General features: G+C 32.3%; 10 protein-coding genes and 2 long non-coding RNA genes across 34 annotated transcripts; 6 read left to right on the top strand and 6 right to left on the bottom strand.

The window, feature by feature from the left end:
- Positions 1 to 1,976: 1,976 nt before the first annotated feature.
- Positions 1,977 to 3,181, top strand: LOC146941387 (uncharacterized). The gene is made up of 2 exons (XR_015032352.1): positions 1,977 to 2,746; positions 2,876 to 3,181. It is a non-coding gene; the product is annotated as an uncharacterized LOC146941387 (long non-coding RNA).
- Positions 3,182 to 11,244: 8,063 nt separating this feature from the next.
- On the top strand, positions 11,245 to 14,732 carry LOC146941386 (pseudouridine synthase and archaeosine transglycosylase (PUA) domain-containing protein). The gene is made up of 8 exons (XM_085755146.1): positions 11,245 to 11,358; positions 11,694 to 11,775; positions 12,033 to 12,100; positions 12,204 to 12,301; positions 13,377 to 13,513; positions 13,619 to 13,686; positions 14,113 to 14,176; positions 14,407 to 14,732. The coding sequence occupies exons 1-8, from the start codon at positions 11,348 to 11,350 to the stop codon at positions 14,422 to 14,424; spliced, it is 546 nt and encodes a 181-aa protein (XP_085611272.1). The 5' UTR covers positions 11,245 to 11,347; the 3' UTR covers positions 14,425 to 14,732.
- Positions 14,733 to 28,777: 14,045 nt separating this feature from the next.
- Positions 28,778 to 34,647, bottom strand: LOC146941384 (uncharacterized). 15 transcript variants are annotated; one of them, XR_015032355.1, is made up of 19 exons: positions 34,445 to 34,643; positions 34,262 to 34,316; positions 34,002 to 34,057; positions 33,867 to 33,897; positions 33,697 to 33,784; positions 33,469 to 33,614; positions 33,252 to 33,290; positions 32,988 to 33,110; positions 32,478 to 32,558; positions 32,111 to 32,259; positions 31,731 to 31,792; positions 31,600 to 31,675; positions 31,255 to 31,322; positions 31,089 to 31,156; positions 30,718 to 30,877; positions 30,174 to 30,235; positions 29,778 to 29,847; positions 29,605 to 29,686; positions 28,778 to 29,063 (listed from the first exon to the last, which is right to left on the bottom strand). It is a non-coding gene; the product is annotated as an uncharacterized LOC146941384 (long non-coding RNA). The 15 variants fall into 15 exon arrangements; XR_015032356.1 differs by having other exon boundaries at positions 31,600 to 31,660; XR_015032357.1 differs by having other exon boundaries at positions 32,188 to 32,259.
- LOC146941385 (floral homeotic protein APETALA 2-like) lies at positions 32,154 to 34,265 on the bottom strand. The gene is made up of 6 exons (XM_085749949.1): positions 34,262 to 34,265; positions 33,867 to 33,897; positions 33,697 to 33,784; positions 33,469 to 33,614; positions 32,478 to 32,558; positions 32,154 to 32,259 (listed from the first exon to the last, which is right to left on the bottom strand). Exons 1-6 carry the CDS (start codon positions 34,263 to 34,265, stop codon positions 32,154 to 32,156), a joined length of 456 nt encoding a protein of 151 aa, XP_085606075.1.
- A 253-nt stretch (positions 34,648 to 34,900) lies between the features above and the next one.
- LOC146941382 (oligopeptide transporter 9-like) lies at positions 34,901 to 54,751 on the bottom strand. 3 transcript variants are annotated; one of them, XM_085755150.1, is made up of 7 exons: positions 54,615 to 54,751; positions 52,832 to 53,340; positions 52,646 to 52,743; positions 51,991 to 52,560; positions 51,540 to 51,798; positions 51,262 to 51,444; positions 34,901 to 35,821 (listed from the first exon to the last, which is right to left on the bottom strand). In XM_085755150.1, exons 2-7 carry the CDS (start codon positions 53,318 to 53,320, stop codon positions 35,213 to 35,215), a joined length of 2,208 nt encoding a protein of 735 aa, XP_085611276.1. In that variant the 5' UTR covers positions 53,321 to 53,340; positions 54,615 to 54,751; the 3' UTR covers positions 34,901 to 35,212. The 3 variants fall into 3 exon arrangements, with proteins under 3 accessions (XP_085611276.1, XP_085611278.1, XP_085611275.1); XM_085755152.1 differs by lacking the exon at positions 54,615 to 54,751 and having other exon boundaries at positions 52,832 to 53,080; positions 53,181 to 53,696; XM_085755149.1 differs by lacking the exon at positions 54,615 to 54,751 and having other exon boundaries at positions 52,832 to 53,691.
- LOC146941383 (uncharacterized) lies at positions 36,973 to 41,709 on the top strand. Its single transcript, XM_085757387.1, has 5 exons — positions 36,973 to 37,110; positions 39,047 to 39,502; positions 39,581 to 40,306; positions 41,219 to 41,397; positions 41,646 to 41,709. The coding sequence occupies exons 1-5, from the start codon at positions 36,973 to 36,975 to the stop codon at positions 41,707 to 41,709; spliced, it is 1,563 nt and encodes a 520-aa protein (XP_085613513.1).
- Positions 54,752 to 63,830: 9,079 nt separating the features above from the next.
- LOC146941381 (RNA-binding protein 2-like) lies at positions 63,831 to 70,455 on the bottom strand. Of its 2 annotated transcripts, none has more exons than XM_085755153.1 (7): positions 70,233 to 70,455; positions 66,537 to 66,658; positions 65,788 to 66,025; positions 65,645 to 65,706; positions 65,491 to 65,572; positions 64,351 to 64,467; positions 63,831 to 64,232 (listed from the first exon to the last, which is right to left on the bottom strand). In XM_085755153.1, the coding sequence occupies exons 1-6, from the start codon at positions 70,315 to 70,317 to the stop codon at positions 64,367 to 64,369; spliced, it is 690 nt and encodes a 229-aa protein (XP_085611279.1). In that variant the 5' UTR covers positions 70,318 to 70,455; the 3' UTR covers positions 63,831 to 64,232; positions 64,351 to 64,366. The 2 variants fall into 2 exon arrangements, with proteins under 2 accessions (XP_085611279.1, XP_085611280.1); XM_085755154.1 differs by having other exon boundaries at positions 65,788 to 66,022.
- A 3,626-nt stretch (positions 70,456 to 74,081) lies between these two features.
- LOC146941380 (uncharacterized) lies at positions 74,082 to 75,591 on the top strand. Its single transcript, XM_085749948.1, has 3 exons — positions 74,082 to 74,968; positions 75,060 to 75,428; positions 75,511 to 75,591. The coding sequence occupies exons 1-3, from the start codon at positions 74,135 to 74,137 to the stop codon at positions 75,589 to 75,591; spliced, it is 1,284 nt and encodes a 427-aa protein (XP_085606074.1). The 5' UTR covers positions 74,082 to 74,134.
- An 825-nt stretch (positions 75,592 to 76,416) lies between these two features.
- LOC146941379 (uncharacterized) lies at positions 76,417 to 77,023 on the bottom strand. Its single transcript, XM_085749947.1, has 2 exons — positions 76,781 to 77,023; positions 76,417 to 76,695 (listed from the first exon to the last, which is right to left on the bottom strand). The coding sequence occupies exons 1-2, from the start codon at positions 77,021 to 77,023 to the stop codon at positions 76,417 to 76,419; spliced, it is 522 nt and encodes a 173-aa protein (XP_085606073.1).
- Positions 77,024 to 77,974: 951 nt separating this feature from the next.
- On the top strand, positions 77,975 to 81,343 carry LOC146941378 (uncharacterized). 5 transcript variants are annotated; one of them, XM_085755145.1, is made up of 6 exons: positions 77,975 to 78,136; positions 79,201 to 79,300; positions 79,906 to 79,970; positions 80,707 to 80,779; positions 80,862 to 80,917; positions 81,103 to 81,343. In XM_085755145.1, the coding sequence occupies exons 3-6, from the start codon at positions 79,927 to 79,929 to the stop codon at positions 81,215 to 81,217; spliced, it is 288 nt and encodes a 95-aa protein (XP_085611271.1). In that variant the 5' UTR covers positions 77,975 to 78,136; positions 79,201 to 79,300; positions 79,906 to 79,926; the 3' UTR covers positions 81,218 to 81,343. The 5 variants fall into 5 exon arrangements, with proteins under 5 accessions (XP_085611271.1, XP_085611267.1, XP_085611269.1 ...); XM_085755141.1 differs by lacking the exon at positions 79,201 to 79,300 and having other exon boundaries at positions 77,977 to 78,136; XM_085755143.1 differs by lacking the exon at positions 79,201 to 79,300 and having other exon boundaries at positions 77,977 to 78,136; positions 79,897 to 79,970.
- Positions 81,344 to 83,831: 2,488 nt separating this feature from the next.
- On the top strand, positions 83,832 to 86,810 carry LOC146941377 (protein yippee-like At4g27745). 2 transcript variants are annotated; one of them, XM_085755148.1, is made up of 3 exons: positions 83,832 to 83,985; positions 84,346 to 84,520; positions 86,351 to 86,810. In XM_085755148.1, the coding sequence occupies exons 2-3, from the start codon at positions 84,428 to 84,430 to the stop codon at positions 86,576 to 86,578; spliced, it is 321 nt and encodes a 106-aa protein (XP_085611274.1). In that variant the 5' UTR covers positions 83,832 to 83,985; positions 84,346 to 84,427; the 3' UTR covers positions 86,579 to 86,810. The 2 variants fall into 2 exon arrangements, with proteins under 2 accessions (XP_085611274.1, XP_085611273.1); XM_085755147.1 differs by lacking the exon at positions 83,832 to 83,985 and having other exon boundaries at positions 84,174 to 84,520.
- A 7,802-nt stretch (positions 86,811 to 94,612) lies between these two features.
- LOC146941376 (dof zinc finger protein DOF2.5-like) lies at positions 94,613 to 96,388 on the bottom strand. The gene is made up of 2 exons (XM_085755140.1): positions 96,213 to 96,388; positions 94,613 to 95,795 (listed from the first exon to the last, which is right to left on the bottom strand). Exons 1-2 carry the CDS (start codon positions 96,234 to 96,236, stop codon positions 94,896 to 94,898), a joined length of 924 nt encoding a protein of 307 aa, XP_085611266.1. The 5' UTR covers positions 96,237 to 96,388; the 3' UTR covers positions 94,613 to 94,895.
- Positions 96,389 to 101,858: the final 5,470 nt, after the last annotated feature.

The raw sequence follows: 101,858 nt of genomic DNA, 5'->3' as shown, positions 1-101,858 counted from the left end.
GCATATTACCTACTACAACAGGTTACCCTAAAAAAAAAATTAGAAAAGGTTAGAGCAAGGAATGAGAGGGACAATTTGGTAGTTTCACAAAAGGCATTGGAAGGTGGAAGGAACTGGAAGAGAGTTGGAAAGGAAGATTTCGTTGAATCTTACAAGAAAATAACCATTGAAAGTTTTCTACATAGATCTATGATGTTGGATTTTGAATTTCCATCATCATCATTATTGCATTTTGCACATAAATTTTCTCTGGATGTCGTGAACTTTGAACTTATTCCTTCTTCTTTTTCGGTAGCTAAATTTTTTCGTAAGAGAAATGATATTTGTACAACCTTTTTTGACAACTTTTAGACAATTTTCTCTCTCATACTCACATTATATTCTTACTCTCTCTCTCTCTCTTCCTTTTTTTTCTCTCTCTATTGTTTTTGACCAATGAAAAGAGAGAAAAATGAGGTTGTCATAAAAGTTGTTAACAAATTCAAATATCATTGCTCTTTTCTTAAACATTAACTTTAATTCTCATATGTCAATCCTTTTATTTTCCTGCCTTGTGTAATCTCTTCCTGTATAACAGAAACAAAAACCCAACTAATTTTTGTTATTTTAATTTTAATTCCATTTAAATGTAAAAAAAGGATTCCCAGGGAGAATTAACAAAATAAAATAGCAACCCAATGTCACTTAGTTGTCGTTAAGTTGTATCCATAAGCTTGCTTATCAAATCTCAAATGACTTTACTGCAAATCAATGTCATGCTGGCTAGTGCTTGGAGAAGAGTGAAGTGGCGTTGGGTGATTTTGTGATGAAGATAATAAATTCAATTTTTTTACTAAACTTAGGGTAACCTGCTGTAGGAGGTAATATGCACGGGTCCATTGGTGGACCTTTATTTTTGAGGTCCATATTAGGGGCTCCCTTCATCTTAACATGTAATTTTTTGTTATAAATCTATTGTTCAAATTATATTTATATAAATGAAAAATGCTATATATCGCGACACTATGCATAACGAATGTATCACGATCCTGTTGTATAACCCCACTAATTAAGGTTATTTCCACCAAATCCAAAATAAAAGCGGCCCTGCTATTTTTGTTTGAACTCAAAATAGTCATCGTGGAATTTTACGAATGAAAAAATCGTGATATATAGCACTCCTTTATATAAATTTATTCAAACATAAATTACTTCGTATTTAGTTCACTTTAACGAAAATCCATTTTACAAAATTCATTTATTCAAAAATTAATTTTTATAAAATTGTACGTACTAAACATGACATATACAATATTACACATCTTTGGAGTTTTGCTGAACTAGTGTTTCTTTCAAGTTGCAACATTTATGCTCTAATTGATCCCACTTGTGAGCATGGTAAGGTTGGGAACCGTTGAACCTTATGCTATAAAGTCAATTTCCAATCCAAGATTTGCTTCCTTTTTTTTTCATAGACTAAATTGTGTTCTCTTTCGACCCATATTCTAATGAAAAATGATTTATGTTGAATTGATAAAAATAAATCATATTATTCAAGAGTAACTCGAATCGTTCCAATAATACTCAAATTCGATTTTTAGGAGAATTTTTTACTGTTTTACTTATTTTTCTCTGATGAACACTAAACTATTTATTTCCCAAACTAACACATTAATCAAGTCATAGTATTAAACATTATACTAAGAAAAAATCATGAACTTCTACTTTCAAAGGATGACATCAATCATTCTTAATGTTTTAAATGATTTTCAAATACGGATTCAAAGTATACCACCATCTATCAAAGTGGTTCCCCTTAAAATTTGTATGTATATCACATTTCACGCCCCTAATTAACCCCCACTAATTCCACATGTTATGAAAAAGTTTTTGTAGTTAAATTGGACAGCAGAGTTCTAATTTATTTTGTGAGTAAGTACTATCATATCCTATATCCTATCTTATACAAACTAGGACAAAATGAACTATATATTTTTATTTGTAGATGACATGGCATCCATAAATATAGTAGTTTCACGTGCTAGATGTAACTAAAATAAGAATTAGTACTCCTCCTCCTCCATTATGCAGAATCAATGATAAAAATGCATGTTGATTGATAGTGGACTAATTAGTTTGTGAATCTTATTTATCATGATAAATGTTCTAGATGCTTATAGACATTATGTTATCTCACATCCTTAATTGGGTTGGGTATCTAGCTAAACTAGAAATGTCATAGATACCTTGATAAGTATTTGAGATATAATAATATAGATAGATATGATATGATATATTCCACAGTGCTTTGGTCAGTCCTATTTATAGGAGGGAGAAATTGTCATTCCTTCCACAAATAAAACTAACTATAGCTAGAAGCTTTATAAATATGGCTTCAGCTGCAAAAGTATACATGGCGTGATATTGATCCGGCTCATCTATATTTCAACCATCCATATTCATATCAATTTCAGACGAGCCGAATCAATATCACTCTTGTTTGCTTCATTGCATATTATATACTTTATTTGTAAGTTAGTTTGCCCTATATATATCTAATATCTGATCAGCAATATTAGATTGATTCTGCAGAAGTAGACAGGAGTGGTGTTGTTTCTGCTCATCTTATTAAATAATGAATGAATGACATTTGCTTAATTATAAGACGAGCCGAATCAATATCACTCCAGTACACCTCACTGCATGCATATACTGTTACTGTATACCTGTTATGTTCCTCTATATGCAAGTCCAACCATATCCCCTGGTATTTTTCTCCTTCTGATTATAGTATATATATATATTTCTGATTTTATTCATCTTTTTTAATTGATTTTGTTTGGCTGCACTTATTAACCATTAACTGTAGCTTGTATTCTGTCCTCACATATTCAAGGAGAAAGCATCATCAAAAATCAATTTGGAGGATACATAGACAAGCAGTGACAAGTATGTTCAAGGGGATGTTGATCATCATGTAATTAATTAACTTGGCCGAATATCGTTGTCTGATCGGTATATAATAATATACTAGTCATTCTTTCTTTCTTTGTTCATTTGATCATTTCAATGGATGCACTATTTATGTATACCAGCGAAATTGAATCAACTTAGATGGCATGACAATAACTTATATGTGTGTGTATTTTCAAAGCTCTTGAGTGCAGTAATATACTTTGGGATATCATCTGGTTCAACTCAATGTTTGGTCTCTCTTTGAGATTGTTATATATGTTGGTCTTACCCAAGCCCAATAAAAAAAAAATCAAGTAAATATGAGATCATATAGTATGTTCCAATTAGATGTGTACCTAACATAAAATAAATCCACTGATACTTGATGGCTATGAGTTTAAAAAGTATAGAACAAAAAGATGAGAGAAATCACACTCTTTGCTAATATTTTTCATGTGCTAATTACTTAATAGGACCTGACCCATTATTGTTTATTCACAACCAAAGCTTAATAAATATCAATCATAATTTGGCATATATAAGAAAATTTGTTTTTATTTTATAAAAAAAAATGTTTTTGTCCATGTAATAAACCATGTTTTAGTCCCTTTAAAATGAATTGGTATGAAGTCTCTCTTTTATTAAAAAAAAAAAAGTGTATTTATTAAAAAATGGAAATGTTTCCTTCTCTTGTTCATTATAGTCTTCCTTATTTTGATTTAGTATTTGTAATAAATATATATTTTTTATAAGTCCACTTCATAAGAAACAAAATTAAAATGACCAAAACAAAAAAACCAAATACACTCTTAGATCTACAGTATACTTTTGACAGTAGATCAAAAATATACTTAAACCAAGAAAATAATTTTTAAAGAGTAACTAGGCAAATTGGTTGTCAAAATTTTAAGCAATTGTTCAAATAGTCCCTAATTTTTTTCTCCAAAATTAGGACATGTAAACTAAAACAGGTAATATTTATGTTAGTTTCTAAAGCCCATGTTGTGGCACACTAAATGGTACTCCCTCCGTTTTTATTTAACTGACGTTTTAGAATACTACCATGAAATTAAAGAAGTGAATTTTTGGAGCTCTTTTTTTTTACTATACCCTCATTCTAATCTACCAATAAATTTTTATTTCTTTGAAAAATATTTTCTCTTTTCAATAAATTTGAATTCATATCTTTCATATGTAACAAACAATGTTTAAAAAATCAAACATGAATTTTCCAAATAGATAGGATGGATCCGTTATTATAGGTATCAAAAGTTTGTTTAAAAAAAATTGTTAAAAAAATAATAAACTTGAGGTTTCCAAATACATATGATTAATTAGTTTTATCTTCGGATGATTAATTAGTTTTATTCAAAATGAGTTTGAGTAAGTGAGAAATTGTATAATTGACAAATCATACCTTAAAATATCAAAACGACAATTAAATAAAAATACAGGATCAAACATCAAACGACGGTTGAATAAAAACAGAGGGAGTAATACGTATTCCACGTGAGCCCACGTCAATGTCATATTATCAAAAACTTTTATTTTACATTGAATTCATGTATTTCAAGTGATTTTTATGGCTACCACCGCAATATCTAGTACATTAAATAATTTGTATCTTATAAATGTTATACTACTACAATTTAGTCTCTAATGATGTGGCATCGATGTGGGATCTACTTTTTTTTGTTGAGTAAATCGATGTGGGATCTACTTAGAAGATCATTTGTTTATCCAATGTGTCACCTCATATCTTTTTTAATGAAAATATAACTAATTAAAAGGAACTATTTTGGTGGCCATTTTACAATTTAGTAAATGTAGTGTGGCCAAAAAAAATTATAAAATTCATAGTTATTTTGCTCAAAATTTAATTTGCATATTTCCTCTCCGCTTTTAATTTGATTTTTGTCAGTTTAATTGTTTTGTGATTGTAACCTGAACATCCCCATATATCATAACATGCACATTCATCATAGGCTCGGAAAATCAAGCTGTTGATTTAAAATGTGTAGTCTAATAGTACTAAGTTAATTGGAATGTTAAATAAGTATTAATAAGAAGATATAGTGTCGACTGTCAAAAAAAAAAAAAGATATAGTGTTCAATCTCTTTACCGGCAAGTTCTAATTAACCTTAACATTTGCCTATTAAAAGAACTTGTTGATTTGACTTGCCTTAGTAATGACTACTTAGTGTTGGGGTTCATGAATGAGTTGTTAGTCTCACATCGATTATGAATGAATTAAAATGTTAGATATATAAGAAAGGTGACATATATACCTAACTAGTGGATATGTGGTGCCTCGGTCTCTTGTTTGTCCTCGATCATTAACCATTTGTTTCTCTCAACACTCCTCTTAACTCTCCCAGTAAATGGTAGTTGAGCTCTGGTTTGACTTGATGGGGACCAAGTGGGGTGAAATTATGGTTTTGGATCCTTTTATCGAAAGTCGTTCTAACAATGCACTCGAGAGGCGTGTTTCATTGGTAACAATGGTGTGCAAGTATAATAAGATGTGTGCGACTCGCACTTGAGGGAGAAATTGTTATGTTCAAGTGTGAGTCATATATCGAAAGTTTTAAGATTTTGGTTTGAGATGTGGTGTATGACTTTTGTTTGTCATAAAAGATAAGCTCTTTGTTGCTTTCGGAGATCCCTCGATCTCCCAACACTTGTGATTTCCAATTTCATTTAGACTTTTTGGATGAGTTTGTGTTGGCTTATTTTCTCTTATATTTATCACCACGATCAAGCGTAAGTAGTTGATGTCTAATATGTGAGTGTTAGTTGTAAATTTTGGGATATTGAGTTTGATTTTTAATGATAAAGTAAAACTACTCTTATAATATATATGGTGCCAATTAGCACTCCAAATGGACCAAATTAAAAAGTTGTTAGCAACTCTAAGAAGTTTAGAATGGTTGCAATGTTCAATTGATAATTAATATCGAGTGTACGAAGTTTGCCAGAATAATATGACCCCTGTTGTAATCTTTTTCCACATACAATACAAAACTTGTAGTTTTCACTCTTGCCCACTCAATCCATATAGCTATCCCGTGATTCAAGCAAATCCCACTTCTTTAAAAATAAAAAAAAACTTCACAAACTATACTTTTAAATAATGCCTTAAAATTTTAAACTATGTTGATGTTGATGTATGACAAAATAGTGTTAAGTTCCATGAATCGAAGCAGTCTTAATAAAACTATGGAGATGACTAGATTTTGGTCTACAATTAAAAGTGACTGGAACAGATTAGTTAGCCGTATTACAACATTTGATGTTGACTTAAAAACATTATTATCATTTTTTGCAACACTGTATACACTCGTGTTAGAGATTTATTAGCTGGGACACATAGGTGGTAAAGGTTTTTCTATGTCCCTAAGAAAAATCGGTAGATTCAAATCTACTACTTTTTCTATTTAATTTATTTAAACCAAATTAAATCATGAATTGTACTTGTCGTCCCCATCAATGAAATCATCTCAATTCAGCTATAGTAACACCGTTATGATTGTCATTAAAAAAATCAAAAAGTCATATCTTCGTGATTTACATGCATGTTTTAATTGGATAAAATAACTAAGGATGATTTCATAGTATTCTGTGATGTTTCCAGTCAATCACCAAATTGTTGATTCTTTATGTCATCAAATTTATGGATGATTTTTCCAGCTGAACAATCACTGTTTCAGCAACTGCTCAAACAAATTAAATTTATTAGCGTACATAATAACCGTCTTGGGATATTCTTCATTATTACTCAAAAGAAATAAACGACTTTATTTACGAGAGATAGATATAAAATGAAGTTTGGTAGGATCCAATTTTAAAATTATTTTTAAATATGTGTCTCATCATACATTTATATGTATGTTTATCTCTTGGATGATTCTATTTTTTTAGAAATAGAGAATATCTCAACTCCCACGCACTTTTTAAAAAAAAAAAAAACTCAATTTGAAGGGAGATAAGCATAAAGAAGTTTTAAAAATTAAAATATTTATTGATGAAAAAAATAGTCGTAATGAGATCCATTATCCACCTTTTGTATTTGTTTCTCTTCAAATGAAATTCGTAAGGGTTCTCAAGAATAAGAATGTGATAAGAAGAATAGTTGGAAATGGATTGTTAAATCAAAGGTAAAATTGATAAATGAGAACTCAATTAAAGCTAGTGTTCTTAGTACATAAAAGAGAAGACTTAATAGCAGTTTTGGCCCCCTATGTTTCAAGAAGTTGCAATTTTGGCCCCCTAACTAAAATAATTCGATTTTGGCCCCCTATGTTTTGCCCCCTTTGCACTTTTGGCCCCCTAGGCCAATTTTGACCAAGTCAATGCTGATGTGGCGCCACATGTGTAATTTTTTTTATTTTTTATTTTTTTATAATTATTAAAAAATAAAAAAATACTTTTTAAAATTTTTTTAATGAAAAAATATTTTTTTTATTTTTTAATTAAAAAATAAAAAAAAATACATATGTGGCGCCACGTCAGTATTGACTTTGTAACGCCCCGTTTTTCAAGCACCAAAATTATGTTTGTTTTTTTTTTTTTAACGAAATCGAAAGAATAAAGTTTAAACCTTTTTAATCACAAGTTATATAATTTTATTAACAAAATAAAATAAAGGTTCCTTTTCAAAATGAACGTCAGAGTTATATAGAGCTTTACATGACAGTTCAACAATTTACATGACATGATTACATCCCTACGCAGAGGGAGGATTTCCTTTCAAAAGTTTTAAAAAGGAACATTTAATATATTTTCTTTCGTTATATATAAAAAAAAAAACAGACACAATTTTTGGTGCTAAAAACGGGGCGTTACAGACTTGGTCAAAATTGGCCTAGAGGGCCAAAAGTGCAAAGGGAGCAAAACATAGGGGGCCAAAATCGAATTATTTTAGTTAGGGAGCCAAAATCGCAACTTCTGTAAACATGGGGGGCCAAAACTGCTATTAAGCCAAAAGAGAAAGGAAAAGATAGAAGAAGATTAAGTGTAAGACTTAATCATTACTCTACAAGAGAGTATCAAAGGGAGAGAGGAGAGTCTTCATCAATATTTTTCATACCCATCATCGATCCTCATTTCATTATTTATGCACAACCTAAAGTTCCTTGATTTAAGAATCACTAACCATGTGTTCATTTACCTCAACCAATTATGTTATGCTAAGTGTATTTCTTCGTATCTTATTTTGAATCATAACAAAGTCCTACTTTTCTTTTGATAATGGATAGGATCCTTAGTCAATGGAGATGATCCCAATCATTCCCAAAAGCCTAAATGGAGCAAGGGTGATATTTTGAAATTCTAACCATGAAGGATCATTCAAGTTAAAAAAATAAATAAATAATCCGAGTTTGGTGTGCTTGGAAGCAAGAAAATGCTCATGCATGAGTTTGAATTAGAATTAATCTTTTTTTTTTAGAATTAATCTCAAATGAATAATTGGTCAATTTGGATTCGACACCATCTACACTTGGTATCTATCACTTTGTAAATGAAGTCTTCCATTTTTTTCGAGAAATAGAAAGAATCCCAAATCATAGTGGACACTCCAAATCACATTTCTACCAAAAAAAATCCAACAAAAAAAGCATCACCAAATCAAGTACTTTTAAAATGTTTGTGTCCACAATTCAATACCAAGCTGTAATACTAAATTTAATATCAGATATAGATAAATTCATTTATAAATATCGATGAAATTATGTATGGAATATACAAATCAATTTAGGTAAAAATAGTAGAGATACAAGTTACATAAGATGAGGCTTGGGGACTCCATAGCAAACACTCAAATGGATTGGCTCTTTAGGAACTCCAAAAGTTATCCTTAAAATGGATAATAACCAAGTTGTAGATGACATGCTTATTGACAAAATTAATTGCACCAAGTATGAATGTCTTATTGATGATTGTATATTCTTGTCAACAACTATCTAGTTGTTTAATTTTGCTAGGCATCATCAAATTGTGTGCTCACTCTTTTGATTGAGCATATATCTCATACACTCCTTGTAATACTTTTGATTTTACCCCTGATTTTTGGCACTTCAATTATTATTAATGAAATTACATGAGTTCTGCTTGAGACAAAAAATTGTAGAGAGATATCGATTGAGGCGAGGCGTTCATTAATTATTTATATTTAAATTAAAATACCTTTATTTTATTTTTTTTGGTACAAAAATACCTTTATTTTATTTATGGACAATTGTGAATCACAGTCAATAATTCTTCTAATTGTTTAATTTTAAACTAAAGGTTGACTCAACTATAACGCAGATGCGAATCTTTATCAACAGTATATGATCACTAATGGTGGTTGTATTAAGGAAGGAATAACGACAGTTCGTTTGTGTTGTGCTTGTGGATGTGGACCAAACCCATGGTCTTACTTCTTTAGGGAGAAGTTGGTAGTTTAGTTAGAAGCCATGCATTGGCTCCAAGCTTGGGAGTTCATCGTGTTATATTTGAGATGAGTTAAATAAGGGAGGAGCTTCTGAGTTTGGTTCTATTGTTTCTTACATACTATATGGTTAAATTCACAACTTTACTAAGATGTCATTTCTTGAACTACTCTCATACTTTTTGATTTTTTTACCGTCTTGTATTCAACAACTTTTGATTGATGAAATAAATTGAGTTTGCTTTTGTAAAAAAAAATATTCAACAACTTTTGATTGATGAAATAAATTGAGTTTGCTTTTGTAAAAAAAAAAAAAAAAGTATAATTGAAGATGTGTGTTATTTAGACACACAAATGAGACACCAAATAATTTTTATTTAGTTTTTAAAACATCAACCTATTCAAATTTAATATGGCAAAAATCAAAGAATAGGAATGAAGATGGAACAATTTAATCATCATAAGAAAAAAGATAGTACTCCTTTTGTTTTTAAATACATATTCCAATCAATCACTGCATATACGTCAATATATAATTTTGACCATTGATATTTTTAATCATCTATAATAAGAAATTATAAAAAAAAAATGATATTTTGAAAATATTCATTGAAACAAATCAAACAACATTTTACACATTAACAGTTGTATTTAAATATTAGTTAAAAAAATATATCAGAGTAAGTTATGTAAATAATGTACATTGTAAAATTGCGTCATATATTTAGGAACGGATGGAGTAATATCTAGATAGACCTAAAATAAGTATATGACAAATAAACATGTCGGTATAAACCTTGAAATTCAAAGTTAAGTTTGAGTCTAGGGTTTACAATTATTTCTTATTTAAATATTTTAATATGAAATCAGTTTATAAGTAAGTTAACAAGGCATAACGAACTTTCAAAAAGGCCAAACTAATTGATCCTTAAAAATAAGTCTATGACAAATAAACATGTCAGGTATAGACCTTGAATTTCAAAGTGAAGTTTGATATCACCGATTTATTAATTCGTTAGTCTATTTAAAAATATGTAAGATTATTACTTATTTAAATACGTTTGTATGACATAAGTCTTTAAGTAAGTTAACAAATCATTTAAGACATTCAATTCAAAAAGGTCGTACAAATCAATGACAAAAATAAGTCTATGATAAATAAACATGTCAGGTATAAATCTTGAATTTTTTTTTATCAAATCAAACTTAGGTTTTACAAAGTCTAGCTCAATTTAGCCTGTTCATACCAAAAAAAAAATCTAACAACAATTTGAACTTAGATTTTTTTTTTTAACGCTTCTTCTCTAAAACTATTAACTACTTAAGGTCAATAACATTAATGAGATATATTACTTATAATAAGGTCAATAACATTAATGAGATATATTACTTATAATAATGAGATATATTACTTACCGCAACGAAAATTGAATCAACAAATCAACTCCTTATTAGAAAATGCTAACAAGTGCCCTAAAGATATTGTTTAAGGAGTCAAAAGAAGATATTTTTGCATAGAAAATTGTGTATTTATGAGTGTATTTCTAAGACACATTTCCTTTTATGGATTCCTTAAATAATCTTTTTGTCTATCGCTAAAGCTCCACCGTCGACCAACGCGAGGTCACCAAAGTACAGCTTTTGACCAATATGATACAACCGGATCTCCACCGTATTGATCTCCGGTCGGTAGCCATCAATCACCACTATGAGAGAGAGGGATGTTAGATGGTAGGGTGTCAAATGGGGTGCAATATTTGAAAAACAGGTGTAAGTAGAAAACGAAGGCGTAAATGCATAATGTATTGACAATGATATTAAAGTTAGCAAAGGCCCATAATGGTTCAAATACAGAAACACCCTCGAGAGTTACACTGTTGCGTTTTGCATCTCTTTCTCTCTCTACAATACAATTTCAGACACAGACACAGATTCACTTTCATCTCAAAATCATCACCTTCAACTCAACGCACCATAAGATGTTCAAAAAGTACACTCTCTCACTCTACTCTCTGAATTCTAATTCATTCATTCACCATTTTCTTCTATATTAGTTTTTTCATTTTATTTAATTTATTTTTCGGAGTTATTCTGTCAGCAATTGCACCATTGCTCGTGGTGGTACCCTAAACCCTAAAAAAATGATTTAATTTCGTATTGAAATTTCCAATGCCCACTTTTTTTTTAGTACCTCTTTACACAATTGTTCATTAATTTATTTTATGATGTTGTTGCTTCAATCTACAATTGTTTATTGAAATTATGATTTTTCAATGCGTATCTTTAGATTCAAATGTCAAAAAATTTTTTTTTTTTGCTTTTCAGATTTTCATCTGAAGAGGTGTCTGCACAGAATCAAGTGAAAGCATCTGTTCAAAGAAGAATACGTCAAAGTATTGCAGATGAGGTGATGTCGCCTTTTTTTTTTTTTGTGTTGGTTTTTGTTGTCCTTAGATATCACTAATTGTATGTGGGTTTGGTGCCGTGATTCTGTTTAAGCTTCAAAATGTTGTTTTTGCCTAACCACGGTGGCTCATCGTGATTCTGATAATTTTATGGTCAATCCAAACATGCATTAATTCACCAAACTATGCATCTTTTTTATTGCACGTGAGTTTGTGTTAACCATGTGACTATTAATTAACCTAAATTACTAAACTGCAGTATCCAGGACTTGAACCAGTGTTGGATGATATACTTCCCAAGAAGTCACCTCTTATAGTTGCTAAATGGTTCGTTTGTGAATTGTAGTTCTATTTGCTTTGAGGTTTTCGACGCATCATAAGTTTTATAGCTTCTAACTAGTAGTATTTGTTTTTTCCGTTGTTCTTGTAGTCAGAACCATCTCAATCTGGTTGTGGTGAACAATGTGCCTTTGTTTTTTAGTGTTCGTGATGGTCCGTACATGCCTACCTTGCGACTTCTCCATCAATGTAAAGTTCATATTTCTTGCAATTTTTAACTTGTTTGTAATATTCTTTCATTTGGGAGGGGAACAAGTCATCAGTAATGAATATTTCACTGTTTTTTTGAGTAATGCATATATGGATATAAACTACTTATAGGACGCAGCTGATCCGTGTTCAACACATATGGTGAATACTGAATAGGATGTTGAAAATTGAAATGTATTATAGAGAAAAACAATAGCTGTTTGGCTACCGAGAAACTTTCTAGTATAGAGAATACATGATAATGTTGATTGGTTGGATTCTCTTTCTTTAACTGTACTGTTCATACCAAAGGGCTATAAGGTTGAGCAACATCAATGTTCTGATTGGTATAATTTTCATGACACAGTGAATTAAGCTAGCCTCTTTTACTTTATATATGCATCTTTCTCTCAAGCATAGTGATGGAATCCAGATAATATCTTCAACACATAGTGAAATATTAAACTCATTCTGCCGTCTTATTATTGAATGGTAGTATCTATAGAATGTTTGCAATTTAATCCAAGAGTTTTGCTAGTTTTAATGAACAAGAGAGAACATAAAGATCATACGGTTCTTCATCTATTTGTGATCTTATATTTATTTGTTAGATTCTCCTGAACCTTTGAGAACTGAGAAAACTTTCTTGACTTGCCCCTATTTATACTCCTCAAACCTTTTAATCAAGATAATATATGTGTTCTTCTCCTCAAACCTTTTAATCAAGATAATATATGTGTTCTTCTGACAGTATTTTTACCCCACATTTAGATAACCTTGAGACGGAGGGAGGGGGAAAACAAACCATTCTAGGAAATGGAGGGGGAAAACAAGCCATTGTTATTGCCTTGGTGGTTCCATTTTCTCACTTTGGTCATTACAATCCGCATTCGTCCTCTTTTTTAAAATGTAGGAAGTCGTCCGTAATTTATCAATTATCATTTCCTCCCTATACTTTGACCAAAAGCACCTATAAAACATGGAAGAGTTTCTAGGCTCACACACAGACATTATGCTCTGCAGTTGGTCTTTCTTATATTGCTTGTGAACTGTACTACTGTTTTTTATTTTTCAGATCCAGATATAATGAAGAAATTACAAGTTGACCGTGGTGCAATAAGATTTGTTTTGGCGGGTGCAAACATAATGTGTCCTGGTCTTACATCTCCTGGGGGTGTTCTGGATGAGGAAGTGGGGGCAGAATGTCCTGTGGTACTGCCATTGTGTTTTGTAGATTGTTTGTAATACACAAAAAGTGAGCATTTTCTAGTGAATTTATATTAACATTCCTCATATCATGTATTTTTCTCATTTCAGGCCATCATGGCTGAAGGAAAACAGCATGCCCTTGCCATTGGATTTACAAAAATGTCAGCAAAAGACATGTAAGAAAATTGTTTCATCGCATGTTTTGTCTACATGTCTGTTGAATGAAATAAATATGAATGTTTTCCCAAATAAATGAAGAGCCTCTTTCAGAAACTCTGCCTCTTACCATTATACTCTCTGGTTGACATTCGTGAACATAGTAAAATTAGCATAAATAGCTTTTTATGTCATATTTCATTATCAGCCACAACCTCGTGCAATTAGAGGTGGAGCTACATGTTTAGGTGGGGGTGCAACCACTTCCTTCCACAAACAAGTTTTCCACTTTATTGCCATGTAGTATAAATTTTAATGGAAGCTCCCTCAAATAAAACATAGGGCTAATGTGGAAATAGAGATTAGAGATAAGATATGGCTAGCCTAGTTTCAGTTTCGATGATTGATTGTGCACTCAAGAAGTTCAACTACTTTCGTGGTTTCAGAAAAGCAATCAACAAGGGAATTGGGGTCGACAACTTGCATTATCTCAATGATGGTCTTTGGAAGGTATAAATTGATATATGATCTCCTTTGTATTCATGTACTTATTAAATAAGTATACATACATAGTGGACATATTTATGTTATTCACTTATTTGATGTGCTACCATCGTGGCTTTTCTTATCTCTTTTGTTTATTTGGAATTTTGGATAGTATAACTTAATTGGGCTTACCAGTTACCGCTGATTTTTAATATATTATAGCCTAACAATCTTTATTTTATTCTATATTGTAGATGGAGCGATTTGATTGAAGATGTTGCAACTTGCGAGAGCTGCGATGCCAACTTAGGGATGCAGTCCTGTTTTCTGGAACTTGATCCAGATTTTAGGGATCATAAGCGAACCTGCTAGTTTGTTTTATTATACTCATGTAAACAGTAAAGAAAGGAATTTTGATACAGAAATTGCTCTTCTTAGATATTTATGTAGATTTTATGTAACTTGTGGAATACACTGGGTGTTTGACAAATACAAAGTTTTCTTCAGTTCTGTACTCCTATTGAGTGGCTGAACCACGCACACAAGTTTATTCAAAGATGGTCCTGCCATTTGATCTTTATTTTGTTTGGTAGGAGGAAAAATTAGTTGTTGAGAAAAATAAACTTGCTGCATTTATGCAGATTTTTCTCTTTTCCATTTACTTAAAATTTCTAGTATTGTGTTAGGTATATCACATCCATGTCATGTGTCTCAACTGCTTGTAAGTTACAATTTAGCATTTATTGTGACCATCGATATTAGTGTTGAGTCTTAAGTAACACTACCAAAAGGCTGCTACTACTAGCTTGATTGAATTTTATTTGACAACTTGAGAATCACCAAGACGTGAAGTAGAAATTTAATACTACGAGAACATGTCTTAATATAAACAAAATTTCCTTTATGTTGTTGATGTATGCCTTCTCATGGTTAACTCAAGTTTAGTTCTTGAAGATATGTAGACTCTGCAACTAATTCAGTAGCTGCCTAAATTTGAAATAAAAAACATAAGCACTATAAAAAAAATATTGATATAAGAAATCTAAAATCGTATTGAGATAGTTAAAATACTAACATAAACTTTGTCCATTAAAGAGATTAAGAGAGCATAGTCTTGCTGACCATATACACAACATCAATGAAATTGCAGAAACCAAAAAGCAAAATCTTATAAAGAACCTCTCCTTCCTAGATAATACCTCTCCGTTCCAAATTGTAAGAAAAAAAATAAAATCACTCTTATTAAGAAAACTATAACTTAAGAATTTGGAGTATAGTTTTTTGTATTTTCTTTATAATAAGTTTTATAGGAAGATGTAAAAACAATTTTCATAGGCTATTGGTCAAGGAGAAAATGGAAGAAAGAGAAAATTGAATGTACTTTGCATTTAATTTTATTAAAATAATCAAAAAAAATCTTGGAAAATATGATTTTTTTTTTAAACAAGATTAAATAGAATAAAATTTTGTCTTTTTTGCTACACTTTGGGACAAAATAAGTGAGTTTTTTTCCTTACATTTTGGGACGGAGAGAGTATTAGCATTGCCAAATAGGATGACAATAGCCAATTATCGGAAGGCATTGGTTTTCAATAAATTCTAAAGCTACTATTCTAAACTAACTATATATTTACACGAGCATAACCAAAGTATATAGTAATTAATTTGAATGTCTTGTAATTATTCACAGAAAAAGTAGCCAAAACAAAATCTTGAAAGGATCCATCATCAAATAGTTATAACTACCTAATTTTTGACCACACTTCACGCATTTTTTCAATAACTTTTATAATTATCTTATCTTTTATCCTCTTACGGGACAAAGTGTGTGTCTTACCAATATAGCTTTCTATTCTCGTGCTTTTTGTGTTGGAAAAACTCTTTCCACCCTATTATCCATTAATGTCTTTCACTATAAATAATTAGTACACATTGTTCTAAATTTTCGTTTTACTTTTCTCTGTTGTCTTGAAAATAGTTTCCATATTTAATCTTGGTATGCAAACTGAGATTAAATGAAAACTATTTTCAAGGCAAATCATAAAGATTGTGTTTTTAGTTATTATTATTAGATATGTTAACTTTATACTCATCCGTTCTAAATTATAAGCAAAAAAAACTCTTTTTTTTTGTCTCAAATTATAAGCAAAAAACACAAACTTTTACTCCCTCCGTTTCAAAATGAGTGTCGCTTTAACCAAAAAAATTTGTTTCAAAATGAGTGTCGCTTTACATTTCCAATACAACTTTAATTTTTTTCTTCCAACTTTACCCTCTCCAACTTTTCTCTCACACAATTTTCAATGCAACTTTAATTTTGTCTTTTTCTTATAAAGTAAGGGCAGTTTAGTAAAAACGTTATATCCAATGATTATTTCATTCTATTTCTTAACCTGTGTGCCAAAGCCTAAAGCGACACTCATTTTGAAATGGAGGGAGTATTCTATTTAATCATGTTTTTAAAAATCATCTTTTGTAATATTATTTTTTTACTTATTCTCATGAAATTAAATGTAAATTGCATTCAATTTTCTATCTCTCATTTTCACAATAACCAATATTGTTTTTACATCTTCGCATGAAACTTATTCCAAATAAAACACCAAAAGTTATACTCTAAATTCTTTTGTTTTACTTTTCTTAATAAGTGTGATCTTAAACAATTTTTATTAGTTATTAGTTATAGAGAAAATGAAAGGGAGAGCAAAATGAATACAATGTGCATTTAATTTCTTTTTGGAAAATATGATTTTTTGAAATAACATAATTAAATATGATAAAAGTTGGTCTTTTTTCTTATAATTAGGAACAAAAAAAAATGGGTTTTTTTTATTACTACCCCGTCCCTAAATATAGGACCCTAATGCTAAAATCACGGGAATTAAGACAATTGAAATTAGTATTAAATTTGTTTATAATTACTATTGTTTTTACAATTTTATCCTTAAGATAGAGTATTAGTTTATGTTTTCAACATAATATTTATTGTTGATTGAAGAAAAAGATGCAAAATAAATAGGGGTATGATGGTAAAAAAATAATTAATGTAATTGAAAATACCAAAGAGGTCTTATAAAAAATGACAATTTGTTTTATTTGAAAGGGTCTTATAACTAGGGACGGTGGTAATATAATTTAGAATAGGATGGAGTATATGGTTAACACAAATAAGCTAGCTTATAGCTTGTTGGATTAGCTTATAAGCTCGTTGGATGAAAACGTGACGTGTTTGGTAACAAGCTTTTTTCATGAGCTTATAGCTTTTTGTGAGAAGCTATTTCAAGTAGCTTTTGAGCTTATAGCTTGTAGCTTTTTATATTTTCTTCCATTTTTAACCAATGTAACTACCCACATTCAAAGTAACTACCCATGTTCTCTTTTCTACTAATACCATCCGCGTTATCCATTTGCTTGCTCTTATTTTTCCATTGTATCAGCATGCATTATCATTATGCACTTTTTATGACCTTGGGATTCATAAAATATATGTTTTTTCTTTTTTTGGTAGTGGAATATATGTTTTTTTCTAAATGGAAACAAAATTTATAATTGTAAATAAAAATATGCAATAGTAGAAGTTAAAAACGGTTAGTTAGATAAAAAATCTCACGCTTATATAACGTATTTATGATTCTAAAGATGAAAAATAATTTAAAATAAAATAGAGCATGTATTATGTAAAAAAAAAAAAAAATACAATTTCTAAAAAAATTAAACAATGTGTACTTTTATGTCATTTTATATTTGCAACAGCTAAATTTACCAAACACAATAATTTGAATCAACCAGCTTTTCAGCTATAAGTTATCAGCTATCTGCTATCAGCTAACAGCTAGCTTTTCAGCTATCAGCTAACAGCTAGCTTTTCAGCTATCAGCTAGCTTTTCAGCTATCAGCTAGCTTATAGCTTAATTTTACCAAACAAAGCCTTAATCTTGGTATGCAGACTGAAAAAATATGTTGAGATAAATTTTGTTTCCCCTCTTTTACTTAGGCTGTGTTTGGTAACGACGAAAAGCTAGCTTATAGCTTCTTGAATTAGCTTATAAGCTTGTTGGATCAAAACATGACGTGTTTGGTAACAAGCTTTTCTCTCGAGCTTATAGCTTCTTTTGAGAAGCTATTTCAAGTAGCTTTTTAGCTTATAGCTTGTAGCTTTTTATATTTTCTTCCAATTTTAACCTTCTTAATTTTATTTAATTATTTTTTAATAAAAAAACCACCCATGTTCATATGCAATGTAACTACCCACTTTTTATATCCTTAAAAAAAAAAACTACCCACTTTTTATATTTTGGGCAACCAGCCCCTTCCATGGATACCACTCATGTTGTAGTTTTTTTTTTTTTTTTTATATTTTCTTTGTTCACATTTTTTTTACGTTGCTTTTAATTTATATAATATAATATATAATTTTAAATCAGACCTACAATAAATAGTGAAGCCATTTTAGTTAAATAAAAAATATTAATAGAATTCATAAAACACATTTATCATTTTGGAGATGAAATTAATTTGATTTGAATTTAAATATTTAAAAAGAAATGAAAAAGTAAAAAAATTATATATAATTTATTAAAAAAAATAAACAAACATGTCCTTTTATGTCATTTTATATTAATCAGTCACTTCAACAGTTAATTCTACCAAACACATTATTTTTAATAAGCGAGCTTTTCAGCTATAAGCTATCATCTACCAGTCATCAGCTATCAGCTAGCTATTCAGCTATCAGCTATCAGCTAGTTTATAGCTTATTTTTACCAAACAGAGCCTTAGCCTAATTGTGATTGATTTGTTTTAGTCGTAGACTAATTCTTTCACTGCATTTCATGTTGTTATTGCAGGTGCCTTAATTGGCAATGGACATAGTTTTATCTTCTGTTGTGATGAAGTATTTCCCTTGAAATTTATTTATATTGTTAATTATTTACTTGCTTTTTTCTTTTATAATTTTTTCTGTAGTGCTATCAAGAATAATTTTTCTAAGAGTAATTGATAGTATCTCAAAAAGAAACTTCGATAACACGATTAAATACATTTAATGTAATTTATTCGGCAATTGAAGAGTAGTGTCAAATAAATTACATTAAGGGTCCGTTTGTTACGGATTAAAATAAAAGTGATTTTGACATATAATAATTTAGAGATTTTATGAAAAATCAGAATCTATTTTGCCTTTGTTTACTGTAATAAAAATCACTCGTTTTTTTTTTAAAACAAATAATTTAGTTTGTTGGGATACAACTATATAAAAAGGTGCTCGTGAGCTTAGCTCAGTTGGTTGGGATAATGCATAAGATATAATATGCAAGGTCCGGGGTTTGATTTCCGGCCACCACAAAAAAAAAAAAACAACTATATAAAAGTAAAAGGGATTTTTTGTTAAAAAGTTAGTTCAATCTTTTAAATCATATTTTCTCTCTCCTCTAAAAAAAATCTATTTTTTGATAAACTGCTCTTTACAACTTCTCATTTGAAGTTGTTTTTAGATTTTTTTTAGATTCTGATTACTTTTTTTAAAACTGTAACAAACGGATGCAACATTTTTAAAAGTGATTATTTTGTTAAAAAAATGACTTTTTTTCTTAAAAAAAAACTATAACGAATGGGGTCTAAACACTATAAAAAATCATAACCATTGATTTACATATTTTTAGTTGAATTGATTTTGCCTCCATAATTCATTCTACCTAAGCTATAATTTTTAGCATTTGATTCTTAAACACAAATTTATGATTCAATTCATCTTATATGAATATATTCAAACACAAAAGTAATGTTAACAACACTCTCTTTTGAACACCCTCTTTAATACTCACTCTCTTGTTGATTTAAATCATTATGAGTGTACACTTTGAAAATTGAACCGACACAAAGTGGTAAGACATATAATGATTTCATCCAATAAAAGAGTGAGTGATAAAGAGAGTGTTGAAAAATGAGTGTTATTAGCATTTCTCTCAAACACAAATCACTTTACCTATTGTTCACTTTTAGTCTGAATTAATTTTACAAAACCAATTCACTCAAAACTAATTTTAGTCTTTTAGTATTTCTATTTAATCCATTTTTTTTTTTGACCAACTCTATTTAATCCATTTTTATTTTTCATTCCATGTTCTTTTTTTCCTGCCACATTGTATTTAACTTAATATGATTTGTAACCATTCCGATTACTAATTAACAATTTAAACATGTGGTTTTTTTTATCACTTTACTTGATCAGATTTTAAGAGGTGATTTATTAATACGAAAAATAAAATTAAGAAGTGAAACGTTGTTTGTTGTCCATTTTGTTGTTTCTTAAGAGGTGTCTGCACAGAAAGTGAAAGCATCTGTTCAACGAAGAATACGTCAAAGTATTGCAGATGAGGTGATGTCACTTTTTTTTTTTGTGTTGGTTTTTTGTTGTCCTTAGATATCACTGATTGTATGTGGGTTTTGTGCGGTGATTTTGTTGAAGCTTCAAAATCTTGCTTTTGCCGAAACCACGGTGGCTCATAGTGATTATGACAATTTTATCGTCAATCCAAACATGCATTAATTCACCAAAATATGCATCTGTTTTATTGCGTATACTTCCCAAGAAGTCCCCTCTTATAGTTGCTAAATGGTTCGTTTGTGAACTGTAGTTCTATTTGCTTTGAGGTTTTCGACGCATCATAAGTTTATAGCTTCTAACTATATGCTTTTTCCATTGTTCTTGTAGTCAGAAGAACCATTTCAATCTGGTTGTGGTGAACAATGTGCCTTTGTTTTTTAGTGTTCGTGATGGCCCTTACATGCCTACCTTGCGACTTCTCCATCAATGTAAAGTTCATATTTCTTGCAATTTTCTTTAACTTGTTTGTAATATTCTTTCATCTGGGAGGGGAACAAGTCAACAGTAATGAATATTTCACTGTTTTTTTGAGTAATGCATATATGCATATAAACTACTTATAGGATGCAGCTGACCCGTGTTCAACACATATGGTGAATACTGGATAAGATGTTGAAAATTGAAATGTATTATAGGGAAAAACAATAGTTGTTTGGCTACCGAGAAACTTCCTAGTGTAGAGCATACATGATGATGTTGATTGGTTGGATTCTATTTTTTTAACTCTACTGTTCATACAAAAGGGCTACAAGGTTGAGCAGCATCAATGTTCTGATTGGTATAATTTTCACGACACAGAGTGAATTAAGCTAGCCTCTTTTACTTCATATGCATCTTTCACTCAAGTATAATGATGGAATTCAAATACTGTCAACATATAGTGAAATATTAAACTCATTCTGCTATCTTATTGAGTGGTAGTATCTAGAATGTTTGCAGTTTCATTCAAGAGTACTTTTGCTAGTTATTATGAACAAGAAAGAACATAGTGATCATACGGTTCTTCATCTATTTGTGATCTTATATTTATTTGTTAGATTCTCCTGAACCTTTGAGAACTGAGAAAACTTTCTTGACTTGCCCTTATTTGTACTTCTCAAACCTTTTAATCAAGATAATATGTGTTCTTCTGACAGTATTTTTATCCCACATTATAGAGAACCTTGAGACAGGGAGGGAGGGGGGAAACAAACCATTGTTATTGCCTTGGTAATTCCATTTTCTCACTTTGGTCATTACAATCCACATTTATATTAACATTCCTCATATCATGTATTTATCTCATTTCAGGCCATCGTGGCTGAAGTAAAACAGCATGCCCTTGCCCATCGGATTTACAAAAATGTCAGCAAAAGACATGTAAGAAAATTGTTTCATCGCATGTTTTATATACATGTATATATATACCTAAGATTAAATACATATGTAATTTATTTGACACTACTCTTCACGTGCCAAATAAATTAGATTAAATGTATTTAATCCTCCATATTAGAAATAAAATAAAAACATTTAATCATTCATATCAAAGGCATTATCGAGGTTTCTTTTGAGATACTATCAATTACTTTTAGAAAAAATGCTTCTTGATAACACTATGGAAAAATTTATAAAATAAAAAAGCAACTAAATAACTAATAATATAAATAAATTCCTAGGGAAATACTCCATCCGTTCTAAATTATAAGGAAAAAAACTCATTTTCTTTGTCCCAAAATCTAAGAAAAAAGACCGACTTTATCATATATAATTATGTTATTTCAAAAAATCATATTTTTAAAGAGAAATTAAATGCACATTGCATTCATTTTGCTCTCCCTTTCATTTTCTCTATAACTAATAACCAATGAAAATTGTTTAAGATCGCACTTATCAAGAAAACGAAAACAAAAGAATTTAGATTATAATTTTTTGCGTTTTTATTTGGAATAAGTTTCATGAGAAGATGTAAAAACAATTTTCATTGGTTATTGAGAAAATGAGAGAGAGAAAATTGAATGCAATTTGCATTTAATTTAATGAGAATAAGTAAAAGTTTATTCTGGGAAAGATATTTTTTATCAAAAACAACATGATTAAATAGAATAAAAATTTGTGTTTTTTGCTTATAATTTGAGGGAAAAAAAACAAGTTTTTGTTGCTTATAGTTTAGAACTGATGGAGTATATAGTTATCGTGCCTATAATTGACCTAGAAAAGTAAAGCGGAAATTTAAAACAATGTGTACTACTTAGTATTTACAGTGAAAGAGATTAAAAGGATAATAAGGTGGAAAGAGTTTTTCCAACACAAAAAGCACGAGAATAGAAATCTATGTTGGTAAGACACACACTTTGTCCCGTAATAGGATAAAAGATAAGATAATTTAAGAGTTACTGAAAAAATGTGTGAAGTGTGGACAAAAATTAGGTAGTTATTATTATTTGATGGTTGATCCTTTCAAGATTTTGTTTTGGCTACTTTTTCTGTAAATAAATACAAGACATTTAAATTCACTATTATTTCCTTTGGTTATGCTCGTGTAAATAAATAGTTAGTCTTAGAATAGTAGCTTTAGAATTTATGGAAAACCAATGCCTTCCGATAATTGGCTATTGTCATCCAGTTTGGCAATGCTAATATTATCTAGGAAGGAGAGGTTCTTTATCAGTTTTTGCTTTTTGGTTTCTGCAATTATATTGATGTTGTGTATATGGTCAACAAGACCATGCTCTCTTAATCTCTTTAATGGACAAAGTTTATATTAGTTAGTATTTTAACTATCACAATATGATTTTAGATTTCTTATATCAATATTTTTTTAGTGTGTCTTATGTTTTGGGTTTCAAATTTAGGCAGTTATTGAATTAGTTGCAGAGTCTACATATATTCAAGAGTTAAACTTGAGTTAACTATGAGGAGGCATACATCAACATCATAAAGGAAATTTTCTTTATATTAAGACATGTTCTCATAGTATTAAATTTCTACTTCACGTCTCGGTGATTCTCAAGTTGTCAAACAAAATTCAATTAAGCTAGTAGCAGCCTTTTTAGTGTGTTAGACACAAACCCTAATATGGTCACTGAGAATGTAAATTGTAACTTAAAAAGCAGATGAGACACAAGACATGGATGATTTTTGGGTGATTTAATAAACTTGTGTGCGTGGTTCCATCTTTGAAATTTAATACTATGAGAACATGCCTTAATATAAAGAAAATTTCCTTTATGTTGTTGATGTATGCCTTCTCATGGTTAACTCAAGTTTAATTCTTCAATATATGTAGACTCTGCAACTAATTCAATAGCTACCTAAATTTGAAATCCAAAACATAAAACACACTAAAAAATATTGATATAAGAAATCTAAAATCATATTGTGATAGTTAAAATACTAACTTCTATAAACTTTGTCCATTAAAGAGATTAAGAGAGCATAGTCATGTTGACCATATACACAACATCAATGAAATTGCAGAAACCAAAAAGCAAAAGCTGATGAAAACCTCTCCTTCCTAGATAATATTAGCATTGCCAAACTAGATGACAATAGCCAATTATCGGAAGGCATTGGTTTTCCATAAAGGACAAAACTTAGGTACAATTATGTAGGTGCTTTTTGTATGGTTTTTAACTAAAAATACAAATTTTTTGGATATAACAAACTTTGAGAAAAGTATGGATTTAAAGAAATCATGGTGAATTTAGTTAAGAACCATACGAAAAACACATAAGGAATTGTACCTTAGTTTTTTTCCTTACATAAATTTTAAAGCTACTATTATAAGACTAACTATTTATTTACACGAGCATAACCAAAGTAAATAGTAGTGAATTTGAATGTCTTGTAATTATTTATAGAAAAAGTAGCCAAAACAAAATCTTGAAAGGATCAACCATCAAATAGTAAGAACTACCTAAGTTTGTCCACACGTCACATATTTATTCAATAACTCTTAAATTATCTTATCTTTTATCCTCTTACAGGACAAAGCGTGTGTCTTACCAACATAACTTTCTATTCTCGTGTTTTTTGTGTTGGAAAAATTATTTCCACCTTATTATCCATTTAATCTCTTTCACTATAAATAAGTAGTACACATTGTTCTAAATTTCCGCTTTACTTTTTTAGTTCAATTATAGGTACGTTAACTATATACTCCATCCGTTATAAATTATAAGCAACAAAAACTCGTTTTTTCCCCTCAAAATATAAGCAAAAAACACAAATTTTTATTCTATTTAATCATGTTGTTTTTTAAAAAAAAATCTCATAAATGCAAATTACATTCAATTTTCTCTCTCCCATTTTCTCAATAACCAATGAAAATTGTTTTTACATCTTACCATGAAACTTATTCCAAATAAAACACGAAAAGTTATAATCTAAATTCTTTTGTTTTAATTTTCTTAATAAGTGTGATCTTAAACAATTTTCATTGGTTATTAGTTATAGAGAAAATATTTACAATAAAAATTTAGGTAGCTATTGAATTAGTTGCAGAGTCTACATATATTCAAGAGTTAAACTTGAGTTAACTATGAGAAGGCATACATCAACATCATAAAGGAAATTTTCTTTATATTAAGACATGTTCTCATAGTATTAAATTTCTACTTCACGTCTCGGTGATTCTCAAGTTGTCAAACAAAATTCAATTAAGCTAGTAGCAGCCTTTTGATAAAATTAAACTATAAAAATATTTACAATAATTTTTAATAAAATATTAAATTGTACATATAAATATATTTCAATGTAATATGAAAAAAGAAATAGATTATGTGTTACATTTGTTGTGCCTCAAAACTTAGGGAATAAAATATGTGTGCAGATTTTATGGCTAAGGAATGATCACATGCTAGGTGGTCTGCTCACTGGAACTGTCTTCCGTCTGGCATGAGATCTCTTATCCTAAGAAATAAGTTTGGAACTTAATTTTTTCTCTCCCTCTTTTTTTTCTTTTTTTTTTTTTGCCTCGTTTCATTGTAACCTTATAACAAAACTTATAAAAACGTTAATTCAAGAATATACTGGAGTGCATATATAAAAAATTATTTAAAAAAAAGCACTGTTGCAATGTAAAAAAAAAATAATAATGCCACATCATTTAATGAATTAAAAACACACAATTTATCATACTTCTCACTAATTAATGTAGTAACGATGCATGTATAAAACTTAATATGTTGCAAAATATCAATGTGTGTCATATGAATAAATATAACAATAACAATAGGATTACCAGAATTACATTGATGATAGGGGTGGGAATAGGTCAGGCCGTCCGTCAGGGGTATATGGCTCGGCCTACTAAAAGCCCGGCTCGGCCTAACCCGTTTAATAAATGAGTCAAGCTTGAGATTTTTAAAAAGCCTATTAATTTAATTAGGTCGGGTTTAGGCTTATAAAAAAACCTATCAAACCTATTATTTATATTTATATATATCAAAAAAGAATAACTATCCTTCAAATTATCATACCACAATTATTATTATTTAAGTTTTTTATTTATTTTGTATTTGGGATACAACACAACTCTTTGTTTTCAGTTTCGTATTGTTTGGAATCTTGTTAAGTTATCATTTAAGACTCATATGGTTATTTCATTTCTGTTGTTAAGGCTTGCTACTGATATGCCTAAGGTCAAGTATGGTTCTTAAATTAAGTTTGAAATTCTTGTTGTTATCAGACATGATTATTCTTGAATTTCTATCCATCTATAAATTTTACAATTGTGTTTTATTAGTTTAATTTGTATCTAATTAATGTTTATCTCTATATTAAGTACGTTGCACAAATTAAAAGGAAAAAAAATGATGAACAAACTTTGTTTGAAATTTGTAACACAAACTAGGCTTTTAGACAAGCTAATAGGTCAGGCCATGCTTTTAAAAAGGTCAAGTCAAGCTTAAAATAAAGTCTTTGACAGGTAAAAGGTCAAGGCTTAGACTTTAATTTTTTCAACTAGGCCTAACCTATTTAACCAAAGTCCAGCTTGACCCGACTCATTCCCACTCTAATTGATGATGATGGAAAGAAACTTATCAATAATAGCACAAGTTTACATATAAAATTTGCTTTAAATTTCTGATATCTTCGAACAATTGCTATATTCTCTCCCCAACAAACTCCAATTTTTTCACATTCAATGTCTCTCCCATAATTTTTTTTTTTTAAATTTGTAAAGCAAAATAAAAAAATTCAACTTCACATTAACATAATCATGTTCTTCAACTTCCCTCCAACTCCTTCAATCAAAATTTAGGTTTTAATTATGACTTCGACCGATAATAAATCCACATTTTGTGACATAAATTTAAATGTTGATATTATTCTTTTGCTATATTTAAATATTGGTGTTGAAACATTAGTAATGAACCAACAAATATTTGATTTAAATGAGTCAGATGAAGATGGCGTAGAAGAGGAGGTAGAAGAGAGAAACAATCATACTACTCTACAATATTTATCTATTATAGATAACAAAATTTTGTTAAAAAATAAATAAATTTGAGTTTTCCAAATACATAATATTAGTTACTTTAATTGAAAACTAGTTACAAACCCGTGCTTCGCACGGGGGTTAGCTACTTTTTTGACAAAATATTATATCGGACGGATAGATTGCGAAATGACAGATAATTGTAAACCATAACACAATATTTAGAGTACTCCTGCATCACGGGTTAGAAAATGAAATGTTAAAAACGGCTTATCACGAGTAACAAATGAAAACGTCAAGGACTTTATTGTAGAGAGAGATAGAAAGCAAGTTGCAGCGAAGAAAACAATTGAGAAGGCTAAACATGCATTGGAAAAGTAGTGGTTTTCAACAACTCAATAACCGTAAAGTTAATTTAGTAGAATAATTGTGAACTGTGTACTTGATTTGATCCACCACCCCTGCACTATGCAGAGTCAATCTAACCTCATGGGTACCCATTATACGGGTACTCGTGGGTATTCAGGTATCCATGGGTACCCATGGAGTTTTGAATTTATTTATTTTTTGGTACAAATAAAAACTTTTTTAATTACCAAAAACCTCAACTTTTAAACATCCATACATAATCCGTTCAAAATTTCATAATCCTTTTTTATGGAAAAAAAATCAAAAACTCCAAAAAAAAATTCATCAAACTCATAGACAATTGCAAATCCTCATCATCCAAGCCTAGAAAATAAAATTTCTTTGAAAAAAATCTCATAAAAAATGATAAGATATTGTAATTTTATAACATAAAGGACTAAATCGTGATAAAAAAAATAAAGGACGAAAGTGTTACCTAAAATAAAGTTAAGGGACTAAATGTGTAATTTTGTCTATAAAATTCGATCGGGGCAGTGAGGAGATAATTGAATGTATTTGAAATCCACGCATCAATTATTCTTAAGAAAAGTAAAATAAAATTATTCATACAAAGGTTATACATGTGAAATTCACATCAATGCTAATAACAAAAACAGAATTGCTATAATGTGTACTCACATTGAACCTATAGTGACATGCCATTTAAAACAAAAGTCATTGGTGAGAATTGTAGAAGAACAAACTGCTAACCAAAAATTACATCAGTAAAAGTCTTGTCTATGAACTATAGCTGATAACCTTTTGAATTGTAAAAGAATGGATAATAATTATTGTAACAAAATCTCTAAATTCAATTCAAACTTTAAAATAAATGTTTGCTATGAATTCAAAAATATTAGAATCAACAAAACGATAAGATTTTAACGGTTAAAATCATTGATATTGTTTGTATTGCTTCCAAATTTTTAGAATGTAGGCAAAAAAGTAGAAGGAAAATGGGCTCAAAGGAACACAAGGGTGAGAAGTAACAATATAAAATGTAGTGCACAATCTATCTTGCACCAAGAAAACTTATGCAGTCAAGAGCTGGTGCTCATTCTTAGTTTAGCAACAGTTTAAACTTCCTGGTTGGCAAATACTAAAACTCCACCCTGTCACAAATTGGATGTAGGAAGAGGATCATTGAATATTTTTTAAAACCATTTATCAATTATTAATTTTTTAACAGAAAAACCCATTTATCAATTAATCTTAAAGACAAATAAAATATAAATTATCCAGACAAGAATCAGACATGTGGAATTCACATCACAGAAAAATAAAAAGAGAATTGCAATAATCTGTACTCACATTGATCCCACAAAAATATGACATTCAAAACAAAGTATAGTCAATGGAAAGGAGTCATTGGTGAGTATTGTGAAATAAGGTTAGTTAAACAATAGAGGACATCAATGGCAAAAGCCTTTTCTAAATACCTTTGAACATAACATTAGTTCAATATATTTCAGTTACAACTTACAATACAATGATTGTGCCAATCCTGTTGGCATTATTGCTGAAACAGTAAACAAACATTTATGCAAAAACTATATCAGAAACTCTGATACCAACATTAAAAACACAGGTGCATATTCTGATTGTTTTGACGTTGCTCAAAGATCATCCACCAATACACATGCGTGGTTTTTTCAAACACAACCAACTGTTGCAGATATTAGGCCTACCATCATCTACAAAACAAGATGAAAAAATTAACGCGGATAAAATGATACATGATCGAACTATGGACCAAAATAATAATATGCATTTCAGATGCTACATATCACCACTACTGATCTATATGCTCATGCTATATAAGGATTTTCAATTCTGATTATAAGAGTATCATGTGTGTGAAATATTTTGTCTGCTGTATGCAGTGCTGCTGCATAATTCTACTTATAAGGCCTTAGGCAAAGAGCTGTATTACTTTGCAATTAGATTTATGCATCCATTATAAGGATTCGCGCCACAGTTTCTGTTATGCATTTCCATGTCTTGAAATATATCAAAGTTCATAAGAAACTCCAGTTAGATTTTGTTAAACTAAGAATGGGATGTTCTTGATACCATATGAAGGCAATATATAAAAACTCATATTTGATATTATTTACATGAATAAGGTCTAGAACAGTACTACAGAAATTTGTGCACTATCACAAAGTGCTTGTTTCATGCCTTGAAACTAAGCAAAGGTGAAAAATTGAAAATAAGTCTTCCAAGATTACATACCATGCTCTCGAACGCCATGTGCAAAACCATCAGCTTTTTTTTCCAAACATGTTCATCTTAGTCAGAACTGAATTTAATTTACCTGAAAATATAAAAAAGACCATGATCAATAATATTAAATATGAAAGAAGTATTTGATGAAATATAGATTTAGTAATGTAGATGTGTCTAACCCTTCTTTGATTTTGTGATAGACTTGCAGTATTTGCCGGTAGAATCAGGCAAGTATCTCTTTGCAGCCTTCTGACAGTTTAATATGTTCAACATAAGAGCATGTTTAGTAAATAAATCAAATTTGAACCAATTGTATTTACTAACACGTGCAGCGCGTGAGTTTGCATCTAGTCAAAATATAAGAATAATTGAGACAGACGCTAGACATTATACTCACACATAGACAGTTGTAATAGTTTAAGAAAATAAGTATATGAATAAACCACGTGTGAGAATCATATCGACGTCAGACACTAAACACGCATTCAATCTGAAGTATCAATGCTACATATATAGGTCAAATTTGAAAAATTAGGAAAAAGTGATACTTTTGAGTTAGTTCCGAAGATGCTTACCTCAAGAGTAGTAGCGACAGACGAAACTCTAGCAGGCTCTTTCCAGGCTCATTCTCTAGCATCTGATGTATAATAGCCAAAGAACCAACATCATCAACTGAATACCATTGTTGTTATAACTGCATCCAACAGTCAACCTGATTCTTCTTCTGAATTCTACTATTAAGAATTTGAACCAAGCACTTACCTTTAATCCTCCCATGTAAAGTTATGTAGTTAGCCTCCATGGTTAACAAAGCTCTAATATCTCTTATAGCACTATCATAATCATCTAATGCAATATACAACCAAGCCTTCAACTCTAAACAATCAGGTGAAAGCTTAAATCCTAGAAACTTATCTAACTACATAATTCATTCCTTTATTTGCTTCTCCTCAAATTTTTCCAATGCTCTATATTTATACGAAAATGAAAGGGAAAGATCAAGTTGAGTTGCAAAATCCAAATCAAAACCTTTTTCTCTTCCCATATTGCACAATGCTCTCTCTTGATACATCCAACCAACTGGTTTATACTCGAATATGAGTGAACTAATTAACTTACTTTTTTTTCTCTTTATTAATAGTCGCTATTGAGATTGCTTCTACAGACAAAAATGGGGTCCTCTGATAATTCTTATCCCCTGAATAATCCTCGTAGTTAGCTGCACAACCTAGCCATTCCATAAACAATAGTAACTCGTAATCTTCGCTCCCTCTCATAGCTGAAAGCAGGAACGAAAAGAGGAAAATAGATGAACTATGAGTTAGCAAAGTGATTTATAACCAAATTAACCAATTTGGAAATTAATATATGATAGCTTATGAAAGTTACTGGTCCAAATTATGAAACAATGATCCATCAGTAAGTAGGCTTCTGCAAAATTAATCAAGTCATTGAGATATTTAAGAAGACTGAGTTGTTTCAGAACTTACCTCTTAAGGGAAGAATCAATGCCAATAATAGAGCCTGATTTTGCACTTTGCTGCCATGCCAATATGAACTGCAAGTGCAATAAAGAATTACAAAGATTATGATAATAAGATATTCCATTTTCGATCATTGGACAAATGACAAGTTCGAAAACGAACGATTATATACCTTTGTAGGGCATTTTGCAACAACAAATGTTTCTGCAAGCTGTGCGGCATCTGTGTTTGATGTCACACCTGATAAAATACAAAAGTCAACATTTAGAAACGACTTTTAAAGATCTGATTGTTGCCATAAATGAAGATCCAGGAAGAATTATAATAAAATGGAAAATTAATTTGAGACAGATTAGAAATTATATAAAATTCAACTATTTAACATATAAATGGAGATTAACATTGTCTATGCTTGTCACCTATTACAATAAAAAAGATTATTCTAACTGTATAGATTGTGAGAAAATTATATGCCTCTAATTTAGATAAACTACAATGAATTTGAAATAGAACTCACCATGTGAATCAATTGAACCACTTTCTATTGTCCTTCCATTTCTCTCTCTCATAGTAAACACCTTCCAGATAAAGGACTGAAATCACATTCAAAGAATAATCAAACCCAGAATAAGCAACTGTTAAATTAACCTTTGTTGACTGCTTGCCATCATATCAGAAGTTGCTTGTCCATCCTCAAATTCATTGTCCATCTAAAAAAACAAAATAATCAAACCCAGAATCAGAATCAGAAAATCACAAAATAATCAAACCCAAAATAATCCAACAACATTAATTAGCATCAACATTTCATATCAGAGAAGCTAACTCATTCGTGGAGCAAATTACAGGACTGATAACATTTTTTAAAAGCGCACAAACAAAATTTCTATAACAATCAAGAAATAAGCTTCTATACACAACCAATATAAACATTGATCTTTTCATCATTGGCTTAATAGGGTAAGAGTGAAAAGAAATGAGGAATTTAGCACTGATAGAAATAGTGAAGGAGACTTGAATAATCATACAAAATCCTCATCACTTCATAGTTTGCTAGCTGACATATTGCTTCTAAAGAAGGCTACCACAAAATGCCAGATCAAACCTCTCCTCAGGAGGATCACCAATGAAGTCAAATACAACGTCTGCATTTAAGAAATCTCCATCTGCCGTATACCTGCATAATGCATTTGAGATTAAGAAGAAGTCAAATGAAAAGTCACTACATGTTTAGAAGTCCCACACTACGAAGGCAGCTCGGTTGGTGAGCTAAGGGACATTGAAGGAGTTTAAAGTCAGAGATCTCGGATTTGATCCGGGAAACTAACATAACTTACTATTGTCTGCCTATAAAAAAACATAAAGTTGCTTTCCATTCAGTAAATAGAAATATACCAGCTCTTTGTTACTATACACTTCATCCCAGCTACTTTAGCGGCTGCTAGACCTATAGCGCTGTCCTCGACCACGACACATCTGTAAATAAGAAATAACAACATTTCATATTCAAAAGTTGCACACTCCATGCAGTTCAAAAACAAAATTAAGAAATCATATGATTCTAACTTGCTCTCATCCAAATAAAGTATCAGATAGGTTTATTTGTTTTTGAACTTGCACTCCATACACTTCAAATAGGGTTGATAATAAGTTGCTCTAAAATTTTGGTTCAAATAAATGCCATAAAATTCTACTGTTGGTGAATAGGTTTCAGAATGTATATAACTTTCATATCCTAGAATACTCAGCACAACTAATTAACTAATCTTGCAAACAAAATAGAATGAATTCTATTCTATAATGTCTAAATGACGATAACTTCACAAGCAGACAAGCACCACCTTACAAACTAACAGAGATTTGCCATAATCTATATCCTTCAATTCATTAAAACTATCAAGGTACCATATCTAGAATGACGTCCCTTCCTCTTGGCCTCCTTCATGCGCCTAGCACAGGATAGGGAGTGAATCTTAGTTGGCTTCCTGATAATGAAGCCATCCTTAAACAACTTCCTGATGTTTTGGCCTACAAAGAGAGAGCCACCAAACCATTTAAATAAATTGAACAAAGTTATTGTATCAGGAAAAAGTTAATGTATCAGAGCTGGAACAGGGTAACCATCATCCTCCAGGAAAGAAAATGAATAGAAAGGAGGCAAAAACAAACCATCATCTTGTAGATTGCGTCATGTAATGCAGCAATTCTCTGTTATATCACGGACCATGGCGCGGCCACAATTTAAAATGTTACACTACATTAGCCAGATACATGATGTTTCAATATCAAGCAAAATTATACAAAGCCAATATAAACTAAACCGTGCACAATTTTGTTGGTAAGTTACTCCTAAATAACTTCAGTTAAATTAAAAATAGGTTCTCACTTTTTACCAAGGAATTGACCCATTCGAGCTTCCCAACTGCCACATTTGTGCAGTGTTACTCCTCTGTACTTCGAACTCCCTCTTGAGAAAACATTGATTTGTAGACGAAGTGTTTGCAAAGACTCATCTTTCGATAAATTCTTCGTCTAAGTAACAAAATATCGAAAAATTACATGATATAATCCATCTAGTTTCACATTCATCAAGTATACTTGAAAATTCTCTAACCTGTTTAAGATCATCATCATAATCATTCAAATTGAAATTTATGTAAGCACCAACTCCCCTGAATTTAATCGCAGCTCGATCATAGGCTCTGATATTCAAAATTTGGAATCAACTCAACCATAAAAAAATTAATTACACAAAAAAATTGAAAAATATGTTCAAAGATATACCTAGCAGCAACATGAGCTGTGTTAAATCCACCTACAAAAATCAAATACAAAACTAAAACAATGCCTAAAATAGTAAATCATATAATATACTAATTAGTTCCAAAATCAAAGAAAAAAATAGTCAAGTATTTATACCGTCCACCCCTGAGATGATCCTAATGATCTGTAGGACTTTTGTGTGTCATCTGATGCTGAGAAATCAAACAAAGCACAAACAAATCAGCAATAGAGAAAATCAAAAGGAAGAGAAGCAATCACACAGACTGATCAAATATAACTACAAACTCATAAAAATCTATGCAAATACAATCATAATTTCCTAAAATGAACTGAAAAATAAAAACTTGGAAAGATAGGAACAAAAAAAACCAGTAACATCCCAAATTGAAACTTACCCATATCTGATCCATGCCAAATGGTATTTTCAAATTCAAGGTCATCATCTCAGAACTGCAATCAACCAAAGACATACCAAAAAATCTAAATCGATTAAAAAGAAAAAATGCCTCAATCAATTAGATGAACAAAATCGCACCAAAAAATGGGACATGCAAGCAGATCAAAGTTAAAAATCCAACCTTTGATTGATGATAGAGACAAATGGAAGAAGGAGCAAAACGAAGAAGACGCCGCACACTGAGAAAGAAGAAAACGGTGGAGATTGGTGTGTTCAACGGCGAGGTCGACGGAGGAGACGGCAAGGTGGCGGTGTGAGGAAGAAGAGAACCGTTTTTTTGTTTACCGTGTGAGGAGAAGAGAACCGGACTGAAGAAGAAGGAAGAAAGAAATTGTACCACAACATATATATATGAGGGAGATGGCCATTTACCAATTTACCAAAATACCCCTCCAAGGGCAAAATTGTCAAACGTACGGACAAGCATTTTCCTATCTAGTTTAGTAGACGAGTATGTATGAATAATTGACAAGGGTATCCTTAAAAGATCAAAAGGATGGTTGAAGAGAAACACAGGCATCAAACAACACTAAAAAAGACGGATGGAACATCAATTAAGCGAACCCTTTCCAAAAAATAAATAAAAATATTAAGCAACTTTTTTATGAGAGTGCTCCATTTTATTAGTTAAATCCAGTTTTGTTCTTGAAACTGGGAAAGACTCCGTAACTAATTCAAGAGCTTATAAAAACTGTGTCCATTAAAGAAACTAAAAAACCAAACAGATGACAGTAGCCAATTATCGGAAGGCATTGGTTTTCCATAAATTCTAACGCTACTATTCTAAACCTAACTACTCATCTACATGAGCATAACCAAAGTAAACGGTAAATTTGAATGTCTTGAAATTATTTACAGAAAAAGTAGCCAAACCAAAATCTTGAGAGGATCAAAGAACTGGACAACCTTCAACAAAAATTCCCTTTGCAGTAGGACAAGTAGCCAATGGGCAGCCTTCACCGTCATTTCCCCACCACTTCAGCTGAATTGATCCCAAAGTAAGAAACAGTAAGATTGTCATGAAGGCAGTTCCAGCATCAAGACCACCGGACAGAACATAATTGTAGCGCTTCCACCAATCTTGTTTATATTTAAATATAATGTACCCAGAGATAAAGGCAACAATAATCCAACTAGTGAAGTTGACTGCAGTTGCAGGAGGCATCATTGCTGTAGCACCCAACAAGACAGGCATGTGAATTTGACGTATCCATGTTTGTCCCGGGAATGCCTTGTGAGCAAGCCAAACTAGAAAAGGTGCAATGGCTCCACCAAGGAAAAACCAATTCACAGTTGAATATTCACCAAGGTTTCCAAAGATTCTGCGTGGTCCAACAAGTCCCCATATAACTGATGCATTATAGAAGACATGATCCTGTGGGCATGTCCAAGGGCTATCAGATGGTAGTTTGGAAGCATCACAAAGATCAGGGACCGTCGCCATCAACCACCAAGCAGTTACTGTGTAGACAAGTACTGATATGAACGTACCTGCCATCTACACACAATGCCGACGGATTTAGTTTCATTAACAAAAAACTCATACTCTAGGAAAAAAAAAACCAACACAAACACGGATATATCGACATTGTGTTTACGTTGGATTTTCGTAAACAACCGCTGGTTTACAAATGGTAACTTGCAAGATCAACCAGTAAATCTTAGGACATATTGTGTTTGTTCTTGTTGTTAGAAATTCTGTGTTTTTGGTGTCAAAAATGTAAGAAATATGACAAAAAACAATCGAATTCAATCCACTTGAACTCAATCGAACTTGATAAAGTAAAGTGCAAGAACACTTAAAGAACAAAGGGTAAATTGCATTGATTAAACAAAAGTTGGTACACAGATTCATACATTGCAACTTGTGACTCGTTTCTCGCTTCCATACGGATACTTTGAGTGTAAGTTTGTATGACGGAATTGTGACCCGTTTTTCCTATGAAAAACTACTATTTATACTAAGTCTAGAAATAACTACATTTCTTTGAAACTAAAACTACAACTGCCACAAATCGACAGTTTTCCTTATTTGAAAACAAACTTAAAATAAAAACTGACTTAAAGAATAACTGCTGATAACCACCTTCGAAAACTGCTTTATCGAAGTCTTCTGCCATCTTCGAACCCATATTTGCTTTCAACACAACACTCTGTTCGAATCTTCTTTGAATCTAGGTCAACTATACTTTGACCACATTTATTACAGCTAGTAAAATATATTGGCCAACAAATTGCCCCCCAGAAACGCCATTTTCGATTTCTCTGAAGAAGAAAAAGACGTTTTTGAAAGAAAAAACTAACATTCTCCATCGAAATGAATGATGTCAGTATTTAATTCAAAACTAATTCAAATTCCCTTTAAATACTGACCCCACAATCTTAGTTAGTGGGCCACGTTCTCTAACATTGGAAAAGACAACACTTTAATGGTAAAACTGTCAAAATAAGATCTTGACATGTGTCATGATCAAAGGTCCATATAAAAGCAAACTCACCTTTACTCTTTTCACTTTTCACCATTTCATTTTCACTTTCACTGTTCCTCTTCTCCGCCAAAAGTTCTCCCGAAGAAAAACTTTGAATTTTCTGCAACTCCTATCTTTACACACGAACTATTCATCAAATTCTCACCAAAACACTTAAACAATGACGAACGCAGCAGGAATTTCTCATGTGAATCGCGAAGAACCCATTGATTTTACCAAAGAAATCGCCAGTGCTGCTCCTGCTTTTATGAACGAACCAGAAATCAATGAAGCTGAAAAAGCTATCTGGAAAACCCAGGTAATCATCCCTTGTACTGATACTCCACATGCATTTTTAGGCCCCATTTCTCTAGAACCTGAAACTCCAGAAATTAATTCTCTTTTCCCATGCATTGAAACTCAACCTCCTTTAATTTTCACAAAAGGTCCTTTTGACCTAAGTTTTGTAAAATCCAAAATTAGGACTGAACCAAAAACTTATCCCGAATATATTGCTTGGTTAGACAAAGTTCAAAAACAAAAGGGCCAATTTTGGAAGGAGAAAGGGCTTTTTGATCTCATCCAAATATCTCGATATGGTCCAAAATACCATAATGAATTGATATTTGCTGCTTTACATTTTTGGAACCCATCGAACAACAGCCTTCACTTGAAATGTGGAATGCTCACTCCTACCCTTTTAGATGTGGCTGGCCTTACTAGCTTAAAACCAACTGGATACACCTTTAATCCAGATGTTACCACCTCTCAATACTCAGTCAATTTCGATAGCCCTGCTTATGGTATGTTTATAGCTAACAACCATGATACCGAATGTGCTGAAGTATCTGCAGATGAACATGTAGCTTTTTTGACCTACTGGTTATCTATGCATGTTTTTTGCTCAAGGTCAGTCCAAGTCCCTAAGAAATTCATGTGTCTAGCTAGTCAGTTACATGAAGGAACAGATATCTGTTTAAGCAAACTGATTCTAGGTTCTTTATATGAAACCCTTAACCAAACAACTAATAATCTTAGAGATTATCCCCAAACTGGTGGAAATTTAGTTGTATCAGGACCCATATGGTTGTTCCAACTATGGCTTTTAGCCATTTTTGGATCAAAACTTGCTTCGATCCTACCTTCCTTTTACACATCAGCATACTCAGACAAGACCACTGAAGGTATAGGCTTAGCTATGTTTCACCCCGATGGGAACAAGTCTTCACAACAACTTTTTGCAAATGCTTATGAAACCCTGCTTGATTGTCCCATTTTCACCCCTATGATGGCACCATTTACCACTAGGAAATATGGACCTAACTGGTTCAAAGAAGACTTTCCCACCACTTCGAAAAAAAACCAATAAAACAGAAATCAATGCTATATGGGAAGCTTATTTGACCCCTACCTATCTATCTAGCAGACTTACACCTGGTAGCCCTTATGGAGTATATGGTTATCAACCTAACCATGTAGCTAGACAGTTTGGTATGGTTCAATCAAAACCCAGCTCTTTGTTCAAAAGTATAAGTGAATGGAAAATTCCTCTGATCGAACCTGTATGGAAATCCATAATTCAAGCCAAGAGAACAACTGTGTTCGAGCCTACATATTTCTCAACATCATTTGCATGCTCTGAAGCATTTTTTCGATGGTGGCGAAATTATTACATACGCCAATCCAATCGAGGGAATCCTGATGAATTGCTGCCTCAACTGATCAGTACTTTTCACACTTTGCAGAACAAAGACAAGAAGACTAGAGGTACGCACATTAAAGAAATTCAGCAATTTCAAAGATATTATCAAACAACATATGACCCTTTACATCCAAAGAGGACAGTATACTATGCTGCTCAAACTCTGAGAGATAAAGTTCGAGAGAAAATTTCAGAAACAATTTTTCCCCCTGGAACACCCAATAAATATCTTTATGTTTTAGAAAAGAAAATGAGACTAGCAAGACTTCCATCTTGTAATCTTGCTTTGGCCTTCAGGCCACCATACCCAAAATGGTTACTTTATAATTTCAAATTCCCACAAAATAATTTAGTAACCTATGCTAAATGCAATTTATACCAATATAATGGTGAACTTGGCTATGAATTGTCCCAAGTTCGAATCGAAACTCCCAGTATCATGGGTATGATTTTTTCTTTCGCTAAAACACATTAATACTATTGTTAAAAGAAATAGTACTTATCTGTATGATCACATATTTCAGCTTTGCCTTTAACTCCAGGAGAAGCAAAGCTTGATGATGCCAGCACCCAGAACACTTCGAAAAGCAAGTCTGACAAGAAGAAAAAGAAAGCTTCTCAAACTAAAGAAGTTGAATCGAAGAAATCTGAGGCTGCATCGAAGGAACCTCCTAAATCAAAGGAACCCAAAGTGAAAACAACTTCATCAAAAGGACATTCTAGATCGAAGAGCAAGAAAGAACAAGCAACTGTTGATCTCTCTGATGATGATAGTGAGGTGGAGATAACTAAAGAACAGATCGAAGCTTCCAAAGTAACACTTCCCAAAGTCCATACTGAAGGAAGAAGGAAAAGAAAACAAGAACAAATATCACTTGTCCAAGAAAAAGAAGTCGAAGTGGAAGCTTCTGAAAGTTCTCCCCCCATCTCGCCATCTAAACCACTCAAACGTCGTCGAAAGACTTCTCATTCTAGTGCTCATTCACATGTTGGTGATAATGGTTCGAAGGTATTTTATCAAAACCATATTTTATACAAAATATCTCTAAATGTCCTGTTTTTTAAGCATCTATCTTATTCTTTTTAGGGTATCGAACAAGAACAAACTACTCCATCACAACATGGGCAAGTTCTTCCTTCTTCGAAGACCACTTCACCAATTGCTGAAGATAAAGAGGATGAGCATGATGATGCTAGCAGTCCAGAAGGTCTTAAAGTGGATCCTCCTCAACATCAACAGGCAGAAACACCCACTGATGACTTGGTAAATGATGAATCACTCAACAATGACCAATCTCATTCTGCACCCACCCTTGGAGATAATGTATCGAACTTTGTTACTGAAGATACAAACATAACTACTCGACAAGATGCTCCTGGTGATGCAGAGATGATTGCTCAACAAGATGCCCCTATGATCGATCTGGAAGAAATCGATCGATTGGCCAAAGATGATCCTTTCAATGCCTTTGCTTTGATAGCTAAGAGTAATACTCTTTTCTCAACTAGCACTGGCCAAACTTCTGATTCATCCAAGGGAAATCCCTCTGAGACTTCAAAAAACAACCTGCTAGCAGAATTTCAAAAGAAGATCATCGAAGCCAACTTGCTAGAGTTGATTGAAAAGGATGCTGGAGCTCTCGCTGAAATCAAGAGTTTATTTGAAAAACTTGATGCTCTCCCAACTGGTTGGAAATTTCAAAACCTGTTTAATTATCTTGAACCAATGTTGGAGAGTGCTAATCAAAATTTCCAGAAGAGGAAAACTGGTCAAGCTCAAATGGCAGAGAAGAAAGCGCATCATGATCAAATTGTGATCGAACTGTCATCCTTCCAAGAGAAATTTAAAACTCTTCAGCAAGAAAGAAACAATGCGAAACAGCAAGTGGTTGACATCGATGCCAAAATTAAAGAACTGGAAGCTCAGAAAGCTGAAATTTTGGCTAAAGATGAAGCCAGAAATCGAGAAGCCAATGAAGCTGTTAACAAATTCAAGCTCTCCAAGGAACTAGAGTCTACCATTGCTCAACTTGCAAATGACAACCATACTCTCGATACCCAACTGGCTGAATACAAAAGCCAAATTGAGAAACTCATCTCATCATTTGAGATTTAGTTCTGTTTCTATTTTATTCTCTAAGACTTTTATTTTGTTTCAGCCTTATCGAATATCTTGGTCTGTAATGTCTTTATAACAATCTGTGGACCATTTTCTATTTCGAACGACAATTTCTTTTCAATCATCGAAATTCCTTTCTTATTTTCTTGTATCGAATTTAAATTTTATTTAAATCCAAATAAGATTGGAACAATTTCCAAGACATTTTAATGATGAGGAAACAAAAAAGTAACTTTTTGTTTAACCCAACAAGTTAAACTTGCCTAGGAAGTTGAAAAGAAATAAAACAAATAAATGACCTTTTAATCATGAATTAATCCTTTTTAAAATAAAACCTTTAAAACTTCCCTCAGATTACAAAGTTAAGTAACCATTGGCCATCAGAATAACTGCTCCCACGTGTCATCATCTTCAAAGCAAGAAGAACCGTTTGATTGAGCCACTTCTTTCAACTTCCCTCCATTATAAATATGATTTTCCTTTTTATAAAAATCATTCTTTTCTTTGTTTCGTCTTCGTCCGAAAAAATCCTTCTTACTCAAAGCTTTTCTTTCTTAAATCATCATGACCACCATTGATAATCTGAGTGATGATCTTTTAGTCAAGATTGCTACAAAGATTGCTGCTCAAAGCAGGAAAGATCTTTTCGCCTTTCGCCATACCAATAGCAGGCATTGGCGCGTCAGTGAGGATTCTGAAGTTTCTAAGGCTTTTGGAGATGATGTCCTCTACTTCCTCTACGACCCCAATGAATGGTACAACAATGCTATGGTGGCTCATTCTAAGTTTGCTTTTAAACTTAGACTCTGGAATCATGGCAACGCCATGTTCTGTATTCTTCGAAGCACTCAACACATGTTGGATGCTAATCCAAACGTTGAAGAAATGAAACGCCTCCTTACTACTGCTATCAATGCCACTGGCTCTCTGAGTGCAAGGTACTACCTTCTTCTCATCAATGCGCTCTCCATGCCTATGCCAGAAAACATCCTCGAAGACTTCAAAGATCTTGCATGGACACATCGATTGGCAGAATTTCGAAGCGATATTTTGGGAGGAACTTCGAGTTATCGATTTCGCTGTCCTTGGTGGAATAGGCCCATGCCTATTTGGCTTACTAGGCGTCGTTTTTGCAACAACTACCACAACTGTGCAGGAGATGGGAGAATTGGAGGCTGGTATTCACTTCTACCTGGGCCAGATCATGACTACTACCTGGTCAATGCTTGCTTCAGGTGTCGTCTCGATACAGAAATTCGCTGGTTTCTCGATCGCTTTGGGATTGTAACTGAATGGTGAAAACCATTTCTAAATGCTTTTTGTCTTTAAGTACTTTGTGTTTTCTTTTGTAATGGTTTTTCCGTTTTAAGCATTTCGATGTAACCTGCCCATCAGTTGGCATTTTTAAATTAATGCCAAGTTTTATTTCGAATCAAATTACTCTTGTGTAATTTTAATTTCTTGTAACATCGGTTTATATTTTTTCAAATATTTACCGTTTATGCGTAGAATTCTCTGATCTTCTTGTAGTTCCTCGATCTCATACGCATTATTCGAAAAAACTCTTAGAATTTTCCATGGTCCTTCCCAACTAGGAGACCATTTTCCTAAACATCGATCCTTTTTATCCATAGGCAAAATGACTTTCCAAACTAAGTCTCCTTGCAGGAATAATTTCGATTTAACTCTTTTGTTATAGGCTTTTGCTATTCTTTCTTTTTGCTTTGTAAGCACTTCTAAAGCCATTAATCTTTCTTCATCAATATCTACTAATTCATCCAACATCATATCCAAATATTGATTTGTTGGGATTTCGATTTGTCTTTGAATTCGAGTAGATTGAAGTAAGATTTCTGTTGGCAATACAGCATCATGGCCATATGTTAATCGAAAAGGAGTAGTATTTATGGATTCTTTAGGAGAAGTTCGAACTGCCCATAAAGCTTCATAAAGAAACTCATGCCATTCTTTGGGTTTTTTCTTTTGGCTAGCTTTTCTTTTGATTATAGTAATCAGATTCTTATTTGCTGCTTCTACCTGACCATTTGCTTGAGCATAATATGGTGTTGAAGTCAACAATTTATATCCCATTTCTTCAGCAAATTTTGCCATCTTTCGACCAGTAAATACAGATCCTTGATCTGTAGTAATAGTTTCTGGTATGCCAAATCTATAAACAATAAATTTTTGAATGAAGTTTATAACTTCATCTTGAGTAACATCTTTTAGTGGAACAACTTCTATCCATTTAGTGAAATAATCTATTCCAACCAAAATATATTTGTAGCCTTTGGATGACTTAGGTTTAATTTCCTCAATTACATCTAAAGCCCATCCTCTGAATGGCCAAGGTTTTACTATTGAATGTAATTCACTAGCTGGTACTTTTTGAAAACCATTTCTAAATGCTTTTTGTCTTTAAGTACTTTGTGTTTTCTTTTGTAATGGTTTTTCCGTTTTAAGCATTTCGATGTAACCTGCCCATCAGTTGGCATTTTTAAATTAATGCCAAGTTTTATTTCGAATCAAATTACTCTTGTGTAATTTTAATTTCTTGTAACATCGGTTTATATTTTTTCAAATATTTACCGTTTATGCGTAGAATTCTCTGATCTTCTTGTAGTTCCTCGATCTCATACGCATTATTCGAAAAAACTCTTAGAATTTTCCATGGTCCTTCCCAACTAGGAGACCATTTTCCTAAACATCGATCCTTTTTATCCATAGGCAAAATGACTTTCCAAACTAAGTCTCCTTGCAGGAATAATTTCGATTTAACTCTTTTGTTATAGGCTTTTGCTATTCTTTCTTTTTGCTTTGTAAGCACTTCTAAAGCCATTAATCTTTCTTCATCAATATCTACTAATTCATCCAACATCATATCCAAATATTGATTTGTTGGGATTTCGATTTGTCTTTGAATTCGAGTAGATTGAAGTAAGATTTCTGTTGGCAATACAGCATCATGGCCATATGTTAATCGAAAAGGAGTAGTATTTATGGATTCTTTAGGAGAAGTTCGAACTGCCCATAAAGCTTCATAAAGAAACTCATGCCATTCTTTGGGTTTTTTCTTTTGGCTAGCTTTTCTTTTGATTATAGTAATCAGATTCTTATTTGCTGCTTCTACCTGACCATTTGCTTGAGCATAATATGGTGTTGAAGTCAACAATTTATATCCCATTTCTTCAGCAAATTTTGCCATCTTTCGACCAGTAAATACAGATCCTTGATCTGTAGTAATAGTTTCTGGTATGCCAAATCTATAAACAATAAATTTTTGAATGAAGTTTATAACTTCATCTTGAGTAACATCTTTTAGTGGAACAGCTTCTATCCATTTAGTGAAATAATCTATTCCAACCAAAATATATTTGTAGCCTTTGGATGACTTAGGTTTAATTTCCCCAATTACATCTAAAGCCCATCCTCTGAATGGCCAAGGTTTTACTATTGAATGTAATTCACTAGCTGGTACTTTTTGAATTCCAGCATGTTCTTGACATTCTTTACAACCTTTAGCAAAGTTTATGCAATCTTTTAACATGGTTGGCCAATAAACACCTTGTCGAAACAAAAGCCATTTTATTTTATGGCCTGCTTGATGTGTACCACAAGCACCACTATGAGTATTCGATACAGCCAAATATGCTTCTGCTTCACTAAGGCATTTAAGTAAAACTCCTTCTGGAGTCTTTTTAAATAATTCATTGCCTATTATCACATAACTCAAGGCTCTATATTTGACTTTTCTACAAGTTGTGCCATCTGGATTTTCCAAAAAATTGACTATGGGTTTTCGCCAATCATCATCATCCAAATTGTTAATGACCAAAATTTCAGAAAATTTTGCACTCTGAAGGTATCCTTGAGATGCTTCCATGCCCCCAAGTTTTGGTCTTAACAATTTGTTAGGCACAATGTCTATCGAATTACGCTTTGTTTTAATTTCAATTACCTCTTGCTCTTGTCCCTTCGAAAGTTTGTACCCAGAAGCCAATTGAGCTAAATCATTAGCTTCTTGATTTTCTGTTCTAGGAACATGTTGAACTTCAATTTGAACAAAATGTTTAAGTAATGCATTAACTATAGTGTAATACATTATCAAAGTTTCTTTGAGGCATTTATATTCTTTTGTTATTTGCTTTATTACTAATTCAGAATCACCTCTAATAATTAAACATTTTGCCCCCAGTTCGAGCAAAATCTCTAAACCATTTATTAAGGCTTCATATTCTGCCTCATTATTCGAACAATATTGGCTAATTCGAAATTTATATTTGGTTACTTCATTTGTTGGTGAAACTATAACTATACCTATTCCAGAACCATTTTTATGACTAGACCCATCGAAATACAATGTCCATGGAAATGTTTCGATGCCCCCAGTCACAGGTTCTTCAATGGAATGATCAGCAATAAAATCAGCCACTATTTGGCCTTTCACAGTTTTCAAAGATTGATAAGTTAAAGAATATTCTGTGAGTGCCAAAGCCCATTTACCAACTCTACTATGTAGAATAGGTTTAGACAACATGTGCTTAATAATATCGAAATGGGAATAAACATAAACATCAAAAGGCTTTATATAATGTTTAAGTTTCATACATGAGAAATATAAACAAAGACATAGTTTCTCACTAGGATGATATCTTGTTTCAACATCACTTAAAACTCTACTAAGATAATAAATGGCTCTTTCTATACCATTTTCATCCTCTTGTGCTAACATACTCCCTATAGTTCTTTCAGATGATGCTATATATAACTTCATCTTCTTGTTTTTCAACAAAGGTGAAAGAATAGGAGGATTAGATAAATATGACTTTATGTCTTCAAATGCCTTTTGGTGTTCAGGCTCCCATCTAAAAATTTCCTCTTTCTTTAATCGAAGTAATGACGAAAATGCTTGCGCTCTGCCACTGAGATTAGAGATAAATCTTCTGAGGAAATTTATTTTGCCTAATAAAGACTGCAACTCTTTTTTGGTAGAGGGTGCTTTAGCCTCCATTATAGCTTTAGTCTTATTTTGATTGATTTCGATGCCCTTTTTATGGACAACAAATCCTAAAAAATCACCTGCACAAACACCAAACGCACATTTTAATGGATTCATTTTCAATCCATATTGTCTCATCCTTTCGAATGATAAACGTAAATGTTCTAAGTGTTTGTTTTCAGAAGATGATTTCACAACAATATCATCAATGTAAATTTGCATAAAATCTTCAATAAAATCATGAAACATTGAATTCATTGCTCTTTGATATATAGCACCAGCATTTTTAAGACCAAATGGCATTACTATCCACTCATAACATCCTAATGCTCCTGGGCATCGAAACGCTGTTTTAGAAACATCTTCTTCAGCAATAAATATTTGATTATAACCTGAATAACCATCAAGCATACTCAAATATTCGAAACCTGCTGCAGAATCTACCAACATTTCTGCTACTGGCATAGGATATTCATCTTTGGGAGTAGCGAGATTTAAATCTCTAAAATCAATACAAACTCTTATACTACCATTTTTCTTTTTAACAGGAACTACATTAGCTAACCAATCAACATACCTTGCAGGTCTGATGAAGCCACATTTGAGGAGTCTTTCGATCTCTTCTTTTATTTTTGGTAGAATCTCTGGTGCAAACCTTCTTGGAATTTGCTTCACTGGTTTCTTGTCTGTCCTGATTGGCAATTGCAACTCTACTACCTTTCTACTCAAACCAGGCATTTCATGATAATCCCAAGCAAAGCAATCCTTGTAATTTTTCAAAAGCGCCACAATTCGATCTTTGAAGCTCTTAGGAATCTTTGAACTTATGTATGTTGGTCTTTTTACAGAACCATCTCCTATATCCACTTCTTCAAGAGGATCTTGGGCCTTCATTTTTATTGTAGATCCCATTGGATCTTCTTCAAAACCCAAAGGTTCATCATCATAAATACAGTCTAATTTTTTATCATCAATGAGGTCATCAGAATTATTTCCTACTGAAGCATCGAAGACCTCTTCTTCTTTGGCTGTTTCAGCCAAATCGAAGTTTTTCTCGGCTACATAAGCCGTAATCTTTTCCCATATGCTGGGCTCAACCATTGATCAAATATTGATATCCCACCTGGTTGGTGAGATTCCCTTTGCTGAACATCCTTGGTCATCAGTAACCCTCTTGTACGAAGTACTTCTTGTCTTCAGCAAATCTTTCTCCTTTACAGGTATTTTCTCATGGCAATCTTCGTTGTTCACCACTACGAAGTCATCGTCGAATGCAGTTTTCCAACGAAAACCCCATTCTGGAGCAAGTTTTACAAAGAATTTTTCTTCTTTAGTCATAGAACTTGATGCATCATTTTCCATGAATGGTGCAATAAATTGAAGTTGTTTGTCAAAGTTCTTTTTGTTAATATCTTGATTATCAACTTCAGCTTTGAAATAATAACTCTGATCAGCCTCAATATTCTCTACCAAACCATCTTTCCTCCAAATCACAATCCTTTGATGCATTGTAGAAGGAACTGCACCTACAGCATGGATCCACTCCCTTCCTAATAATGCATTGAAATTGGCTTTAGAAGGAACTACCAAAAACACAGTTGCTCTGGTTATGCTTCCTACTACCAATTCTAGTTCGATGGCACCAAGAGATTGTCCAGTAGATCCCTCATAATTAGTGAGCACTACATTATGTGGTTTCAAATCACATTCAGAAATACCAAGTTTCCTTAGAAAAGATTGTGGTAGGAGATTAACAGTAGCACCACCATCTACTAATACTTTGTTAATTCCAACACCATTTAATTTAGCTTGAATAAACAAAGGCTTTAAATGAAGCTTCATGCTATCATCAGGTTTCTCGAACACTGCATGTTGATCTTCGATACAGCCATTATTCATAACATAATAACATAGAGGCCTATGACGAGCCATTTCCTCAGTGAAATCACATTCATCATCATGATTGGCCTTCGAAGATACATCATGTGCATATTCAATTGGTAGTACAGAAACCACACATATAATGTCAAGACTTGGTTCAGAATCTGAAAAAGTAGAAGTTAGAATATCATCATCCCCTTTAGGGATGTTTAAAGCAGAAGATAATGGAGGGAAAATTCTTTCAGTAGCTGGTTTTTTAACCATTTCGAAAACTATTGGTTGTTTTCCCTTACTTTTGTCACCATTAGTGACGTCTTTCAAAACTCCTTCCTTTTTCTGGCGTTGAAAACGGCGCCATTGAGTTCTAGTCATAGGATTCTTACCTTTATAGTTATTTTTGTAAGCATACTTGTTAGGATTAGAACTCTCTGGTTGGTCTGGAACTTTGACAACTCTTTTTACCCATTTTGTTGGTGGTGCTGGAGGCGCAGAATGACCAGTTTTCTTGCCTCCAGAGAAAACCCAAGTATCAATAGGAGACTTCGATGAAGGAACGAACGTCTTCTTATGGTTCTTCACTTGATACTTCTCTGAAGTTTTCATCTTGTAAGGAACACCTCTTTTGTTAAAGCCAAACTTAGAACGGTTCTCGAACCACCCTCCTTTACGTTTTGTTTGAGGTTGATATCCTTCAACTGATTTCGCAGCTTCTTTATCGAACACTGCACTGCATCGAGGACAAAGCATAGCATGGGTGTTAGATATTTTACATCGATTTAAAAAATCAACCAAATCTTCTTCAGCCTTTGGATATGCTTTCTCCATTTCCTTGGCCAATTGATCTTCAGTAACCACTGGCTCTTCAATTCGATGGTCCTCAGTAACCATTTCTACATCAATATTATCTGAAATTTCCACCATATTGATAGAAATACCAGCAAACATGGATTCTACCACATTGGTAGACACATCAGCAAACATGGACTCTGCCTTTTTCATAGGATCTCCATCCACTTGTTGTTTTGATTTCTCTCCAAATTTCAGCCTCCCTTCATCAAGAGCTTTTTGTACAGAATCCCTGAAACGAGTACATCGAGATAGGTTATGACCTAAAAAACCATGGAATTTACAAAATCCTCTTTTCTTCCTTTGTTCCAAAGGAGGTAACTTCATATTAGGTGGCACTAATATTATGCCATCATTAACTAAAAGATCAAAAATTTCTTCACTTTTAGTAATATCAAAAGTATAAGTTTTAGAAGGATATTTATCATTCTTGGGATCTTCAGGATTCTTTCCATTGGATGGCCTCAACATTTTACAAGCATATGGAGGTCCATCTTTTAATTCTGCCAGGTTTATATCATTGTCTTCAATGATATCTAAACCCCAATCGAATTCGGGTTCACTATCTCCTGTTTCTATATAGGCAATTTTTTCTTTTTTGGGAAATTTGTTATGAGTTCTAGTTTTTTCAGCTTTAAGTCTTTCAACTTGTCGAACTCTGTCTGCCAATTGGGCCATGTCTCTTAAGTACTGGGTATCTAATTTCTTCCGAACAGAATAATCGAGGCCACCAGCAGCCATTTCGACTAATTCATATTCTGGAACAGAAGTAAAACATCTAGCCTTAAGGAGACGAAACCTATTGAGATAATCATCGATTGACTCATGACTTTTACGTCGAACACTGGCCAATTCTTTCAAACTAATCTTAGATTGACCCATGTAAAATTGTTCATGAAAGGCTTTTTCTAATTGGTTCCAACTATAAATTGAATGAGGAGGTAAAGTTGTAAACCAAGTAAAAGCATTTTTTGTCAAAGAACTTGGGAAATATTTCATTCTCAAATTTTCATTTTCTGCAATATTTCCTGCTTCCATGAGAAACCTAGCAATGTGTTCGACAGTAGATTCATTAGTTTCTCCAGCAAATTTGGTAAACTTTGGAATTTTCCAATTTCTAGGCAATTCAGCGTCTAAAACATACTCAGACAAAGGAGACGCAAAATTTGGTCTACGTAAACCCATATTAAAACCATTTTGGGCTAACAAAGCCTCGACAATACCCGCTATATTATTCTGACCATCGAAATTGTTCCGACGGGCTTGTAAAACCACTTGATCGGCATCTTGGTTTCTGTTAACCAAAATGGGTTGTCTTTCAGGTTCTGCCTGAACTTGTGGTTGTACTACTTGTGGTTGGACAAAATTTTCATGATTTCGAACCACTGGTTCATCAGCAATTATTTCAATTGCCCTCACATTTCGATTTTGAGGCAATGGGTTATTTTGGATTGGTGGAGCGCCAAAGAAATTGGCAATTCTTTCCATTTGATCAGACAACCGTTGATAACTAGTGTTGGTATCTCGAATCAAAGGATTTATGACAGTACCAATTTGTTGGGTCATCATATTAACCATATCATGATTAGTTTCTTCCATAGTTTGCCTAATGGCAGCCATAGAAGCGTTGGTTAAATTTTGTTGGGGACTTCTATATGTTGTAGATACCCCAGGACCAAAAAGTTGTGGTAATGAAACATTTAAATTCTCTGAAAACATATTACCACTAGTTTGTAAGCCTTGCATCAATGATGATGGCATACCATACGGCATTGATCTATGATCCCAAACCCCTTGAATAGAAGTATTATTTGGATAATCATGGGAAGTTTGGGTAACCATCGAAGGCATGGCTTGAGAAATTACTGTGGCCATCGAAGGCATGGCCTGAGACGATATTTGAGTGACTGTATTACTAGTTGGAACAGCCTGTGATGTTCTAACATTCCCTGGGGATGAAACATCATCTTCAACCGTCACTTGATCCACATCTTCATTTGAAGATGTTGGATTTGTTTTCTTTTGGTTGTTAGCGCGTGTCATATTAAGAAGCAATTTCTTGTTTCTTAATTGCATACACAACAAAACAAACCAGAATTAAAAGAAACTCTAACAAAACTATAAACAAAAACACAAACGGTCCCACTGGGCGTGCCAATTTGTTTACGTTGGATTTTCGTAAACAACCGCTGGTTTACAAATGGTAACTTGCAAGATCAACCAGTAAATCTTAGGACATATTGTGTTTGTTCTTGTTGTTAGAAATTCTGTGTTTTTGGTGTCAAAAATGTAAGAAATATGACAAAAAACAATCGAATTCAATCCACTTGAACTCAATCGAACTTGATAAAGTAAAGTGCAAGAACACTTAAAGAACAAAGGGTAAATTGCATTGATTAAACAAAAGTTGGTACACAGATTCATACATTGCAACTTGTGACTCGTTTCTCGCTTCCATACGGATACTTTGAGTGTAAGTTTGTATGACGGAATTGTGACCCGTTTTTCCTATGAAAAACTACTATTTATACTAAGTCTAGAAATAACTACATTTCTTTGAAACTAAAACTACAACTGCCACAAATCGACAGTTTTCCTTATTTGAAAACAAACTTAAAATAAAAACTGACTTAAAGAATAACTGCTGATAACCACCTTCGAAAACTGCTTTATCGAAGTCTTCTGCCATCTTCGAACCCATATTTGCTTTCAACACAACACTCTGTTCGAATCTTCTTTGAATCTAGGTCAACTATACTTTGACCACATTTATTACAGCTAGTAAAATATATTGGCCAACACATTGATAATAATTTGAGAAAATAAATTAATTGAATGTAATCACATGTGTCAACGCTACTTAGCTTATACTATGAGACTCTTGTAGTGGTTAAAATTTATAATGGGAGTACTCATAACTAACCTGAGCCATGAACATTGTTCTTGGTGGAATCTTCATATAGTGACCAAGTTTAAAGTCTTGCAAAAATGTTAGAGCCTGGGACATGCTAATGTAGCCATACACCTTAAAGCACATGTTAGCCACAGGGCGCTCCGGATACATATATCCAATGATGTATTCTGTTATAATGTTTAAGCCTGGTTGCTGTTAAAAAGAAAGAGAAGAAATCTTAGCCAATTTTCATTAGCACAAATATAAAGTTAGCTACCTTTGTAAGTAAATTGTTAAGAAAAAGATACCTGATTTGTAGTGGCTACTATTATACCGATTGGAAGCGTGAATAGAATAGCAATAGCACAAGCTAGCAATACACCCCACCAAGGCAACTGAAGTGATTCTTTGTAGTACTCACAAGTAAAAATAATAAGAGCTATGTTCACCACCAGAATGATGAGAAACCACCACATGGGGACCGACTTGTACTTCCTCATAAGTCTCGTATGTATGTCAATCTTTTTACCGTCTCCAAAGGCACTTCTACTTTGCTCCCAAATTTTTCTGCATAGTTCAAATGGCAAGTGTAAATGAATTTAAAATTTTGCAAGACATCACATATTTTCCGATAAAATTTGAAGATGGTGAGGAGGACTATGCAGATTTTCATATTAAGTACATAAAAATTTACATCTTTACTTAGTCTAACATATTCAAACACACAGATCTGAATAAGACAATTCACGAAGTGATTACCTTCCATTGAAGAGAAGAACGTGCACAATTGTAGCAGGAAGTGTGGCAAATCCAAGACCATAAGTAATTGCAAAGAATGTGCTGAGATGTAGAGGTCCATTCCTTGCATAAGCCTCCCGATCAAGATGGAAATCAGAGTTGACAATGGACGAAATGTCATACAACGAACCATTTCCCTTAAAAAATTTGATTGAAAATAGTGAAAATTTCTTGGCATTGTAGACATTGAACCAGTAGGTAAGTGGTGTGATCACATACGTAATGAGAACGAATCCAGCGGCAATATTAGCTGTGGCAAACCATGGGCTAGCTAGTGGACTGCCAAGGTAAGAAGAAATTGTAGACCAATCAATTCCAAATGATGCAATCCCAAGACCACTCGCACCAGAACCAAGTTGTTGAACAAGGACAGACTTGGGAGCTAGCCAACAGATCCAGGAGAATGATGTCAACATTGAAAACATATAGCCTGGTAACACAGAGTATGCCATTCCAGAGATCAAGACCAGGAGGAAAAACTGAGTGCGGGTTGTTACTCCTTTTGGTCTTTTTTCTTTCTCATGTAGAGCACTGCATTCACATACAAGCTTAGTTACATTTTTGAACAAGTTATCAATTTTGCAACGGAAGAAGACATTAATTGAATAAAACTGACCTGAATAATGAGACCTGTACCAGATTAGTAGGCCACCACATTTCCGCAGGCTCGACAAGAAATTTCCTAAATAGTCCAGCCCAACCAAATCCCAACATCTAAAATTGAATAGGGAAGCATAAGACAATAGAAAATTGAAGAAAATAAATTAGAAAAAATGTATAGATATTATAGATAGAAGAGAACCTGAGTGGTGATCATGACTAGTATGGCTGGAAGGAATGTGAGTTTCCTTTTGTACAAGAGCTTCACAGCACTCAAAATATGAGTAGCATAAACGGTTCCAGCACCAGCATTCGCAAAGATGGTTATGAGAACATGCTCCTTGATATTGAATGGCCCTCGATTCATTGAGAATTCAAAGTATGTATCTTTGAAGAAGACGCGAGTTGGCAAGACTCTTGCCATGAAATGACCAAGTGGAACAACAGCAATCTGAGCACAAATTGAGGTGACATTTAAAGGGTTTTTTCTGTACCAAAAGAACTGATTCACAAAGGACAGCAGCACACATGAAAGAATTCCAAGAACCCACATTCTGAATGTGGCTATAGGTAATGTAGGATCATCAGTTTTGGGCACGGTGAGTTCGACTTGTTTGACAGGACACTCTTCAGTCTCATTCTCCTCCCCTGAAACACCCTTGGTTGATTCAATCTCAAACGGTGAAGCCATGGCAATGATATCCTATCCTTCTGTTGCACAAAAACAAAATCATCAAATCAAATATAAAAAAAAAAAAAAAGGTATATATGAAATTCAAGTCAAATCTTATTATGACTACAAGTAAATAAATAGACAATATGATATATCATACACAACGACAATATGAATTGTTACTAGTATATTTATGGAAGAAACACATGACGTTTTTTTAACTAAAAATAGAAATAAATGACTATATGAACTCAGCAAAGTTGACTTTGGCATGTGTGTTGCGTTTATCCAAATTGGAAAAGGTGTCAAATTAATTACTAGAATTTCCTTTTGGCTCAATAGCTAATAATTATTCAACAAAAATATGATTAAAAAATTTTCAATTCCATGAAAATAAATTTATACGTTCAGAACCCTTTTTTAACTTAAAATAAAAACTTGTACGGTAATAATTTGTTAGGTTAAAAAACTTCATAAAGATGTCGCAATCGAAATCACTAACGAGGAATAAAAGTTAGATACCTTTTAAGCAAAATTTGATTTTATTTTTAAGCAAACTTCATTGTGTTCACCAAAATTGTTTAAGCAAAATGACTATAGAAGTTTTGTTTTATTTTGTCAATAAAAAAAAAAAAATAGGAACTGAAGTTTAAGCAAACTTCAGTGTGGTCACCGGCTAAAAGATAGGAACTGAAGTTTTGTTTTGTTTTGTTTTGTCAATAAAACTAGGGATACCATAAATAGATAGGGTCTGCAAACTTAACCGTAACAAACCTAGCGAACATAAATATTGCCTTGTTTTTAGGCAAACATAAATATGAGTTAGTTGGTTGTTTAACAGTCCAAAGTAGGTCAAAGGATTTCTTAAAAAAATTATTTTTATTTTTTATTTTTTTATTTCTTTTTAACCTAATCTTAAAATATATTCAAGTAAAACTAAAAAGAGTCTTTATCGATTTTTTTAAAATTATTTTATCGCCGTCGCCATATTCAATATTTTAAGGAAAAAAATAGAACATTATGATAAAACTAAAACTTTTCCTAAAGTACTTTTGATCTCTAGGTTAAGAACCTAAACACAAAGCTCATCGCGTCACACTAACTTGGAATATACGTTGAAAAAAATAACTGATGTTAAGATGTAACCTATGTGATCCATAAATCGGAATCAAACAGTTTAATATTCGATACGATGAAATAGTTCAATGAATGAAAAGTGAAAGAAAACTTAAAAACAAAAAGAGAAGACATTGATATCATAATCATGGATTAATGAGTGAGTAATGCATGCAATAGTTTTAAGAGGACTTACCTTTCAAGAGGATAGATATCAGAATGATCGATCACTCTCTTCGACTCTGCTTGCTCCTTTTATGCGATTTTTCTCTCACTGTTCTCTATTTGTTGTTTTGCTTATGGAGTTACGATGCTTTTATAGCTTATGTATTCACTCCCATCCTTAGTCTTCGGATACTCTTTTACTAGTATTTATTAGTAACAAACTTGTATCTTTTTGAGTAAGATCGACACTCATTAAACGCTTTTTTCTGTTTTTTTCTTTGAAGAGTCAAAACAAAATTCTCCTTAATTATCTATCTATTCTCTAATTATGAAATTTAATCTCTACCAAAAATAGAATCTTACCCCTTTTTAATTTTTTAACACGTCATCAAGATTATATCATTTTGTGTCTTTTGCATCAACCTCCCTCTATTTTTTCTCTTTTAAAAACAAATTAAAACAAACTCATTCGATAAAACACACTAACTTAATCTTTTTTTAAATAACAAACAAACTTAATCTTTTATTTTCTAATTATCTATTCTCTAATTATTAAATTTAATGTGTACCAAAAATACAATCTTACCCCTTCTTAATTTTTTGAGTCGTCATCAAAATTATATTCTTTTGTGTATTTTGCTTCAACCTCCCTCTATATTTTCTCTCTTAAAAACAAACTAGAATAAAATCACTTGATAAAACACTCTAACTTAATCTTTTTTTAAAGAACAAACAAACATAATCTTAATCCCAATCAAAATAATTTTTTCTATAATTCAACTTCTAAATATCTAAAGAGTAACAAAAAAAATTACAATCTATTATCTTTCTCTAATTATTAAAGTTAATCTTTCTCTAATTATTAAAGTTGATGTAGTTTTGTAACAAAAATCCATTTTTTTATAGTTGCATCCAAAAAGACATGTGAGTTTAATTACAATAACCAAACAAAATAAATCGTGATTTGTTTTATAAATTTTATTTTATAAATTCTCTTAATTAATAGATATCAAAATCACTTTTATAAATTATACACGGGGTTAGTATTTATTATAAGAAATACAACTACTTTACATAAAATTACACATCTTCAAGATTACTTCTTTTGTATAAATGATTTTCATACATTTTTTGGTTTATCTTAATGTCATATTATAAAATTATTATTTTTAATCGTTATTCATTATTAATCATTATATCATTTCAAAGAATGACTATAAAAAAACACAAGACAAATGTTACTATCTAATTAATTAGACACTAACTAATATTGTTGTACAAATCATACATGAGACAACAATCAGTCACATATTAATTTGTTAAATTGATATTTTTTTTATGTATTGTATCTAGGCATGACAACAAAACCCGTACCTGCGAGTACCCATCCAAACCAAACTCAATTTGACGGGTTTTCCCCCGCTTTGATTCAGTTTGGGTTTTCCCCAATTTTAAAATACGGGTACGGGATGAGTAACGGGGATATAGGTATACCCACCCCGAACCCATACCCAAACCCATCTCGAACGTAGAAAATCATTTTATTGCCCCCTTTTATATAAAAAGAAACTCAAATTATAAATCATTTCAGTCACACAATCAGAGTCTCAGTCTATCAGATGACACTCATTTCTCAGAGTTCTCTCTATTCTCCATCACCATAGCCTTGATCTATCGTCGTCATTTCTTCGCAAGATAATGCATTGCAACAATGCATCTGAGGCAGAAAAATACTTCTATTTTATTAAAAAAAATATCCATTGCTGGGATGGGGCGGAGATACCCTATAACCTGTCGAAGACGAGAATGAGATTCGATTTCTTATCTCCGTTGGATATGGGTAAGATAGCGGATATGTATATGGTAGTAGGGTATGGGGACGAGTAAGGTAAAACCTGTCCCCACCCGCCCCATTGCCATACCTAATTTTATCTTCTAAATAATAGTGGGAGTAATTATAATATACTAATTATAATTTGATATAAGAATCTTGCACGATATACATATTTATTGTTTATAAATTCATATAAAAATAAAAAAATGCTAAAAAAATTACAAATAGTTTTCAGTGATATATAAAAGTCACGGGGCTTATTAACGTCCCCGTTATCATTATTGTGATTTTATTATTTATAATATTTTCACATATTTTTAGTCTACCACTTTATAATATTTAATAACAACTATTTCAATGTTTTTATTATTATCTTCATCTTTATCATTAATTTTTTTTCTTATTTCTCAATGTAATTAATATTGTAAACGCGTTTTGACCCATAAATCGCGATTTAAGGATCAGCCCGTGCGAAGCACGGACTCCGTGCTTAGCACGGGTCTGTTGCTAGTTTACTTTAAATTTGATTTTTTTTTCTTTTTTTCTTCTCAAAATCCCGATCAAAATGATAAACACTAAAAGCACATTTTTTTTCTGACAAAACTAGGGTCCGTTTGTTATGGATTAAAATAAAAGTGATTTTGACATAAAATAATTTAGAGATTATATTTTAGAGATTTTATGAAAAATCAGAATCTATTTTGCGTTTGTTTACTATGATAAAAATCACTTTTTTTAAACAAATAATTTAGTTTGTTTGGATACAATTATATAAAAGAGATTTTTTGTTACAAAATTAGTTCAATCTTTTAAACAATATTTTCTCTCTCCTCTAAAAAAAGAATCTATTTTTTGAGAAGCTGCTCTTAACAGCTTATCATTTGAAGTTGTATTTAGATTTTTTTTAGATTCTGATTTTTTTTTTTTAAAGTTGTAACAAACGGATGCAAAACACTTAAAAGTGATTATTTTGTTTAAAAAAGTGATTATTTTCTTAAAAAAGATATAACAAACGGGCTCTAAAAGCACATGATCTTAATCAAATGATCTTGTATTTATTTATTTTTATTTTTTTTAGGAAACGTATTTAAATTTTATATGAATATTTTGCACTTTTATTTGTAACAAAATATCTCTTTTTTCAATAGCACCAATATAAATAATTTAGAAAATATAACATAAATTTTTATATTTTTTTAATAAACAAACAATATAACATTATTCTAGAATTTTTTTTTATAAACCAACAGTATAACATTATAGAATTCTTCAAAAAAAAAACATTATTCTAGAAAGAATTGTTTAATTTTTTATAAATAGAATAATAAAAACCATAGTAGTCAATAGCGGGCAATAGCGCCGCTATAGCGGCCGCGCGGTGCGGTGCAGTGCCGGAGCGCTACGCAACAAGCCATAGCGTTGCGGTGTGAGATAGCGGCGCTATAGCGGCGCAACGCTTCGTAGCGGTTTTGCAGTTTAGAACCGCTATTTCATTTTAAGAGAAAATACAACATTGTCCTCGGTTTAAAAAAAACAAGGGTATTTCTGTAAATCTTCCTCTGCTTTTCTGCTGTTCTGTAAAACTTCTTCACCTCTGCTGTAAATCTTCCTCTACTTTGTCGTGTTTGCTCTGTTTTCCTGTTACTTTTTTGTTTAACAATCTCAAAACTCTGTTGTCCTGTTACTTTTTTGTTCTAGTTTTCTTTGTTATTATTGATTCCAAACTCCATTCTGCTCTCTCTGTTTCTGTTTGTAGTTTGTACAAACAATCCTCTGTTTTGTTCATATAAAACCTTATTCTGCTCTCTCTGTTTCCTTATTTTTGTTGTTTTTGTTTTTATGAAATAGCGGTCATAGCGCTATGCGCTATCCCGCTATAGCATTTTTGGGGTCAGCCGCTACGCGCCGCTATCCGCTATTAACTACTATGATAAAAACCCATTATGAAATCCTCTATTTCCTTTTTATATAGTACAGATTTTTAAAACTTAATGTTTGATAAATATTTATTTTAAAGTGAAGAAGTATTGAAAAACTTTGTGATCTATGATAAAAATACCCAATGTGGTCTATGACAAAAATAAAAACAATAACTCCAAGGGCATGAATTATTAGTGGAAAAAAGATAGGGGTATTAAATATGGGAGATCTCGATTCGAGCCCTGTTATTGCCTTTGAAGGGAGATAAATGTAAATACATTTGTAAGTGTGGTTTGACTCTATATGTGGAGGGAGTTGTCTTCATATAATGGTGTAGATATTAGATTTTGACTCTATGAAAAAAAAGATTTTGAGTTAGTCCATAAAAAAAAAATTAAAGTTAGAAACATAATATTATATATTATTGATATCATTGAAAAATATATTTTTTTCTACAATCATGGGCTAGGTGATGTGTTTGCTTGTCATGTAAAACCTTACCAGATTAAGAGGCCTAAAGCAAAATTTTAATGTGGCCTTTAAAATTATTATTTTTTCATAGAATATTTATATAAAATCAATTTTGTGGAGACCAAAATTAGAAGTCATGACCAAGAGTAATTGAGGTTTTTTTGGTAATCAGTTAAGCTATGCAAATGTCTGTAATTTATATCTATCATATAATATACTTATAACCAAATTAATTTTTTAGAGACCTTCTTTTCACCTAAAATTCTGATGCCTAAAACCCTTACTTAGGTTGCTTGGCCCTTAGGCCGGCCCTGCTAAGAATGAGATTCTAATGAGGTGTGGTCACTCATCCCAAGTTGATGGTGGATGACTTTAAGTACTCTCAAGAGGATATCACCAGGTTTTATTTTTTGATTACTCAAGTGTTGGAATATTTTTTAGGTTGAGTTCACTGTGGTTCAACTACAAACTAATATGGTTGCTCATTAGCTAGCTATAGCAACCATCTCAAAAATTTGTTCTCAAATTTTTATTGGCGTTCATGGTTGTAAATAAAATGCACTACATTTTCCTATATAAAGAAGAAAAATGTTTCCTAAAAAGGAAAACAGAAGTAAAGTTAAAAAATAAGATTCAGCAAAGAAACAAGTCAACTAAAAGATCCAAAGAAGGACAAAAGAATGAAAACAATAAGAAGTCAAATAAGAAGAAAAACTGAGGCTGAGCGTTGAAAATTCAAAAACAAACATCCAAATACCAAACTGAACATTCTTAATTAGTAACAAACAAACATCCTAATCAAGTAACCAGAAGCATGAAAAGTAAGTTATGGTAATGAGATGAAGAGCAAGCATTCAAACTAAAGAAACATAACGTAATGCGACGAAAAAATGACAATTACTCGATCTGTTTTTTTTTTTATTTAATCATCCTTAGGATTATTGTTTCTTCTGGTAAGCACTACTACTTCCGATCTTATATATAACAAAAGTTCAAATCAACAAAAATTGATGAATTTAGTCTAAAATTTAATTTAAATGTATCAATTTTTATTGACTCAAACTTTCTTTTATATATAATATCAAAAAAAAAAAAACTTTCTTTTATATATAGAACCAAAATGAGTAGTAGCCGTCAAAAATCAATTGATATTTGATAAATCGTGGTCATGTACCACTACTTGTTGGTTTGGTGTGTACCGGTGAGTTATAGATGGGTGTAAAATAAGTGACGTTTATGGATGTCGTGACGTGATAACTTTACGTTTCAAATTTCCAAATATACTAAACAAACTTCAACCTAATTTATTCAAACCTATAGCACTTTAAAACATGTAAATTATGAATCGTATTTTATTCTTCAAAAAAAAAAAATTATGAATCGTATTTTTATGAAATTTTGGTTTCGGTTTTTTTATGACGATTACAATTATTTTCTTTTTATGTGGCACCAATGTCTCGGATCTCATCAGACCTCTATAGTTAAACATGTTTAGACGATAATATTACTATGATGAAAAGGGTGACCGCCCAGAAAATATGTGTTGCACCTCACATTTAATTCGAAAAAATAATAATTCATTTTCATTAAAATTATAAGCAATGTTCCACAAATCGAGTGTTAACTCGTCGAGTTTACCGAGTTTACGTTTTTAGGTACCAAAATCGTGTCAACTCGGAGGTACGCTCGATTTCTGGTAAAATCGGAATGTTTGACGAGTTTGACTCGAGTTAACTCGGGTAAACTCGGGTAAACTCGGGTAAACTCGAGTAAACTCGAGTAAAATCGGAATGTAAGTATTTTTTTTTATAGTTTTATTAAAAACTTTAGGAACTTGTGAAACTTGCCTTTTTGGATGGTTAAGACTTTAGAGACTTGTGATTTTGCAAGTTTATTTTGTAGTTTGATGTTTAGTTGAACATAATGCTTTATTATGGTGGCTGAAAACCTTTATAATTTAGTCATATTTTGCACTATTGGACTATTTACAATATTATATTAGTTTACATATGTCATGTAAATAATAAATTTTATTGAATTTTAATTTTAGGTAAACTAGTATGAGTTCTCGAGTCGAGTTTACCTGGGCAAAACGAATTTAAGGTAAACTCTCGAGTTGTAAAACCTTGATTATAAGTGTACATGTTCGTGACTTTCAAATTCTAACAAACTATAGGTATCTCTTTTTTGTTCACCACCTAGAGACAAATACTCTATTTGATACAACTAGGCTTATTGTCTCCTAATGATTGGTCGATCATTTGGAATCCTCACGTTCCCATGTCGGATATTCGGATCCTCTGCTGTTGCACTCCCCAATTGTCTCTATATCTCGTCATTTCCCTCTCATTCATCCTCGACTCTTCATTTCTCTCTCCTCACTCACAAACTGGATTTCAGGATTCAATTGATCTGGTTATCCTTGTCTTCACAAATTTTACTGACTTTTTCTTCAAGTATAGTGCCACCTTGTGCCATCACCGATGTTATTGTCAAGTCATTAGCGTGACAAAAACTTACAACTGTTAGGCGACATTGTGGAAGAACATGCTGGTGTACGTGACCGTGTAGCGGTTTTTTTTTTTTTTTTAGCAGTGGCAAGCTGCTAAGAACAACTAAGTGACCATCCAGAATCGCAGCCTGCTCGCTCTTGGACAAAACCACCTATGGTATGTTGTAGGGTAATAACGATGCCGCCTTTACTAATAGAATGGTTGGTTTTGGCATGTCTTTAAGAGATCAATGTGGCCATCTTATTCGAGTAAAAACTGACATATTTGATAGCAAACTGAGTGTACCAAAAGATGAAGCATATGACCTATTTATATTCATTTAGTGGATGCTGGTGCTGGGTATCGATAATGTTATTTTTGAACGACTGAAAAATGGTGGTAGACCAATTCCATAACCTCTCATTTGTTATCTCTTATTTTGGGAGAATTATTCATAAAACAAACTTGTACCGAACAAGTTGGTGGAGTTATCTTGTGGACAACTATATAAACAGCAAAATAACAAGTTTTATCTATTCCTCGTTAGTTTGTTTTTTGTATACCTGAGTATAATAAATATATTTTAGTGTTCCTTCAAATATATATATATATATATATATATATATATATATATTATATTAGTTCGAATGGATCCTCTTATGTTTTCCAACTCATGTTTTTTTTCCAGTTGATGTATTTCCACACTTAAGTTCCCGCCTCCCTATTTAACACAAAGTCTCTTCTACTAAATTGATGTTGAAACTTGAAACTGAACAGGACTCTCACGTGATTGGAGAAATTAATTTCCACAATTTAAACGTCTAATAATTTATTCATTGGAATAGAAGAATTTGGTATGATTTGTACCCAAAAAAGAAATACTACAATTCAGTTTGATATTGCTGTTTAACGTGAACATAAATCTAGCGTAGTCTGTAGTTATTAATTCTTATTGTCAAACATGTATTATAGTATATTAAATTATTTTTCATTTTCCACAGTAATTGAGAAAGAAAGTTGCTCTGCTTGGGTTATTTAGATGAACCCCTATCGTGAGCACAACTTAGCATGTGTTTGAAAGAGTGGTACCACCACACAATTTCAGGCTACTTACCATAAAGTTTTTGGTTTTTTGTAAATACTTTTCATTCTTTCAAACGAAATCGTGTAAATACTTGTAGCATACTCATTCCACACCGCTCTGGTATACTCACAGACTCATACTCATTCATTGTTTCACAACAACTCAATTTCATAATTGTGAGGCTTTTGTGTTGAGCATTGCTAAATTGTACGAAGCAAAATGACACAAGAATGTAACTTGTAGTGTTCTTAAAAAAAAAAAAAAAAAAACAACTAACGAGTCCTACTTTGATAGAAATCATGGCCATGTGTGTTGAAATTCGACAGTCTGTATCATGTGTGTTTCGTTTTCTGGGTTTTCGTAATAAGGGGGAGCATTATCCTTTTTGGTTTGGGAGTAAAGGATCTACACGTGTACCAATGCATGCTCAGTTGAAATATCTGAAAGGCAAGGTAAATGTCGTAGTAGCAAGGTGTTTATCCGGTAAAACCTTTTACTACTTTTTAATTTACTTTGCGAGTTCGGTTTATTTCCTATATATTTGCCAACCGCAACAAACATAGCACAATTATCTGGCGTTACCAGAGTCTATACCAGACAAATCATCACTAAATCCAAAACAAAAGAAGAAAAAGCAGACTATACACACCACAAAACATCGGACTCCCAACATAGTAAACCATGGTGCAACTTCAGAAAAGTTCATGTAGGGTAGAAGAACAATGTGAACAATTGCTATAGTGCGAAGTGAAAAAAGGCGCAACATACATTAATTTTGATTTATTGGTAATAAAAAAATAAAAAACAATCAAATTTGAAGTTTGAAGCCTTCATACCACAAGCAGAATCTTAATAATATTACATAATACTCTACAAATTGACAAGCCATGTCGAAATGCAATCTCACAGAATAAATCATGTAATAACCAACACTAATCTGATCATTGAATATGAAGGCTATGATTAGCTAGTCATTGCTCACGGCATTATCATAACAGATCGATAATAACCTTCAGTGACTTCTCAAATATTTCATGTCCCACAAACACAATTCACCAAATAAATCAGCTCTACAAACACAACCCTAACAACTTGGAACATGGGAATCAAAAGTCATCCCACAATGAGGTATGTTTTCAAGTGCGGCTAGAAAAAAAAAATATTGGAAAGGAAAAGAATAACATTGTACTTAAAAAGCTACCACCACGGTGGAATCCGGAATAGATCACACACCAGACCAATAATGTATCTACTGAATGCTTGCATGTGCACAAATCTGAATCTTAATTGTGAAAGCAAATATGCCAACATTTTAAATTGACTACAATCTAACAATTATATTTTATCGACAATTAGAAAGTTACACGGATATGGAATGCAAGCGGGCAACGATTAAAAAAAATAATAATAAAAACATAAATGAGGGAAAAAAATTTGGTAAGTTGGTTTTGGGACAAAGCAAGTACTATTATTGAACATTACTTGTATGATTAGCCACAATTAATAGTCATCTAACAACTTAGGAAAACATAAACAATATTAGATATCTAAAATGCTCACTACAAACATGTATGGAAAACATGTGTCTTACCTCCCAGATATTCGCAGGAGCAGTAAAACACCTTCAAGAAACAAACTTGTACCAAACAAGACAATTCAGAGAAATTTATATCAAATAAAATTAGACAATCTTCTAGAACAAATACGCAGTCTGAATCTCTAGCGAGCGCGCCTAGCAAACGAATTTCAAAAGGTTCAACTTGTTCCTAACGAAAGCAATTGTAATTCTCGACTGAAAGGCTGGTCACTTGCCTCTCACAAACACAACCTCCCCAATACGCGCGATTCCTACATAGAATTTTCGTTTTACGATTAAGCACGAGTACCATTCAAATTGAAGTTTTAATTCAGCACCCACAGACTATTAATAACAGCGTGAACGGATCGAAATGACAGCATTAATCACCTGTAGAATGCATAATTCAACGCTTGCCACGATGCCCGCCACCTGACCTCCCAGGGTTGCGAGCGAATTGGAACCGTAAATTGACCGAGTTGCGGTCAAGCTCATCAAATTTGTAACCTGCAAAATTAAGGTTCATTGTTTTACGATGAAAAACTAACCACATCTGGACAGCCAAAGAGGGTGGCAGCAGGAAGATGCTATAAGACGTGTACTGTACCTTACCTCAGCTTAAAACAAAATAAACCTGAAATACGTCTGCTAACGTTCAAACCCAATATCCAACATAGGGGAAAATGTGATACCTTCACTTAGTACGAAAGGGATTAAACTTTCTGGTTAAGAGAAGGAAGAGGAAGAAGAGTGAGCAACCTTCAGTGAGTCTCCATTCCCCATTGTTGGACTGTCTGCTTTTGGGTATTTGGCGAAACGAAGAATACTTGAAGAATATATCCTACTATAGTTTAAGTATCTATGCAGCATTAAAATAACTCGACATGAAAGGCTGATCACGCTGCTAATAGTTGGAAATGTGATAGTCCGAAACAAAGAAGGCTTAATTAGTCAGGAAAGCCACATATTTTGTGCAGCAAACAAACGCAGATGAATAGCTCAAACCAGGCCTCCATAATTTGGAAATATCAAAATGGATGGCATTCATGATTGGGATAGATAAGAAAATATATTCACACGGTTAAACACGGAGCTGTTTCTTAGTTTATTGCGAACACTACCTAGTACTCCCCACTCTTATCTGGATGCTTGCCTAGTATCCTTGCCATAAATTTTCAAAATATATATATATATATATATCCTTGCCATAATTTCTTTATATCATTTCCACTGTACACTCTCCAGTCAGACAGTCAGTTTTATCTATTACTAAAACCAATTATGCATCGCTTATCAGTTATCTAAGAGTAATTCCACGCTCTTGATGCAGTGCCATGAGAGGAAGGTTGATCATAAATTACCAAAATACACACTGTTATTACCAACTCCACGACAGGACATACCAGGAAAAAATATTTTACAGCAATTTCACTAAAATCAGCTCATGAAGGGAATAAAGAAATTGAACACACTGCCTTGGAAAAATGTATGAGGTTGTCATTACAAGGATAAAAGAAAAGGAAATATTACCATGCAATGCATCCATGGCAGTTGCTGCATGAGCCGGACTTACAAAATCAACAAAACAAAGTAACAGTGGATCACCCCCAGGCTGCACATAATCCCAGTCAAAAATCAATCAATGCAAATAATATAATTTTTTATTCTTTTTAATTTAACTTACCTGTCTTGATTCCTTGCTGACAAGTCTAACTTCTTTGTAGCCAACAAAAGGACGAAAAATATCTATACAGTGTGTTAAGGCCTTGAGAAAGAGGAATCGACAATGAAAACCAATGGACTAAGGGTAACCAGATGAAAGGATACGGGCTACTTCGCGTCTTGTACAGTTGGAAGGTAAACCCTCCACAAATAGTGTATTGGTAGCACCAGGTGGAAGTGAATGGTCAGGCCTTCCACCACTTAATTCCAGGATTTGGTCTTTTACATTTGTTCTTCGGTCAACTCCCCCCATACTTGTGACATGAGAATCATCAATAGAATGACTGGGAACTCCCCCATCAATGGTTCTAGTAGACTGTCCCGAACCATGAGATGAAATCTGCTGCAACATATACAATAAATTAACCTAAAACATATAGGTTTGTTTACATGCCATATTCGTCATGGTGTGACGAACCTAGATTAAACAGGTGTCCAGTCCAGTTGCATAAGTTATTCCATCACATGCTCAGAGTGAATGGATGGAAATTCAGAAAAAGGAAGATTCTAAAATCTCGCACGCACAATGTAATAAATAGGACAGAGTAATCCCACATTTTTTCTAAAATCTTCTTTCAAGAAAGGGCATTTCAATTTTTACCATGAGCCCTCGAAATCTCCGAGAGAGAACTTTAGAGCTAAAACATTACTTAATGAAAATAATTTGAGCATGAGTCTAAGGATTAAAAATGCACTTAATTAATTTTGTATCTTATCAGTATTCATATACATAGCAACGGCAAGATAAAAAAAAAATAGATCCTAGTGGCCTAAAAAAATCAACATGCCGAATAGGGCTATAGAAAACAAGAACAGATAATTGGTCATTTAAGGACAGGAAAAATAATTAATACCGCATTACGGAGGTAACGCTCATAGGATGCATCAAGGGATTCGGTATCTCTAATTACTTGGAGCCTTCCTCTATCATCGTCGTGGGGAAAGTAATTTGCCAAGTTATGAACGCCCGAGACATCTTCAAAATTAAGCAACATTGAAATTAATGAGAAGAGAAAGACTGAAGAAAGGAATCATTTGCATGATGAATGTAGATTAATTAATTGAGATATAAGCCTAACAATGCCATAATTTTGAATTTGAAACTGTATGACTTGGCTGTTTATTCATTGTTGAATTATATATCTCCAAATGAAAGATTTTCCAAAACGTTAGACAGATCTAGGCTTAACTGCTTAAGGATGTATATGAGGGTAAGTTTGAAAAATAAATAGGGAAAAAACCATTTGGAGTCTTAGAATTTGTGGTTGGGCCTAACACAACCCCACAAAACCAGCTTGTGAGATGAGGATTGCCCCCCTTTATAAACACATGTTCCGGTCATTTCTTATCCAATGTGGGACTCTTTAACATACAGAAAACTCTTACCAAATCAACAGAGGGGCGTCAACACGTTTTGCGCCCTGCAGTCTATTTCTAGTTTTAAGTCCAACAAATTCTCATGTCTTTATTACCGTAAATCAGTTATGATAACTGGCAATTTTAGTTGCTTTTCAATTTCATTTAGTATGAGATGTGATGAATGATTCCTGGTGGCATAACGTTGGACAATGTTTTCAAAGGTGAAAAATAATAGGCTTAAATGCACTTTTGGGCCCCCTAACTTTGCAAAAGATGCGATTTTAGCCCCTCAACAAAAAAAAATAGATTGCACTTTTGCAAAGTTAGGGTGTAGTTAGATATAGATACCCTAAAAGCTTGTTTTTGCTAAACATTAACATGGTTACCAAAGAGTAATTCCAAGGTTAACCTGATACCAATTATATTACTTTCAATCTCATTGATTGCAACATTAGAAAAGTTGGGAATCAGCTTGTGACTGGTGTTCAAATGATTAACTCTTCAACTGGTTCAAATCCATTATCATATGCATCAAATTTGTAATCTTAAGACAGTTTGATTGTTAATGCATTGACACAGATCCATAAAAATGGTTTCACAATTAACCCAAATACATTAATCAAATACTCTTGCATGATTTTCATTTCTTGAAAATTTGATATTTTAAGCAGTTTTCAACTGTTCAAACTAGATATATAGGAGTATCTTTTTTGAGGGAGATATATAGGAGTATCTTAGAATGTAATACAGTAAAAGTTAAAATAAAACTTAGAAAATAATAAACTAAAAAATAAAGAAAACATTTTCAGTATTCAATAAACCAATAGATTGCCCACATCAAATCTTATTTTTTTCATTTAATAGCCATGACTCATGTAAAGTTTACTCCAAAGAAATATAAGTCCACCACTGCTTAAGATAGAGCAGAACTGTTACATTTTTCCTACTTACTAATTACTATCAATTAATAATGTGCGATTAATACTAATAAACCATACCACCTTTTATAGAAAATGGCAGTGTCAGATTAATATTTATTCAATTGCATTATATGGTTAAATTTCAAATAATAAATCAGATAGAGCTTAGAAGCTGTGAAAAGACAAAAACAAGATGACAGGGCATGTTGTTGAATTGAGGAATAAGTCGAGAAAATAGTGAAAAATATAATTGCAATTTGCAATAACTTCAAGTCAACGATTTTATTCAATAAGTAAAGGCTATTAATTGGAAAAGAAAAAAAACACATCACAAAATTCAGCATCCAAAAAATAGCTAGCACAATAAAAGGCATACAGATGAATTTCCACAACCAAAAAATAAGGATCCGGATTCTCTTAACTTTGTGGCGCCGAAGATACCGTAACTTTCAACTCATATAAACCGCCAGATCGATCTTATGCTTCATACTGTGCCATCTGGCTTTACCTTTTAATTTATAAAAAATTAAAATTAAAAAAAATTAAAATTAAAAAACACAAGTATTACCCACAAACTCCATATTCTTCCTCCACCATACAACAGCCATTAGAGAACCATAATCGACTCCGACCACCACTATAACCACACCTCTCTTACCGACTTACATGCCTGTGCCTCCACCGTCACCAACCCATATGTAATATGTTTTAACAAGTCCATAAATAAACCCCTTTTAACAAGCTATTTTCACCGCCATGTTAATCTCTTCAGCGTCATTTTTAATTTACAAACAGCATCGCAATTGGTGTCTGCTGTAAAATTCAAACCAACATATGCATTACATACTTCCATCCAAAAAGGCTTAGCGGCGCATATGTTGCTCGCTTGCCTTCCACTCGTCTGTAATTTGTGTATATATATATATATATATATATATAAATAATTTTATTAATCTTTTACATTTTGAAGTTACAATTTACATAATTAACATTTACATGACAACAAAGTCATATGTTGTTCTGTGGTGCCTTTGTCTTGTACAACACATATTTTTCAGCGAGAAATTTAAAACTAATAATTTGTATGACTTTGTTGTGATGTAACCACAAAGCTCGTGATCTTAAATGGTTGGTTTTGTTTCATATTTTAGTGGTCAGAGTCTACAGACACAGTGCATAAAAATTTGGATTGGTCGAGTCAAGACAGCGGCGGTAGTCGAGAAAGACGATAATGCTCAAAGTTAATCGTGGAGGTTTGGTTTTACCTAGGGCAGTGGTGCAGCACAGGAGCCGAGGGAGAAACATGTATTTTTGCTTTTGTTGTTTCGGTTTTTTACAGAGAAAAAAAGACATGGCACCGTGTGAAGCATAAGATCCATGTGATAGCTTATAAGAGTTGAAAGTTAGGGCAACTTTGGCGCCACGAAGTTAGTGAATCCCGATTCGAAACATAATTAGGCACTTCTTAAAGCAGACAAAAATAAAATAAAGGGTTAATAGGTCTTTACCCCCTGTAATATAGGTCATTTCCGGTTTTCCCCTGTAAAATAATTTTTTTGATTCACCCCCCTGTAAATTTCTTGAAAAAAAAATTTGGTTTTTGTTTGGCCTATTAGGGGGTAAATCAAAACAAATTTTTTTACAGGGGTAAATCAAAAAAAAAAAAAAAAAAAATATTACAGGGGTAAAGACCTATTAACCTTAAAATAAAAAATACTAATAATTTTCATTGAAGTGTATAAACCCAACTTAGTTTGACAATTGCATTTTCATTGTAGGCAACTGAATTCACTTGTTACATTCCTTATTTATATTAATGCACAATCAAAACATGATAGTGATAGCGTATCCAGATTAAAACAAGTAAACACTAAACAGCACTAAAATTAAAACATTAACCCAGATCAAGAATTCTTAAACATGTATACAAAACAACTAACATCCAGAATACAATACAGATACCTATAACTAGGAACAACATGAGATTCCCAATACGTGTACAAAAGGGAAAATATTGTAAATTATTTCAAAAAAGTTAAGATAGTCTAGTTAATCAGATTCAATCCTCGTACAAAACAGTGAAAATCACGAATGGGAAAGCTCAATGGTTTAAACGCACGATTTAGAAATCCCGAGATTGAAATGGGGAAAATTATGTAAATTTTGATAAGAAAGCCTAGCGAATGAAAAATGATAACTATGGGAAGTAGAAACCCTAAATTGAAAGGAAAAAAAAAGTGAAGGGTAAAAATGGAAGAAGAAACTGAATACCGTAGTCAGTACGGGGACGTTTGCCGGGGATGGTAGGGGGAGCGTGCTGCTGAGATTCGGCGTATCTCCAATAAGCGTCAGACATGACGGTGTTGGCGACAGACAAAGTACGATGAGTTAGATTGTGAATACGAATGGTGTGTTCGTTCAAGTCTACACGAGGTGCTTCCTTAACTCAACAGAAACACAACACAACTTTTGTTCGATATTGTGAACTACTCCTATCTCGATTTGTCTCCGTTTACTTTTTGTCCTTTATTTTCTTTAATTCTTTTTTTCTTTTTAGGGAAATTTGTAAGTTCTTTGTCATTTTCACATTTACAAAATTATCCCCAATCAATGATTATGGAATGATAAATGGTAAAGGATATGATTAAAAAAAAAATAATCAGGAATGATGTATTGAAATTGTAAAGCGACTTGGAGTAAAATCAAAATAATATTTTTCAAAGGTGAGTTATGATAAAATATGGAGGTGTGTCTTGAAATTTATGAATTCTATTTTTTGAAAGTTGTAAAGTGTTTTTTTCGATGCAAAACTTCTAATTTTTTAACTAGTGTCTCGTGACGATTAGCAAGACCTTTCTTTTTATGATCACAAAAGAATTTTTTTATTTTTAAAAGGCTAGACGAATATATTAACAAACCCAAAGAAGCCTCTTTAGCACAAGAGAAAACTTAGAATTTCAATTATTACAAAATACAAATCACGCTGCAGCAAGTAGCCAAACCCAAAAATAACAAAGGATTACGAAAACAAACACAGTAAATGGTCTGACCTCCAAGTAGAGTAATCAAAATCGAATAAAATATAATACAGTTTTAACCACCAAAAAGTTTGGAGTTTAACCTTTTCTGCTAAAAAAATAAGTTGTTCAGTCTTATTATGAAAAATCTTTCTGTTATGCTCCTTCCAAATTATATAAAGCACCGAAATTCAAATGATGTTAAAAGTCATGCAAGAATGATTTACTCCCTCCGTTTCAAAATTAGTGTCGTTTTAGCCAAAAAAAATTGTTTCAAAATGAGTGTCGCTTTCAGTTTCCAATGCAATAATAACTTTTTCTTTTCAATTGTACCCTCCAATTAATACTTTGCACACTACTTCTAAAGTATTACTTTTAAAACTAACCAATAGTTAATAAGGATAATTTGGTAAAATAATCATTCTCTTTATCTTAATCATTGCATTTCTTAATATGTGTGTAAACACCTAAAATGACACTCATTTTGAAACGGAGGGAGTAGTACATTCCCACGAGAAGTTGTTGAAATCTCTAACCAATCATCAATCAATAACCACAGTCGATCATATGACACGCATTTAAAAAATATTTGGTCCTTGTCCTCTGTAGAGCCACATTCCGCTGAACATAAGTCTCGTCGTCCCCCAAAAACCATAAAAGAAAATTAATTGTGTATGATTTATCCAATATTTAAAATAATTTTTTAATTTCAAATTTATGATATATTAATTGTTATTTTTCTAGATAACGTCGTACAAAATCTTAATAGTCCAAACTTGCAAATGACTAAAACAATTAAGAAAAAGCAATTATCAATAATATTGATTAAAACAGTTTTTACAATGATGCAATCAACAATTTTAACATTGAGAACATGGTGTAGAAGAACGTTGTAAACACAAATTGTCGTCCTCAATTGTGAGATAGACTAAAAAACATTATAGTCGAAATCAACGTAATTCTAGCATGGTGAGAGTGCATCTCTCTGATCATAAAATATTGGATGATAGTGTTGAATAATCTATATTGGCATTGGATTTCATGGCAAGTTTCAGGAAGAGATAAGAGATGAATTACCTAACGAGTTTGTTGGGAACCACCATTGTTGTCGCCTCCTCGGCATTTTCTTCTTCCATAAAACATAGTTTTATTTTCTTCAAATGTATTTTTATGATGTTTAACTAATAAAGTAGGTATTCACCCAAGTCCCTAAGATAAAAAATCTAGATCTTAAATATACAACAAATGTGGTGTCTGGGGTTCGAACCCCGAACCTTGCATATAATATGCATTGTCCTTACCAGCTTAGCTAAACTCACGAGACATCTTGTTATCTTGCATAATATAGTTGTTGATATTATATTATGTTGTTTGTTGTGATTTTTCTTAGACTTACATCTTGTTATCTTGCATAATATAGTTGTTGATATTATATTATGTTGTTTGTTGTGATTTTTCTTAGACTTATTTGAACATCTTTTCACAAAGTTTAAACTACCTCCAATCTCTCTGATGCATGTCAAAATCCAATGTCACCACAAGATGAACTTGATTTTGATTTATGTTTTCTCCTCTTTGATGAATATTCCTTTTTAATAGAAATTCAATAATGAAAAAATTTCATTAGATAATCTTTAAAGATACATTCATGAATTTTAGAGAAAGAAAAACAGCTTTTTGAAAAACAATTTAATTACACTATGATATAGATAATTGAAACTAGACAAAGTTTCTACATATATTACAACAAATAATTTGTTGAAATATCACCATATACCGTATCGATGATATCACAACATCTCGAAAATAATTAAGAACATAGCTTTATTCTAATGTTTGTTTTCTCCATAAGCATTTTTCACGACTTTGTTTTCTCCATAAGCATTTTTCACGAGCTTAGTAAATAACTTCACAGCTCAGTATATCGAAAAATTATTTAAGGAAATAAAGTTAAAAAAAATTAAAAATAAAATATTTTTGAAAAGAAAATGTTGTGTTTCTCACTCAATCCAATGTTTAAAAACAATTTATGAAGGAGTTTGAAATATATGATAAATTGACTCAAAACTCAAAACATTTCAAATATTAATCTTTAAGGTTTCCATCCTTGAATGTCTTCCCATTAAAGTCAAGTGCATAGTTAATTGAGTATATCTCTGGTATTAATTGAAATTGGAGGAAACACAAGAAAGAGAGATTGACCTGTGTTGACCCTTTTCAAAATATTTATTTAACAATATATTATGAAAGACCTTTTTTTTAACATATATAATACTTATTCTCACACGACACGCATGAGTCAAAGAGCCGTATATAACACAGGAAGAATGAAGAAAATATGTACATATGAAAAATATACTGATGGGTTGTACATGTAGTTTATGGCGGTGTTTGCGATTGAAATGCATTACTTTGTGATTCATATTTAATACATGAATAATAAGATATATATGTGTTATTTGCAAGATATATTGGTCGTCCGTGCTTGTAGTTGATGATGTTGTTTGTGATTAAAATGTATGACTCAAAAAGTTGTGTTGAATTCATGGGAACAAGAGAAAATCAATTGTGCGTTATTTATCTAATATTCAAAATGTTTTTTAATTTAAAATGAATGATATATTAACTGTGTTTTTCTTTTACAACAACACCAGACAAAGTCTTAGTCAACCAAACTTGGATCTTTCTATTTCTGTTTTGAAGGCTGTAAGCAAGGGTTCTTGAATGGTTGTAGACCCTTCATAGGTGTGGATGGATGTCACTTGAAGACACAGTATGGTGGTCAACTCTTGATAGCAGTAGGCAGAGATGCTAATGACCAATATTATCCTATTGCTTTTGGCATTGTTGAAGTTGAGAACAAGGAATCATGGAGGTGGTTTTTGACCCTATTACTTGATGATATTGGTACTGAGAAAAGATGGGTCTTTATTTCAGATCAACAAAAGGTAAATTTTAGTTACTCTTTGTCAATTTTAATTGATTTGTTATATCTTTCTATTATGTGCTTACCTCTTCATTGTTGTGTTTATTTTGAAGGGACTTGTGTCTATATTTGATGAGTTACTTGAAGTTTGTGAGCATAGACTTTGTCTGAGGCACCTATATGCAAACTTTAAGAAAAAGTTTGGAGGAGGTACTGTTATTAGAGACTTGATGATGGGGGCAGCCAAAGCAACATATTACCAAGCCTGGGAGCATAAGATGCAAGAACTGAAGGCACTTGATTTGGCTGCATGGGAGTGGTTGATGCAGCATCCTACCAAGCTTTGGTGTAAGCATGCTTTTAATTATTACTCTAAGTGTGATGTTTTGATGAACAACTTGTCAGAAGCTTTTAATTCCACTATACTGTGTGCAAGAGATAAGCCACCCATTACCATGTGTGAGTGGATTAGGACATATCTGATGAATAGAATTTCAACAATTAGGTATAAACTTAGTTCATGGCAACATAGGATAATGCCAATGCCTAGGAAAAGACTAAATGTTGAAATTGAATTTAGTGGAAACTGGAGGGTCATTTGGAGAATACATGATGAATATGAAGTGCATAAATTATATAGGGGCTATCAGTACATAGTTGATATTGGGAAAAGGACTTGTACTTGTAACTTCTGGCAGCTAGTAGGTATTCCCTGTAGGCATGCTATTGCTGCAATGGGTAAAAGGTCTCAGAGACCTGAGGATTATGTTGATGACTGTTATTCTATAGCAACCTATGAAATATGCTATAGTTATGGTATAAGTGCACTTAATGGTGAAGATATGTGGCCAAATGTGGATGTGGAAGAGATGTTGCCACCATCTTATAAAAGAGGACCTGGAAGGCCAAAAAAATTAAGAAGAAGAGAGCCTGATGAAGATGGAAATGGTAGAAAATACAAGAGACAAAGTACTAGATACAGATGCACAAAGTGTGGTCAGTCAGGACTTAATAACAGAGGATGCAAAAGTCAAGTTGTTAACCCAGATGCACAGAAAAGGAAGGTAAAATTGTGATTACAATTACATTTATATTTATGAATAATCTTAATATATTGTAAACTACTAATCAATTATGGTTTGGGAACTTTAACAGAGGAAGCCACCAAGGAATGCAGCAAGGATGGAAAACCAAGATGCACCAACTGTGGGAAACCAAGATGCACCAACTGTGGAAAACCAAGATCCAGATCCTGTCATTGCTGAACCTATCATTGCTGAACCAGACAACACTGCAAATGGAAATCCTGCAAAGCCATCTGCTAAACCAACTAAGACAGTTGTCAAAGCTGCAAAGTCATCTGCTAAACATGCAAAGCCAACTGCTAAACCAACCAAGACAGCTGTTAAACCTACAAAGTCATCTGCTAAACATTCAAATCCAACTGCTAAGCCTGCAAATCCACCTGCTAATTACAATAACCCTGTTAAGCCTGTTAACCCTCAGTTCAAGCCTCCATCAAAGGTTAGTCTAACATGATGGTTAACTTTTTGAATTTTTATCTTTGATGAATTAATCTAACATTATGTTTATTTTTAATTTACAGAAAAATAAAGAGGTAATCTATGATGTTACTCAACTCAAAAAGAAGGCAGCCACGAACTTGACATGGAAAGGAAGGACTTGAGAAGGATCTACTTCAAAATCAACTTCCAAAGTGCCAGTTTACAATTTCAATCATCTTAGAAGGAGTGGGAGGACATGTTATTTTGGACCACAACCAAAGGCAGGTGCACCAGGAACTGTTGAATCAAATCCTATTGAAATTGGAGTGGAAGATAATGGGGAACTCACTCAGGAGAACTAGCTGAATAGTATATTCCATATTATGATGTAATGGCTTTAGATAATGCCTTATCTTGATGCAATGGCTTTAGATAATGCCTTATTTTGATGCAATGGCTTTAGATAATGCCTTATTTTGATGCAATGGCTTTAGATAATGCCTCTATTTTGTATGTAATGGCTTTAGACAATGCCTTATTTTGATGCAATGGCTTCAGACAATGGCCCAAATGCCTCTATTTTGTATGTAATGGCTTATATGACAGTGCCTTATTTTGATGCATATATCTATTTGGTATTTCTCTATAACAGTTGCTTTTAGTTTAGATGCACCAGGTGTTTTTACTTTTTGCTGTATGAATAGCAGTTGCCTTCATGGCTTGACTTGTGACAAAATAACACAATGAACACTATCTGTTAAGGCTTATGCAGAGTCGTATATGAATAGCACAATGAACACAATTAACACAATGCAACTTTTTCATTCAATTAACCATGGAGGTACATTAAAGTTCTTACACATAAGTACTTATAAATAAACATACTTAAACATCAACGTACTAAAACATCAAATTACAAACAAACTAAGATAACTTCTTATCAACCTAGATTAAGCTAACTTCTTATCAACCTAAAGAAAGCCAACACACTTAACCCTAACAACCACCTAAAATTTTTGAAACCATACAAAGAAAACCCAGCTAATGATCATGATCAATGACATCCATTTAACCTTCTTATTCATGGCAACATATTTTGTCTTCCATTTCGCAATTTCATTCGACTCCAATGCCTTCATGACTTCATCAATGTTTTCACATTTGCTGCAAACTTGATTTTCCCTTCGATCCATTGACCTATCTATTGCAGGTGTAACTTCAATCATTGCTGTAACACCAGGTATAATATCATCATCCCAGATGTACAAGTTGCAGGTATGCATAGTCTGTTGAATAAATCCAGTGCACAATTAATCAAACAAACAGGACAGCAATACATTATTAATTCACATGATTTGTGCATAAACTCACCTTGCTGTTCCAGTTACGACACCTCCAAAACATCCGACCTCGATTCGCGTAAGTGTTGGCAATGTAAGCCTTCATTGGTAAAGTGCAGCCACAAGCTGGTAGCATAACTGGTAACGAATCAATCTCATCTTCCGACATACGGCTGCGACGACGACGACCTTGACTGTGACTTGCTCCATTCCTTGAAATCGAATACGACTGTGACCCTCTACTTCCTGAATACCCACCTCTGCTACTTGACATTTCTGGGTCGATGAAAAGTCTGAAGAACAAGGTCGATTAGCAAGAACAGAATGAACAAGACAGGGCAGGGCGATTGAAGGTAGATTGACGGGAGAAATGGAACGGCGATTGAAGGAAAGGATGAAGATCGATGGAACAATGGAGAAGAAAAGGGGGAATGAAAAACCCTAGAATTTTCCCACCAATTCTTCAATTATATATATATATATATATATATATATATATATATATATTTCAATTAAAAAAATTATTTGTTTTAATTTTATTAAGTAAATATGTTTTTAGTTTTTAAAAAATTGATTAATTGATTAAATATGTTTTAATTTAACACATGGCAGCCACATGTGCAAAAGTGAACGGTCAGCAAGTGACAAGTAGGCAAAAATCTGACACATAGGCAAGAAAGTGGGGCCAAGGACCTTTTTAAAAAACAAAAAATTTTGCAGGGACTGATTTCAAAATTTTTTTTTACCAGGGACCAAAACCCAAATTAGCTATATTTGCAGGGACCAAAAGCATATTTTAGCCTTAAACTAAAATGTTTTGAAATTTCATGATCTAATTGAAAGGATTTGGTTTTACCTAACTAAAATTCAAATCAACCCTACTTACATGGACAATTTGCAAGCTTAAACAACAACAACAACCAAGCCTTATCTCACTAAGCGGGGTCGACTACATGGATCAAATGACGCCATAATGTTATATCAAAAACCATATTTGGATCCAACTAATTTAATGGTTTTCTTAGGTCTTCCTCTATCTCTTTTAACTTGACTTTCCTCCATTTGATCTATTCTTCTAACAACGGCATCTACGGGTCTTCTCTCTACATGTCCAAACCATCCAAGCCTATTTTCTACCAACTTTTCAATTATAGGTGTTACCCCCACTCTCTCATCACCAATGGTGTCATTCCTAATCCTGTATAGTCTTATCACTCATCCAACCAATCTTTTTCTCTCTCGGTTCTTTTTTGTCATTTGGGAGCGCCAACAACAACGAGTACAAGGTGAGGGATAAGCCACCATTTCCGCTATTCACTTCACGGCTGAGGACAAAACAAGAAAGGCAACCGTTGCAACCGTATCTATCACCGCCGCCGTTCACCTGGTGAGTTTGATATTTCATATTCCTTCCACTATTCTATGTTTACCAAGTTCTGGGCCTTCGATAGCTCGCGGTTTCACTTGTGTACGTGTTATATTATATCAATTTAAGCGTAAAGATAGTTTCACATCTGCATTAATTTGACAACCGAGTATGATATATCTAATGAGAGGACCATTTTTGTGTTAGAATAAAAACATTTAGTTGGTCCTTATTCCTTAAAGTTATATAAGAAGTGCTTGTTAACAGGAAGAGGGAGTATTCGGTCAATAAATAATGTTTGGTCTTAGAGAAGGAAGATGGTATTTTTGAAGTTTGAAGTCACTATTTTGTTCAAGGAACAAACTTTTCCTCTGGCAGAGTATTTTCCCCTTTTCTGTCTCTGCTTCCATTGCCATCATGCCGTGTTCTTCTGTGATCTGATGAATGGAGAGTGAGCGGCTTTATGTTGCATTAGTGTGTGACTGTGTTCTAACTAGGATGCATGCCTATGCAGACCAATATTGATAAATTATACTTTTGGAAATACAAGTGAATGAAAACATGGAATCCTTAATCTTGAAAAAATGAGAACATACGATCTTGAGAGTTAAGAAAAACTCTTATTCTAGATTGATTGTCTAGATTTCAATGTCCATTTGAGAAACTTGAAGTCAATCTTTGCAATCTTGCACACACTCCGACTCTCAGATAACTTTGGGTCTAGCATATACCAAGAGTTTTCCCAACAGTTTAAGGAGTGTCTGAATAAACATTTTTTTTTAATAAGCGTTTGAATAAACTATTCATTTAAATATTTAATAAGTATTTGCATTTGTATACGAAGATTGGATAGCTATTTGTGTTCTCAACATTTGCTTTCACTATAATAAAATAGAATTGGGTATACTCTGTCTAGTTAAGTTGTTACCATAAGGTATCTCAAGGAACTTATCAAAATAAGTTGAAGATGATTTATTGGATTTTCATAAGATATTTTTGTAAGCTTTACTAATACTTACAGAAGTACTAATTATGTTATGAGATACAATTAAAAAAACTCTTAAAGAAACTCTTGCTCTCTTTAGATGTGATCCTTATGGAGATGTAGGGATAATAACATGCAAACTGCAATGCTACTTTCCATCGCTGGAGATGTTAAATAAGAATGGTGGAGACGTATAAAAGGTACTTGCAAGTTACAGGGCAGTTTTTAGCTTAAATTGGTAAAGAGACTGAGTACCAAAATGTTGAGCAGTGATTATCATACTTGAGGTCATGTGCCTGTAATTATAGGGATATTGTGTTTTATAATAGGGACTTGTTTGCCACCTGACTGGGTTGTTTAATATTTGTTTCCTTTTACGAGTCTCACTCTACTTCATAAGGTTTGTTCGACTATTTGAGTGATGAGACATCCATGATTCCGTTACCTTTTTTACTTGCTAGCATGTTAGGCTGTAGTTGTCAGTTGTCACCAACCATGACTCTGAATAATGATTTGCATTCACTGAAGTGATCACACTCATAAACACATAAGAGCTTCTCATAGCATAAACGCTGTCATATTGGACTATCCAAAAATTAAGGTTTTTTGTAAGGTGGGTCAATCAGCTCAATCCACTCTAATCCATAAGAGCTGAGTTGGATCCATTTTAATTTGATTGTACAGTGTTTCCATTTTCTTCGCAGAAACCCTAAAAAACATCCTCGTATTGGGTTACCATACTACATTGTCCTAGAACTATTCCAATTTGAGCTTCTCTCACATTGGTTGCTTGAAGTTACTGCAGAGTTAGCTTTTTGGATCACACATGGATGCCACACCAGACGCCCAATCTCAATGGGATTTTAGCTGGTTACTCTCTTTTTCTTTCTCTCAATTTTATAATTCTTCAATGAAGTTTTTTATTATCTTTTTGTTGCCCATGCTTTTTAGTCTCAACTTTGTTGAAGTGTAGCAACATGTACTCGAGGATATCTGTTTCAAATACTAATGGTGTTGATACTGATGTTTTAAAAAACACTCCATGAGTTTTGTGTATGTTAATCACATCATTGATGACAGTGTTTTAGTGACGGGCACTTTATAAAATGGTGTCATCTCCATATTAAGTTAAACTTTAACTACAATCAAATCTTATTCTACTTGGGTTATAAACTTATACTACAATGGACTGCTAAGAGTAGTTTTGAATTTCCTCGGGTGCTTGATATTTCCCTATTTTTTTCTGTTTTTCAATGCACGACTTCGTTTTGTATCCTACTAGTTCTTGGACTTTGAAACGAAAATTGTAGAATTTAGAACTTTGTAACTGTTTTTTATGGCTGATAGGGAAAATAAAAATCTTAATTTTGTAATTCATCAGTTAAATTTGTAAGGTTAAAGAATTAACATTTTCTTATTATTTTAAGAATCATGTATATCTAGTAAGCATTAACAATATATGTAATACATTTATGGGAAGATTTTCATAACTATATAAACATTCACTGCAACAAAAGATTGCTACTTAAAGTGTGTGATTTTGTGTACTGAAATTATTTAGTACTTTCGACAATTGTTATTAATAAAGATGGAATGACAATTGCAGTGACCTGGAAGTAGATTTTGGATCCGAAGAGAATGCTTCTATTGTGTATGCTACCTTAATGGTTGACAAGGAGGTGAGTGTTTGAAGATACAACTTTCTGATTCTTTAGCAGTAATTTCTCAACTAGTTTTTCATCATTTCTATGTCTTCTGCAGTTGCAACCTGATAAAGTAAAACGACTCATGACAGTTTCTAATGGAAAGCTATCAGTGTGAGTATTTCATCATTTCCTGCAATGCAATGAATGTTATTTTCTGTTACTCCTTGATTTTTGTCCGTCTTTTATCCGAAAAGGTTATTATATTGCTGTCATTGGTCAATTTAGCTTTAAGAGCATATTACTGAATGTGTAATCTTGCTTAATTCTTCCTCTCCCTTTGACATCCTTCTCTTTAGGCACTTTGAGGCAACAGAAGCCAGATTTCTTCGTGCATCATTCAGTGCTTTTGTAGACGTCCTTACACTAGCAACCAAAACAATTGAAGAATTTGGTCAAGGAATGGAGTTGTGAGATTTGCTTCTCTCTTAGACTGTTGCATTATTTGAGTGTGTACTCTTCAGATGTTCAAATGTACCATTACTTTTTGCATGATTATAAAGACGACCTTTTTTTATACATGATGGATGGTTTAAGCTATTATGTGTGTTAGATTTTTCAGTATGGAATGTTTTACCCGCTTGGCCACTATTGTTTACCATCTAATTTTAACGATGGATGCTAATTGCTGTCAAAGATGATCGCTGAGGGTTATTTTCTAATAGAAGCATCAGTTTTGTACAAGCTCACTAGCACCTTTTTCTCCAATTTCACCTCCTTTTGTTTTGTTGAATTCACATCATCTCTCTTCTCACTTTTTTTCCTCTTGTTTTTGGTGATGAAATAATTTTTATTTTATTTTTCTATCAAACATACTCCAAGTGAGAACTCATTCAATTTGATTTTACTCTCGATGTTTCAACATTTGAATGAAAGTTATTTTATCGTTAAAAAAAGGGTTAATTATGTTTCTAGTCCCTATAGAATAGCGACTTGTAAGTTTAGTTCTTACTTAATTTTAATAGCATTTTTAGTCCCTATAAAAAAAATTTACTTATAATTTTAGTCCCTGCTAAAACAAAGTTTGATTAATTATCCTTAAACTCTTAAATTTTTGAACGATTTTTTTGAGACAAGATTAGAACACTATGAAAGGTTCGTTTACTAAAATTTAGAATTTTCTGACATGAAATGAATTAAATATGAATTTTTTAAAACGACAAAAGTTAAAGATAAAAAGTAATAAAATCTGGATGTAGAAATCAAATTTTGCGATAATTTTTTGCGGAGGAACTTTTAGTAATGTTCTAAACATGTCTGCAAAAAATTGTTCAAAAATTTAAGAGTTTAAGCATAAATTAAACAAATTTGAATTGAGTAGGGACTAATACTCAGTGCAGAAAAACAAAATTAGGGACTAAAAATGCTATTAAAATTAAGTAAGGACTAAACTTACAAGGTCGCTATTTTATAGGGACTAGAAACATAATTAACCCTTAAAAAAAAGAAGTGAAATTGGAGAGAAACATAGGTGAAGTGATTAAATGTATTAACTTATTGTACAAACAATTTTCAAAAACTAATTAATGTTTTCATTTCTCGGTTGGAATAGTTAGATTTTACTTATCTTTGGACGGAACTCTCGGTTATCAAGACCATCTGTTGGAGGGTGATTTTAGTTTGGACCACCTAAAGTATTGGTCTAAGTTGGACCACTTTTTTTTAACATTAGATTTGACCATCCCACCATATCTTATTATGGTTCACCCACACAAAATACAAGCCATCAACCCTTTCTCTCTCATAGTCTCATTGCAAACACTCTTTCTTTCATCTCTTCATGCTCTCTATAGTGTTCCTCACAGTATGTTTTTCTTTCACCAACCATTGTAAAATTAAATGTGTAATGGTATAACTTAGAGGATTTAGCACTTAATTAAAAGTGTAAAATCTAATTGTGAGAGGAAACACTCAAGTAATCTAATTAGATGTAAAATCTCCTTGATTCATTGTTAATTAATAATTTGTTTCTTTTGGTTCATCAACAACAACAAATTTGATTTTTGTTATGGGTAATGCAGGAAGACATATAATCTAAAAAGAAAAGGAAAATATTGAAGTATAAACATCCATTTTAGACATCCTTGCCATTGTTTGATCTCTAGAAACATAAGCTAGTCAATGTAATGATTCTCAAGCTAGCAATGAACTGGAAATTTCTGAAATTTAATCCAATATATTGATTCCTTTCTGTTACACCACAAAGCTAAATAAGAAGAAGGAACAAAAAGAAATCGATTGCATTTTTTGAACCATTGTTGAGGAAAGGAAAAAAAAACACAATTGTTGAAGAAGCTCAAAGAAGAGAGAATAATGGAAAAGTGAGGAGTCATTTTTAGTTCGGGAGAGAGAGTTGCATTGAGAGAGATGGAGTTAATGAGTTTGATTTGGTGTGGATGGACCATAGCAAGATTTGGTGGTATAATATAATCTAACCATGAAAAAAATGGTCCAAGTTGAATCCATCTAATTGGTGGTGCAAACTAAACGCACCCTTTGTTGGAGAGGCTATGACCAATAAAATATGTATAACTGTACCAATTGACAATATTTTTGAGATATCCTTTCAAAAAAAATCTTGAGATATATCGATATAGGAGTATTTACGAATGACAAATTGTAAATAAGAACAAAATATTTTAATGTAAGATTGATGAACATGAGATGGAGTAAGATTTTTTTTTTATGAGAAATGGACTTTATAATCTGTGAAGTTCGGTCGTGAGGTAAGGATAATATAACCAAGAATTGTTCGAATCAATTCAAATTCTTTCGTCTTTGGTGAAACTCATTTATCATTTGAGCATATTTGCTTGGATAGAGCGAGGAAATTTTTGTTTTCATTAGAAATAGAAAAAATCAACAGTCAGAGGTGTAATGAAGGTCAGGTTAGAGAGGCAGCGGTGTTCAAAAGCACCGAGATTCCGCCGCTTTCACACCGTTTAATTTAGTTTTGGTTTCACAAATAATAAACCACTCAAACACGCGCGTAGTGATATTCGCGTTGGAGCGTGTGTAGTGTACTAATTTCCATAACAATTTTTTAATCACCTACTTACTCAAAAGTAATTATGCCCAAAATAGTAAAGTTGATCCCCTTCACCTACCTAACGATTTGTTACTAGTTCCACACTCAAAAGTTCAACTATTACTGAACAGAGCCAGGTAACGCTCAGACTCAGGTGAGTGAGTCACGTAACATCACATTCATAGATTTGCAATCCTAATTACCGTAAACAAACAGCTAATCAAAGTCATGTTTTCACGGCTGAGATCAGATTAAATCGTCCTAAATGATCTAGTATCTATTATCTATATCTAAAATCAAATTGGATTTATTTAATTGTTTATCAAATTGCATTTATTTTAACTTTTTGTTTTTGCAGTTACAATACAAAAGTTAATTATAAGCGGCTCTGTCTTTATCCAATGAGATATTTTTATTTTGAGAGAGAATATTCACATTTCACACAACTCATCTTTGCGATGAATTAATTAAGTGTAGCACGCTAACTCTTGTTCTTATCTTCTTCTTATTGCAGACTCACCTTTACGATCGAATTGGTCACTCACGTTATCTCCATATCTGAAATATATAGTTAGTTACCAAATAATTAATTAATTATGGCGGAATTTATAGTGCCTCGCTTGTACTGCTGCTGTAATTGCAGAAACCATGTTTCACTTCATGATGATATTATTTCCAAGGCTTTTCAGGTAACCCAATTATTTCCATTTTTTTTTTTTTTGTTAAGGATCATCGTCTACAATGAATTTCAGGCTATTTTTGAATTTATCACCTATTGTATGTCATTGCTGATTAATTTCTCTTGCACTATAGGTCCAAGTTTGATTTTAAAAATTACATGATGAAAGAATAAGTAAAATTCCTAACTTCTAATCAATTGCGAGTTTTCCAGATTATCATATATCAGATGGTTTCTGTTTGTGGTACTAGGGTCATATCTTGCAACATAATATCATCATGCATATCTTGTATTTAGGGATTGGTAGAATATGTTTTGTTTGTAAATAGAATTTTTAAGGCAACTATATTTAGAATGAATGCACGGACTGTACAAGCCGTACAAGTACACATGTCAGTTATCACAGTAGCAATTTAGGTTGTTAATGCTGAGAACATGTTTGCTATCTATTGTTTGTCTGCAGAGAAAGTGACGGTCACTATAGATGTTGTTTGCAGTGACCGTCACTGTGATTTTAGAGGCATTGATTGTTATTGTATCTGTAAAGTTGCTTTTGGTTGAAAAACGGCATTTTAAATGTGCTGGGACGACAGTGACACAATTAAACATATGGGATATGTTGAGAAGGTGATTAAGATTTTCGACCTTGTTAGGATGTAGAGTTAATTTGTTAGGATATGGGTTATGAAGGAGTTTTAATTGATTAGCTTGTGAGTATCTCATATGAATAGGAGAATCAAAAGGGTACAGAGGGGATATTCATATTTGTAAACAATTTAGTAAAGAAAAATGCTAAAGTGCATGAGATAAAATTTCGTGTTATTCCTGCGAATGAGTTATAACTTGCATAGCGGTCAGATTTCCTTCAAATTGCCATTTTATCCAAAACGCCAAACTTATTTCATAATATTACGTCATCACCTCTCCCTTGTGTTGTAACTCATCCCTCGTATTAACTCATGCCATTGTAATTAAACCAAGTACCGTGTATGTGAAACTTGTTGTAGCAACAAAAGGTCAACTACCGCAAACAAATGACCGAGCTTAGTTGGTTAATGAGCACCACCAATGATGAATCTTTCGCGAGAATCTGAATTTGACTTCTGGGTGGAACAATTCTTGACCAGACTTTATTTAGCTCGCAACCAAACTCCGGAATACTAGCGCCCCTCTCCCCTAAGAACCGAAGGGTTAACACAAAAAAAAAAAAAAAAAATCCAACTACTATTGTAAACCTGTCCCTCTCTATATAAACTATAGTATTCAAGACCAATCTGTAGTGCATCCCTCATGTTTAACCCCTAATTGAATATGCAGTCTGTTTTCAATCAGATCTACCTCATTTGAAATTGCAATTGAAGGCACTGAGCGAGATATATTGTGTATTAAATAACATGTTCATGCAATCCACGCGCAACTCTTGCGGTCATATAGCAATACTCTTTAGTAAATAAAGCAATGGCTCTGTTATAAAAGGGGGAAATATTGGGTAAGAGTTTTCTCTCATTCTTTCCTGTTTTATTAGTAAAAGTAATTTTTGTATTCCGTACAATTTCTAGGTTCATAACAGACCTTTAGCATTTCTTTTTTTGTTTTGTTTGTTTCTTAAATAGAAAATGGTTTTTGACATAACAGCCAAATATCACAAAGATTGGCAGCATTTCAATCGATACTGAATGTTTGATAGGCATAAACATTCCAAATGGATAGTTGTTTTCTCCAACTAAATTCTTCTTTTGATGTTACTCTTGATACTTGCATTCTAGTTTTATGATTTTGTCTTATACAAAAGCTTGCCTTGATCATTTACTGATATTGTTTTCATTAATTTTGTAACCAGGGAAGAAATGGCCGAGCCTTTCTGTTTTCCCATGCAATGAATGTTGTCACTGGGCCAAAAGAAGACAGGCATCTCTTGACTGGCCTCCACACTGTTGCCGATGTTTACTGTGGTGATTGTCGTGAAGTGCTGGGTTGGAAGTACGAAAGAGCGTATGAGGCGTCCCAGAAGTACAAGGAAGGAAAATTCATTCTTGAAAAGTCAAAAATTGTTATGGAGAACTGGTAGCATTCCCTTCTGCAGCTTTGTTCCCCAATCCATTCATTTTATTTATGATGTAGATTTATTCATGCTTTGGGATGTGCACAATGTACAGGAAGTACTCATCTTTACCTATTTTGGATTTGTCATTGCTTATCCAATTTCATTATATTTCCTCATGTTGTGACTAGAAGTGATATTGTAATATAAACCGTTCATTCCTTGTCAATAAAATCATGTAGTCATTTTCTGGTCTAAAGAACAATATCTGATCTAAACCATACCAATTTATGGATATCTCTTTTGGAAGATGAACCTTGCTGACATGAAAAGTTCTGCTTCAGCTTCACTTATGGATTATGTTGGCAGAGCTTCAATATTTGGAATTTTGGCTTTGGATGCTCCCATTCCATCATGAATGGTGGGTGATTTAGATGTTTGGCTTTCTGTTCTCAACAAGCATAAGCTGCTCATAAATTACAGCATATTTTTGTAGCAGAAGCCTAGATTGTCAGGTAATTTTTTTTTCCCATTTCCCTAGTACATTCGTCGAGTTCTCTTGACCATTTAGGAGGTTCCAATCTAGGACTAAAAGATTCAGTTAATTGGAGGGGAAGAGAAGTGGAAGAAAATGTTTTTTTTTTTTAAGCTAAACTACCCACCTAAATTAGCACGGGGGAGAATCGAACTTAAGACCTTGCGGAAAAAATTGATTTAATTGAAAAAAAATCATTCAGTTTTGACAGAGACAACATAAGGAAATAGAATAAGGCAAACCTACTTTTGATCTAACTTGACTTGGGTTTAGTTTGAAAGAAGGGAGATAATTTATTTTAAGTATGCATTTTGTTGGTTCACAATGGTCAATGGGTAATTGCAAAAAAAATTAATAAAAAACTTATAAAATTAATGTTATATTTAATATTAGAATATTGAAGATGTGTTAAAAATGTTTTAGACATGTCTTTTTTCCATCTAAATTCTTCCAATTTTTGAGTGGAGTCACAAAATGAATGAAGAGGGATTTTGCTTTTTTCCCTTTCAATTATTCCAAACCAAATAAGTATTTCTCATAAGGATACACTTGGATGGATCGGTTTTCATATTACCCAAACCAAACAAATTTTATCGATTTAAGATTTTGGATTGGGTTGAAACATATTGCTTTTTTGTTAATTAATCTCTGAACTAAACTAATTCAATGATCAGCGAGTTGGTTTGGATTGTTTCATTCGGATTTATGGATTACAAAACACTTTTAATTTGTATAATTTGTGGTGTTTGGGGTTCGAACCCCTGACCTTGTATATATTATATATTGTATTTATCAGCTGAGTTAAGTTCACGGGTACAATTAAAAAACATTTAGTCACACACACTTTAGGACTGAAATTTTAGCAAAATATATAAAATTGAAAGTAGAAAAATTAATTGTTAAAAAAAAAGCCTCACCATAATAAACACGGGGCATACAAATCATAATAGTAAGTCCATTATATGTTGGAAACTAGTGTACAATCCTCTGCATTGCAATGGGTAAAAATGTAACTAGAGCCTCTGCATTGGAATGGGTAAAAAATGTAACTATAACAATTAAAAAATAATAATTTGATTTAAATAAAATTGAGTATAAGTTTGCATAAATATAAATATTATCGTTGTGTTCACATAAATATAAATATTATCGTTGTGTTCAAGTTGTAAAGCATAATACTTAGAATAAGAAAAAGGTTGTAAAGCATAACAAAATAAATGATACTCCCTCCGGTCACTATTATAAGCAAAAATCAACCTTTTAGGTTCATTCATTAAATGATGTATTAGGTCAATAATATAGACTAAGTACATCATTTAATGAATGGACCTAAAATGTTGATTTTTGCTTATAATAGTGACCGGAGGGAGTATCTGTGAAGAAAGAAACATATATGTTGCCAAAAGTAATAAAATATACCAAAGAAATATATCTCCGTCGTTTTTTCCTGTGGACCAAAGATATATGAAATGCGTCACTTTGTGTTATGGTATGATCTACAACTTTTACCTCTAAGGTAAAACTACTAAACCTTTTGTTGATGTTACAATTCACATACTTTGTGTTGTTTCTACTCCAGCAGAAGTCATACACTTTTAAGGTTGTCTCAAAGTCTCCAACCTTACAATCCATTCATCCCTCTATTCTTCTAGGAAAACTACATCATCTATAAAAAACATACATCTCGATACTAGTTCTTGAATGTCTTTCATAAGCATATCCAAAAAAAGATATACTTCAAGAACTAATAGTAAGATTAGGAAAATAATTCGCCTGTAGATCACAATACTTCAAATTGAGATAATATTTGAATATCAATAAAAATACATTTCACGTATAATTAAGGAAAATATTTATTGTTAGTTTGTTACCGGAGAAGTGTGTGACAAGAAAGCGCAAGAATCCTAGTTGGCAGCATGTAACACCTTCCAAATAATAACCAAGTACTCTTCTGGTCAGCTATCAAATATCATATTTTATGCATTCTAGACGTGCTAATAGTCCAAAGTGGAGAATGGATCAGTGTACAAAGATTTTTTTTTTAATTACTAGTCAAAACTCAATTCCGTATTTCTTATGAAAAAATTCTAACAGAAATAGTTTCTTAACTGAGTTTTGAAGATTTATTGTAGACAGACAAAGACAAGTGCTTAGACTGTTAATTTGGGAATTGGGATGACAGGCAATCCATTCCCATCATCATGATCATCATCATATATATGATAAAGTTATGCAATTGCTTATGATCAAATATACTATATTATATGACGCAACATCGTGAATTGCCCAACATCCATTAAAACTTCACAAGCATCTTTCATAGAGTTAATTCGGGGAAAAAATGTACGTAATAATTAAACTTTTTTTTATGGATGGTACAGATTAATTCCAACAAGATAATTTATGTAAAGCATCTAGGTACGTAGCCCATTCATTCTTGTGCCTTGACTTAAAAATGTTGCCATTTGTAGCCAAACAAATTGCTTAGAGTCGATTCCAATGGTGCACATTTCTTAACATGATTCCGCTAGAAAAATGAATGATCACCTGCTTACACATAAATGGTCCCGCATCTACATGAATAATTACTCTTTCTGTCCTTAACGTTAGAGCTTGTCTAGTACGTAGAAGCCCTAATGTACGTAAATTTAAAAAGGTCATGATTGGAGAGAAGCTATAGGTTAAAAAAATCCGTCCTCTAGGTTTTCATATCCAATGTCTAAACTCTACATACATCAATTCTCTCCATGCGATTTTGTCATAAGGAATGAGAATTTTTCCTTTGGTAGATGAGTCCGATCCCTATAAATAGATGACTCGTTTTTCGAGAATTTATTCAAGATCTATAGCCGCGGAAATCCAAATGAATAATATTAAGTACACATTATTCTACCAAAAATACACTATACTCCTATTTATTTCAATTGACATGCATGGTGGGTGCATTGTGGAGTGTGGTCTGTGTGGATGTGTGTGTCTATATACACCGGTCACTATTATAAGCAAAAATCTACTTTTTAGGTTCATTCAATAAATGATGTATGTGGTACATTAAATAGACCACATACATCATTTATTGAATGAACCTAAAAAGTGAAATTTTACTTATAATAGTGACCGGAGGGTGTATATATTAGCACAAAAAGAAGGAATTAAATTGTGTTTTGTGTGATTGTATGCGATCATTCACATCTCGATTGTCTGAAATATAACATAAATTGTTTACATTTTAATGTACATTTAATTTTGTTGTTCTAGTTAAAATATCAAGCTTGAAATATGAATGGTTTGATTTTAATTAGAATATCTAGATGTGATCAATTGTATGCGATAGCAAACGAGTTACCGCACACAACCCATGTTTAATAAAAAACCCATGATGCTAAGTTGTAGAAGCTTGATTAAATTATAGATATGTGCATATGCTTAACACGTTACACTAAAGTAAGGTAGAAGCATCAATCCTAAATTGATATTTAAACAAGCTGTATATGTATATAATATGTGATCGATAATTTTTTTTAAATAGTATAATTACGATAAGTATATCTCTACGAAGATGAATTGCAGTGTAGGATATCATTCTTGCACGGTTACCAATAGGAATGTTTGTAGGACCCCTACCCCACTGCAATAGAAGGAGACCAGAGTCAAGCACCAGCTTCTTTGGCTTTCAATATAAGAAAAGGAAAAATAATTGATGGCCATCATGTGGGGGAATATACAAAGTGAAATAATAAATCTTCAAAAAAATAGAGGAAATTGAATGAAACTCAACAACAAAATGGTAATATAGTGAGGTCATGAAAGACATGGGAACCCATCTGAGAGAAAAATTCGGTACATATATTTTTTTTTTTTTTGGGTACAAAATTCGGTACATATTTAAACCCAAAGCGAGATGAAACCTTTTTAAATTTTTTTTCGTTTAACTTTTATTCTCATGTTTTCATTAGATAATAACAAAATCATTCATTAAATTAACGTAATGGATTTCACCATATATTACTTTTTTAAAAAAATATTGGTTACAAGGCTAAAGCAAAGAAAACATCAAACAAAAAGAAAAAGATTACAATGTTAGAAAGTTCTTGTTGCATAACCTGCAAGGATGTCTCTAAACTTAGGTGGAGAAAAAACATGAAATATAGGATACAACGGAGTAAAGGATTCATCCTAAATACTGCAATGAGTGCACAAATTAGACGCGTACATATTACGACGATGCAATAACATGGATAATTTAAGTTAGAGGATGGGGGTTGTATGAGTAGATCACATATTTAATCATTAATTAGGTTGATATCATTAATATGAAAAGACGGGACAAGAGCGGCAAATGGATCGAGAAAAGACCAATTGTTGAACCAAAACGCCAGATCATGCACGCCAGTTAAAGCCATCTATGAGCACATTTTCATATATTTGATAATGGAATTCCAAATTGGAGAACCCATGCTGACAAAATGAGACAGAATTAAGGCACCACACACATATTTGTTTGGAGAGGTGTTAACTCAAAGCTTATCTAAGACTTGAAGCATGTCTCAAACAAGTTTACCAATAAGAAAGACATTGACATCTCTAGTTAGACGAATTCCAAGACCATGCGCACTCTTAGGTCAAACAATCTTATGCCAACCTACCAAGTTGATGTTAGAGGTGTTGAAGTTCTTCCAAATAATTTTTTGAGTTGTTTGGTCAATGTAGTCACGAATGCTTTAAGATATCGAAGTGTTTTACATGAAGTGTTTTACATATAGTAAGCTGAGATGGAAGAGAGCACAAATGAGGCATGAGATATTCAGTATAACATGCTTGTTCGAAAGCTTGTTCTTTCAAGAGGTTAATCGGGTTTGAATTTCCTCGATGATGAAAACGAAATCACTACTTTTGGCCATATCTTTGAGTATGGGAAAACTTAAATACTTGTCCAGAGAGGTGATGTCGAAGATGGAAGACAATAAATTAACTTCTTTTTAGGGGTACCAACATTGAAAAAAACACGAGACTTGACAAAGTTGATCTTCAGACATGAAGCATGATCGACACAATAAAACTAATAACAATAAACCTAATTTTAGACTTCTTGACTTTAACAAATAGGAGGACATTGTCTGCAAACAGACGATGGGATATGTGAGATCTGTTGTAGGAAATACATATTGGTTTCCAAGATTGACTATGACTTGCACCATATATAACAACAAAGATCTCTTTATTATCAATACTTAGAAATCATTTAATAGTAAACTCTTTATACATATAAATGTTATATTCGTAAATAGTCGTTTAAATACAATCTTATTCATGTACTCATTATTGCGGTCAAGACGCCTATTTGATTGATGTTGTTTCAACCAATTAATATTTTATTTTATTTTGCCTAAAACCCAATTCACTCACCCAAGAGCACCTGAATGAGATGATAATAGATCTCTTCTAGTTTAGGCAAAGGTCCTAGGATCGAATGGGAATGCAACAGTGTTACATTACTTAAGGGAGAGATTTGTCGCCCTTTACCGTCATACTTGACTCGAGACATTAGTCTGTGCAGTTGCACGTAAATGATATCCGATTTGCAAAGTTAAAAAGAAATTCATCCATATTTTCTTTGTTCAAGCAACATAAGTTAGGTATCAGTAACAAGAACGAAAAAGATGATGAGCTTCAATTTTCTAAAGTTGTCATCTATCATCAACCATATTTTAGATAATATTTAGATATCGGTCTGCCATAAGATAAAACTAACTATTGTATGTGTTCATGCCAGCCATAAGTTGGTTCTAAATTTTTGGTTGAATTAAAATTTTAATTTATTTTAAAATGATTTTCACTTAAATTTTAATATTATAAAAAGGTTTGTCTGACACATGCAATATTGTATACTTTAAAACAATTAAAAAGAATAGAAGTATTATTACATTCTACTGCAATTTTTTTTTAAAGTTTTTATATTACGACTGTTATTACATTAAGCGTCATGTTAACTTGTGTCCTAGGGGCACAAGTTATTACATTAATTTGTGTTACTGTTCCAATGAACCTAGTTTAGTTAGGTGAACATTAATTAATGAAAGGCTCGTGGATCGTACTTACTGGACAAGTTATGTATATCACTGTCACGTTAACAGATCCCAGTTTGGTTGCTTTGTGAAAACTGAATGGAGGATGGATGGAAGGAAGAAGAGAAGAGAGAAGGACCATGGCGGCACTGTTATAGGATCTGACACTTCTGATCAGTTAGTAAGCAAAGCAAAAAGAAAGGAATGCATAGGGAGACCACTTTCGCTGTAAAGGATTTGACACCCATCATTCCATCTCCACTTTCTTGTCCCAACTCTATAGTATTACTTACTATTATAAAATTATTATATAGGAGTACTCAAAATAATCAATTAAATTAAATACCCTCTTTATAAATTTAAAATTTATTTATAAAAAAAAAATCTTATAGTAGCATTTTATCAGATATTAGATAAGTAATATATTATATGTACATCAATAAAATATGGATTAACTCAAGATATGATTACATGTGCGAATTTTTTTTTTCTACCCTACTTTTTTGCCAAAAATCCAAAAATAAATAGACTTAAAAACATTATTTTTAACACTTTCTATAACATTTTTAAAAAATAAATAAATAAAACATTCTATTACAATCATTTTTAGGTGAATTTTATCCCTTGTTATAAGATCTTCAACAAAATTCACATATTAAAAAAAATATGTTGGAGTGGTGTGTGTTAATTACAAGTTAGGTTATTACAAGAGGCTTAAAATTGTCGTGATTTCAGAAATTATAGCATAACGGAGTTTCCACCCGACATCCAAACATATGTCTAATAATTTTGTCAACAAAATTGTATCAATTTTTACATGTTTATATTGACATCATAAAAGAGAAACAATATATGTCTCTAATGGTACTTTAAATATCAATACTTCTGTAAAGGTATCATTAATGCATGTTAGAAAAACGGTCTTATATTAAAAAAAAAAAAAAAACAGTTGGAAAAAGTCTTATAAACAAGTAACGGAAAAGGGAGAATATATTCTGTATTTTCTGTATTTTTATTTAGATAAATATTACTCCGCAGTTAATCGGTTAAAAGAAGAAGAATTTGTAAGAAAATTAGGAAACTACCACTGAAGTACGTCGTGGGGGACAAATATCTGGTGAGATGAATATTATCACTTGGTGGCTTCTGACAGTGGTAGTAAGTATTGATGGAAATCCTCCTTTCACTTGCTGTAGTAGCAGCAGCAAACCGTGCACCATGATTTTGGTACTAGCTAGTAGCTAGAACCCCAAGAACAATAGTAAGAGTAACAATAATATTGTCATAGGAAAACTCAACAAATTAGTTATCTCTTTTATAGCTAGGTTATATATAAGCTTGGAATAACACTGATAATTTATAACCTAAAATAAAACGAAAGGTAGCTTTTCAAGATGCTGCAGCAGCCACATTAATCTTCTGGATCAAAACAAGATAGTTATAGAAGAAATAAAGCAAAAATTAAATAAGAAAAAAACACCAAATTAAAATAGATTAAAAAAACAAAACAACATCCATCCATAAATAATAATAACCTATGTACCCTATTTTGTTAGTGGTTCTGATCATGATCACTCCAAATTTCAAACTTCCACTCCCCCACATTACCAAAAGATAAAGATGAGAAAAAAAAAAGTAAAAATAAAAATAAAATAAAATAAAATTAAAAGGATCTAAACTAAATTAAAAGCACCAACCCCTTGTTTATCACTTTCTTCACTTTTTTCTTCTTCTTATCCATTATCTACCATGATCCTCCACCGAACATTCCATTCCAATAACCAGTAGAATCACCTTGAGTTCTATTTTGCTGATGTTCAAACTCACCACTATTTGGAATTTGTTGCTGCTGCTTATTATTCAACTGATGATCATCTACAACAGGAAACAACATCCTTGCACCACCACCACCACCACCACCACCAGCAGAACCCTCTTGATTATTAATCCCTTGCAAGCCACCATAACCATTCTCAAACCCTTCTAAACCAAAATTAACCCCAAGCTTAAAATCTTGCAAAGCAAAACCACTTGAATTATACATTGCACTAGACTCAGACAAAGTCATAGGCATAAAAGAATTCAAACCCCTTGATGAAGAAGCAGTTTTCAGAAGCTCCATAGCACTTGTAGTTTTGTCTTGATCAGTTGTGTAAGGAAGCTCAATGAATTTAGATATGGTATTATAATTATCCTCAGTTGTTTGTGGTGGATAAGCTAGGTTAAGATCTTGTCCTTGATGGATCTTAGGGTTTTGAGAAGCAGATTGAGGGAAATTATTTTGTGCTGTAGCAAGATCAGGATTAATGATAATATTTTTTGTTATTGATGATGGAGGTTGTGATTGTGAGATTGAAGGTGATGATGATGAGGTTGATCTTTTGTTTTTTCTTGAACCACCACCTACAGGAACATTTCTTAAAGAACCACCTTCAGTCCAATACCTTCTACAAGTTTTGCAAAAGTACCTTGGTTGTGAGAGGCTATAGTTATTGTAGTAACAGAATTTTGTGTTAGTTGAATTGCACCTTGGACAGTTTAAAGCTTGATCTTTTTGTGGCCTTGCTTTTCTCTCTAACATAGAAGGTGTTGGTTTTGAATTTGAAGTTGATCCATCCATTTGTTTAACCAATCCAATATTCCCCTAAATTTTTCAAAAATAATAAATTAAAAAGTATATAAGAAATAATAAAGGAAACAAACAAGAAGGAAGTTGCTTTTTTACACTTTGAAGAAGAAGTTAGAAATAATACAAACAAATTCATCAACTTTTTCTTGGGAAAAAGAAAGGTGTGGTACTAGTACGTTTAAAAGAAGAAAAAAATAAATGAAAAGGATCTAAAAAAAGACAAGAACAAAACAAAAACTGAAATTTTTAGTTGAGGATCAGGAAAAGTAGTAAAGGATATAAAGTGAAACTTTCCTTAGAACTAACAATAATCAACATAATTTATGATACATAAAACTTTATTATGGTTAAATCTTATAGTTATAGTATGATAGATTTTTTTTCTTCATGATTATAAGAAGGAAAGAAAACAGAAAAAGGTAAGATGTTTACCTGTGCCCACTGAGCTGTGTCCATAGATTTAAGAAGAAAAATGGAAAAAAGGAAAAGGTGTATGAGTCTTGTTCAGAGAAAGAAAAACACCCACTTTTTTCTAGTTTCTAGAGGAGAGTGAAAAGCAAAGTGCATAAAGCTTTTGAGACTTGGAATTGGAATATAGTAGTAGTGGTAGTGGTTTCATTTCCATTTCATGGTGTATTATTGCGCATGAAGGGGGTGATATAGTCATTTTGAAATAATTCTAATTACTATATGATGTGATGACACGTACTTGAAATTTGTGTACATGACATGAAGCCTACTTGTGTGATAAATAAAGTACAGTAATTTTACATGAGTCAATAATATTCTTCCTTTGGTGTCTTTTTGTAGAAGCTAGCACAGTGGCATTTTAGTCGGTTAAGATCAGAGAAGGAGAAATGCCTTTTTCCACATACTATTCTTTCTCATCAAGTGTTTTGACTAATTACTCATACTTTTTACTTTTTCTTTCAAAAAAAATAATTATATTACTTTCTCTATTTTAGGATATTCATTATTTGTAAAAAAAAGTTCTACACAATTATTGATTTTTTTATGTAAATTAATATCGTCTTCGTGCAGCTGTAATGACAAATTCTTCAAGTTGGATAAAATCGGAATGAAAGACAAAATTGTTGCGTAGAAATTCAAATTGAAAAAGTTTGGTTAACTTGAATGAGATTTTTTTACCATACCAACAAAATAATCTTAAGTACAATTAAGATAATTTATTAGAGAAAAATAGTTATTGTTACTATTTACTACTCTCTCCGTTCCATAATACTTGACACAGTTGACTTTATTACGCACGTCAATGCATAATTTTGAGCTTAAATATCTTGAATAATATATTAGAAAAAATTATGAAAATTTGATATTTTGAAAATACTCATCGAGACAAATCTAACGACATCTTATATTATATTATTTATCTTTGTATATAATAGAAAAATATGGTCAAAATAAGTTAGGTCAAAATTACACATTTTCAAATGGGTGACTCAGGGAGTAATATTATGATTCCAAAGAAAATTAAATGAAGAACTTTTATATGAGAATTATGTACAGAAGATTATCATGTATTAGTTGCACAAGTACTAGCTACTACATCATTCTAGATCAGGTTCTGCAGAGTTCTTCTGTGAAGAGGAATTCAACCGTACGCACGTTAAATTAAAGTTATATATGTACAGTAAAATATGAAAGCAAACATTAAATTGAGCCCCTCTCTATGGGTCCTTGACTGCAAAGGATATGATATATTCGATATCATTGTATCCGTGCATCGGTGATCAATGCATGCATGCCAACAGTGTTGTCAAAGGGATTTTAGTTTATAAGTCAAAAAATAAAAAGAGAATGCAGTTTACTTAACGAGATTTAATTAGCAATGTTACTTAACGTCAAAAAACTAATTCCATATTCTTCTACGGCAAAAAGTATACTAATTATAACAACTAATGTAACTTAAGGAGGAAGAGAAAAAAATACTCTATAATTTTTTGAAAGGTGAATGCTAGTAATTAGTGTTAAAGTTGCTAGAAAACACAAGAAATCAAGGGTTTAAATTATATTGATCAAAGATCCTGATTTCAACAAACTTTTTGAGTCTCCTGCAAAGATTGCGATTTAACTTAAGTTTCTTTATCTTCTTAAAGTTAATAACACAACTAGTCCTTCAAGGATTCACTCAATCAAAGTGCAAAAGTGTTTATCATAACTGAGAGTAAGTTTGCATCGGAGTTGATATAAAGTTTAAGCTAAGGATTCTAATTAGTGCAAAGTGAAAATCTAATGGATTTACATCACGATTTAATGATCTGAATGATTTAATGATTCTCAACAAAGAAGATCTGAAATAATGCTTTGATAACGAGTTCGTAATTTTCTTGAACACTTCATTAATTATGATGAATTGCCTTTTTCTATTCTTTTCTCACATTCATCGACATTCAATCGACACATCTCAAGATAACTTTCACCATATGAATTATATTTAGTAGTTAGCCTTAATTTAGGTATTGAGTTCTAGTGGCCATTGGTCTTCGACACGCTTGATCATTTTTGACACATAGGTCTTTCACGACCGCCAAGCCGGTAAAACAAGGGTTTTAAGTATATTGGGAAACCTATGTCGCACATCGGATAGATAAGACTATTGATAAGAGTTTATATGGAGACAATCTTCACGCATGAACCGGTTTTTAAGGATGAGTTGGGCCTCCAATTTCATTACTAAGCCTCCTAAAAGAATTGTTTTTTTTTATTCATATAAAATGTTTAAGTATAACAAGTAAAATGTCTCGAAGTGTAAAAAGATACACCGATTGTCAAATTTTATGTAAATAAATGTTAAATAAGTTTTTGATGCCTACAAATATTTGAAATTTTGTTTTTAATTATTTAAAAAATTTCAGCAAATTTTAGTCCTTCAAATATTTTTAGTCATGATTTTTTGTCCATGCTACTTTGAAAATTTGAAATAGTTTTCCTACTCATGTTTTTTTTTGGTGGTGTTTCAAAAAGTGGGGTGTTTCAAAACACGATTTTCTTGAATTAATTTTCTTGAACACTTCATTAATTATGATGAATTGCCTTTTTCTACTCCTGTTTAGTACATATACAAAAATTTGTTGGAAAGTTTATTATAATATTATAAACACCTCTAAAAAAAATATGCAGGGTACACGTTGATTTAAAAACAAAGATTAAAAGTCAAAACGAAAATCATTTAAAAGACCAAACTTATTAAAAAAAATTGAAATTACTAAAAGTGAAATTGAGATATCTATAAAGAACAAAAACTTATTCAACCCTTAAAGTAATTTGCATCTCCGAAAGTAAGAAAGGTAAAATTTAAATAAAATATTATTATAAATCTATATATATTTTTTTTTTTTTGCCAATATCGTTCACTTTACATCTTCATAAATGTTGGGCCGACACTACCTTTAGTTAAACAAATCCTCCTCCTTTCCACTCCCTTGAATCAAATGTGTTTCTTATTTGTTTTTCATTCACAAGAACGTTGAGTGTCTCCACTTTCCAATTTAGTTATCAAGTCCCTGTCATTTTTTTGGTGCAGATTTACAAACCAGTCATTTTCTTTTATCATGAATGGGAAAACAACCTCATGCATAGTCTAGAATCTGGATGTAATTTCCCTCTCAAAAGAAGCAAAATTATTTTACGGCCGGTAAGCTCAATCTCAAAGAGCCAGGCCATTCTATGTGCCCGTTTGATTCAGCTTTGAATATAATTGATTCTGAGAGAATTGATTCTGATAGAATTGATTCTGACAGAATTGATTCTGAGAGAATTGATTTATGTTTGGATACAATTATGTAGAATTGATTAAACAAAATGATTTATGTTTGGATGCAATTATGTAGAATTGCTTTTGAATGTATAATTACTAAAATAGACATAGCTAAAGGAGAATTGATAAAGAATGAGAATTGATAAAGGGCAATAAAGTAAAATAACGTGTTGTAATAATAAAATATACAAACCTATACACGTTGTTCAAGGAGAATTGATTCTAGAAAAGCTAGAAGCTAGGATTTGTAGCTTCATGGAGAATTGTTTTTGGAGGACAAAAGCAATTCTGAAAAGCTGAACCAAACACATTGTTTTTGGCTAGAATTGCTTTTGGCACTGTCGAGAATTGATTTTGGGCTAGAATTGCTTCTCAGAAGCCAAACCAAACAGGCCCTCATCACTATCTTTTGCATTAGGTGGAACCCACTAAGCACATAACATAATTAATAATACTGAGTGACTCAATGAAAAAGAAGACCCTTCCAATTAAGAATCATTGGAGCACAAAATTTATGCAGAAAATCTACCATTTCTAAACTTTTGTATTAGTAGGCTTTTTACTTGGCCACTCCTTTCTTGACTTGTATGTATAGTGCTTTTCCTAACAACCAACCCTTCACTAATTATTTAATTGCAACGCCAATTAAATCAAAGCTTTGTGATTTAGGATGGCCCAACTCAACTTTGTTTATTATATAAAAGACATAAAAGTAATTAGCATGCTTATGAAATTAGTAGGTCTCAAAGTCGATTTGAAGGTGAATGAATATAAAGAATGAAAATTATAGTATATAATATTGTATACTTGTAATTACATGATGAGAAATTTTCAGCATTCAGCAACCTATAATTTTGAAGTCAAACTCGTGATGACCTTTGAACATTCTTTTGGCAAAGGATAATCATATAAATCCACCACCAAAGCCGTTTACACCGGTTCTTTTGTCCCCTATTTCCGTACAAATAGGTTCCTTTAAGTTCCGCTGTTCTAATTGGGACACATTCTTACACACTTTTTATTTAGGACCACTTATTATTAGATGAAATTTTACTAATTTATTTAAGTTTCATTATATATGCGGTGAGATCATGTTCAAAGTGGGTGATCTGTAAAAAAGTTAACAAATTTTAGGTAGAGCATTGGATGGAGAGATCAAAGAGCATTTGGCACTTATTTCTCAAAAAAATTCTTAATATTGGTTGAAACTTATGCATGTCTTATTTTGTTGATCCTATTTTCTATCGGTAGTTAGTTTCTATATGAATCTTTCTATACCGGTAGGGATGGTAATAGGCTAGGCTTTGCAAGGCCTAAGCCTGGCCTGCCATATTTTTTTTAAAACTTAAGTCTGACCTGCGGTCTGTCATAGACCAACTTTTTAAGTCCGAGTCTGGCCTTCTAAAAGCCTGATACGGCCTACTAGCCTGTTTAAAAGCCTATATCTTATGAACATCTTTAAATAAGCAATGTTATTCAAGTTTAAATGGACTAGTGAACTAATAGTTCGATTATATTAAACTCTCTTTTGATAATCAACACGAGGTTTTAGGGAATTCGACTATATATAGTATCATATTTCTATTATAGTTTATAATAGTACATTTATATATGCAAAAAATTAATTTATACTAACAAAGCTTAAATTATTGAAAAAGTTTACAAATTTATATTTTAATTCAAAGTGAAAAATATAATATAATAATAAATAATATTATTCATATTCCTTAAATAGGCCGGCCTAATAGGCTTAAGAGGCTTTTTGAGAGGCCTGTGGCCTGGCCTTTTAAGCTAAATAGGCTTAAAAAAAAGTCTATGCCTTCTCTATTTAAGAAAAAAGCCTGGCCTGGCCTGGTCTGTCGTAGGCTAGACCGTAGGCCCTTGTAGGCCGGCCTGGCCTATTCCCATCCATATATACCGGACAAAAGTACAAGAGAAAAGAAGAAGATCGTATACAAACTTAAAGTCATTCAATTGGTCCATTGTAACTAAGAACTTGAGACAATAGAAATAGTATTGATCTTCTTCTTCTTTTACTATACCAGACAATGTGAGACTTAGTTTCAATATTTTTCATTTCAACAAACTTTAACAATCTACACCTTAATTGAAAATGGTATGTCTTTTACCGTAATTGTTGATGGGTAGTTCAAAAGAACTATCATATTGTAACCAAAAGAGTATACTTTATTTGAAGCTAAAATTAGACTAAAACACTATGGTGTAATTTTCATGTTGCGAAGTATTTATCAATATTCAACATAATATCACTTCACATCTTGCACAAATGTCAATAAACT

Source organism: Medicago sativa, chromosome 3 (genome assembly GCF_051527215.1).
Source record: "Medicago sativa cultivar Bolivia chromosome 3, Bolivia_mono, whole genome shotgun sequence".
Lineage (NCBI taxonomy): Eukaryota > Viridiplantae > Streptophyta > Magnoliopsida > Fabales > Fabaceae > Medicago > Medicago sativa.
The sequence above is the reverse complement of the archived record's forward strand: the minus strand, read 5'-3'. Positions and strand labels throughout refer to the sequence as shown.

What these genes read in the sequence shown, in the direction of transcription:
- LOC146941377 (XM_085755148.1), top strand. Translation starts at nt 84,428, where the DNA reads ATGGCGGAATTTATAGTGCCTCGCTTGTACTGCTGCTGTAATTGCAGA. An exon ending in TTATTTCCAAGGCTTTTCAG is followed by an intron (nt 84,521 to 86,350) that starts GTAACCCAATTA and finishes TTTTGTAACCAG; the next exon opens with GGAAGAAATGGCCGAGCCTT.
- LOC146941383 (XM_085757387.1), top strand. Translation starts at nt 36,973, where the DNA reads ATGACGAACGCAGCAGGAATTTCTCATGTGAATCGCGAAGAACCCATT. An exon ending in TTGGTGATAATGGTTCGAAG is followed by an intron (nt 39,503 to 39,580) that starts GTATTTTATCAA and finishes TATTCTTTTTAG; the next exon opens with GGTATCGAACAAGAACAAAC. An exon ending in AAGCGCATCATGATCAAATT is followed by an intron (nt 40,307 to 41,218) that starts GTGATCGAACTG and finishes CTTTTAGTCAAG; the next exon opens with ATTGCTACAAAGATTGCTGC.
- LOC146941376 (XM_085755140.1), bottom strand. Translation starts at nt 96,236, where the DNA reads ATGGACACAGCTCAGTGGGCACAG. An exon ending in ACACAGCTCAGTGGGCACAG is followed by an intron (nt 95,796 to 96,212) that starts GTAAACATCTTA and finishes TGAAAAATTTAG; the next exon opens with GGGAATATTGGATTGGTTAA.
- LOC146941382 (XM_085755150.1), bottom strand. Translation starts at nt 53,320, where the DNA reads ATGGCTTCACCGTTTGAGATTGAATCAACCAAGGGTGTTTCAGGGGAG. An exon ending in GTTCTTCTCTTCAATGGAAG is followed by an intron (nt 51,799 to 51,990) that starts GTAATCACTTCG and finishes TGAACTATGCAG; the next exon opens with AAAAATTTGGGAGCAAAGTA. An exon ending in TAGTAGCCACTACAAATCAG is followed by an intron (nt 51,445 to 51,539) that starts GTATCTTTTTCT and finishes TCTTTTTAACAG; the next exon opens with CAACCAGGCTTAAACATTAT.
- LOC146941380 (XM_085749948.1), top strand. Translation starts at nt 74,135, where the DNA reads ATGATGGGGGCAGCCAAAGCAACATATTACCAAGCCTGGGAGCATAAG. An exon ending in CAGATGCACAGAAAAGGAAG is followed by an intron (nt 74,969 to 75,059) that starts GTAAAATTGTGA and finishes GAACTTTAACAG; the next exon opens with AGGAAGCCACCAAGGAATGC. An exon ending in AGTTCAAGCCTCCATCAAAG is followed by an intron (nt 75,429 to 75,510) that starts GTTAGTCTAACA and finishes TTTAATTTACAG; the next exon opens with AAAAATAAAGAGGTAATCTA.
- LOC146941379 (XM_085749947.1), bottom strand. Translation starts at nt 77,023, where the DNA reads ATGTCAAGTAGCAGAGGTGGGTATTCAGGAAGTAGAGGGTCACAGTCG. An exon ending in GTCGTAACTGGAACAGCAAG is followed by an intron (nt 76,696 to 76,780) that starts GTGAGTTTATGC and finishes TTTATTCAACAG; the next exon opens with ACTATGCATACCTGCAACTT.
- LOC146941381 (XM_085755153.1), bottom strand. Translation starts at nt 70,317, where the DNA reads ATGTCTGACGCTTATTGGAGATACGCCGAATCTCAGCAGCACGCTCCC. An exon ending in AGCGTTACCTCCGTAATGCG is followed by an intron (nt 66,026 to 66,536) that starts GTATTAATTATT and finishes TATATGTTGCAG; the next exon opens with CAGATTTCATCTCATGGTTC. An exon ending in TGCCATGGATGCATTGCATG is followed by an intron (nt 64,468 to 65,490) that starts GTAATATTTCCT and finishes TTAATTTTGCAG; the next exon opens with GTTACAAATTTGATGAGCTT.
- LOC146941385 (XM_085749949.1), bottom strand. An exon ending in ACAGCTCATGTTGCTGCTAG is followed by an intron (nt 33,785 to 33,866) that starts GTATATCTTTGA and finishes TTTGAATATCAG; the next exon opens with AGCCTATGATCGAGCTGCGA. An exon ending in TGTATAGTAACAAAGAGCTG is followed by an intron (nt 32,260 to 32,477) that starts GTATATTTCTAT and finishes TGCATTATGCAG; the next exon opens with GTATACGGCAGATGGAGATT.
- LOC146941386 (XM_085755146.1), top strand. An exon ending in CCTCTTATAGTTGCTAAATG is followed by an intron (nt 12,101 to 12,203) that starts GTTCGTTTGTGA and finishes TTGTTCTTGTAG; the next exon opens with TCAGAACCATCTCAATCTGG. An exon ending in AAAATGTCAGCAAAAGACAT is followed by an intron (nt 13,687 to 14,112) that starts GTAAGAAAATTG and finishes TCGTGGTTTCAG; the next exon opens with AAAAGCAATCAACAAGGGAA.
- LOC146941378 (XM_085755145.1), top strand. Translation starts at nt 79,927, where the DNA reads ATGGATGCCACACCAGACGCCCAATCTCAATGGGATTTTAGCTG. An exon ending in CCTTAATGGTTGACAAGGAG is followed by an intron (nt 80,780 to 80,861) that starts GTGAGTGTTTGA and finishes TGTCTTCTGCAG; the next exon opens with TTGCAACCTGATAAAGTAAA. An exon ending in TCTAATGGAAAGCTATCAGT is followed by an intron (nt 80,918 to 81,102) that starts GTGAGTATTTCA and finishes CCTTCTCTTTAG; the next exon opens with GCACTTTGAGGCAACAGAAG.